General features: G+C 38.1%; 5 protein-coding genes and 1 non-coding gene across 13 annotated transcripts in view; 1 reads left to right on the forward strand and 5 right to left on the reverse strand.

Annotated features, from left to right (window-relative positions):
- Nucleotides 1-3,452, reverse strand: part of LOC117303610 (eukaryotic translation initiation factor 3 subunit A-like) — an 8,484-nt gene extending 5,032 nt beyond the window's left edge. Inside the window, exons 1-4 of the mRNA XM_033787824.1 lie at nucleotides 3,395-3,452; nucleotides 2,550-2,600; nucleotides 1,403-1,549; nucleotides 1-205 (exon numbers count right to left, since the gene is read on the reverse strand). The exon at nucleotides 1-205 is cut by the window's left edge and continues 1,797 nt beyond it. Of these exons, the coding sequence (XP_033643715.1) occupies nucleotides 1-205; nucleotides 1,403-1,549; nucleotides 2,550-2,600; nucleotides 3,395-3,412 (421 nt within the window). The 5' untranslated portion in view covers nucleotides 3,413-3,452. The remainder of the gene's footprint in view (nucleotides 206-1,402; nucleotides 1,550-2,549; nucleotides 2,601-3,394) is intronic.
- A 1,920-nt stretch (nucleotides 3,453-5,372) lies between these two features.
- On the reverse strand, nucleotides 5,373-11,974 carry LOC117303874 (inorganic pyrophosphatase-like). The gene is made up of 12 exons (XM_033788276.1): nucleotides 11,743-11,974; nucleotides 11,100-11,173; nucleotides 10,226-10,282; nucleotides 9,695-9,814; nucleotides 9,120-9,270; nucleotides 8,894-8,956; nucleotides 8,602-8,642; nucleotides 8,276-8,362; nucleotides 7,971-8,056; nucleotides 7,647-7,716; nucleotides 7,046-7,085; nucleotides 5,373-6,506 (listed from the first exon to the last, which is right to left on the reverse strand). Exons 1-12 carry the CDS (start codon nucleotides 11,942-11,944, stop codon nucleotides 6,478-6,480), a joined length of 1,020 nt encoding a protein of 339 aa, XP_033644167.1. The 5' UTR covers nucleotides 11,945-11,974; the 3' UTR covers nucleotides 5,373-6,477.
- A 2,994-nt stretch (nucleotides 11,975-14,968) lies between these two features.
- On the reverse strand, nucleotides 14,969-25,465 carry LOC117303894 (tetraspanin-15-like). Its single transcript, XM_033788339.1, has 7 exons — nucleotides 25,184-25,465; nucleotides 21,859-22,044; nucleotides 21,286-21,360; nucleotides 20,677-20,772; nucleotides 20,042-20,158; nucleotides 18,984-19,157; nucleotides 14,969-16,172 (listed from the first exon to the last, which is right to left on the reverse strand). Exons 1-7 carry the CDS (start codon nucleotides 25,256-25,258, stop codon nucleotides 16,074-16,076), a joined length of 822 nt encoding a protein of 273 aa, XP_033644230.1. The 5' UTR covers nucleotides 25,259-25,465; the 3' UTR covers nucleotides 14,969-16,073.
- Nucleotides 25,466-27,562: 2,097 nt separating this feature from the next.
- Nucleotides 27,563-82,359, forward strand: LOC117303998 (maternal embryonic leucine zipper kinase-like). 5 transcript variants are annotated; one of them, XM_033788473.1, is made up of 15 exons: nucleotides 27,563-27,650; nucleotides 49,920-50,026; nucleotides 50,331-50,416; nucleotides 52,158-52,274; nucleotides 56,014-56,157; nucleotides 63,056-63,124; nucleotides 68,649-68,741; nucleotides 70,447-70,614; nucleotides 70,989-71,087; nucleotides 72,537-72,623; nucleotides 75,967-76,071; nucleotides 76,628-77,145; nucleotides 78,654-78,846; nucleotides 81,181-81,287; nucleotides 81,919-82,359. In XM_033788473.1, exons 2-15 carry the CDS (start codon nucleotides 49,963-49,965, stop codon nucleotides 82,094-82,096), a joined length of 2,028 nt encoding a protein of 675 aa, XP_033644364.1. In that variant the 5' UTR covers nucleotides 27,563-27,650; nucleotides 49,920-49,962; the 3' UTR covers nucleotides 82,097-82,359. The 5 variants fall into 5 exon arrangements, with proteins under 5 accessions (XP_033644364.1, XP_033644363.1, XP_033644362.1 ...); XM_033788472.1 differs by lacking the exon at nucleotides 27,563-27,650 and adding an exon at nucleotides 34,482-34,822; XM_033788471.1 differs by lacking the exon at nucleotides 27,563-27,650 and adding an exon at nucleotides 46,432-47,510.
- On the reverse strand, nucleotides 64,738-64,810 carry Trnas-aga. The gene has a single exon. It is a non-coding gene; the product is annotated as a tRNA-Ser (tRNA).
- A 10,565-nt stretch (nucleotides 82,360-92,924) lies between the features above and the next one.
- Nucleotides 92,925-121,088, reverse strand: LOC117303661. 4 transcript variants are annotated; one of them, XM_033787907.1, is made up of 10 exons: nucleotides 120,750-121,088; nucleotides 119,721-119,988; nucleotides 110,053-110,151; nucleotides 107,498-107,663; nucleotides 106,991-107,188; nucleotides 104,250-104,983; nucleotides 95,498-95,766; nucleotides 94,955-95,087; nucleotides 94,549-94,713; nucleotides 92,925-94,136 (listed from the first exon to the last, which is right to left on the reverse strand). In XM_033787907.1, exons 2-10 carry the CDS (start codon nucleotides 119,752-119,754, stop codon nucleotides 94,033-94,035), a joined length of 1,902 nt encoding a protein of 633 aa, XP_033643798.1. In that variant the 5' UTR covers nucleotides 119,755-119,988; nucleotides 120,750-121,088; the 3' UTR covers nucleotides 92,925-94,032. The 4 variants fall into 4 exon arrangements, with proteins under 4 accessions (XP_033643798.1, XP_033643797.1, XP_033643794.1 ...); XM_033787906.1 differs by lacking the exon at nucleotides 120,750-121,088 and adding an exon at nucleotides 120,376-120,693; XM_033787903.1 differs by lacking the exons at nucleotides 119,721-119,988; nucleotides 120,750-121,088 and adding exons at nucleotides 111,320-111,971; nucleotides 113,251-113,778.
- Between the last annotated feature and the right edge of the window lie 10,505 nt (nucleotides 121,089-131,593).

The raw sequence follows: 131,593 nt of genomic DNA on the forward strand, positions 1-131,593 counted from the left end.
TATCATCGCTACCATCTTCCTCACTATCACTGCCCGAATCCGAACCGGACGAAGCAAAACGTGAAAACTTGTTGTTACGGGGTAGCTTCGGTTTGTCGTTTGGATCGACTGGGGCTGGGATAGGCACTTCAGGTACTGTCTGGATTGCGATGAGGTTCCCCTCCAGCTGGAACTTAGGCTGTGGTGCCTGTGGTGTAGGGATATCCTGAAAAAAAAATAATAAAAAAATATCACACTGATGTCAACATCAAATATGGTTTCAAATTCTACACACAAACTTTTATATATTTATTGACCAAACCAACAGCGGACGAGCCACCAATAACAGGAAAGGATAATACACAATTAACAATATTCATATAGGCTACATAAGCTAATATGTATGTACAAAGTTAACAATTAAAATAGAAACATCTTATGAAAGAAAATTACACCAAAAATAGATTAAATTAAAATTGGGACCAGAAACAAATAAACACGAAAGATTATTACAAATACATTATATATATTTTAAAAGCATGCCTACAATAAAAACAGAATAAACAATAAAAGATAAAAGAAAATAAATTTGAAACTTAATAAAAAAAATATATAAATTATATATCACTGGAGGCAAAAATAACAAAAAATAATGCAAAACAAACTGATAAATAAAAATAGTAAAATAAAATAAATATTTGTTGACATACATGTAACAGCAAAACTTACATGGGGAAATAACCAAGGAAATAATAAATTTGGTAACACTTTGTCTATTCAACATTTATTTAGAGTTGAACTGATTTCTTTTTGTCTGTTTCACTTGAAAAGAAAAAAAGAAACAGGCTGTGTGATTTCATGAAACCTAAGGGCCTTCGTCACAAGAGGCAATGTACAGGCAACCAGTTCCAGGCAATCTCTAAGAAGAGACTCTGTTCATTTTTTAATGTTTTCAATAATTTTCATGGGAATCATAAAATACATTGTTTGAAAAATTACTCATGTGACAAGGATCTTAAAGACACTGGATATTATTGATAATTGTCAAAGACCAGTCTTCTCACTTGCTGTATCTCAACATTGCATAAAATAACAAACCTGTAAAAATTTAAGCTCAATCGGTCATCAAAGTTGCGAGGAAATAATGAACGAAAAAACACCCTTGTCACACGAAGTTGTGTGCTTTCAGATGCTTGATTTCGAGACCTCAAATTCTAAATCCGAGGTCTCAAAATCAAATTAGTGGAAAATTACTTCGTTCTTGAAAACTATAATACTTCAGAGGGAGCTGTTTCTAACAATATTTTATACTATCAACCTCTCCCCATTACTCGTTACCAAGCAAGGTTTTATGCTAGTAATTATTTTGAGTAATAACCAATAGTGTTCACTGCCTTTAAGGAACGGGGTAGATAATAATTACCTCTAATCTGATTTCTTTGGTTGATTTCAGAGCGGCTCTTCGTAGGGCGTCCAGTACCTCCTCCTCATCCTCTTCTTTAACGACCGACTGCTCATTAGTTGGGCTCTGAGAGGCAGCATTGTTGTTGGGGGAGTCTTGCTGCGATTTCTGACAAAGAAAACAAGTACAAACCTCGTTGACTAAATCTATACAGTTGAAACAAGAAAGACAGATGCAGGCCTGATACTTCATGGAGGCAACGAAGGCAATTGCCTTCACGCCCCCTGGTCATTGCCTTTGTCCCATTGAAATGCTCTACAGTATAAATTTAGTTTCCTCATAGGGTGCCCTTTACCCCCCCCCCAAAAAAAAAAAAATGCCTCAGTGACCTAGCCCTTTCAAAAAATGAAGCATACAGGCCTGCAGACGCCAAAATACTTTTCATAAACCAAATAAAAACCGAATACATTTTGCCCTAAAGGGTTTGATACCTTTTATAGATCAAGTTTGTTTGGCCATGACATGGATCCCTTCTGAATATGAATGAAGATTTATGTAATACAGTTTACCTGTAGAAGCTTCAGCTTCATTGGATGTCAATTTTTTGAGAAAAAAAGTTAAAACTACAGAGAAATGTTTTCAAGAGAGTCGCTCGCGTATAAATCTGTTGTACATGCTCAAACATTTTTTGTCTCACCGAGATAAAAGTTTTTGTACGATTGTACCAGGGTTAACTTTTCAGGTTGCTTGCCATGGTTATTTTGGAAAAGCAACTGTTTCTATAGTGTGAGAAATTAAAATGCAAGCAGACTTGTGACTTAGCAATAGTTTATTTCTAGAGGCTTTGTGACTGTTAAGTGTAAGAAAAAGGGCAAGTCCAATTGCTAGTTGTGATAACATTACCCTCCTCCCGACGGAGCGTTACAATTTCGCAACTAGTCCATTGCAGTGTTACGGCCGGTTTGTATTCAGTCACGCAACGGTCGCATGATGGAAATTTTGACGCGCGACAAAGTTAATAGTCATTGCTGAGGCCTAAAAACTAGGTCCTTTTTTGAACGCGCGTCAAGATTTCAATCGCCTGACCATCGAGTGATGGTCGCGCGACCAACTATAACTTGGCCTTTAAGGTTTTGGTTTTAAGGGGGCGGACATTTAGAATACTTACTGCTTTCAGAGATGCAAGGACAGCTACTCTCAAGGATTCAAGATCCTGTTCCTGTGACACAAGAGAAGAAAAAACAATCAATTGAATTTAATATAATATTTATTTCTTATTTGGTGCCAGTTTGCTTTTTCTGATCAAAAAAGAAGTGGGACATCAAATCAAAGCTCTGATTGAATTATTCTGGAGATTTTTCCTTTGAAAATCTTAAGTACGTCGTAGGCCTACACAAAGCAAACTACAAAACCTACTTGGTTAGACTTTTTTTAGTTAGAGACCGATCAAAAAGTGCAGGTAAAAAATAATATCTATTCTATTGACCACGCCGTGAGAAGACTACCCAATTTAAACCTAACCAACATTACTCAAACTTTCTTTTCAATACCAAAGTCAAGAACTTTTATAAAAAATTTGTAAAAAAGAAAAAGAAAAAGGATTTTTGTAATTTTTTTATATGGATATGGGGTTTACTTGGTGTTGTCCCACAAGTTAGTGCGATGTTTCACTGTAAATTCTTTGGTAACTATGATTCGTAAATGATTGATTGATTGATGATGCACACCGTGCAGAAAATGCGTCAAGTGGACCAACTCGACCTTTTCCTCATCAAGCTGGGTAACCGTGGTCCGCGTACGGCGGGCGGTTGTAACAAACTGCAACACACGCGACGCAATATTTTTTAACGTGTTAAAAAAACTGTCTAATTAGGCAGCCACAGCTTACTTATAGAGACCCTAAGGTATAGATAGGTAAACCTACGACATTATCATAAACATGTAACAATTTATTTTGTAAATGTAGTGGACAATTCCAAAATACAAAACCAATTCATTTAGCAAAATTCTTACCTCTTCGTCAGACGCCATGTTTTTCACACACACACGCACGCGCAAAAAAAGTCGTCTTTTGGCTGTTACAATTCCAGAGGGATAATGGCTATGTTCTGAGCTAATGGGTTTAATAGGCGGGGCTCGTTTCAAAGCCACCCCGAGTTTTTGCCAACCAATAATCGAACAAAATAAAGGGATCTGGATCAATACTGCAATCAATCTCCCAATGTTGAGATGTATAGGTTGCAGGTGTGTGGTGCTGGGGACTTTAACTACTACAGGAGGCAATCAATGCAATTGCAAACCTAAAACAGATAAATCCGTTTCTAACAATAAAAATACAAAAATGTTCAGAAATTTTCACAAACAACTATAAATCATGGAATGCATTTTCTGTTAACTGATGGCTTACATATTAATGACTTTTGTGTCTGCCAACATCCGGCCAGGGCGGTTTGCGTATCAACTATAGAAAGGTTTATAAACTATAAGAAAGGTTTATAAACTATAACAAATGGTCCAGACCACACTGTGGCCCAAATGAGCGAGTAGTTACATTGTAGACCAAATGAGGTCCAGTGTTCACTCCCAAACGGTAAAAATTTATTTTGAAGTTCAATAAAACTACCTTCCAAAAAAGTGTATCACTAAAATATTGAATCACATAGCCTGAGGTTAATTTATAGACTTCATAACTTCTTCACAATCAATACGTTGATATGCACTCTTTTCTACATAAAGGAACATTTTAACCGGACATTCAGACACTTGTACAAATAATAAATAAAGGAGCGGAGATCAAAATAATATTGTTTTCAATATTATTACCACTTTTTATTTCGTCTATTACCATCAGCTCCTCTAGTAAACTATACTGGAATAGTCTTTTTATGAAAATTGTTTTAATTTCTTTATACTCTTCAGATATGATGAGCCAATGTCTTAAAGACACTGGACACTATTGGTAATTACTTAAGATAGTCCTTAGAAACTTGGTAACAAGCAATGGAGAGATGTTGATCACATTGTGAGAAACGGCTCCCTCTTAAGTAACACAGTTTTTAAGAAATAGGTAATGCAACAAGGATGGGCGTTTTGGACGTTTTTTTACTTTCAATATTCTCTTGAAACTTTGATGACCAAATGAGTCAAAATATTATCACAGGTTTATTTTATGCATTATGTTGGGATAAACCAAGTGAGAATACTGATCTTTGACAATTACCAAAGGTTTCCCTATTGCCTTTAGTGAGAATTATTAACCTTAATGTATACATGATTCAATTTAAAGATTGTTATCCGAGTATAAAAAAATCAAGTTTCTTTGGCAAAGCTTTCACTAAAGAAAGGTATTCATTTACAGGAAACGATTTCGTCCAGCAATTTTGCATAGCAAAACATTTAGACTGCACTTTTTTTGTGCACACCGAATACAAATAATATTGAGTTGCAAATGGTGATTTTTGAGTAGCACCAACACAATTTTGTGTAGCATTCTGCTCTGCTATTCAAGGGAAATCGTTCCCTGATTAAGCAATAACCCTTAAAATGAATGGCATTAGAAACTTTTGGCTAAGCCTACAGCAGCTTTTGATTGTACAGTATTGAGCATTCTGAAAAAAAGACCTTTGCCTTTCTAAAGCAGGGCTCAATTCCATAGAGCTGCTTAAGCACAAGAAATGGGTAAGCTTTAGAATAAGGTTACCAGCCAAAATAACATATCATATGTACAATCTGTGACTGGTATCCTGCTTATTTTTATTTAGTGAAAAGTTGTTTAGCCAAAATTTCTACTTAAGCAGCTATATGATATTGAGCTCAGATATCAGACCAAATAGACTACCGAGATTGTCCGGTAAGTAGCGGCCGTTTTAATCCTATACAATGGGTACCATAGTAATTATTAATCATCCTCATAAACTCTAAGGCCGTGTCCGAGACGACGACTTCGGCTACAGCTACATCTAGATCAGCGCGTCTTCCAGTGTTGAAGAATAGGCAGACGCGCGCGCCCTAGCCGTAGCTGTAGCCGAAGTCGCCGTTTCGGACACGGCCTAACAAAATTCAACACTTTTACCATAAAGAGTGATTGCTTACTATGGTGGTATGCTTGATTCTGTGCAAAGCAAACTAGGGTCCATTGCTGAACAATTTTTCAGCTAAGCAAAAATGAGCAGGCTACCAGTTACAAGTGGTACATGTGACAGGGTATTTTGGTTAGTAACCTCATCCTGGAAGCTAAAGATTTTCTACAAAACAAAGTAATGAAATTGCAACAAATGCAAGTTTCAAAAGTTCAGTTGTACAAAGACTGAACACTTTTAGAAAATTATTTTCACCCTTCCCTGACGGGCAAATACTGTTTTTTTTTAATTATATATTAATCGCTGTCTAATTTCATTCCTTTTCACCAACCTTGGATAATTTCATTGAACTAACAAACTCTTAAAGTCACCATTTAACCCTGTATTAAGTTATGCATAAAAATCCAACTGAAGTATTCTTCGTTTATTTGCATTGAACTTTCATAAAACAATCACAAAATAAGACAGGCACTCAGTGTGTGATGTAATAGCTTGTGGTGTGTGATGTCATCACTTGCAGTGTGTGATGTCATAGCTTGTAGTGTGTGATGTTATTGCTTGCAGTGGTGATGTCATAGCTTGCAGTGCGTGATGTCATAGCTTGTAGTGTGTGATGTTATTGCTTGCAGTGGTGATGTCATAGCTTGCAGTGCGTGATGTCATAGATTGCAGTGTGTGAGGTCATAGATTGCAGTGTGTGATGTCATAGCTTGCAGTGTGTGATGTCATAGCTTGTAGTGTGTGATGTTATTGCTTGCAGTGGTGATGTCATGGCTTTCAGTGTGTGATGTCATAGCTTTCAGTGCGTGATGTCATGGCTTTTAGTGTGTGATGTCATAGCTTGCAGTGTGTGATGTCATGGCTTTTAGTGAGTGATGTCATCGCTTTTAGTGAGTGATGTCATCGCTTGTAGTGTATGATGTCCTAGCTTTCAGTGTGTGATGTCATAGCTCGCAGTTTGTGATGTCATAGCTTGCAGACATGCTCAGAGTGAGCTGGTTTCATCCGGCTTGACTGCTATTGTGGTATAAAATGCCACGTATCGACTGTCAAAAAAGAAAAGAAAAATTAAACATCACTTGGCATCATTAAAATCCTTCCAATGTTACAGACATGCAACTTTCTGATTGCAAAAAAAAAAGAGGAAATGGCCGATCACACTTTTTCAGTTTTCTATGGCACTGTTTTGAAAAGAAAAATCGGAAATCAGCTGAGCAGCTGAAAAGTTGCATGCCTGCATATCAACAAAAGCTACTGACATGCAACTTCAATCATTACAAAATGGACAGGAACTACCTGTCTGCACACTCAACTTTGTTCAGTGCTTTCCATCTTTCTATTTACCTGGTTGCAGATGCGGACCACACCTATAAAAAGTACCGCCTACCATTTCCACAAATAATTGGGGGGGGGGGGGGGCGACGTCAATTCCTTTGTGTACATTTGGACTCCCAAGATGGGGGACAGAATAGGCGCTTGTGTTTTTTTTAATAACTCAATAGTTTTGTTTGCAAAATATGTTTACTACCTTTTAAGTTTAGAGAGAACAAGATGAGAACAAATTGAGAGAAAAATAATATCCTACCATCAGTGTTGACTGGTTCTGGAGTTCCAGTTTCTGGAGCCTGGGCAAGAAAACAAGAAGAACTTGTTAAGTTTTCTCAGTATCGTGGTTATAATCATCATACACTCATCATACAATGAGCCATTTGCAAGTTTGATTTGAAAACCATCTGGTACAATGACTTGCTAAAGTCGCAAGTTACCACTTTAATTTGAATTCTTCAGACTACAGAGACAGTTGCTATGTCATAAGGTTTGGGGCACGCTTTTGTAGAGCAACCTCCAGGTGAGCAAACCCTGGTACCATTGATTCAAAAACATTAATTCAGACTCCAAATGGGTGTTGGTCCTCTCTTATTTAAACAAACAAAGCTTGCCTGAACCATGACAGATTAAGTGAAATTATTACACAAAATTTCATAAGGTCAACAGGTCAAGTTAGAATTTATGAGAGCATGCCAGATAATAATATACCTCCCTTTCCCTCAGCAAAAAAAACAGTGAGTGTCAAGATTTAACAATCGAACGACTAACAACTTGTTTCCATCAAGTACGGTGTAGCACTCATCCTTTTACAATATATATCTGAACTTGAAGTAACATGAACAAGTCAAAGAACTTACAGCTGCGGCGATGGTTTGAGCTTGTTCGACTGAAATAAGGTGTGCACTTCCTGCAACGGAAATATTCTCACTGAAACAAGAAGGGATAAAGGAGCATTTATGTAGGGACATAAAACGCATAAAACCCTGAAAACAAATCTCCTTAACACATAGGCGGCCATCTTGCATGTTCACCATTGATTTACATTGCTACGTCATCCATTTTCATATAGTAAGCACGGGAAGGTTACCATGCCTTTTCGTGGCTTTACGGTTAGCAGGAAATTGCACAGTAAGCCTAACGTTAAGCAGCTCTTTGAAGTTGGGCCCTGGTGTTTGACTTACCAGGAGAGTCCTGCTGGATCTGTCTTGCCCTGCATGAGTCTCTGCCATTGTTCATGGGTCTGTTTGATGATCGACAGAGCAAAATCCTAAAAACAAAAAAGTCAAGTTTTAATTTATAATGGAAATCATTCAAAGAGAATTTGGTTATAATTATCCTTTAAAAGCATTATACAGGGTTGGTAGAGCTGACACAGTAATCGTATTGGTTTTCTAGAGTCAGTTCTCTACACTCAAGAAGCGTGGTCTTCCAACTTCAAGAAGAATTTTCCAGGCCTAGGGTTTTAAAACTTTAGCTTCATACTAACCTTGCCTTTAGGCTCATCGTTGAAAGCAAATGTATTGAATGGTTTACCATCGGGGACCTTGTATATCTTGAACCACTCAAACGTAGACTGGAAAGGTGCAATGGGTTCAAAGAATAGAGAGAGAAAAAGAGATCAATTAAGACTCTGCCTCAATGCATCTGCTCTATACAAGAAATAGTTTCTAATATTATTAAGTTAAACAAAAAATGTATCAACAATGCATTCAACAAATCTTTAAAATACCAAAGAAAATTTTGTAATTTTAAAATAGAAAACAATCTGAAAGTATTTTTGTGTCTGAATATTAATAAAATTATGACTTTTACCTCAAGGAAGCCAGGCATATGTTCTTTTATATCTTGTAAATCTGTAAGAAAGAAAATCATCCAGGAATGAAAGTTGTTACTGACAAAAAGGTCTGCAACTTACTAGGACCTATGTTGAAATGATGTCATTACGGTACCCTCTTGAGTTGTAGATTTCAAGGAGCTTTTGGGAACAGTATCTTGAGAAACTACGGCAGTAAATCAAAGACCATGATTGCTTTGTAGGTAAACATAAACAGTTTGGTGATATTGTAAGTGTGTAGGAGTCGGGGGCTCATGCTGTACAACTCACCATTTAGATCCTTTGCCAATTTGTCTCTAACATCAATCGCCAGAATCTTCCAGTCTGTCTCCCCTGTCATAAAACAAAAAAATCAGAAAAAATAAATTAAGCAAGGTGTAGACAATGTCATCTTCGTTTACAAAAAGAGTGATCTAGCTTGTACATTCCGCTGAGCCTTTGAGCGGCCTTTGGAAATCAGACCCACTTCTGAGTAATTCAAGGTCTTCTTCGTTACCTTCATCAATCATGGCGAGAACACCAAGCACCTTGACCTGTACGACTTCACCTCTCTTGGCGACCCTTGACCCGATCTCACACACATCCAGAGGGTCGTTGTCACCCTTGCACTTGGTGTGCTCATCGTTGTGGCCAGGGTCTTCCCACGTCTGCGGGAAGAAAAAAATTGATGAATCACGATTGAGGGATGAATAGTGTCAATGGTACATTTCGTTAACAAGAAAAGCCCCCTCCTGTCTGATCATTCAATATCATCTACAGTGTTTTTCAAGGCTAGATGTCCAATACCACAATAACAAAAATGTGGTAAATATATGTGGTAGTACACTGTCAACCCTCCTACTGTCCAACCCTTCAGTATCATCTTCTTAGTTTTTTTAAGGAAAGATGAGCAATGCCATTGTGCAGTTACCTTATGTGGTAAATGATCCTGTAAGACACAAGATGTTAATTTCTGCTGGAGCATTTCAATGGCACCAATGCAATCGCCTTTGCTGCCTCCCTGAAGTATCAAGCCTGTTTTTTTTGGTTCTGGTTTATATTGCCATGTAACTACAGAGAGAGCATTCTGACCTGTGGTAGTGCTCCGTAGTTCCATATGTACCCATGGTGAGGGAAGCAGTTCTTGACGAGACGTAGCTTGCCTTTCTTAACGTCTTGCATGATGGGGTTAAGTTTCTCGCCCACCTTGATCTAAAATTTCGAATAAATGAATAACATGAGTAAGAGTCACTGCTGAGTATAAAGGTCTGAAACTGGGAGCCAGATCTTAGTTTAGAAGGAATGCTGCAATGATGTGGAATATCCACCTTTTGACAACCCCATGGAGTTATAGATTCCAAGAAGCTTTTGGGAACAGTATCCTACATGTATGTGCTAGAGAAGTAGATCAAAACCCATTTATTTTGTAAATACAGCATTTTTTGATACACACTTTAAACAATAAAAACTCAGATAACAGCCTGAATATTCTCAACTGAAATTTACAAAGAACAAACATTTGGCACAAAGCATTGATGTGAAGGGAATTTTGTTTTTGTTTTTAAAGGACATGTTTTCAATATTGAAATATATTTTTGAAACATAAATATTCCACTTTTTTACCTCCATTTTGGCATTGGTCCATCTGGGCACCTCAACTACCATGTTGAAAACAGCTGGCTATTAAGAGAAATAGAATCATTGCAAAATTAATTTTCATTATTATTTTACTATAATGGCTACAGAAATTGGTAAAAGCGACACACCAAATATTTTTGGTTTGACACATTCATAAAATATAAAATCTGCCCAAATAGACATTTAATTTAACTTTTTCTATTCTATTTTTATGAGAGATCGCCTAACATCACAAGTCTGAACGACCACTTCAAGGCGAGGGGTGAACTCAACTGATTTGTGCTGTCGACACAAACCAACTACCACCAGGGGCACTTTGCCACCAACTTCTTTGCCTTTACACAGTTGATACGGATATAGTCACGGTATAGGAGCCTGGCTGGTAGAGCTTCATGCTGTACACTAACGCAAATTTTTAGGCATCAATTATGGTTAAGTGCCTTGCTCATCAGGGGCACAAGTGTCATGACCGAGATTCAAACCCACACTCTGCTGCTTGGGTCTGGTGTACTAGACCACTCTGCCACAACAGTAGAGAACACGCCACAACTTTACAGTGAGGCCACACTGAAGTTTCTTCAAAAAAATTCCCCCCAAAATACCTTCAGTTCAGGAATTTCCAAACTCCAGGTTGTTTCAATTTCAGAGAGTTTTACAAACAGACAAATTAAAGGTGTTATTTTTCAGAATGCAATAACTAATTTCTTTATTTCTTATTTGTATTTTTTTTTTTCAGGGAAGAATATTATTTTTGTGGTTGTGAATATTTAATTAAAAATTATTTATTCAAATTCCTAAAAAAAAGGGGAGGTGGGTAAATATTGTTTGAAAGTTCATTTTAATAAAATAATAAACTCACATCACTGGCACTGCTTCCAGAGGGAGTCAATGGGATATCATGAAACGGCGATATATAATTCCCACTTGCATTTTCTAAAAAGGAAGTAACAAAAGACAAATAAGGAAAGTTGTGTTACAACACATGAATATCTCAGTCATTTTTAAGTGATCCCTAAAAAGTAAATAAATGTAAACAAACTTATTTGATAAGAAACATGATTGATGAAAAGTAGTAGCAATATACAAACATTTTTCCAGTGAAAAACAGTCATGACCGTGACGGAACAGGAAAGATGTCCATATCCTGCCATCACTTATTTTAGTTATTCAAAATCAAATCATTAAGCAAAAAGAATTTCTTATTCTGAGATAGGCCTACAGTCTTACAGAATTTATTTCTTAATTAACAAAAAATCATAACGACTGAAAAAGTGGTGGCACTGGCACAGTCCAGTGGCAGGATACGGAAATTACTCTGTCATGACAGCCGATTGACCATAAAAACAGCAATAATTCACTGAAAATTCCAGTCCAGCCAGTGCAGTGTGGTTATTTCAAACAAAACAAACTTGAATGAGCGTGGAAGTAAAAAACGTAATACTGGAACTGGTGAAGGCAAAAACACACACTAAAATAAAGACGGAAACCATTTTTTAACTCACTGAAAAAGATGCGATATTGAAGTGAATTTGCTGGCCCCTTCTCCTCGATAGTGTATGAAGACATTGTGCTGAAAGACCTTAAGGTAGCAGGGAAACTAAAACGTATATTCGATGAACGGATGATCTTTTGCCCGTGAAAATTGTTCAGCCTAATCGAAGAGCGGAGGGCGCAGCACAAACGATGACACGTTACAGTGGACATGTGTACTTTTTAGTTTTAATTATTCTCAAAAAGAAAAGATGGAGAAATCACCTTGTTCCCAACTTGTGTTAAACGCGTGGCGAGCGAGAGATCAAAGTCCAAACGGGGAGCCCGGGGGATGGTACAGCGAATTTAGACTGGCTATTAGTACTTTCTCCTCATTCTCTATATCCATCATCATCATGCACACCCTGAAAGTAAACAGGCTGTTTTTATGTCCATGCCTTGAGCCTGTGGAAGAGAGCAGTTGCAGGTACCAGTACCTGTTTTTTGTAATCTTGCAGATGGAAGCAAAGAAAATGACACGTTCCATAATAAGTGACTAGCTTATTTAGTAATATAAATGGACATTGGTCGCCCAATCTCCATTGGGGTGGGGGCCTGTGTCAGATGCAATTGTGTCCGCCATGCAATACTGTCCTCTCCGGACACTTTTGCATATGCAATCGTGTCCGGGGCTATGCAAAAACCGTCCGGTGGATTGTACATGTTTTATGTGCGCGCGTAAGCGAGCTTGCATGCACTGAACCTACGATTATGCTCGCACTTAGCTTGTAAAAAAATGGCGAACGTGTTCCGTCGACCAGGGGCGTTTAATTTACTGCAAGGACGGTTTTGCACGGTTTTGCACGGGGGCGGACGCAACTGCATATGCAAATGTGTCCGGGCGGACACATTTGCATTATGCAGCAGCGTCCGGGCGGACATGATTACATATGCAAAACCGTCCGGCGGACATAATTGCATATGCAATACTGTCCTCTGGATAGTATTGCATAGAGGACATTATTGCATGCGACACCGGCAGCTGGGGGAACTTTTTAGTGGGGATAAATAATACCATGGAGGTCGCAGGGGAAAGGTTATCCCCCCCCCGCCCCAAACTGGTCACAGTCAAGGGGTCTCGTGTTTTTTAATACAATATGACCCATATTTAAAAGAAACAACGTCGTTTCAATTATTGGTTAATGATACCCATAAAGACAAATCTGATCAATCTTCGCTTACAACAAGCCTGTTAAAATAAATACAGCCAAATGCATAAACTGTGTCAAGAATATTCCCATCTTGGTAGAAAACTGTGAGAGATACAAGACGTGGTGGTGTCTTGTGCCTTTGCCCCTTCAATCAATTCAAGCCCCGGGAATACAAAAACAACAGGCAGCTATGACATTAAAGGAACACGTTGCCTTGGATCGGACGAGTTGGTCTATTAAAAGCGTTTGAAACCGTTTGTTATGAAATGCATATGGTTAGAAAGATGTTTTAAAAGTAGAATATAATGATCCACACAAGTATCACTCGAAATTGCACGGTTTTCCTTTTACGTCGCGAACTATCACAGTCGGCCATTTATGGGAGTCAAAATTTTGACTCCCATAAATGGCCGACTGTGTTAGTCGACAGGGTGAAAAGAAAACCGTGCAATTTCGAGGCATATTTGTGTAGATCATTGTATTCTACTTTTACAATATCTTTCTAACCATATACATTTTACAACAAACGGTTACAGAAAGATTTTCAAAGACCAACTCGACAGATCCAAGGCAACGTGTTCCTTTAAGAAGAATTTGCCTCAATAACAAAAAAATCAGGCACTCTGAAATTGTTTCACAAATCATACTTTAATAGAAAAAATGTACTTCACTACATAAAATTAAAATAATAAACACCCAAAACATGCACTCAAGTTAATCAAATGTTGTGTAGTAAACAAAATCATATGAAATTATACCATTGTATACAAAAACTTATTTATACATTCAAAACATCTGCTGAGCCATGTAATTTTTCACTTATCTCTCACACTTAAAATCATCACAACTTTTTTTTCTTCATTTTAAATGAAGGCAATTGATACCGTTTAGAGAAGACTTGTCGTTATAAGTTTACATGCATTCTAAATACAGGCAGTAAGTACAACATGCGTTAAATATACAATCTCTTATCTATTTGTACTTGAAAAATAACATTTCCCTCTAATTAATTTCTGTGGCATAATTGGGACAGGCATGCACAAGTAATAATGTTATAAATTTTCCAATAAATAAAATGTTTTCAATGCATTGCCCATTTTTTGCTGGGGGTTCCTAAACAATTATTTAAGCATGATGCCATATTTTATGACATCAAATACTAATAGCCCTACGTGCAACAAGTGAAACTATGTTTGTGTGGCTGCAGGTCATGTGAGAAAGTGTTTGAACTCAACAAAGATCAATTCTGTATTTTTACTGTTAAATTTGCATTGGGGATAAAGAATATAAATTTTAGTTTTTACACACACACGAATGTGTGTAAGCCCTGTAAAATTTTCAAAAACAATAGAGCAATGCATATCTAATATATATTTTGTTTTCCCTCTTCAGCCAAATTTTGAAGGAGTGATAATTTCATCTCTGCTACAATTCTTTACTTAATACTTGTCAGAAACACTTTAGGGCCTGAATGGTAAAAGCAACAGTTTATGAAAAAGAATATTCCCGCTAACATGGATGTTCCATTCCAATTTAAAAACTGCTTCAACTAAAAATTAATGAATATTTTCAAACAGCCGTTTTGTCCACACAATTGTGTACTACTTATTTAGTTTCCACACTGTCAGTATTATTATAACCCTTTCAAATCAGACCAAAATTTACAAATTCTTCATTCTAAACCCCAAAAGACAGAATAACCCTCTTGTAACCATAACATATACAAATAAGTAAAATATCTGAAAGGGGGCAAGACTACAGCTAAATCAATGTTTTATAGCACTTTATTATTATTATTACTATTTAAATACCACCATGCAAAACATAAAAGCTGGAAATATTACGAGTGCACCTAAGGCAATATTTACCTTTTTTTTGATCGCTTGAATGCTTAAACCTAAAAACAAAATATATTTTTTTCTACAAGATTTACCAGCAATTTTCTGTGGAATTCCAACATATAAATAGTGAAGTACGTTGAAAGTTTGTTGACAAATATGACAGGATGAGGGCTTGAGGGGGGGGGGGGGGGGGGGGGGGGGGAATGTATGAAAGCAAACTCGCTGTCTGGCATTCCCTTGAATGGAAGGGGGGGGTTGCTTTACTGGAAGTCGCTGACCTACTGACTAGTGACTACCAATGTCATCTGCTACTTCAAGGAAGACAACTGCATCAAGCCTCATGGTGAATTCAATAATATCAAAACAAAACAAAAACCTACACCCGATCTACACCCCTTGAAAAAAAACATATAGGCACTTTCATATAAAGTACAATCGTGTATTTAACATAATTGTTTACATTAATCAAAAAGGTACACTGAATGTTTAACCCCTCCCCCCCCCCCCAAAAAAAGTATACATTCCCAGTTACGAAGAGCATGCATAAGCAATCCAAACTGCAAAACCTACAATGTATTGCTCCAGTATCGCGTAATCGGGAAACTATAAACTTCTACAAACTCTTGTCCGTAGGTAGAAACAATAAAATGGTCTCCCAGTTACCCAAACACAACATACTTTATATTTTCTTTATATACTTGCAATCTAGTTACTACAGTTCTCAACTGTTTTTTAGATTATAATAGTGCAATTTCATTTTTTGATTTTTTACTTTTTTTAATGCAGTCAAATTCCATGCAATTTTTTTGATTTAAAATAGAGAGAATACAGGAGCCATATACAACCAAGGCAGAGCTATAGGGAGAAAGGCTATAAGCCTAGGCTATAATGAGAAAAGCCGTAAGCCAGGTTTGTACTTCCTGCGAATGTGATACGAATTTTGAAGTCACAAATTAGTAATGAATAATTCACATCAGTTGACTTGTGCTGAACTCCAGCGAAATGTTCGCTGCGAAAACAGCCACGTGATGTCCAGATTTGTATTGCATTCGCATTTGCAAGAAGTATGAACCGGGCTTCAATGGGTCAAAAACCAACTTGCATTGTACCAAGTCACAGAGGCCTGGGCCAAACTTCAAAGCACTGATTGCGGCGGAGTACTACGCCTATGATCCGTAGATTCACGTGCCATCTACAGGGCCGCAAAAGCATTCCATTGCGAGCAGTGCCGTGAAATTGGACCCAAATTGTCTCCCAGTGAACTTACTCACAAAATCGTGTTGCAAATTTGAAATATGTATATTTTTTGTGTTAGAGATTCATTGGTTTTGAAGCAGGGCCGCCATCATATTCATCTCGTTCTTGCTCCACTTGGGTGATGAAAAGGAAAGTCATGAAAATACCCACAACCTGTAAAATAAAAATAAAACAATACAATAAGTAATGTTTGAAGCTTTGCATGATGAATAATATACACATAATGAATGTTTATGAGTGCAATGGTGCGAATATGTTCATGAGTTGAAAGATGGAATGTTCTATTCAACGAGGCGGAGCCGAGTTGAATGGAACATTCCAGCTTTCAACGAATGAACATATTCGCACCATTGCACGAATGAAAAACATTCATTATTTGTTTTATATAACATCCAAGTAGAACTTTGTCATTTTGATTGAAAGAAACAACTTTCAAAACAAACAATTTCAACTGTAGAAGCCGAATGCTAGTAATTTTACTATGCCTTCTTGCAGTAACACCTGCTGCGTTACCAAAGACACGCGCACGCAGTGATGTTTTTACTCAGCTTTTTCGTTCCATCCGAAAAGTACCATTGCACGCTGGCAGCGTGCCAGCGTGCAATGGTACTTTTCGGATGGAACGAAAAAGCACGGCGAGTGACTCAGCGTGCAATGGTACTTTTATTTGCTATCACGTGACGGACAATCCTCCAATCAAATGGCAAGGATCTGCTTGGGTGTTATATAATAAGAATTAACTCAGAGTTAATAAGAGTAGTCCAGTCTAATTTCTATACCATCCGCCCTGGTAATAGTTAAAAGCAGGACATTTTTTTTTTCAGAACTGAGAAGTCTCCCGAACCTCCGATTATCTACTCCACGGCAGTAGAATAAAGCAAGACAGTTCCCTAAGAACAACTCTACCTGGCAAGTAGACACACACATGGTGTTACCGCAAACCAAATATACAAGAATTAATTCTAAATAAAAAGTAAACTCGTGGGTACAACCATGTATTAAACCTCTTTTGAGGGAGAGTTGGCTCTGAAAAGAGCTGGTGAGGTCTGAATGTTTCGAGTATACTCTGCTCGTCTCACTATTTATAGTTATTCTTAGAAATACCACCAAAAAAATATACAAAATCAGATCATCTCCACAAATATATATCTGCTGCTAATTTTACCAAATGTATCACTACTTATATAACTAGTGCAGTTTCTTGCCTGCCAAGAAATGCCCTGGGTTGTACAATGTCACACTTTTTGTAAACACAGTAACTGGATATGTTGTTATTGTTATTGTTACAATTAGGGTTCTCCCCCATGCACAAGCTAGTATGCACCAGAATGCACCAGCTGCGCAAGTACATGTATGCGCAAAATGCTGTCAATTAAAATATATTTTTAAAATGTTTTCTTTCTGCTTAACTTTCTTTAATTCAGTTCACCAAAATAAAATAAATATATATATATTTTTTTTTTTTCAGTTCAATTTCCCAAAATCTTTAAGAGATAAATATGATTTAGAATGCCATGCGATGCACAGTTTGGCTTTTAAAGATAAAAAAACAATTACCAAACTTTCCAATGACCTATGTCTGACCTCAGTGTGCTCAGGCCAAACTTCCAAAATATGGGAACAGAATGCCCCAGTGTTTAAAAAATCCAGGGGAGAACCACGTGATTATGGAAACATGAAATATAAAGAAATGGGTTAGAAGAATCTTGATAGAGAATTTTACAAAATGTTTGTTAGACTTTTAAAAAGGGGCTGGGGTAAATTCAGCCAGGGTGGAGAAGGTATATTCATTTAACTTCAGGAAACTTTGTACTTTACAAAATCAAAACAAATATTTCACAAACTCACAGCGACTTTACAAATAATACTAGTTTGTTATAACTACATAGTATGTTATTGCAACCTTCAAATGGACGGGGTTTAAACAAAATTCTAGTTTTGGTGGGATGAGGAAAGGTTTTCTTTCACAGTTTTAGTTTTGTTTAAAATAAAAAAATACGGTCACACGTCAAACCCATCCAAGTTCCTGCAGGCTAAACTTACAAATGTCAAAGGTCAAGGGTTAAGTGTCGGTGTCAGATACCCTATACCTGACCATCTTATCCCATATCCTGTCGATAAATAGTATGAGGAGAGATAAGCCGACAGCCTGTCAGCGGGAAAGGACGAAATAAGTTGTGATTACCAAGGAACCAGGTAACCAAAGATTAAAGTCCGAAATAAAATGGTAGCATCAGAATAAAAAGGAAAGAAGAAACAAAGTTTTGATTATTTTGATGTTATTACAATTGATGTAAACAGGGTTTCCTTATACGTATCTTGGACGTGGTATGACAAAGATGGAATAAACATTCAGAATTTGTTTGTTTTAGCCTTGCAGAAAGACTCTGTAAGGGGGCAAACGTCAGGCCATGAAAATTTTTTTTTGTCAGCCTTTTTGGGGGCATGGTGTACACTAAAGGAGTACACTGTTTGGTTTGGGTGTATACAGAAAATAGCACCTACATATAAACCTAAGAGAGTCATAGTAAAGACCTTTATCATGCTAAGTCCATCTTGGTCATGTTCCTCAAATCGAATAACAATAATGCATGCTAATAATCATCTAGCAATTAGGAGCCAGACTATTTGGTTCTTCCAGCCTCGGTTTGGTAACATTGATATCAATTGGAGAAATTCAAGATGGCTGCACCGTGATAAAGGTCACCCAGGGAACTATTTCATCCTGCACGTTTGCATAGCAAAATATTTTGACTGAACAGTTTTGGTTCACACCGAATGCTTATATTGAGAAGCAACTGACAATTTGTGAAGGTCTTTGTAATTTTAGTCTGTGAAACTTAAATTTTAAGTCCCAAGTAGATTTGGAGAAATTTCCTGAAATCAGAAAGAAAAAAAAATGAAAATCACGATAATAACGATATTGCTATTTTACTGACGCTTTTATATTGAGAGATAACTGACCTGCGTAAGGGAGAATGCCAGGGCCACTCCTCCCATTAGCCCCAGGTTATCTTCAGCCCAGGTAAGCACGGCATCGGTACATCCACGCACATAGATTTGGTCATCCACTGCATAGGGATGTGGATTGTTCTCTCGTATATTGTTACCGCAAAGAGTATTAGCGACGGTATCGGTCTGAACAAAAATAATGGCAATGTCATATTAATATTAATATTAAGATTATTAATATGATACATTTATATGGTTTATAATGCAGGAGCCTCTATGCGCCCCCCCCCCAAAAAAAAAAAAAAAAAAAAAAAAACATAAAACAATAAAATAATATATACTAAAAGCAATTGTTACAAAAGAAAGCTTCAAACAATTAATGAGTCTTTAAAAATCCATTGAAAATCTGAAGAGAGTCAGCTTGGCGATGTGAAGAGATAAGTTGATCCATAACAAAGGTTTTGTTTTTTGGTTTTACTGCGCCTTGAACACCCAGCAAAGTGTATATGTGCGCATTACAAGTCTTATTATTATTATTAATGAAGTGGAAGGCTCTTTGAACATAGAATTTAGTAGAAATCGTAGTTTGAGTCGGTAGGGATTAATCAATCTGGGTGGTTCAAAACTCGGGGATGAGAGTCACTGCTGTTAAAAAAAAAAAGTCTGAAACTGAGGTCCAGATTTTAGAAGGTACATTGAAATGATGGCAACTCCACTCATGGAATTACAGATCCGAGGAGCTTTTTGAAACAGTATGTCCTCAGTGCTAGAGAAGTAGATCAAAGAGCATAACTTGTTTTAGTTGGAGAAAAGATACAGCGTTTTTTTGTTTAAGCCTGGCTCATACTTCCTGCGTATGCGAATGCAAATTTTGGCATCACACGGCCATTTTCACAGCAAATGTTTTGCAGGAGTTTAACACAAGTCAACTGATGCAAATTATTTGTTGCAAACTTGTAACATCAAAATCAGTATTACATTCGCAGGGAGTATGAACCAGGCTTTAGCCACCAAAAACTTGAGTCTGGTGCACTAGCTCGATCGGCCATGACACGCCGAGATATGCCTACCTTTGTAGATATACAGCATGAGTACGGCACGCCACATGCATTCACTCCTGGGCTGTTACAGTTGAAGTAAACATTATTCTCCCAATCTTGGAAACCAAATCCACCACAACATTCAAACTGCGGAAACAGAATAAAATCAGAGTTATCAACTATATTAAGAAAAATAATAATAATAACAACAACAACCTTGTTTATATAGCACTTTTTACAAATCAATTTTGACACCAAGCACTTGAGAAAAAATATACAAAAACAACAAAGGCAAAAAAAAACCATATGTAAAAATGAAAACACAAGGTGTCATAAACAATACAAAAAATACATTTAAATGAACAGGGAACCAGTTACACATAGTACTCATGACAGGGGATCTGGTAGCCTTAATTCTGATAAGCAAAATTTGGCTGTGCTTAGCAAATTTTGTTTGCGCTTTGTAAACAGCTCTAAGAAATTTTGGACCCTGAATTAATCTAAACAGAAACTGGAACATGTGAATGTGATGTGGTTTGTCACTACATTCAGTATCACTATAAATAAACTGCATACCTCAAAATTCACCCAGGTGTAACACTTGGGCCCTGATTAAATCTCATCACTAACAAATGAAACGCTTGTTGTAAGCAGAGTATTCTTACATTTTGTTGAAGGGAGTCAATCGCAAACTGGATGTCCGGATCGTTGTAGTAATCCTCAATGACATTCTTGAATGATGAGCTCACTAGATCCTTGGCCTTTGGGGAAGAAATAAAGAACGAAGAAAATGTTATTGAATTCATGTTTTGGTGGTAAATTTGTTTTGCCATTCACTGATGTAGTATAAAGACTGCAGCCAAAATTTATAATTCTCAAAGACAAGAATCCTCACTTTGTGTAACCCAACATGTATCAGGGATGTGATAGGCTGTTTACAAAAATCCTGAACTGTGAGCGCAAAGCGTGAGATTTTGGTTTTTAAAGTCCTACTCTAAAATATTCATGTTTTTACTAATGAGATCTCAATCATAAAATAAAAGAGCTTTCCTTTAAAAAAACCCAGAGAAATTACATCCCTGATTATGATTTGACAAACGTTTGAAAGTTAATCTCAATCAGTCATCGGAGACAGGAGAAAAAATTAAAGAAAAAAATATGATTGTATTCCAAAATTGGATTTCTGTACTCAGTTAGTACTGTTAAAAAGCTTACCATGAAACAATGTTCAACAGATACTAGGAGGGTGAAAAAAAAAGTTGATATCAACTAACCTGGCCCTTGAAGACGAGTGCGATAATGGCACATACCAAAAGCAGAATGAATATAAGAGCATGAGTCCAGGCAAACTGAGGAGAGAACAACATACACCCATTATCACAAATTATCATTTGAGCAATAACTGAAAACATTACAAACCAGCTGCGATTCAAAAATCACCAGAGCTTTTGTAGACCAGGAAGATAACGGAGACCATGGCCTCTGTTGCTCCTGGACTTGGCCTCAGTGCTCCTTTAAAAGTTTCCCATAGACTTTATGGTTTTCCAATGGAAGCGCCCTTTGAAAAATTTAACATGATCTTGCCCTCTCAAAGATGAAACTCAAGGCCTGGCTTTGTAATTGTGGTGGATTTTTTTTCCACAATGTAATGCTGATTTACAAGGCAACATTATCAAGAAAGATTCAATAAAAGTCACTTATGAAAGTTTCAGTTGAAGACAGCGCCTACTTATCGAGAGAGTAGCAAACAACCGTCACTATATTGTACATGAAATATTTTGTTAATAATTTTATAAAGAAATACTGTCAACAATAAAGAATCAACCCTGAACCTGGAAAGCACTTACTATCTTCAACAATAAGATGTTCTCCCTAAGTGCACCAATGCAGCCTAACAACCCTAAGATGAACATGAAGACACCCACGACCACCATGATGCTTGACGGCGTAACAAATACATCCACCATCGTCTCGTAGTTCCATTTTGCGACTTCAGCGTAGATGCCGATGCTTAGGATTGTCACCCCAATGATCTGAGAAAAAGCAACCAAGAAAAGGGTTTCTTATTGTTGCAGTAGTGTTTTGCAGCAAGTACATTATAAGACCTTCCCTTTAAAGGCACTGGACACCTTTGGTAATTGGCAAAGACCAGTATCCTCACTTGGTGTATCCCATATGCATAAAAAATAACAAATCTGTGAAAATTTGGACTCAATTGGTCAACGAAGTTGCAAGAGAATAATAAAAGAAGAAGAAAAAACTCACCTCTCTCTCAAAAACTATATAAAAATGTCCATTACTTCAGAGGGAGCTGTTTCTTACAATGTTTTTGTTGCATTTTAATACTTCAGGATTTCTATTTATTAAGTTTGTTTACTAACTGGTTGAATGTTTTTAAAGAATTTTCACTCCTGTGCTATAATTCCCTATTCTCTTATTTTTAATTTGTCCATATTTCCATGTTCAGCGCCCTAGAGCAAGTCTACATGATTAGGGCGCTATATAAGTTTTGGTATTATTATTATTATTATTTATGCTATCAGCATATCCCCATTGCACATTACCAAGTAAGTTTTTATGCTCATAACTATTTTGAGTAATAAACCAATAGTGTCCAGTGCCTCTAATAAAGACACAATGGATCTGATCACCTTGTAATAATAAATGAATATTTTAATAGGATTAAGCATGGTACAATGTGCAGTTGATGATCCTGAGTCATAAACATCTTGGTAATCAATGTTTGTCAAGAAATCAATGTGAAGTCCTATACATGCTCACAGTGTTCTTTGAATGGCAACTGTACGCCATACAGTACATGTACATTTCTGTAAGCCTATACCTGTGCATGTTGATCACATCACACAGATGTATGTAGGATATGAGTCATTAGTGGTGCGGTCTGCCAGTTAATAATGCATAACTAGTTTTTGTGCACATTTTGCTACAGTATCATGTTTTAACTTGCAAATTAGATGAAGAAGAACAAATGGGCCTCGGTCCCAACAAAAGCTTACACAGTAAACTTAAAGCACGATGGCGAGAGATTGAGAAAGAACAAGGTATATGTTCAAACGTTGAGATAGGGACTTCTGTTGAACAGTTCCCTAATGAACCTTATCAATCTGCTGAAGATGACTAAAGCAAGCTAGTCGATTCGAAACGTTGAGACCAACCCAAGAACTGACTCCGCAGTAGTACAGTTAATTACGATCCTATAAGCTTAAGTAGCAGTCCCAGCTCATTTCTATACCATCAGCCCAGGTAATAGTTAGTAAGCAGGACAGTTATTTTCAGAACTGAGAAGTCTCCCGAACACTCTACACCACTGAAGTAGAATTAAGCAAGACAGTTCTCTAAGAACAAAGAACAAACTCTACCTGGCAAGTAGATACACATGGTGTTACCGCAAACCAATATATGATACCTCACCATGCAATGCCTCAAATCCTATATGAACCTTATCAAACAGTAATTTTTGTTTTAAAATTCAATCAGGGCACAAAAACCTTCGCTAGAGTACATGTAGTAGCACCTACAATCTGATCTGAATGGACTGTCATGCAAAGTTGTTTTTCTCTAAGCAGTCTGATAAAACATTGAGCATTTTCTACGTCGACGGCCGGGCAATACTGTCAAAGACCAGTATCAGCACTTTGTTTTGCCCAACAAACATGAAATAACAATCCTGTGAAAGATTTTAAGCTTAGTCATCACAGTTGCAAGAAAACAGGGAAGACCCAAAAAATGTTTTCACTGTTTTCAAACATTGGCTTAAAAGAGTAAAAACAAAGTTATTTATATACTAATTATTTATAAAAATGAAACTTAGAAGAAAACAACTTTTTTCAGATCAAATAGTTGTACAAGTACCCCATGGTGCACAATACACAGCAAGGATTTTAAAAGGACTTACAAACACCAATAATTCACAAATTTGGATCCAGAATGGCTCTCAGTATAAAAAGAATCTTGGGGAGAACCAAATAGTAGCTCCCCGTAGCAAAAAAAACAGGGGTGGGTAATAATAACATTTTCCTTAACAATGGATATTTTTCTAAGGTAGGTCATGGTTGAGTGGATTGTGATTGAATAATCAATCAGTTTTGATGGGCATTGAATCATAGGAAAAACAACCAGATGTTGGGCCAACATGTAACATGCGACCTTGACTGTGAAAATCATTGTGTGTATCAGACAACAGACAAAGAAAGCAGTTACAAGTATATCTACAAAAGAATGAACTTTAAGTTATGTAAATAGATGTCAGAGAGTTTCTAACAATAACGTTTTAGGCCTGGAGTTGTGGATACTATGGTTGTATGGTTTACTATGGTTGTATGTTTTTGTGATTTTATGGTTTTATGGTTGTGCAGACATGGTCAGCGAAAACGTTTCAAAAATTTGCAACATTTCAGATTTTTTACCAGATCGGAAAAGTTCCCATATTATATAGGACCTATCATGCCACCATTTATTCATTCGTTACAAAATAACAATTATTATCTAATTTAATCAAGTGCAGATCCTTTTGGTAAAAATGAGTGAAGAGTTGAGCTGGACAGAGATATGGAAATCTTTCCAAGTATTCTTAACCATCGATTCACTGTATGAAAGGAATGTCATACAACTTGTCTGTCGGTCGAATTCGGTCAATCGGACAACTCATTAGATAGTTGAGACAACTCAACTGGACTTTTTGGACAACTCAACGTCGAGACAACTTGCTGGACAGATGGCCATGAGGTCAACGGATTGCTGTGATATTCATATTCGGGTAACAGATGGGGCCTCAGCACCTGCCCGAGGACCATCGAACTGTAAACCTCGACTTTGTCCAAACCGTCAAGTTTTCCAGACTGTCTGGACCGTCAAGTTGTCTCACTGCAACCATGAGTTGTCTGAACAGTGAGCTGTCTGACCATGGAGGTAGATAATCTACCTCCATGGTCTGACAGATGAGTTGTTTGAACTCATATGATTATGAAATTTGTCTACAGAGATGACAACAATCAATGAAAATTTCTGGTAGCCTGTTCTTTTTAGGAGACCCACAGTAATAGTATAACCATTACTACTAACAGTATATAGGTTTAACTTCAGCACTCAACAAATCAAACAACAATTGAACAAGTCAATAAAATAATAATGGTCATTTCTAAATTGACTCACCCAATAGAAGAACATGTAGAAGAACAGGGAAACCCGCAGACACCTGTGGCCACAACTTGGCTGTGGCAATCCCATCTTTTTCCTTGAGTAGGAGGTTCTTTGGTTAATGAAGACCAAGCTTTCGACACCACACTATGCAGAACGCAAAATGGGTGTTTGAACACGGATCGATCCGCTGAAACCCACGGTGAAATGTTGGTAGTAGGCGGCGGCGCACCCTTTACTTTGCCTGCTTGAGCGGCGGGTCGTCAGCACTTGAAAACACTTTGTTACATTAAAAAACAAACATAACCATTATACTATAGTCATCTAAACACACTCATCAACAACTCAATACACTATGTATTCCTGTATATAAACAACATGAGGTTTCAACTACAGAATTTACAGAAGTTTGCAACAAGAAATTACCATACCGTTCTTACTTACCTTGCACGCAGCATTGGCTAGTCTACTAGTGACTCTCTCAAGGACAGGATTTGATCATACTCTTACCGTAGAGGGCGCGCTTTAGTTTACCCACATTTTGTGTACATTTTTATTTATAACTCTTCTACTTTTATTTTTATTTTTGGGCGGTCATGCACGCAGCACTTGGATTAGTCACGTGTATGAGAATTTATCACAACCTTGGGGTTCTTTGCTGCAACTTTTCAGGAGACAGAAACGTCATTATTTTAGGCTTCATTCGGTAATAATATGAATGCAATAATATAACGAGCAAGAACAGTGATTCAAAGTTGTAGGCACTTTGGTTCTAGGATAGGAAGTGGAAGCCGGGATACCAATATTATGATCATCGGCGGGCCACGGGGCGGGGGACTCGGAGAAAGATTTTCGCAATCTCATGTTAGATTGTCAACCCGTCCCGTCTGGATTCGAACCAGGGACTCCGACAAGAGAGGCGAGCGGATCTCTGCCGTAGCTGGACCACCTCACTGAAAAATTCCGGTGGACAAATTCCCTTTTCGATGAAACAAAATCGCGAGCTGGAGTTTTCTGAGAAAGGAACTTAGAGCGTCGCGGTTTCGATTCGGTGACGGCGGAAAAATAATCTCCCCAACGAATTGGCCATCGTGTTTTTTTTTTTTTTTTTTTTTTTTTTCTTAAAGCCATTGATTGGACACTTTCGTTACAGAAAAAAAAATTAAAGTTCACAAATGTACAAATAACTTACAGGGTGTACAGAAGGTTATGATGAAAGACTTCTGTTGAAATATTATTCCATGAAATGCTTTACTTTTCGAGAAAACATTAGAACAATATCAATTCTCGATAACGAGAATTACGGATTTATTTTAAACGCATGACAACGTGCGGAAACAAGGGTGGGTTTTCCCGTTATTTTCTCCCGACTCCGATGACAAAGTCGAATCTGGAATGAGTTATTATTTTAGTGCATGATATTGCATTCAAATCCAGACTCGAAAGTTCAACTTAAAATTAATTTAAGGTTCACACAAACCTCTGACAAGTCATACCGTTTTGTATCGATAAAGACAAACACAAAACTTTGAGTAAAAAATGTACACGGATTGGCTTTAATTAATTTAATGTGCATGTAATTGTTTACGAGAGGGTGGTAAAAAAAATGTGTAAGGAATATTTAAATGCAATTTTCTCGAATTTCACTTGGTTCTTCAATAAAAAAAGAATAAATTATTTGCTGGTCTTTATTTCAGGCACCACTCTTACGGAGCATAAAATAAAAATCATTAAATTTAACAAAAAAATTAAACATGAAAACAAATCAAAGATGCCTTTTTCTGCAGACTACTTGCTTTTTATCATTCTCCTTTTTAAAATCTCCTTTTTCATCTGAAAAATTCAACACACACAATTGTTTAATCTCGACTATGCTGTTATTCTGATTGAGTGGCCAAAGTTTGTTCCCGGTTGAAAAAAGACCTCAAATAACTGGAGTCACGTTATCAATTCAAAATGAGATAAACGCTTACTTTTGTCCAAACGCAGAGTACGACCTCTTAATGATTTCTACCTGTTTATTTAACAAAAAAAGGGTGGGGGACGCATTTCGCTAAGAAGTGTTTTTTTTTGCTCTGCTGCTATACTAGTCGGACATGGTCGGACATACTTGGCTAGTGACTTGTTAGATTATCCATGGAGGAAATTTTCTTCCTCCATGGTATATCAACTGAAAATTCATTGTTTGCACATACAGGCCGCTGACAGAATTTGTATGCAGTGAATGAATGATGCCTTCTTTTTGTCGGATCGATGCCGAGTTTTTAAAACAGCGCCCTCACACTTCAACAAGACTTTGAAACCGATACGGTACCCTGACTTATTGCCATCTCTAAGCAGGCGCGATGGTCATCCGACTATTAAAAGAAAATTCCAGCGCGGAATGCTGAAAATGTCACGGAGAACAACGGTAGAAATCGGAGACTCTTTTGTAATGGAAAAATAACAACAAGGATGCTCTGTTGAAGTGATTATCTACACCGTAAGTACATTTATTCAAGTTATGTGAGATCTTTTTGATATTCAGATATTGGGTATCCACGTCGATCGGCTCCCAAGACACAAGAAAATGATTCAAGCACTCGACCGAGACGCGATTGACGATGACAACAAACAGAACACTCTGACACTGTGGGAGGGGCGGGGTTGTGGGGGGGGGGGATTATAGGATGCAAATAAAATAAATCGATTTAGCTTTTTTTTTTAATTACTAATAATTTGTAAACTGTTGTACTGAGGTAATGCATATAAAGGAAAAGTTTCCGTATGGCGCCACCACTTTTTCATTCAATATGAAATAATAATCTGATTTACCTCAACGAGATTTCCCTTTTTGTAAAAATGAGTGAAAAAAAGTGCCGTCGTCATACGGAAAGCTATACCATATAAATAATACACAAGTTTGTATTTTCAGCATTTATGCCAAGCAAAAAACTTGGTCATCATTTTTAATGATATTATTAGGCCCCCCTATTTTAATACAAAAAAATATACAAAAGTTAATACAAGGATGTTGAATTATTTGGTATTCACTGCTTGTACAGTGTTTGCAAGCCATTTTTATGTGTGATTGTGATCGTTTGGTAGACTACTGCAAAAAGTGCAGAATTTTTTTATTCAAGGGTGGGGTCATTGGACACGCAAATCCAACTTGCATTAAGTATAAACAATAATGCACCCTCGCCCGGGGGAATGTGTGCAATACAATAGTGTTTTAACATATCAATATCTGATTTTGGTTGCCCCACTTTGGGAGTCAATGTTCCAGTGTTTTAGGCCCAATATTGCAAAAAAAAGGTTAGGCCAAGTAAAACAAAAACATGTTTAACGTCCAGTTCAGATTTATATCACATTGACTGGAAGTTTGTGAATAATGTTCAAAAACTTCCAAATTTGAACTTTTAAAAACCGTTTCAGACCTATTCCAGCCCTTTTTGGAGTCATGTTTGGGTTTGTTTTGTAAGCAAAAAAGCTTTTAAGATGGTCCTACTCAGAATTTTCTATAAAATGCTTGTTTACATTAAAAAAATCTCAACTACATCATGGGATATTGCTATGAGTATAAATGCAACGGAAGCCAGATCTTTGTATTATTTGTTTGTAGACTGCCCTCTTGTGGTAAGGAATGACAGTACACCATGCAGATTGCAAAATGTACAATAATTACTGCTTTGTACAGTGCAAATGTGTTTTGAAAATGACATTTCATTTTGTATGCCCATTCACAAGGCTCACACTGTCATTGTAATAGTTTCAGATTTGACCAAACTTTTATGTTATTTTGTTTGCAATTAGTGTATTAATTATCAGGCCCACTGACTTTTTTTGCAATTATCTTTGAAGGACATCCACATTATAAAATGCAGTTCACTGTTTGCCGAAGCCTTTCTACATCTTCTAATTGAACTGCCACTGCCATGTATTAGACCCCAAGGCACGTAGGTTTGGTGCCAAAGCAATCAGAAAACCGGTAGAGTTTCGTGCAGACTCCGTGCCCCAATCCTCAAGTATTTTGAATATTATGCATGCATGGCTCCACTGATTTTTCCGAGCTGACTGTTTAAAAATAAATATGACATTTAACGTGACATTTTCACTGCGTGGTAAAATGTGGAGCGTTCGTTTGATTTGGTTCATGTTGTGGGTGAACTGGTTTAGCTTTTATTAGAATACCATGAATGAAGCCGAGTTTAATTTTACATTACAACTGCGGCTTTGGCTTTATTCCTTACTTGTAGCATTACGCTTTAGGTCAATGGACACTGGATGCAGCAGAAGGCCTAAATAAATTCGAAGTAACAGTTAAATCGTAGCAGTAGTAAAATCCAGCTTAAAATTTCTCTGCATTTCAACTATGTTTGTATTGTATTTTGTTGCAACCTTTCCAGCTGAAATCCATTGACTGCATCACTTAAAAAAGTACACATTTTGCAAACTGAAACAGGCTTGGCCTTTACCTTTTTTTCTCCCTAAAACAAAGTTGCATTTTTAAAAGCAATTTACAGTTTTAAAAGCAATACAAAAACAAAAGTACATGTATTGAGAAAATTACAAAATATTCGTACAGTGGTCTAAAGCTTGGGTTGGTAAGGTTTTGGCCGGTAAACTTATTATTTAAGCATATTTTTTTGTTATTGCTTACAATGACAAAGTTAAAGCTCTATTTGGGCCCTGCTGGTGTGTGTGTCTCCGATGTTGTGGAAGGGGGGGGGGGATACTGAGGGGCACGATTTTTTATATCTTTTATACCCTCGTCTCTTCTTGGCAGTTTGATGAAGTTGCAATCTATGCAAAGTCCACTAGGCTGTACTTTATACCCAATATTCAGTTACAGCATCAAGTGTCTTTTCCGTAATGTAAACTTAAATGTTGATAACTTCCGTAAACTTGATGTCAATGTTGGAATAGAAACTGAATGTTTTTTGTAGCTTGTTAGTTCCCTGGGTTTCACATTCAATCGATAGTCGCCTTGGCATGAGGAAGTTTCTACTCAAAAAGACTATGAGGGAGACTTGGTAAGTAAAAAAAAAAAGGCCTTTGAGTAACGGAAATTTGTATTATTATTAACTGTCCGTTGATGCAAACTTCTTAATATCGTTTGTGTCTAGGCCCATTTGTGTCAGTGGGTAAATGGGCTAAGCAAACACTCTGATTGCACATTGAACCCATATTTATCGTTGGAATTTAAAAATGGGCTAATGCACACACCCACACAGCCGGTGTTGTGATAATGGACTCGTGTCTCGACTGAAGAGTGGTCTTTCTCGAAGACACTTTCTGCTCACCACACGTTGGTCTCTTCGATTGTTGAGCAGTGCCTAGAACTAAACAATTTGGCCCAGCATTCTGAGTAAAATATACTGTGCTGCCACACTGTGCTGCCCAGCACAGACTTCCCCGAGATTGCACTTCGAACAGTAATGATGGCCCCCATATCTAAACATGAATAAATTTGTTGAACCGCTCTCCTTCGGGGGACTAAATTGGATTTAGAGCCCACCACTAAAATTGGTCCAGCTACAACATTGTTGGTAAGCACTTTGAAATAGTCAGCTATTTCTTTTTCTTTACTTTAAAACATCAGAAATTCAAAATTTCTGTTTGTACATGTACCATTTGTGGTATTATAGTATTTTAATAATTATTACAGAGTATACTTTGCAATTAAAAATACAAGCCATTTACAACAAGTACTGCAATCTGCTAGGCTTGGTATTTCACAGCAAGGCAATTCTGCTCCTGAGCTTATCCTTGGCAGGGCTAGCAACTCTATGATTCTGGAAAATAAACCAATTTGTCCAAGTTCTGATGAACAAATTTTTAAAATCTTGCTCATTGTGGAGCTTTTGTCCTACATGATGTTTAATGTTATTCATTCTAAATATACCCCCGATTGTTTAAAAAAAATTCCCTGATTGCAATATGTATGTACATATTTTATATTATATTATATTTATATTTACTGGTTTATTGTAAAAACATCTGCTTGTCGCAGTCCAGAGACTGAATTAAAATACAGATTTACATTATTATATAAAAATTTTAAAAAGCAGAGAGAAAATTTATACACAAGAAAAATTAAGAGCAAAGTCAAAAGAGACGTTATGAGAACTAAAATTAGATAAAACAAAAACAATAAATATTTAACAAGCACAACAGCAGCCCGACAAACATACCCCCCCCCCCCCGCCAACAGACACCACAACAAACACCCCAACAAACGAACAAACAACCAACCAAACACCCCAACAAACAAACAAACAAACAAACGAACAAACGAACAAACAAACATACAAACAAACAAACAAACGAACAAACGAACAAACAAACAAACAAACACTCCACCAGACAAACAAACACTCCACCAGACAAACAAACACATTAAAAACACACAAACAAAAAACCAAACACACACGCGCAAAAAGGTAGAAAGTTCTGCTTTGGTGCCCTCTGTTGAATGTTCAAATACCAGTTTACAATTTACTCATAGAGGTGCCCTTATAGGGCCATTCAGAATAGTGAATGTTATTTTTATTAAAAAAAATGCTCCGACACACCCGACTACCAAAACATCAGAAGTTTTGAATGTTTTTTCTTCAGGCTTGTAAAACAAACAATTTTTACTTTATTTAATCAGGAATTAAAGTGACGACCTTGGCCTGCTGCTGGGTATTTCTCCTTTTTTCCTTTGCTATTTGAAAAATAAAAGCAGAGTTTCAATTTTTTATTTTTTTATAAATAACCACTGACAATTCTGAATGGACCTTACCAAGGGAAAATGCCTTGGTGCCCTTGCCCTTTCAATAACAGCATTTTTTGGGCTGGTAAAGCAGTTTTCGCTCGGTACTTTAAATTCTGTTAAAAATGCAGTATTTTAACTTTGATACTGATCCATGCAATTCTGGTTATTTTGTTGTTGTTGCATATATTGAGAGAAGTATGAACATACTATGGTCTCTGTCAAATAACATAGTACTATTTTTAATTTATTTTAACCACAGTTTTGAGAGTTGAGACGCCCTTTGGTGTGTAAAGCGCTGTAATACGTCATAGCTACTATATAAAAAGTGATTATTATTGTAAAAGATCTGACCTTATCACATAATATTGTTATTTTGTAATTGTGATACGCGTACTGACATGACAAATGATCGATGGCATGCATCGCTGCCATGTCATTTTCATTGTAGCATACACTATAAACGACCACGCAATACTTTTGTTCTATTTTCGTTTTGAAAGCTGGAAAATAATTATCATCACTTCCTTCAGTAATATGAGACTGAAGTGCTCCGTGAAAGAAGGCAGGTTTATACTCGAACCATATTTTGTGCACTCGAGTTGGCTGCTTGCATATTTCAACATTTGACTACATGGTTATGACTGGCTTTTGAAACTGACTTTTAACCTACAATTCAGTGTTAACAGTGTAATAGGGAAGTAGGGAAGTTTGCACTTTTCGATTCAAATGACTCTGTCAAATGAAGGCAGGTTTATACTCAAACCATATTTTGTGCACTTGACTGCTTACATTGTGCTATATTATTTGACTATAATAGGCTTTTAAAACTGGCTTTAAAAATAACCTGCATGTTATGTATAGGCCTATGAAATCAGTAAACAGTAATAACCAATGGTCGTATGGAAATTAGCATTTTTCGATTCAAAGTTTTTTTTCTTCTTTAGACTGGATGGTTTCACATAAGAGGGACGAATTTTCTTCACAATTTCAATACATGTACATGTAGGTTCTATTTGAACAGGGTCCTGCCCACAGTTGTCGGTGCCAGGAAAACCTGCCCGGCACTCAGGATTCCCCAACCGCCACTGGAAGTATTTCCCAGCTGTTTCAGACCACCACATATTTTCCAAATAATTTGTAAATTGCACTTGCAATTTCCTTTTCAAAGGTTTTCATCGAAATGTAAAATTGGTACCAGTAAAAATGGTATCCGAGGTCATTAATTTTGAGCGCTTCTTTGGTTTGAGTCTATTTTTGATGATATGATCTACCATGCAGGCCTGGAATTTCCACGGAGGCCACAGAAGCTATGGCCTCTGTTGCCCTGGTCTTGGTGCTCCTTGGTGCCCCGTCAAAAGTTACCCATACATGTCAACTCTTAAAAAATTTCCAAAGGAAGTGCCCTTTTCAAAATAAAAATGGCCTTGTCCTAGTCTCAAAGATGAAATTCCAGGCCTGACCATTCCTTGCTCTATGATGTAACTGATCCATCTCGCAATGGCTTCCAGATTCCAGGGCCTATTTTTCCATCGCTAAGAAAATCCTGGCAGAACCCTGTTTGATCATGGAGGCCTCCATGGTTTGATGTACCACATGGGATGTAGAGAGATTTTGGGAAATGGGGGGTACCTCCATGTTCTCAAAAGATGCAGACCGATTGACAGGTCCACCAGATTTACATTCATTATTGTCGTGTGGATCCTGCAGCAGTACTGATGTCTGCTCCTGGCCCCCAAAACAGATCAGTATATTGGCTGATTGTCTGGAGTCAATTTTATTGATCCAAAATACAGCATGTTGATGCTGTATTGTGTTTTCAGGGAAACTTATCAATTGAAAAGTATCAAAGCTTAACTGTAACTTAGCTGCTTAGCTGAATAGTCTGAAAAGAGTGCTCGTTGGTCCCACCCATTAACAGTGTGCGCTGTATACAGACTTCAGTTTGTTCAGATTCTATTGATAGTTTCAAGGCAACCTGAAGTATAAGGTATCAGAGTTCAACATAATCAGCAAACACTGGGATCAGTTGACTCAAGTACGCTTAGCAGGTATCGATGCTGAGCAAACTTTGCAGGGAACTTGACCTGTCTTTGCTGGGCATTATTCTGGACACATTTTTGTCCTTTAGCAGCTGTATAGAATTGGACACAGCTGGCCAGCTGTGTTCAAGATGTATCCTAGGAATTTTGGAGTTCTCTGGCCTGATACCACGCAGTTGGTTCCACGATGGTAGAGGTGAACATCACATATCCAATGGTGTATTTATGGACGCTCTTCATCTACGTGTTTTTTTCTCTCTACACATTGTGGCTCGTCATTGGTGTGTTCGTTTCATGCCTGACTGGTTTTTTTCTTTCCGTTATCAAAGCACAGTGGTGGCAGTGTGGTACAAGGCATGCACAGATGAACACCAACAAAGTTCAGACTTCGCGCACCTTTTGTTTTGTTTTGTCCGATTTGCTCTGACAGCATTTGGAATTTTAAATCAATTGTGAGTGGTTCGCGAGAATGACGGGAAGTGGAAGTTGGGCAAGGCCAACTCTTGAATTGCTGGCGCAATATGTGTGGGCGGTTCATTTAACTAGTGCTTAAAAAGAAAACTCCACTGGGAACTACTTGTAAACCGAAGGAAATACATTTGCTTTGAGGTTGAAGAGCCTTGACACTGGCAACACTGCCTGCTTATCAGAGGTTCCTCGATGACGACTAGGCAGTCAGTTAGGTTTAGGAAGTTCCACTGGATATATACAAAGTCAACTCTGGAAGTCAACACTGTGCTTAGTGTCATGGATTTGTTGTAGTATGGAGGATGTCATTGGAGTGAAATAGATTGCAGCGAGTGTTATGACTGAGTTGTTTGATGATTGTAGTTTGAGCTGAATTTCTCCAGGAGTAAACATGGAAACTGACAGGTGAGACCAATTGGATGAGATGGGTTAATTGCGCTGTTATAGAGTAAAGCCTGGTTCATACTTCTTGCGAATACAAATGCAATACAAACTTTGACGTGACATGGCTGTTTTCGCAGAGAATGTTTCGCAGGAGTTCAGCGCAGGAGTTCAGCACAGGGCAACTAATGCGAATTATTTGTTGCAAATCTGCAACGTCAAATTTTGTAGATCACATTCGCATTTGCAGGAAGTATGAACCAGGCATGGGCATGGATGATTTATACATTTCTTAAGGAGCACTATTGAAAATATAAAATATAAAAATATAAACTTGGGATACAAACATTTCTTGTTCAGTGCAGTTTCTTCTTTTTGGGCTATGTTCAGTAAATTAACTTTGACCGACCTAAAACAGAATAGTAGCAGTTTATGAAAACAAGTTAAACAGTCCCCTTTTGTGCATTAATGTACTAAGCAAATTGTCCAACACAAAATCTTTTTTTAAGTTTACCCAGTCAGTTTCCATTGTGGTTTATTATTTCAAATTTAAACATGATAAAAATGTTTATTTGGTTTTGATTTCAACTCATCATGACAGTTTTTTTTTGGTAACTAAAAGGGGATTTTTTTTTAAAGGTTTCCTTTAATGCAAGTCCATTGATGACAAATACTAATATTTATTGTTTGAGCCTGGGTGGTGCCTATAGTACAGTGATCTACAATCTACATTGTAGTTTCATTGTTTGTTGAAACAATAGAGTTTTTTCTCAGTGACTGTCATCAGTGCACTGTAAAAAAAGAAAAGAAAAAAAAAAGCATCTCACCATGGTTCAACTGAAAGCTGTAGATTGTTCATGTACCTGGGGCCGATTTCACTAATGCGTTTTGGTCATCGCAAATGCCGAAATCGATCGCTAAATCTAAAATCCATCGCAACTTAGCGATCGATTTTTAGCCGACGATTTCACTAAAACTTAACGATGAATGTACTCGTCGCAAAGTTTTATTTAGCGATGACAATCTTGTGATGACGTGTTAGTGGTCGCAAAGTAAAAGTTCATCGCAAACTTATGATACATTGCGCCATTCTGTGCTTATAGTTATAGCAGTGTACGTTTAGACGTATAAATTGTCTGTGATTTAGAGTAAAATGAGTGGCGCTACATTATTTTAGCCTTGCGGTCTTTTACCTGGTAGACTCAGACTGCCGATGACAACTATCAGCGACGCAACTGCAGCAAAGAGCCCCTTAATATCGGTAAAAAGGAGATACTATCTGGGTTCGATTATTTTAACCATCATTTTTAGAAAAAATGTGTATTATTGGCAAATTGACAGTGTGAAGCTTGGTATTATCTTCATGGAGGTAGAAATATCTATTTCTACCTCCATGGTATTATTAGACAGATATGTCAGAATTTTCATCAATTCCACCGTTACAACAGATTTACGAAAACTTTTTATTAAAATCTAAAATTATAATAGAGGCCATAGGCCTATAAATGCTTTAACCCTTTGTAAATGAATGCCTAAACATCGTCCACAACAGTTTGTATGCACCAACATAACAACGATTAACATATAAACTGCACAATGCCATTTCATTTCGAATGTAGTTCAAACGCATTTTCACAGGTTATCTTTAAGCATGAAGGATAATTATCCCTTGGGAACAGGTTGGTTTGGATCTGCTTTTATGTATTATTCACTCATCCCAAGACCATGATGGCAGCATTGCTTTAAAGGCAGTGGACACTATTGGAAATTGTCAAAGACTAGCCGTCACAGTTGGTGGGTCTCAACATATGCATAAAATAACAAACCTGTGAAAATTTGAGCTTAATCGGTCATCGCACTTGCGAGATAATAATGAAAGAAAAAAACACCCTTGTCACACGAAGTTGTGTGCGTTTAGATTGTTGATTTTGAGACCTCAAGTTCTAAACCTGAGGTCTCAAAATCAAATTCGTGGAAAATTACTTCTTTCTCAAAAACTATGGCACTTCAGATGGAGCCGTTTCTCACAATGTTTTATACCTTCAACCTCTCCCCATTACTCGTCACCAAGAAAGGTTTTATGCTAATAAATATTTTGAGTAATTACCAATAATGTCCACTGCCTTGAAGTGTATACTCACGTTGTTCACACGTACCAGGAGTGTGCACACACGTGCACACAATTGAGAAATTAGCCCCATTCTGCCGCGTTCCACCAACAAGCTCTGGGACGCAAAATGACCGACTTCAAAACACTCCAGGGTAGCAAGGATCGTTTTTACAAACTATTTTTGGGCATTATGCACTTGAGATGCACTGGAGAAGGAACGCTCGCCCTGCTTTAGTAAATTCCAGGCTGACGCCAGTGGAATACATATGATAGAGAAATGTGTGACCAGCTTACATTTTGACCAAAAAATTGTTCTCAAAGAAAGAGAGAGAATAACCTTTAGGGAAATTTTGTATTCTTTTTTTGTCGTCTGTCTTGGTATGGTCATTTGCATCGCGACCTAATTAATTTGACCCGCCCACCAACCCGCCCCAAATTTTGATTTTTCTTAAATATTGAATTGCTTCTCAAAATAATCTAAATGTAAACAAAGTAATGCCTTAAATAAACCAGATGAGCTAGATTAAACTCTCTAGCATCAGTAGTAGCGGCCTTTCCTGGCTTTAAAAACAAGCAACTTTTACTCTGTAGTTTAATCAGGAATGAAGTTGACGATCTTGGCCAGCTTTTTCTTTTGTCTTCTTTTTCATTTGTCGATACAATTTATTTATCCTTGCCGAATGGTGCTGGTTTTCCTCCCACATCAAACAACTGGAGTTTGGACCAAACCACCCACCGAAAATTTCGAAGAATTGTGTCCCCCAGCTTAAAGGTGTTGGTTATTGTGATATGGGTCACACAACCACATCGAGGTCGATCAATTACATCTTATTGAGTCCAGTCAGGCTCTATAGAACTAGCTAGGGCTTTTCATTAAAGATTCCTCCTTTGTGAATTGCTGAAGTTGTTATCCTTCCCGCTACACTCTCTGTTACCGTGTGTTTTTGTAACTTTTCTCAACTGAAGGGTGTAGCCTACACACTACAATGAGAACATGTAAGCGTTACTAATTCGCTGTCTGTGAAAATCAAAGTGGTGGTAAATGTCCACAGTTCAACTTACCTGATGTGGTAGGTTTTCGGTTTTCAAAGCCCCACCTATAGTGACCCACATTTTTAAAGATTTAGAGAAATGCCAATCTGATAAGTTTAAAGTTTGGGTAAAATCATTCCCACTGATGGTCTTAGTATGGAAATTTCAAAAATTTCGATGATATTTGAGAATGTGTGTTCTGGGGTGGATTTCACAAAGAGTTGGGACTAGTCTTATCTCGAGTTAGGACCAGTTACTCGTCCTAACTTAGGACTATCCATGCAATTTGTGTATCTCCTCGGACTAGTCCTTAGTCTAACTCTTTGTGAAATCGACCCCAGGTTGACTAGCCCAGGAGAACCAGTCAGAAAGCCAGCCTTTTTTACTCTATTTCATCTGTTCATTACAGTACTAAAGGGATAGGGAGACCAAGCAAATATCCATCGTCATTTCAATGGCAGATTTGTTACTCTTATCTCATACATGTACCAGTCAGGAATACAGCATGTCATTTCACTCCCCCAGCTTTTTTACTCCATTTCATCTGTTCATTTAGGTTAGGGATAGGGTCAGGGGTAGTGTATGACCAAGCAGCAGTCCATCATATCATTTCAATTTTCCCCAGCTTTTTTTCATCTTTTCATTAGGGTTTTAAAGGGATAGGGTTCGCCAAAGGTGTAGGACCAGTCAGCAATCCAGCATGCTATTTCACTGGCCCCAATCTTTTTTACTCCATTTTATATTTAGATAGGAACGCCTTTTTATATACTGAACTAGCCAACCGGCCCACTTACAGTGATTTTTGCCTGATTCTCATGTGTTTTCACTAGAATTTTTTGTTTTTGGCAGCAAATTACTGTTAGTAGGTAGAAGACTGTGCGCAACTACTTAGGCCCTATCACAGAAATAATCTCAGGTGTTGCTGGCTTTAAGCAATCAGTAGATAAGAGATGTTTTATGGAATGCAAGATTGGACTGTAGTGTAACACAATGAATTTAAAGACACTGGACACTATTTGGTAATTGTCAAAGACCAGTCTTCCACTTGGTGTATCTCAACGCACAAAATATAACAAACCTGTGGAAATTTGAACTCAATTGGTCGTTGAAATTATGAGATAATAATGGAAGAAAAGAACAATCTTGTCACTCGAAGTCGGAAGTTGTGCGCTTTCAGATGCTTGATTTCGGGACCTCAACATTCTAGACTTGAGGTCTCGATATCAAATTTGTGGATAATTACTTCTTTCTCAAAAACTGCTTTATACTTCAGAGGGAGCTGTTTCTCACAATGTTTTATACTATCAACTTTTTCCCATTACTCGTTACCAAGTAAGGTTTTATGCTAACAATTATTGTGAGTAATTACCAATAGTGTCCGCTGCCTTTAAGTGTCGGGTAAAAACAAAAATCCAAATTAAAAGCAACTGTGCATTTAATTTTTAAGCTTCCCGACGACGTTCAGAGGTTTTTTTTCAAATTCTGTTTGTTGATTGACTTTTTTGAAGATTTGTATACTCCATCAGCAGGAACACGTGTTTGTTCCTCTGTACCTCCGGCGAGGTGTACCTATGTTCCACCCTCAAGTGAGCTGTCAGATGGTGTAAGGCCTAAGTAAACAAAAAAACATGGTCATTACATTGCCTAGTGTTTTTATGGTGTTGACCATGTGGTTGTTTACAAGCCATGCAATGACGTGTGACCCTCACAATCTCCTGCAATGAATGACGTGTATACAACAATTTGCATGGTGATCCTTGAGAAAATTGCAAAACAAAACAATCCTGTTGCCTCTACAGTTTGGCAGGAAAACAAAATATTTTATTCTGTTATTTAAAACGTGATAAATATTGTTACACCGCACAAAGCAATAATATATTCATCTTCAATTAACGTCATTTGTGAAACAAACACGACGCAGATCTAATACGTGTGGGTGCTTCATTATTAATAATAAAATCAGATTAAAAATAGTTCCAACACTTAAAACAAACGGTGGAAAAAAAAACAAGGCTCAACAATCTCGATTCTCCCACTACCACCCAGTAGACCAACTAATTAATTTAAAGTCAGTCAGCACCTTGTTTGTGTAGGTGTATGATGACAAATGAAGACTGCATCATAGGATTCAATGATTCTACATATATGTACATTTGTTGTAAATGCCAATGGAGGAGGCTGGCCATGCACCAGTGACGTAGCTAGGAACAGCTGGCCGATTTAGTAGCTTGTTCAAAGTCATGTCATTTTAATTGGCAATGTTATACTATCAGACAATGTACGAGTGTAACTTTTTTTTTCCGCAGCCCAGCTTGTCTTTGGAACAGTGTTCTTGAAGAGTGTGAATTATTTCAAGTGACCTGCCTTGGTGGGTCACCAGTTGAAAATCTGAAGGTTTTCAGAGCTGGTGTTTTTAAAGACACAGTGCCTGGTACATGTAGGAGAGTTGTAAATTTAAACACCTGTTAATTTTGAATACATGTTCTAGTGTTTAATACTATAACTAGTGTTTTGTGCTACGTTCTGTTTTTATAGTGCAGTTAATTTTATTGTGTGTAAGAAAACCTGTCCCTAGCCTGGGATTTCTGTAGTGAGTTTTTTGAGCACAGCCTTGATAAATGTGGCCCTGATGTCATCCTGTAATTTTACCAAGGATCCTGTACTATATGAAGGCCCTTTTCTTTGCCCACACAAATTGTAAGATGACTGTATGCCATTAGAAACAAAATACCATGATTTGACAACACCACAAAAAGTCAATCCAAACTCCATTCATGGGACAATACTTCCTTCAACCAAATTAAAAACAGAGGTGTTTGCGCTTAGCTGTTGGACATCAAACACATAATTTGGAAACTAAAAGGAATTTTACATGACACCCTCATAAAAAAGAAAGGGGGAAACTTGCAGTTGGATTTTGAGAAGGGTGTGTGTGTGTGTGTTGGGGTGGGGGGGGGGGTGAGTTTAAAAAGAAATTAATGACAGTTTCTTGTTGGTGAAGGGTTGACGGTTCTATGCATGAGATTGAGCTTGAGGTTCAAGATGTAACTCCAACAGGAAATGTGATAGGAAGCCACATTGTGGCTTAAGGGCATTGTTCTCGCTGTGTCCCTGCTGTGTCCTACAAAAAGGTCCTCCCCATAATAAATCTGGGGTGGATTTCACAAAGAGTTAAGACTTAGTCTATCTGGAGTTCGGACAAGTTACTCGTCTTTACTTTAACGGACTAGCCTTATAACTCCTAAAGAGTCCTAGGACTAGGACTAAGTTAGTATTATCTTTGTGAAATTGACCCCTGAATGAGAAGTTCACAGCGCAATCATGTACGTGTAAGGGACATTGTACTATTATGTACAAGGTAGAAGTGACTCCCTTGTAGGTCCCTCCCTTGACCCTCATCTGGCCATCCCCTGAACCTCCCCCAGAGCCTTTTTGATCCACCCCTGCTAATTTTCCGGGGAAGTGTATTGCCCCTTCTACCCTGGTCATGGCATCTCCCCCCAAATGGAAGTAAAGAATAAATCACGTCCATGGTGTGTGTCCCAAAGGCCAATGAAAATAAATTGATTGTTTCTTTCTCATCATCAACCCAACTCTTGAAATTGATATTGGGGATGTTTTTCATTATTCATTATTGTTTTTAACCTTGTCAAAATGATGTCCCATTATTCTTTCCTGGCGCATGTTTCTCTAGGGCTTCAAAATTACCACAACGGTGCAGATTACTGCAATGTAAACGCATCCATGTCTAAAGACACACTTTCAAAAAAATAGGGACTTGGCCAAAATTACATTATTTGCAGCCTATATTTTGGGACTGTTTTTGTAAAAAAAAAGATTTTAAGTAACATTTTACATCAATGCCTTACAAGGGCCATTTAATCTTCAAGCGGCCACTAATGAGAGACTTTAACATTGACCTATTATACTTTAGTGTACAATTTACCACATGTAGTAATAGTTCTCAGCCACAGTACACCTGTTGTGGGTGTTCAATTAATGAACAACAGTTTGAACACCACTGATGAATGTACACGTATATCAGAGATCTCAATGTTATTTATATCAGATAACAAACGGGAAATGGTGTGTCCATGATGACTAAAAAGTGCTATAATTGGAGGCTGGCCATTTGCCTCTGGTCACTGTCTTGCTACCCTTGGGAATACAGTTGTAGTTCCAGATGAGATCTAAATTTCCCTCATAGCCTTTGACCAAAGGAAAAACTACCTTGCCCCGATGACAAGAATTATTATTTTTTTCCCCCCACGGAGGAATTTTTTTTTTCACACTTAAGACCACTCCTCATAATTATTACAAACACGCTGAAAATACATAACATTAACAGCAAAGAAATAAACAAAATACAAAATACAATGTTAACCTTGAACCAATAGTTTGAAAAAAGTCCCAAAGTAACAGGCATGCTCTTATCCGATCACAAAGAGAATATATAACTAAGGTGGAAATTCAACAGAAATGTTCAAGCAGATGATGGTCGTCCATTTACCTTGGTTATGTATTTAAAAGTAAAAATGTACACATCTGAAGTACCTTACTGACAATCGCAAGAAAGGAAATTAAGTTGCTTTCACAAGGGGACGATAATGAAGTGTTGGTTCGATTATATCCAGCATTCTTCTCACAACAAAGTGGGCATGAACATACTGTACGCAGTTATAAACGTCGATAAAAAACATGCTGATTAATACTTGAAATGGCCTTGCATGTGGTGGCCAATCTGGGCAATGATGAAATGGCCACCAGATTGGACAGTTTCAGCTTGTCTCATTAGCTTTGGTCACTTAAAAAAATGCAACCCTGGTCAGAATTCACCAGTCATTGACCTCTTGCTTAAAGGGGTTTTGGTACCCTTTGCAGATCAAGTTTTTGGCCATGACATGAATCCCTACTCAGTGTGAATGAATATGTAGGCCTATCGTATAATTTACCTCTAGAAGTTTCAACTTCATTAGTTGAGGGGGAAAAAAGGTGAAAATCGCAGAGAAATGTTTTCAGGAGAGTTGCGTAAATTCCATTGTACATATGCTAAAATAATATTGGTTTCACCGAGGCGGAAATATTTTGCTCATTTCTCAAAAATATACAGCACCCCAGCAAGTTATATTTGAAGGGAATCTTTCTACCAGTATTATCTTTTAACCGTGTAAGTTTAACGTAAATCTGTGGACGTTTGTGTTTGTGTTGTACAAAAGTTTCCAAACCTGGGCCCAATGTCATAGAGCTGCTTAAAGACAATGGGCACTAATGATGAATGTCAAAGACCAGTCTTCTCTCTTGGTGTATCTCAACATAGGCATAAAATAACAAACCTGTGAAAATTTGAGCTTGATTGGACTTCGGAGTTGCGAGATAACTATGAAAGAAAAAAACCTTGTTTTGTTGTCACACGAAGTCGTGTGCTTTCAGATGCTTGATTTCGAGGTCTTGAAATCAAATTCAAGGAAAATTACTTCTTTCTCGAAAACTACGTCACTTCAGAGGGAGCCGTTTCTCACAATGTTTTATACTATCAACCTCTCCCCACTACTCATTACCAAGTTTTTTGCTGATAATTATTTTGAGTATCTACCAATAGTGTCCACTGCCTCTAAGCACAAACATGCTTACCAGTATAAGGTTACCAGCTAAACTACCATGTCACATGTACCATTTGTGATTGTATCCAGCTCATTTCTGCAATATTTTCTGCCCATTATAAGCAGCTCTATAAAATTGGGTCCTCGTCAGAGGATTCAGCAGTCATTGACCTGTTGCTTAGATAACATAAAGACTGGTTCTGCTGATTGGGGATGCACGTGATTTTTTTTACTTTGATGGAGCAAAATTTTCTCCATCGAACAGGTTTGTGCTGAATCTGATAGTACAATTCCCTTAAGTTTCCCTTAAGTGGTATACTGGCCAAATGCCAGCCAGTTTAAAACAACAAGGTCTTCAGGCGTGGTGTCGGGCGATGACATTATTTCTATTAGATATTGGCTCAATTTTGAGGGAAAGCTTTGAAAATGAAAAGCTTATCAGGCCTTGAATTACACGTAGGCCATCGAAGACATTGTACCTGTCGATTTCCCCAAACTATTCCTAAAAAATGGAAGTGCCCTTTTCAAAATAATAATTGCTTGCCTTAAGTCCACGCCTGGCCTTTATGCATTAAGTGTCCACTAGTACATAACATGACATGTATCAAACTTCTTAAAGGCAGTGGACACTATTGGTAATTACTCAAAATAATTATTAGCATGAAACCTTTCTTGGTGACGAGTAATGGGGAGAAGTTGATGGTATAAAGCATTGTGAGAAACGGCTCCCTCTGAAGTGCCATAGTTTTCGAGAAAGAAGTAATTTTCCACGAATTTGATTTCGAGACCTCAGATTTAGAACTTGAGGTCTCGAAATCAACCATCTAAACGCACACAAACTTCGTGTGACAAGGGCGTCTCTTCTTTCATTATTATCTCTCAACTTCGATGACCTATTGAGCTCAAATTTTCACAGTTTTTTTTCTTCATGTATATGTTGAGGTACACCAAGTGAGAAGACTGGCCTTTGACAATTACCAATAGTGTCCACTGCCTTTAAAAGTTATGCAGTGAAGGGTTTCCAATGTATAGCATAGCAGCGCAAATTGTAAAATTATTTACTGGTATCAGTTGTTACTAAAAAATCATTACTTGCTGCTCAATATAATAATAATAATAATAATGGAGTCTTATACAGCGCCGGTATCCGCCACAAAAAGGCGCTCATGGCGCTCGCTCAAGATACAAAATAAACAGTTCAAAAGAAAGGAACAGAAAAAGTTTGTAGAGAGATGAGGTCATTGTTTAACTGCAAAGAGGTGGGTTTGAGGACAGTTTTGAAAGAAGATGTTGTATTTGCAGTTCTGATGTGGTAGGGAAGACTATTCCACACCTTCCCCGCAGTAACCAAGAAAGCACGTGCTCCCCATGTGTTCTTTGCCATATGTTCTACGAGGAGACGTTGATCGGCTGATCTTAGGTTACTGCGGAAAGGTGCATACTGAGTGATGAGATCTGAGATGTAGGATTCAGCATTCAGTGTGTACATAAATTGTTCAGTCAAACATTTCACAAAATCAGTCTCTCCCTAGGTACATCCCTGCGCCTTGAACACCCAGCAGGGTGGATATGTGCGCATTACAAGTCTTATTATTATATTATTATTATTATTATTATTATCCATAGAGCACGGAGGTAGAATCACATTAAGGCCTATTTCATACCTCTTTAGAAGCATCACTGAACTTTTGGAATGTTATTCTGAGAGAAGGTTTATCAGATCAGATTTCGACCCAGAAATTGCAACCATCAAATGTGGAAGAACCAAAACAATTCTAATCTGAGAATATGACCTGCCTAAAGCCTGCGGTTGGAATTACCAATTTGGGGATATCCAGGAATACATGTGTGTCAGCTCCCCTGAGCATATTAAATATCACAATCTCTGACTAAAGATGATTCATATCTCACGCCAGAAAATTACTTACCGCAAATAACTCGCCCATTTCAACGCATTCATTTCGTTTGAAAAAAAAAGAGGTTTTGAACACCGATTAAATTTCTGAGAATCTTGGTGGCAAAATTACCAGATTGAGTAGTTCCCCTAAACGATATCGTCAGATAATGTCATGTGTACGTGAAGTACAGTGTTATTAGGGATTTAAAATTGATTACCACTGCATTTCAATGCACCGAAGTGTTTATCCATCATTTTGTTCCTGGAACTTCCCAAGGTCCATCGATATCCATACATTGAATCGAAACGTACGTAATCAGCGCCATTTGCATAACCTCGTAAACAGCTCCCAGATTAATAGGGCACGGTGCAGCACTTAAACCGTCTATCGATGAAGTCTGCGCAATGAATTGAGACTTCTTCATTGTCAGTCTTCACCCACACGCTATGCAGTGTCATTATCGCGCAGCCTTATACCCCTTGACCAACATAATTTTCCGCCCGGTATTGATTAGACCAAGACAACATGAGACCACTGTAGCTCTTACTCTGTGAATCATCATCAGCGTTGTCGTCAGTGTGAAGCTTTAACCTTTAGAAAACAGAAGAAGAAAAAAAATAAGAAAAATACCCAGCGTAGTCGGAATGGGTTGCTATCCGAGTGTGATGGCAGTGTGCCCATATGTACGTATGTTGGGATATTCCGCAATTCTCAATTAAACCTCACGTCACGCATGCCAGTGCCTACCCAATCCCCAGGGAGCTTTTCCCTCTTGCCAGATGGTAATCAATAGTGTCATGTGGAGCCACGTACTGGGGGGAAAGATTTAATTTTTACAACTCCAGATACATTTTGGAACGGGATGCGGAGACATCTCCACCACCGTTTGTCCACCAAAGAATATTCTCATCTTAATTTTTTTAAATTGTAAAAACACCAGATAGATTTTCTTCTTGTGGATGATGAATATTGAAGTGGGGCCCTGGTGACACCTTTTTGCTCTGTTTTACGGACTTGAACCTGGTGTTGAAGGGCAGTCACGACGACGTCTAGCACACACCAGCGTATAGATGATGATCATCGTTTTACTCCTGTAAAAGCGTGGGCCGTTCATGTGCCCCAATCACAAGGAGAATTAATCATAACTTGACTGCACTTCATTCTACAGTGCACTGCCCCAGGGTTTTCTGATGCAGCGCATTGGGAGAACCTATGAGAGCTCCCTGATCTGAGTCAGTATTTAAAACCAAGTCTGTGCTCTGGCAGTCGGCCACTTATCGTCCGTGACTCAGTGTGTGCTGTTCAAGCGTTGGTTGGTGATTGCCGATATTGTTCAACCCTTGGTCATCAAAGCAATGGTGACGTTGCGAGACTTTGTGATTTGAAGTTGCAAAGAAGACACTTTCATTGTGGAGACAAATTATGTACTGTTGGAATTTTTACCACAGTGGAATAACTGTTTTAATTTGAGAGAAAGTTAAGGCTCTGGAGTTGATGCTTGGAGGTTTGGTGATGAGGTGTAATGAAAAACGGGGTACACTTAAACGTTCGGGTGAACTGACGGCTCATGAAAAATCACCTGGATTTCATCTGGTGCAGCTGGCTCGACTTTTCATGCGGCCGGCAAGGACTTGACAAGTCTGATGTTCACAAATATAAACCACGAGTGCAAAATTAAACTAGAGGGTAGGCGTACTTTACAGATCACCCATCTCGGGTATCGACGAAAGAGGTAGAGGTGTTTCTCTAAAGAGCAGTGACACAATTCTTTTCCTGTGACACTTAAGAAATCAAGTCTCAAAGATTCTTCAGTCGCTAGACTGATTTCGGTTTCTTACTGGCAACCAAGATGTATCCAAGCTGATGATCTTGGTAACTGTTTTACTCTACAAATGTAGCTTACCGTGGAATTCTTCAGTGTTGTCTGCAAGGAAGTATTTTGACGGCGGATATTTTGAAGAGGACTGACGAATTTGTTTTGTGGATTTGCACGGAGGGAACCACCAATTTCTTGTGGATTTTCTTGAGGTGAAGCAAGAAAAAACGGCCGCCAAGATGCGTACCCATTCACTGTAGGTTTCTATTTTATTGTTATTATTGTTCTAAGTATCCTATGTTAAGTTTTGTTTGTTTGTTTTGTTTGTTTATCTTCTTGTTTTCTCTATTATGAAGTGTTTTGGTGAAATTATAAGCAAGGTGGTGTTTTTGTATTTATTTTCTCACGGATGTTTTAAGAGTTTTACTTTATTTTGTTTTTGTTTATTGTTGTGAATCTTTCAGTATATCTACAACAGTCCATTGTTTCATGCTCTAATTAATCATAATGCATGAATAACACTTAACCTCTGGTTATTTATAGAATAGACTTCTAATTAAAATAAATTTGTATTGTAGGTATTGCACATCATGGAGTTGATTTCGTTTTGATCATGTTTATGATATTATGGGATGATAAGAACAGTTCCTTCATACATCGTACGTATCCTATCTGATGAGCTTGGTTAAATGTGTTTAGCAATAAAACATTAAAACATGGTTGGATAAGTAAGGTTACTGACGTGTTCTTGAAAATCTATAAAAGGAAATGATATTTAGGTAAAAAATGTGTGACACATGAGGGGGAAACGATGTTTGCTTAAATTATCGCTTGTTATTGCAGGGCTCAAAATTTACATCGGATCACAGGCCTGAGGCCAAGTTAGTTTACATTTACTGTATCATCGGGCCAGTAAACTTATGTAGGCTTCACTCTTAACTTTTGCTTATTGACTGGCCAGACGGACCAGTTTGCTGGTTTGTGAGCATTCTTTAAGAAAAATCACCTTCTACACTGATGGAAACACTGTGTGGTGAGCATGTGTGTAAGTCCACCTAGTGTTTCAAACTCTGCCTTATGGTGTGGACCTCTTTTGTAAGTCCACACTTCTTATTGTAATGCTTACTGACAGGTTGAAATTGTTGAAAGTGCGGACCGACATTTCTATTTTTGCATCCCTATGGAGACTTCTGTAATTTGTTTTCAATTGTCCCTGTTGTTTGTTAAAATCCTCCCATAGACTTCGCAAACAAAATCCTTGTGGTCTCCTTAGAATTCCCCTGTGGAGATCTATTGTGGCAATAAACTTTATGCGCGTGACGTAATTTGAGAAGGGCGCCCTCATAGCTAGAGGTCAAAAGAAGGTTGCTTATTGGCTTATCCTATGTGCCGCAAGCCCATACATGTAAGTGTGCGATTTCCCTTGTTTGGTCATCAATTTATGTCTTAAGATGGTCATGTGATGAAGTAAATGTGCTAGGGTTCCTCTGTCCTTGGCTCCAAAAGGTAGCGAATCATTCTTTTTTAAGTGAAACAAAAACCTTGTGTCCTGTTCGAAGATGAAAGCTGTGTTCATGTACTTCGGCCACTTGTATTGATGCGCGATAGCCCTAATGCATCATAGCAATACCAGAACCTTCCAATTTGCCCGAAGCACTTAACGTCCACAATTTACACACTACTCGTTTGTCAAAAGCCGCAAATCAATTTTAATTTGCATAATTAGATTTTCACATTCAATTTCTCGGTGGCCTCTGTATACAGTCAGGTCGCGGCATTTGTTGTGCTGGTATCTCTGTAAAGCTTTAAAAAAAAAACTATGTTGTTCTGCTTTGGATAATTGAGCACTAGCGCATGTGCAGACACATTTCTACTGATTACATTGCATTATGTGTTATATGGAATACAATCAGCATTTGATGTACTGCGTATGACTAGATGACAAGAAGAGAAAAAGTGTGTTCAAACGCTGTGGGCTATGGTTGGCTGGTCTTGATGCTAAATCATACACCACATGAGAAATACACTGGCATAATAAGCGGCCTTGGTCCATGATACTGTGTGCCAAGAACCATCTCAAACCGCTCTGTCTTGTGAGGTTGCGGAGGATTCGGTCAACGTCTCGAGCTGACTTTCGTAAGATGAAACGCTTTATCGGAAATTAAAAACTGGTGGAAGTTCCCTGGTGTGATGAAGATATCTCCTACATTGTGGATTTCGTTTTGTCAGATCCGAGAGTTACTATCATGCCCGCGATTCAAGGATCTTGCATCTCAATATTTTGATTTGCTTCATTTACTCAGCCGAATATGCTGAATTACATCGTTGAATTGTTAGGCATCTGCATTGTCAGAACCCCAAACGTAGTAAACCGAATCTGAGATTCTTTCACGGCGCAAGTCACATCAGATTCTTTGAGTGATTATTCTAACCAGACAAAAGGCTTCAAATTCAATCGAGCGAGATTTGAAAATTCAACACATCCTCAACGACATGATGCACATAAAGTGTTTGTGCAACGATGTCGATGAACAATTTACAGAATTTGTCAGTGTTGGGACTTTCTCTCAAGCTAGACCTGTCCGCATTTTGAGTACTTACATGTAGTAGATTTGTCGCTCATTTTGATGTTTTTTAAAAAAATTTTTTAAAAAACTTTCCTCAGGTTGAAGGCCCCTGAGATTGCCATCAACGGCCTGAAACAGAACATGGCTGCTTCAGAGTATGACGAGATCAGGTCTCGTTACCACCTCAAAGAAACCGTTGGTTCAGGTAACAATATTTTAATTTTTTTTTACTTTGAAACTGCCTTTTAAGTTTTTGCGAAAAAGAAGAAGAGTTTCTCAGAGGTCAGTACCTCATGTGGGAAATATAAATTTTCACTTGAACATAATTTTATGAGTTTCTCAGCGCTCAGATTAGGCATACATACCTTTCTGTGGGAAGAACAAATTTTCACTTGAACATTTTTAAGGACACAAAGGCAGGGGCATGGAGGCATCTGTCTTCATTGCCTTCCTTAAGTTTCATGTCTGTATCTTCATTCTTTGATCTTAATTTCCCTCTTCTCACTAAGGTGGTTTTGCCAAAGTGAAGTTAGCAACTCACATTGTTACTGGAGAGAAAGTAGCCGTGAAGATTATGGACAAGCGAGCATTAGGGGTAAGTTCACCAGGGCTCAATTTTATAAAAGCACAAAAAGTAGCACAATACAATTTTGCTAACCAGAATAAGTTTACCAGCCAAACTACCATGTCACATGTTCAATTTGTGACTGGTATCCTGCTTATTTCTGCTTAGCAGAAAATTATTTAGCAATATTTGCTGCTTTAAATAGCTCTATGAAATTTGGCACAGGTAAACACATTTTGTTTGGCTTACTGAAGGAGAGGAATAAGAGCATTCTGCAGATTTTCGTACATTTAGTTTTTTGTGTATACTCCAGTGAGTATTGCAGACCAAACACTGTGACTTGGCTATAATTTTGTGTTGTCGTCAGGGCTGGGTTTGTACAGTAACAATCTGAGAAAAGTAATTAAATGAAGACCTCGATACTCGCTACACATTCAGACAAAAAGAACTAGGTTTCGGCCACGCAACGCTTCGTTGAAAGCAATCTTCCCCACTGTGACCTAGAAAACGTTATCAAATTCCCATTTTGTCTTTATAAAGATTGGGTCCCACATTAACCTATTTTCACATATATTGGAAAAAAAAAAAAAATAAATAAATCAACATAGAAGGCAAAAATACGCCGTACATTTGGACTGTAATGTAAGACGCAATGTGTGTATTTTCTTTAACAAAATGGATATTCTTGGAGCCTTCTCATAGATACTCGGGTTTCTTTATTCTTTTTGTAGGAGAACAGATGCGACTCTGTTGTGAGAGACTGATGTCGTGTAATGACTTGTACAATGATACTAATACCTGATCTAAAATTTCAAATTACTGTCTCGATCCTCTTTTTTTTCTTTTTTTCCTCTCCAACTCTTCGCCAACAAATAATACTGAATTAAAGTTTAATTGAACCTTAAAATTCTGTACACAGTGTACTTTTATTTGAACCACAACAGGAAAACAATTGCGCAAACTAAAGAGTTGAAATAAATGTTTTAAAAAATCTTCTGAAAGCTGAATATGAGAATTGTCTCTGCATGTTCGGAAAAATCAAGGTGTTAAAAAAATAGTGAGCCCCTTTGTTTTTGACCCAACCAGAGTCTTTCTCAAAGGCTAATCAATGACACCAAAATTCCACAACACTCACCTCATTATAAGTACATTATACTTATATAGGATTTGAGGCATTGCATGGTGAGGTATCAATATATATTTGGTTTGCGGTAACACCATGTGTGTATCTACTTGCCAGGTAGAGTTGTTCTTAGGGAACTGTCTTGCTTTATTCTACTGCCGTGGAGTAGATAATCGGAGGGTCGGGAGACTTCTCAGTTCTGAAAAGAACTGTCCTGTTTATTAACTATTACCAGGGCGGATGGTATAGAAATTAGACTGGACTACTACTTAAGCTTATAGGATCGTAATTAACTGTACTGCCGCGGAGTCAGTTCTGAAATTGGTCTCATTGTTTCGACTAGCTTGCTCTAGTCATCGTCAGGATGACTTGTGAAAAAAAAAACACACCTAAGACACTAGAAACAAATAAAATGAGAGAAGCAAAAACCAGTCAGAATTTAAGCACGGTGTGAACAATCAGAGACTACATGAAGTTGCCCCTAGTCTTTGCCTTGGTGCCCATTCAAAAGTTTCCCATAGACCTTAAGATTTTCCAATAATAAAACTCCTCTAAGCAAAATGGCAATGGCCTTGCCCTCTCAAAGACAAGAGACAATGAGAAAGATGAAATCAAGTTAAGATATTCTCTTACCTTGGGTGTTTTCAGGCCGATTTACCAAGAGTCAAGACAGAGATAATGGCTATGAAGGAACTGGTCCATCAGCACATCTGCACCCTGTATGAAGTGGTAGAAACAAAACACAAGATCTTCATGGTCATTGAGGTGAGTTGACAATCTCAAGTAATGTGGTTTTTACTCTTGGAGCCATTTTTGTTTAACTAAGTTTTAGTGTTTAACATTTTTAATCTTTGTAAATAACTATAGCCTTTCTAAATTGTACAGTTCATCGAGGGATCTGCGATCCACAATGCACAGTATAAATGATGTTTTATTATTATTATGTAGGGTAAGGCAGTTTGTGTCTTTAAAACACCTAATGAACCTTTTCACACTACAGATCCACTTCCAAGGTAGTTACACCCCTGGTGATTCCAGGGGAATTTAAGCCCCGGTTTCGTTTCACATCTTATGTAATACTTCATGTTATTAATATTTTATTCTATCTTTCTTTATAGTTTTGACTTTAAATCAGCATTGCGATGACAAAAACTATGACCTGTAAGCTTAAATTGATTTGATTGATTGATTTATTTTTATTTATTACTATTTTCTGCCTATGGTTTTATTTTATTTTTGAGGGTTGCAGGTGTTGTTTCAACAAATCATGGATTTAATTTTGGACTGAAAATGTTCTGTTTATAGATTTTTAGATTGTCTGATTGTGGCGAGCATTAAGATTTTCATCTTTTTGAAATGGAAAGTCATCGACCTTAAAATATTCATAAAGTCGGCTCATGTTGTGTCTATGACAACTTCCTACGCAATGGAGAGTGATTTGAAATATGGGTCTACGTACGTGCACGTGCTCTCGTACTGCCCGAAATGCCGATGTGATTTAAAAAATGAGGGGTTACATGCGAAGTACACAGCTGTGGTTATATTTACAATGCGATTACGCAGTCAACATGTTTTCATCACTGAAGAATGTGATCCTCTCTGGCTAGATGCCAGGAGTTCGTGATGTAATGTACAATAACACAACTGAGCTGGGCCCAATTTCATAAAGCATGTAAGCTGCACAAAAACATGATGCTAAGCACAGGAAAATCTTGCTTAGCAAAAGCAGGTTACCAGCATTGGCTGGTAAGTTTACACTGTTGCGAATGGTTCCCCACTCATTTTGTGCTTGGCAGAGAAATTTGTCAAGCAGTATTGTCTGCTAAACAGCTTTAAGAAATTGAGCTTAAACTGTCTTACATATTTATGAGTTTTGTTTTTAAGTTCAGTTACTTTGACAATCTTGGGTAAACAAGCTACATGTACATGTAGATTTGATTTGTGTTTACATCGTAGTCCTCTTGGAGAAACTAGCGTGGTGCCTGTGTGGGGTCATAAAGGTCATTGGGTCTGCTGTTTTTTTGGTCACTACACTTCAATTCAAAAATTATGAATTAGTTTTCCACTGAAGTTCACTGTATGGGAAACCGATTAGGACATTCCTAGACTTAGACCAATTACAGTATACACCTTAGGCTGATGTTATCAGAGCCACTCGGGATGTTCGTCTAATACCAAACAGACATTATATTTTTAGAACTAAGCAACCTTCAAGAGAACCTCTCTGTAAATCAGTGTGCAACTTAAAGGCAGTGGACACTATTGGTAATTACTCAAAATAATTATTAGCACGAAACCTTATATGGTAACGAGTAATGGGGAGAGAATGGTAGTATAAAACATTGTGAGAAGCGGCTCCCTCTGAAGTGGAGTAGTTTTCGAGAAAGAAGTAATTTTCCACAAATTTGATTTTGAGACCTCAAGTTTAGAACTTGAGGTCTCGAAATCAACCATCTAAACGCACACAACTTCGTGTGACAAGGGTGTTTTTTCTTTCATTATTATCTCGCAACTTCGACGACCAATTGAGCTCAAATTTTCACAGGTTTGTTATTTCATGCATATGTTGAGATACACCAAGTGAGAAGACTGGTCTTTGACAATTACCAATAGTGTCCACTGTCTTTAAATTTTTTTCAAGAGTTACATGTAACTACAAATTGTCTCCTGAAGACGAGCAGAGTATACTGTTCGAAACGCCGAGACCATACTGGCTCTTTTCAGAGTTAACACTTACACAAAAGATATTTCTTACATGGTTATACCTGCAAGTTTACTATTTATTTATAGTTAATTCTTATTGTTCACATGATGCAAAGCTTCAGTCATCATTCTAAATATTTCATTGCTCCATCTTTAATTGTAGAATGTCCTTTATGAATAATTGCTGTGCAGGCATTTTATAGCGCCCCACAAAACAATCATAGTGATTACAAAGCTAAAAGAAAGTTACCATTATAATAATGGTCACTGTAAAATATAAAAGCAATATGTTGGCTTACAGAACAAAAGCATGAATGGTTAAGTCCGATAAATAAATAGAAAAGAGCTGGGGGGTCTTGGCTTCGGAAATATGAAATTTTTTTTTAATGAAGATTATTCAGTTAACTTTGTATTTCTTATACTTTATTTTATGTATTTACTTGTTATCATTTAATTTGGTTAAAGGCAGTGGACACTATTGGTAATTACTCAAAATAATTATTAGCATAAAAACTTACTTGGTAACGAGTAATGGGGAGAGGTTGGTAGTATAAAACATCCTCTGAAGTGGAGTAGTTTTCGAGAAAGAAGTAATTTTTTCAGATTTAGAATTTGAGGTCTCAAAATCAAGCATCTGAAAGCACACAACTTCGTGTGATCATGGTGCGACAAGGGTGTTTTTTCTTTCATTAATATCTCGCAACTTCGAAGACCGATTGAGGTCAAATTTTCATAGGTTTGTTATTTTATATGCTTATACTGAGATACACCAAGTGTCCAGTGTCTTTTAAGTGATGTGTTTGCAACCAGTCTGAATTTCTAATTTTATTAGAAAATGTGTTTGTTGTTTACCAGTATTTAATTGAAAAGCAAAATACCAAATGAAATCACATATGTTTGTTCATCTCTTTGTAAGAACAAAACATGTATAAACATAACACATGCATGTCATACACACAAACATAGAATTTGTACACACATGTTTAACAACACAAAAGACCCAAGAACAAAAATTTATCTAAGATAAAAATAGCCACTTCGATTGAGTGATAATTATGACGCTGAGATATAAACCTATGATGTCATTCAAACCTATGACATCAGTACCACCATCGTGATGTCATAATCACTGCTTGGTTGTGCGCTCGTGCATGACGCATTACCTAAGGATGATTATTTCCGTGCAAGTAGATGAGAACAGTCATTTTGCAATATGGACAAAAGATGATTACGTCATTCCACGCACATCTTTTTTTATTTTATTATTAAATTATTTGTTTATGGCCGTTGAAATATGTTCTACATAGCATTGCAGTGGTTTTATTACACCATGTTTTTCAGGTTGCAGATTATGACTCGGGCCTGATACTTCATGGAGGCCACAGAGGCGATTGCCTCCATGCCTCCTGGTCATTGCCTTGGTGCCCTTGAAATGATCCAGTAGAAATTCAGAATTTCCTCATGGGGTGCTCTTTACCATAGAGGAAATGTATGCCTTGATGCCCTTGCCCTTTCAAAAAAACAAAGCATACAGGCCTGATGACTTTTACATGTAGTCACTCTTTCTGATTTTTACTGAGTGGGCTGCTGACAATGCTGAATGTATTCCCACCTTATTCAAAACAAAAACTTAGTTCACCATTGATAGATTCATAAATAATGCCCATTTATGTAAGTACGTGTACATGTACGCCCACATGAACATGTTTTAGCAGTTGTCACGACATTCCGTCATCACGTCCAAACCATTTGAGCTTTTCTTAACCTTTTGTAATTCTCACCCTCTGATCCTACTTTTCAGTATTGTCCAGGTGGGGAGCTGTTTGATTACATCGTCGCCAAAGACAGACTCAAAGAATCCGAGGCGAGAAAATTCTTCCGACAGATTTTATCAGCTGTCGCTTACATACACGACAAGGGCTACGCCCACAGAGACTTGAAACCGGTAAGAAGATTGTTTTGAAATTACTGCTGTGTTGAAATACATGTAGTCAAAAGCGAGGTGTATGTAGTAGTGATTGTTGCTTCTTATATAGTGCGCAAATCCACCACTCAGTGACGCTCAAGGCTCTTTAACGTACAGTATTTTCCTGCAAGTTATGTGGGACTATGTAGTTTCTTTTCCACAGCAGTCAGGGTTCTCCAAAGGTTTTTTCAAACCTGTGGACCAACATTATTTTAGGTTCGGCCGAAACGTCTTCGGAATGTTTTCTACTTGGTGGTTTATCTTGGTTTAAAAACCCTTAAAACAACATGTTGTTGTTGAACATTGGCCGAAATTTGCGCTGTTTTAACGGTCCGATACCCAACCTTGTGCAAAGGGCAAGAACCCTGGTAGTAAATGCCCAGGAGCTGTTAAACTACTCGAGTGGTTGGAGTTTGAATTACATTCAAATTCGCATTCTCATACTGAATTCAAAATCGTGAATGATCTGTTCTGCAAAGACCCGTCACGTATTGCACGGTTTGAATTCGTCAAAATGCGACCGATGAAACTAATCCACATCCTTCACAGAAAACATCATGCTCCGTCGCGACGGCATGCCGTCAGAAGATGTCGTTGGGGGGGAGCGGGGAGATGTTGATGTATTACACCCACAGCATGCTCTGAGCTGTATCCCCAACTAAATTTGCAGATGTATCGCGTAATTACTTAACCATATTCCGTCCTGCAGTCTTAATTTTAGTTGGCATTACGTTAGAATGATAATAACATCTCACACACTGTCATTATTATTATGTTTTTACGCTGTCGTGTCGATTGAAAGCAACCACCAAACTCACACGTGCAAATCGTATTATTATATTATTTTCATTTTTTTTTTTGCTTCAGGGTGTAAACAGATATGAGATGCATGTATTTTTTTATAAAAGATGTTAAATTTGCATCGGGGATAAAGAATGATAGTTTTGGTTTTTACCCATACACCGATGTGTGTTTACACTGTATACTCGGTACTTTCCCGAGTCCTGAGAAAAAATATCACAGGCATGTTACTCGGGTGAGATTCGAACCCACGACCCTTGCAATTCTAGAGCAGTGTCTTACCAACTAGACTACCGAGGTTGCCCGGTAGCTAGAGGCAATTTGAATCCTATGTTTTGTATTTGTTTTAGTTTGGGTACTACGTGTACCTGCACATATGGGTGATCTTCTTTCTCGATTTTGATTTTGTTTGTAATTTAACCACAATGTAGAACATGCTGAAAATTGACTGTTCACTATTTTCGCCTGAGTTACACAACTGCTTTTTTTTTTAAAGCTCAAATTTTCAAGTTTTTTTCTCTTCATTATACATGTTTATTGATCACAAAAACATGAACCCTGTCTGTGATTATTTTGTCAGCTCTACCAATACTGTATAATGCCTTTAAAGTTTTAGTTAGAGTGAAACCAATCCTATAAAAATGGCTGATATGCTTAGCATAATCATTAACGGTCGGTTGCCCTTGTCCTTAACCAATGGATTATGAATAATGCAAAAGGTCGCAAAATAACAAACAATTAACAAACTAAACGTACAATAGTTGCAGGTACCAGTACAAAACAAAATTACATAAAACTTTGTGAAATACATCTATCTACATACACCTTCTGGAATTTACTTAAGACGCTCTTTTGTCAGAGAGAACAAGTACTTGCAAGTTGAGGTTTCTCAAGACAAAGTGAAGTGTCCAAAGGGTTGATACCTTGCCTTGTTTGACTGATAACCATGCCCTGGTTTACACATGGAGGTGTAGAGTAGCCGATATATATGCAGTTCTTCTGCATACACATCAAATAAGTTCAAATAGAGTGTCAGTCCTCGGCTTTCTTGCCCACACAAACTTAATTAATACCCACGGCTTGTTCTTGCAGTTGTCCATTTGCATTTTTTTGACACGGTGCCCTTTCTTTCTCCGATGGTTTTTCTCTCTTAAATGTGCGTGAGTCAGGTTACCGGTCTTGGCGTTTTATAACCGTAACTCCATCTATTGATTATTTGGAACAATCTGTTTTGTATCTCTTAGCGGGTAGTGCTGCATGTACGTAACTTACTCCACGGAACCTTTCAGTGTCACAGGTTAGGTTTCACATGGGTTTCAATACCATTAATGGATAAATTTACGATCGTCGTATCATATCATGTTCCCCGATATAAATAGATGAAGAAATGAGCTGGAGTTTTTACTCGTCGTCCTTCGTCACATGCCACCCCTCCACTAAGTTCACTCAGTGACTCGCAACGAGAGAGCCCATATGCCCCCCTTTCACAAGCTCCTCCCCCTTTTAGACTAATAAACTTTGCGTGCATACCAATTTTTATCCCCGGCGTTGAGATTTGTGTCTACACACCGGCAATCACAAGATCAGAAACCATCTCATGGTTGGTTCACGTTTCATATGTCATAGGTCAGTCAGTGCTGGCTTGATTATTGGGGCCGCTGAAACATAGACCAGACTTGGCAAATTAGTCGGGGAGCAGTTGCCTCGACATAATAGTCTCTTCGCTAATGCAGTACCAGTGCATTATGGGATGGTGAGGGTGCTAGGTTTTTCTAGGTCAACCCGTAGTGTACTTAGGAAGGATACATTCTCTCTTGGATTTACAAGTTATGATGACCCCCCCCCCCCAACTTAAATCAACCTCCTAACAATCAATAAACAATTTGTACAAAGCAATGTAATAAACAAAATGAAAAAAATACAATAAAAACCACCTGCCAAAATATAAACAGACATCATACGTCAAATAAAATAATGAAAAGGAAAAGAAAGCATAAAAAAGAAACAACAACAAGCTTGTGCTAATAAACTAAGCTTGCACATTAGCATGTTGAAAGATTTATACAAACTCACAGAGCATTACATGTAAAGGCCGAGAATGGAATATTTATTTAAGTTTTGTTACGTGCAATCTTGAAACAATTACCATTTACTTTAAACATAATTTTGACTCTTGCCATAAAAGACGGGCGTGACATTCTTCTTACAAAAGTCTGATTTCAGAGTAATTGTGATTAAGTAGCTAAAATGTCTACATGCAGGTCAGCCCTTGCACTCAAAAGTTTTTCCTACTTTTCCCCAAGAACAAAAATCATGCCTGAAAACATGTGTACAAGTTAAATACACATCTTTTTGTGTCACGTTATTTTTGTCTAAAATACTTCTATATAAGACTTTCCTGTTGTGGAATTTCTTGCTTGAAGAATCTGCCTCGCGGTCTAGGAGCAGCGCAAGGAGGCAGCGCAAGGCTTGACATAAGACCCAGCAGGTGGCCGATGGTTAGATACATTCTTGTAGCACTAGCAGCTTATGGTGTCCTCTTTCTGGCTTTGTGAGATTTTGTCATCCTTCAAAATGACTGCTGTTGTGGATCTTGACTGATCATTGATCTTATAGGAGGTTTAGAAGGGATTGGAGGGAGCTGATCTTACAGGAGGTTTAGAAGGGATTGGAGGGAGCGCAGGGAAAATTTGCTAAGCACAGAAAAGTATTGCTTTACAGAAACAGATTACCAACCAAAATTACATTAAGGTTACATTGTTGTGACTGGTGCCCCACTCAATGTTTGCTTAGCAAAGAAATTTGTCAAGCAGTATGAAAGTGGGCTATGTTGAGTTCTGCCATGGGGGGAGGGAGGAGTGGGCTGGCAAGGGGTTGAGGGGAGGGGGAATTTTATTGATACGTCAGGCCTTGAATTAATTACTTGGAGCCATGAAGGCCAGTCAGGGCTCTGTTACTACTCCAAAAATTATGACTTTAAAAACTGACTTGGTTATATGAAGCACTGCAGCTTTTCATAATGCAAAGCATTTTGAGAAACAATTCCCTTGAAAGCAATGTGGTTATAGAGAGAGGAGTTCAATAACATTTCAAATCTGAGAATCGTGTTTCTGCATGGAACGTTTCATAGACTGTGTATTCCAATTTCGAATTATTCTTCCTGCGTAAATATAAGCGCTCCAGATTGTTTGCGACATCCAAAATATGCTAAAAACTAAACCTCGCCAAAACAAAACCAAAACATCAAAAAAACACTTCATGCACAATGTATTGTGTGCTTGACCAGCCTTCATTTTTTTGCAATTACAAAAACAATTTTTTTTTTTCGTACGGCAATTCAAGATTGCTTAATTGTGTGTTATCTGAAATCTCTCGTTGAGTCTGTCCCTAGAAAAGAGAGTCCAGTAAGTCCGTAATATCCACTGATCGTTATCGCAGAATCTTCTCTGTCTGCATTAACACTCCAATTCCCCTTAGATGTTCTCAGGTGACATAACCTCATCTTTTTTTTTAATCTTATGGATGGAAAGACTCAATATTGAATGATGGAACAAATGGAACCCCATCTGCTTTGTGATAATAGCATGAGGATAGGATATTTGCAGTGGGATAATCAAGTGGAACTTTTTGAAATGTAACAAAAATTCAAAAACTGACTGACACCTTGGTAACTAATCCAAGTTGAAGTCTTGACCGCCAGTCACTGAAGCAAATTATAATGCTTTCCAAATTTTTTGCTTAGCTAAAATAAGCAAATAATTTTTGTCTCAGTCATGTCAGTCTGTCAGTCAGACAACAATTATTTTTCATGTAAAAACGTGTTATAAATGGTATGCTATGGTAAAATACCGTTACTGGTTAATGCGTTTTTTAAATGCTCAAACTGAGACTAAAAGAATTTTTGTGACATTGTATTACTCATTTCTTAAAAACTACAGTACCTCAGCACCGAATATTGTAAGGGAAGCTTTCTACTATCATTATCTTCAAACTGTTTAAGTTTAATGTAAATCTGTGGACATTGTGTAAGAATTACCCAGACCTTTCAAAATAGCGCAATACTCTGCAGAGACCAGCACGTTTAGAACAGGTTGTGATATGGGCCGTGACATCTAGGTTAATATCACCCTCTTATTGCTATGGATCAAAGATTCAAGTGTGCTTGAAGATAATTGAAAAAATATATTATCGCATACTGTAGTCCTTTGGGACTCTCAGGCGTACAGCATTGTACAGGGAGAATAGTTCTTTGTCAACCGATCATGCTACCCTAGCGAAAACGAGACGAACAAAATGAATAAACAAGTCCTACTGTTACAAAAGTTACAAACAATTTAGCAGTATAGTTTACTTCTTGTATGTTTTGTTTAGTAAACCTGAGCTCAAAATAGAAATGAGCTAGGCACTTAACCATAGTTGCTTCGTAAAAAGTTGGGTGGGTAGTGCATTCTGCTCTAGCAGTAGGGCTCCTAGTCATTATATGATATCATGTTTTGTTCACGGTAATTTACAGTGAGGCATTATTCTTGATAAATATTCAATTAATTAACACAACCCCTGTGATGCAGTGTCAAATTCGAGCCCTATAAATTGGCTGATTACTGAATTTGAATTTGGAATGGCTTTCAACTTACATAAGAGTTATATATAAGAACGAGAGGGCGCACTGGCCTACATACGCGACCCGGCATGCGCGCAGGCGGCCATTTTCTAAATTGACAAAACAGGCATCGCACAGCGTGTGTTTGTGCGGCCATTTTGTAAGTTGACACAACAGCATCGCGTATAGCGTTCAATAAACACAAACTCCAATGTGTACTTCATATTCAATGCGCGTACAGAATGGCGCGCATGTCTCCTTGCGGTCTCGTTGCATTTGTGCAAGAAGCAGCATCACCAGTGTGCCCTCTAGTTCTTATAATGTACACACACAACAAATTAAAACCCTTTCACTATTAAAGGGAAATCTTTCATCCTTATATTCCTTGAATAAATTTTGAAACTTTCATTCATTACGCTCAAGAATTCAGCTGTATACCGCTTTTTAATAAACTATTGAATGTTTTCCACATGCTGTGTGAGCGCCTGCATTAATAAACGTCTTATGTGAACTGAGCTTGAATTGCCTTGATTTTGTTGTCTTTTTCAAATTGCTTCCGATCGAAGTGAGCCATGGTATAGAAAGGTTTATGAAATTAGAATTGATTGCGCCATTTCAATGGAAGACTGTTATTGTTGACTTGACCCACTGACATTCAACTTCTATCTTGTGTTGAAAGTTCAAAGTGAACTGTTGTTTACTGTCAAATGATCCATACCACCTTGCGGGTGGGTACTAAATTAAGTAGTTTTTAGTTGCCTTGGGCAACCCAAAATATTCACAGGTGCAACTTAATGAGCATGGAATTGTTTGTTTAGGAGTCCCTCTGTTGGAGGTTGCAAAAGCCGGGCGCGATCAAATCATAATTGCTCATGGTCAAATACCTTGGCCTGATTTCAGGGAGGGCTTCAGCACAAAAAAGTAGTTAAGCAAAACAAAATTATGCTTACCAGAATAAGATTACCAGCCAACCTACTATGTTATGTGTTCAAGTGTTAATTGGTATCCTGCTTAATTCAGCTAAACAGAATTTTTTTTTTTCTGCTTCAGCATCTCCATGAAATTGGGCCAATAAAGCTGCTTAAGCGGCAAATACTGTTTCTTAACGATTTCTTACTAAGTAAAAAATAAGCAGGGCTGAGTACTAACTTCAATAAAAAACACTGGAGAAATGTAACGCCAGAATTATTAGTTGGCGAAGGATCTCGCTCCATTGTCCCTTCAACTCTTAAATTTTACATTTAAATGGAGAGCAGAAATCATACAGAGGGTCAGTTTGATTTTGACCAAAATTTTAGCTCAGGAATTGACAAATTCCAAACGATTTCAAGCTCTCCTTTCCTTCTTTCTGCCTTTTCTCCATTATTACAATGTTTTTTTGAGAAAAATAACTTGGTTGCTACCCAACTGCCTTTTTTCCCGCCAAATATTTATTTGTCGTTTTTTTCTTCCCTCTTTCTCTCACTCTCTCTCCAGGAAAATCTTCTTCTCGACGATGAGCAGAATCTAAAATTGATAGACTTTGGACTCGCTGCCAGACCTAAGGTATGGTGTGATGTAGAGGTTGGGGTTAGCCAAGGGGGAAAGTTTAAAATGAGGATCAGGGTTGTGTATTTGATAAATCATGTTACATGTATTTAAAGCCATTCGACATCTTCTGAACAGAACAAAAATTAAAAGTTCACAGATTTACAAATAACTTTACAGAAGATAATGGTTAAAGACTTTCCTTGAAATATTATTGCATGAAATGCTGTACTTTTTGAGAAAACATTAAAACAATTATCAGTTCTTGATATCCAGAACAACAAATTTATTTTAAACACACGTCATGACACAACGAAACGTACGGAAACAAGGGTTGGTTTTCCCCTTATTTTCTCCCGACTCCGATGACCGATTGAACCTAAATTTTCAAAGAAATTGTTGTCGAAATGTTAACCTTGATTTGCTAATATTACCCAATATTAAACATATTAGCTAGCTATATTTGTATGCGCAATGGGTATCATCATGCTCATCTAAGCATGAAGGGCGTATATTTATGTCTCTAGACTTTCAGCCATTATTATTTGATAACTTCTGTTGATGTTGTGAAGTCTCGCTATTTATAACTCCACCGTTGACATGTTCGTGTCTAGAATGTTGTGTGGTATGGAATGTATTGTCACGTACACCATGTATAATGTACAATACTTGTACATGCACATGCTGTACTTGTTGTTCATGACTGTTTGAGTTGGGATTGGAAAAGCAGCCGATTTCACGAAACGCTAGGATTAATCCTATCTCGAGTTAGGACAAGTAACTCGTCCTAACTTAGGATCAATCTTAAGGTCTGCATGCTACAGTGCAGGTTTGGGACTCATCCTAAGTCCTACGATTAATACTAAGTTAGGAAGAGTTTGGTGAAATGGACGGCAGGGCTTGTCATGTTTGTAACTCAACATTTCTAGTGGAACATTTTTAATGGACCAGATTTTTTTTTTTGCAAGACAAGATCCACATGAGAAAACGCACTATTTCAGTCACTGTGCGTTAGTCTCAACAGTTTACTTAACACCATTGAAGATGTTCAAGTACATTGGTTCTCCCTCATATCTTGCAAACAAACACCCAAGGCCCCTACTATCCATGCTGTCAATTTTTACATGGTTGGGCGGCAACATCACTCTACATCAATTGACGTTTATTGCCGTACTAAAATGACAAGAAAACTCCTAAGGATCTTCAGTCTCATCATCTTGAGGGATGCGGTTTTTGCATCATCCTCAAGACATTCGTATCAATCTTGATTTTTATCCTCCAAAGGATAAACAGTGTCTTGATTTATTGCTTAAGATCCTCCCGCCCGCACCCGTTTATTTCCTCCTGGGGAGAGAAAAACCCAGTGAGCCAGAGATAAAGTTTACGCTTAATAAATTTATTGGGGGGAACATTCCCCATGCCAGACAGGCACAATTATCTCCAACAGATGCGTTTGAAATTCGTCCGCCTTTCCCTTAAAGGGTTTTCTTTAAGTATTAATTTGCCCTGCTTCGAAAAATGTCAAGGGAATTAATTTGTATTAATTTTGGTTTTTTACCCATACACCGATGTGTGTTAGCACTGTATACTCGGTACTTTCCCGAGTCCTGTGAAAAAATATCACAGGCATGTTACTCGGGTGGGATTCGAACCCACGACCCTTGCAATTCTAGAGCAGTGTCTTACCAACTAGACTACCGAGAATTAATTTGTAAACATTTGAAGTAGTTGGTTAAACCTGTTCCGATGTTTCAGCTTGAGTGTCATGTATTTTCCTGCTCGATTTATTTTTAAACTAGTAGATCACTACTTATTTGTTTTCTTGACAGTCATTTGAAACAATTGTTTTGAATTTAATGATGATAGAAAGATGCATGCTGTGCTTTTATTTTAGACAGAAGAGTTACATTGTATTTACATTTCATTTTAGTGCTCAACTTTTGTATTTATCATATTTTTTTTAGGGGATCCACAAGACCATAGGGCTGGTAGCTCAAAATTATTACCGGACCACAAATGTTTTTACAGGACGAGAATCAAAACAACCCATAGCACCTAAAGCGATTTTTTTTAATTTATTTTTTTATTATTTTTTTATGCAAGTCGCCTGACACACAAGCCCTGAAGGCCACCACTTCAAGGTGTGGGCTACAATTATTTTTTCCAGAGGCCGTTGCCACCTACTCCTAGGGGTGAAACAGGGTTACCCCTTTCACAGTCCATACGAATGTAGGCTTGGGTATCATCAATTCGAAGCCTGGCCGGTAGAGCAGAAAGCACTACCTCCCCAATTTTTATGTAGCAAGTGTCACGACCGGCATCCGAACCCACACCCTGCTGATCAAACACCAGTGCTTGAATCCGGTGCTCTTAACCGCTCGGCCATGACATTGCCGTGGTGCCCTGTGAACGTTTTGCTGTAGTGCCCTTTGCAAAGTTCCAATACAAATTAACGTGGCCCCTCATCCAGAGAGAAATGGTTGTGCCCTTTCAAGAACAAAATTTTAGGCCTGGTGATATAGTTTTGTGGTTACATTCTTGATTCCATAAAGTTGATTTATTTCTCGAAGAGTCAGTTTGATAGACACTCGAGTCTCGATCTCCAATCATCGTCTCAAGTTCTTATTTATGAGTGTCATCCTCGCAAGGTGTGAGGAGAGTAATTTATTGTCAAGCCCTGACCAAGTGGGTTGATACATGGGCTGTAGTTATCGCAATTAAAATAAACACTACAGACATGTGTAATTTGTACTGCTTATAAACGTCATGCTGGCGGACTCTTCCATAAGTAGCGCTCGGCTAAAATTGCAAGCCAGTATCCTTGGACTTAATGCAAGTGTGTGTTGAAGCAAACAGGAATTCTGTTCAGTGTTGAATGTTTATACGTCAGAAGCGATTCCTGGGAGAAAGAATGACAGGCATCAGTCTAGTTGTGTATTTATACATGAAGTTCTAAACTATGGTCCTTGTAAAGGGTTTGTCAGTTGACGTAACTATCCGTAATTGTTTGTGGCTACGTCTGAGGTCTACGGTCTCGTATTTCAAGACTGTCTCCTCTAAATCCATAAATGATTTTTCAAGGACGTTGTTTCTGCTCTTCTAATATTTGCTGAATGTTTATGTTGAGGTTTGGACTTGAAGAAAAGCTCAAGTATATTTGAGTAAATCATAACAAGGATATATAGTTTGGGAAAAACACTACAGGACTTTTTTGGTGTGAGGTAAGGGAAAATGCTTTAGTTACTACTGGCAAGTGGCCAATTTGTCTGTTGATAAATGGGTATTTTGAGAGTTGGACCCATGTAGTACATAATGTGAATTTTTTCTAATTTTTTTCCTTTAGATTCATTCTTTAAAGTTTTATGCAGCATCTCGAGATGCGTTAAAGTTCAAAATGTGTCTTGAGAGATGATTTAAAAGAAACTGTAATTACTAATTTACTGAAACGGTTTATCGTTAACTACTCAAGGATTTATAGCACAATCCGTAAAGCGCTTCTGACATTCATGTTTAATTGGAAATGTGCAAATGTTTACAATACATTTACAATGTTAATTTTGTTGGTTGAAGCGTAGTCTCCAGGGGGCTCCTTGCAGATAATAATTGCTGCATTCATCGGTGCTTTGTGGTTGGCGCGCCTCATCCGCAAAAGCTATTCTATGGAGAAGTTTTGTCAGGGGAAACAACAATTCATGTTAAGCTTGTTACTTAAGTGTACGAGCCATTACCATTAACGCAGTATCATTACCATTTTATGCATTGAAATTCTTGTTATTGGTTTCTGTTTGTAATGGCCGTTTGGGTAATCCTTTTCTCTTTGCTGCTGTAAAGAGATTTTTAGTTAATTGGATGCGTCTCGACCAATTGGTCTTCTACATTTTAATCAGCTTAAAGTTTAGTCCTTGAGGTTTGTCATAACATGCAGTTAATGCATTCATAATGTTTGAAGAGTTGGGATGGAGTATTTGGAGAGGGCTAAGAATCCCAGGGTCGATTTGGACTTTACAAAAAATTGTTAAAGGGTGTGCACAACATTTGTTAGCATTGAACAAATAAGGGGTCACAGACTTTCACGTAGTATTTTTATATCATTGTGGAATTTTGAAATATTTTTGCCTGACTTGCTGCTAAAGTTTTTGAGAAACTAGTTTTTATCTGGTTAGACCAAAACCCAACGTTTGAAAACGGTAAGGGTATTATATGAGCTTTTAACTTTCATAGGTTTATTTTCTTTCACATGTTGGGTCATATGAAGTGCAGTCTTTAACAATTATCCATATTACTTTAATTAAAGGGAAAGTACATGTTTGGTGATTGTGAAAATTTGAGCTAAATTGGTCATCGAAGTTGCGAGAAAATAATGAAAAACAGAGAAAAAACACCCTTGTTGGATGAATTTGTGTGATTTCAGATAGGAGTAAAAGACTTCTAAGTCTTGGCTAGAAGTCTTTTATTATTTTATGAAGAAATTACCTCTTTCTCAAACTCTATTCTACTTCAGAGGGAGCTGTTTCTCACAATGTTTTATACCATCAACCTCTCCCCATTACTCGTCACCAAGTAAGGTTTTATGCTTATCATTATTTTGGGTAATTACCAATGGTGTCCACTGCGCACTGCCTTTAACATTGAGCTCAAATTTTTACAGGTTTGTTATTTAATGCATATGTTGAGATACACCAACTGTGAAGACTAGTCTTTGACAATTACCAATAGTGTCCACTGTCTTTAACAGAGTCTCTTGACCATGTTGTAGTATAGTGTTAGGACAGCCGAAATGACAGGTTAACAGGTTAAATTCCAAAACAATGCAGCTCACGTAGCTTGGCTCATCCCTAGACCCAATAACTCATCTAAATAATTGACTTCAAAGGCTCTGAAGGCCTCCCTAATGAAGTACTGTATTCCCCCTGGCCAATCTCCTTATCTTTATTTCATCAATTAAGGATTGATGAATCTACTAATATTTGTACTGTAATCTCCTAGCTAAGCTCGACCCCCAAGAAAAAAAATAAGATCAAATAAATAAAAGCTGTTTTAGAGTCTAGGAGGTTCTGTGGGGCGAGGAGAGTAGTTTGTTTTTTATTTGATGAAAGACTGCGTGTGGCTGGGGATGAATCTTTTAATTATTATAGCACTTGGTCGTTATGCGCGGGCGGTAATGGAGCCTACATTAAAGATTCAGTGCTGTGACAAACTCTTAGAATGGTTAAAATGTTTTTGTTATATTATTATAATTATTATCAATAGGCATTTTTTATCATTTCATTAAAAAAGAAAGTAGTAACCAAATACTAACATAAATCCAATTCATATCCTTGTATCACAGGTATTGAAAGATCGTTGATTACTTTCAAAAATAAAACGTTATTTCTTGGGTTCAGAGTTAATTAAGGTAGTTTTTGCAAATATCATTTTTTGGTTTGTTAGGACGTTATTATTGAACTGAGCGGGTGATTATCTTGTTTTTTTTTTGTTTTTTTTACAAATGGTTACCTTAATAATTTAAAATTAAATGTGTAATTTTCTTGATATTTTCCAGGGAGGATTGGACCAACAACTTGAGACATGCTGTGGTAGTCCAGCCTATGCAGCTCCGGAGCTTGTTTCAGGGAAACAATACTTAGGACCCGAGGTGAGTAAAATGAAGTTTGAACCTCAGAAACCAGCTAGTAATGTTGTGAAAAGATATTTCCTGATTTCAGGAGTTCCTCCATGGAAAAAAAAATAAGCAAATTAATATAACACTTTCTTGAAGATGTGAACTGGTGTCTGATTTACCAGTTTTCCACATCAATGAATTTGTTATCCTGTTCAAGCTTTGAACACCCAGCAGGGTGGATATGTGCGCATTACAAATCTTATTATTATTATTATTTATTGTTAAGCTTGCTTCTATGTAGTGCCTGAAATTATCCTTATTGAGAAATGGCGTTCACTATAAGAGTACACTGCTTGGTTTGGGTGTATACAGACAAGTTTCCCTAAACCTATTACAAACAATGGCTAAGCACAACACAATTATGCTTACCAGAAAAAATGTTACCAGCGACAATACCATTTTACAAAGCAATCTGTGACTTGCATCCTTATTGTTGCTCAGCAGAAATTGTTCCAGCAAGTTTTTGAGCTGAAGCAGTTCTAAGAAATTGGGCCATATCTCAACATTGCTTATAATGGACCCTGCCAATTTGTGCAACAATTTTTATAAGAATTTTATTCCCTGCTTAATGTCTTTTATAAGACATTTTGATCGAATCTGCTCTCAGAAGCAGCTCACGTTGTTTTCACACTTGTTTTGTCAGTCCCTTCGCATGTAAGGAATTGTTATTTGGCCAAAAATTTGTTTTTCCTAAATGGCCACCCGACACATTTTCAAAGATGACCGGCTTTTTTTTTTTTTTTTTTTTCTCAAAACAAATTTTTTGGGGCTACTAAGATCATTAAAATGTACCCTTTTTATGAAAAAAAGGAGGATATTTTATTTAATTTTTTTTTTTAAGAAAAAAAAAAGCAGCCTCTAAAAACGAACCAAGCGGGAATGCTAAACAGGTTTTTTTTTAGGCCTTCTCACACAGTGTTAGTTGTGTACTGGGGGATGGCAGAGGACACTCAGGGTACATGTACATGATGTATGTCAGGTGTACATATACATGTACAATGTATGTCATTTTATGCCTGATCACGCTTCACTTCACAAAATCGATCAGTCGTGGCTGCTGGCGCTAGGTGTTTGGTTACAGTGGAGACACCTTGGTTGAACACTGTCGTGAACACGCCGCCGCTGTGCGGATGCCATTCTGTGCATACATTCAGGACGGGAAGAAAATACCAATGTGCAGTTAAAGGCGCTGTACACGTTTGGTAATTACTTAAATCATGGAGGTTTCTACCTCCATGCTTAAATGGATGTGACATATCTTGGAGGTAGAAAATGGCAGTTAGAAAGTTTGGATTTCATTCTGTTTTTAAGAGAGATGCATTTTTTTTCTTTTTCATAAAGCTATCCCTGATTCAGTCAACAAGTTTTGTTTTCAATTGATTTTTAATTAAAATGTAAACCTGTCAAAAACAAAAATGATGAATTCAAATTGTTTGTTGACATCAGGTTGAGTAAACTCAAACTGACTGAGTATGTGTGGCAAAGTGCCCCTAGTGGCAGTTGATTTGGGTAGACAGCCCAAACTAGTCAAGTGTAGCCCTCACTTTCCACTTCAAACTGAGGGCTACAATTTAACCAATTGAAATTGGTTAAATTGTAATGACACATGGTTTTAAAAGTGATGGTTGTTGACCTTCATTTTGATAGTATACTAGATTTTTCCCCTCCTCATTTTCAGGCGGATATATGGAGCATGGGGGTTCTCCTGTATGCCCTCCTCTGTGGCTTTCTTCCCTTTGATGATGATCATGTTGCTACACTGTACAAGAAAATCTTAAAGGGGGAGTACGAGGAACCAAGATGGCTGTCGGATAGCAGCTGTGATCTTCTCAAGCATATGTTACAGGTGGGCAATTCAGGGATGTGATTTCTCTGTTTTAAATCGGAAAACCTTTTTTTTTTAATCCCCCCCCCCCCCCAGAAAAAAAAAGACCCAAAACACCTATCCCTTTTGTACATTGTATGTCAGCCGTTCTACTCAATAAAATATTCCTACTTTTTCCCCAAGGACCAAGTATCATAACTGGAATTTTACAATGAGTAATACATTTAGCATCCTGTCTTAAGATTTCACTCACCCATGACCTAGCTAAAACTTGTAATCAAACTTTCATGACTGCTAACAATGAGCTGTTTTTAAACTTGGTTCATTTTGCTCGGGATCTAGAAGACTTTCTTAGTGTGTAAGTTACTGATTTGATTGATGCTATTTGTCTCCAGGTAAACCCAAAGAAAAGAATAAGAATGGACAATCTCTTACACCATTCCTGGATCAAGAAGGGGCACTGTGGCACAGTTGATTGGCATTCCAAGTGTGAGGTAAGAGTAAAGGTCAGAATATATTATTATTAAAGGGAAAGTACACTATTGGTAATTACTTAAAACAAATATTAACTTAAAAACTGACTTGGTAACAAGCATTGGAGAGCTGTTGATCGTATAAAACATTGTGAGAAACGGCTCCCTCTGAAGTAGCATAGATTTTGAAATAGAGATAATTTCTCACTAAAATAATAATCTCATCTGAAAGCACACAAATTCGTACAACAAGAGTGTTTTTTCTTTCATCATTTTCTCCCAACTCTGATGACCAATTGAGCTCAAACTTTCACAGGTTTGTTCTTTTATGCATATGTTGAGATACACCAAGTTAGAACACTGTTCTTTGACAATAATTACCAATAGTGTACCTTCCCTTCAACCCTTTGGTGCAGAGATTAATTTAAAAAAGAAAAAGAAAACCGTTTTTTTTTCCTGAAAATCTTTTAATATCACCCCTGTTGACCATCACACCAAACGAAAGCTCAACAATCGCTCTAAACAACCGAATGAGAGCGATATAGGACTGTTGATAAAAGTCCAATTTGACGTGTTTTGGGTGGTCACTAGCGACCATCTTGTGCACCAAAGGGAATAAAAGAGTACGGGATGAGGTCTTAAACAGCCATTTAAAAATACGGTAAGTCTTGAAGAAAAATTTCAACGGATCGAAGTGAGAATATAAGTAAAGACATTTGGGAATTTTTTTAATGCGCACAGTTCCCATTAGGACAAGTTGACCTTAGATTCAAGGTCTGATTGTTGAATTACTGGCATACTTGCCGCAGTGTCTGTCACTCAGAGACGGGAGTCAACATGTGGCGACAGTGTGCGGCATTTTGGTCTGGATTTATTAAACGGCGGACAAGCGATGGTTTACAATTTGATCAAATCGATTGGTGTCGGCAAGGGCTCAAAGGAAGAGGGATGGTAAGACAGTACCATACCTGCCATGACTGTTAAGATTGAACTCGACTGAGATATTTGAAAGGAATGTTTTGATTATTAAAGGTTTGGGTGGAGAGGTTTTTAGTTGAAACCTCTTCTTGATTAGTTTCCTTTCCAAGAAAAGGTCCTTTTTATTTGTTTATTTTTTTTTTTTTTAATGATGGCAATGCTTACCTCACCACTCCACACAGGTTAAACTTTCCAAAAGCTCTACAAATGACATGTTTAAATTTTGGAAAAATTTGTAATGTTTCCCCTTCACTGCCCACTTCACATTGGTCTCTGTATAATTAATTGAACAAACTTGCCCTGTGTGACTTTGCCTCAAGAGTTAATAAAAGCAAGCACCTTTAATACATTTTTTTATATTTCGAGAAAGACTCGTAATGTCAGGCCATTAGCAATTTTTTGCATTTTTTGCAGTGGTCTTTTCGGTTGGTAGGCAGTTTGCAACAGCTAATTCTGTTTTCAAATGTTGTACATGTATATTTGTAACTTCAGAAGCACGACGTTAACATTGAGTGCATTGAAGAGATGGCGGAGTACTACTGCAAGACCAAAGATGACATGATTAGTATCGTTGAACAGGTAATATCTTGTTTTCAAATTATGACAAAATGTGAGTTAAATCTTCAGCGATATGTTGAAATATTTCTTTGGAATGAGAGCATGATAAACATGAGCGTCATGTACAAATTGTAATGGAGTTTCAAAGTTGCATGTAAACTTCCGTTTTGAAGAATTGGTTGATTTGCCTTCATTTGTAATTTCTGTTTCAACCACACAAAGAGGGCAGGGCCCAATTTCATGGCTCTGCTTACCGTAAGCACAGAATCGGCGCTTACGGAAGCAGGGAATTCTGTGCTTACGGCAAGATATTTCACGGGTTAGCAGCGAATTTTGGCTTCTGTGCGTGCGTACTCCGCGTTACTAGGCATTCTACACTTACAAGGCTAGCGCAGAAATTCTGCACTTGCGCTTCATGTAAGCGGGGAATTGTGATCGTAAGCGCAGAATTCGGCGGTAAGCAGAGCCATGAAATTGGGCCCATTTGGTGTCCTTAATTGTTCTCTTGGTTTCTTTTTGCAAGTGGTAGTGTCCCAAAACATGTATTCCGAAAATATAATCTCGTCAGGGTGGAAGTGCAAATTGGCAGATCCCTGGTGTTAACTGGTGAAAACATTACTTGGCCAGTTACCTTGTTTTTATAGAGCATCGTAAAAAATTATCCACAGGGATTTAATGGATGCCATATTTTCTTTGCAATTCTGGCAATATTATCTTAGGCGTCTTGTCTTTATTGATCTAAAATCAAGCTCAATATTTTAAGAAAATATTTCATTCCTGGTTCGTAGGCCGTGTAGAGTTTGGATATTTTTTATTTTGGTGTGGCCCGATTGCCTGCGAGGAATAAACCTTATTTCCGAACATTTCTTCAACCGGTACCCCGTTTTGGTCGCTTGAATTTGATCAGCAACATTAAACAAGCGATGTGATTAATGGGCCCGGACAGATTACTCAGCTGGTGACCGGGGGGCTCAATTAACCTATTACATTACCAGGGTACGGAGCGGGAAGATTTTTTTGCGGCTCGGCTGGCCTGACGGTTGTTTAGCTTGATTGAATCAGTAGCTTGCGCAGTGACTCGTCGGAGCTGTGTGTGCGCAAGAGGAAGATGGGCTGAAAAAAGTCAAATTTAATTGTCAACAAGAACCTCGGTAGGTGTGAGGAAAACGGGTGGGAATCAACATATTCTCGGCCGTGGGTATGTAGTGAGAAAAAATTGTGAAGCGTGAATAAGAGAAGTGGTTATTAAATTAACGCGTCTGGTGGAGGAAGATGTCTCTCTGTATTTTGGGAATTAAGTTAAAGGCGAAAAACACGGCTGTTGAGTGACGAATGCGGAAACACGTTTGTTTTCAGTTTGGCATAATGAATAAAACCTGAAAAAATGTTTGTTTTCAATTTGGCATAATTATGAATTAATTGGAGTGATAAACTCAGTTGCAAAGAGCGGAGTTAATTTCTGTTAGTAATTTTTTTTAAAGATGAAGTATTAGAAATTGACGGAAGAAGAGTTGTGGCAAGCTGGTGGAATTGTTTTATTAACAAATGTTTTAATAGCAAAAATTGCGTGTACTTTGCAGTAACAAAGTCAAAACATCTACAATGTCTTGTGTTAAAAATTTTGCCGGAAGACAATTTGTGGTAAAAAAAATCCATTAATTTTTTGTACATTGGGAAAATTGCTTTTATACTACAGTAACAAAGTCAAAACATCTTGTCATTCAGCCAGCTCATCAAAATGTTTCTGCAGTGGAAAATTTCAGCAGAAACCCAGCTGGTTCAAAAGATTTCTATCCGGATTATGTATCCTAAAGGAATTAATTGACAGGCAGAGCCGAAATAATCCTGGCTCCATAGGCAGCTGGTTTTACATCAAGCCATAGATGTTGATCCAAAGCTAAGCACCTGCCAATATGAATTTGTTTTTTTTATAAAGACGGAGATGGTTGTATTCGACTCTGATTATTCGATCCACCTGCTGCATTGATGATAAAATACCAGGCAAAAGTTAAATGTTAGTTGATATAAAGCATGTAACAACATCCTTAAAGATGCTCTTATTTTCAATATGGATGTTAACATCCGTCCAGCCCCATTTCTTTTATTAAGGATGGGATTTGTTAAGTTCTGAAATCCAGCTGATGTGAGACTGAAGTCCACAGCGTTTCTGAAACTGGATTATATGCATTTATGCATGGTATTACAGAAATGGATGAATCGGTGATAATGTGCCATTACAAAACTCTGCATCTGGAGTGTTTGGTCAATATGCATGAGCAGCGGGTACGTCTTGTACTTGTCTTTAATGTATACTGCAAGAGCTGTGAAGGTGCCCATTAAAGTGAGGCTGTTGCTTTTATTGCCAGCGGAAAGAGTGCAACAGACGTCGCTTGCCGCCACTTGTAATCAATTCAGTTGTAAAACATTTGTACGTTTCTTTTATAAAGCAGGCATGAAACATTTGATTTCTCCCCTCATATCATGTTTTCAGTTTCATAAAAAAATAAAAATTGGTAACTTACGCAGTTTCTTCACCACCCCCCCCCCCAGCCTTTTGGCGGTTGCATGTCCAAATGTAATGGAATACTGCTCTCTTAAGATATTTACAAATCAATAAGTTGATTGAAGTAAAACATATTGCACCCAAAACACTGTGATGGATAATAACCTTGTCAATCAACTGTAATTCTATAACCAAGTTTATAAAACGCTGTCATGCCTGCCCTTTAAGCAGCAAGTTGTGCTGTGTTTAGCTTTCCAAAAAAGGAGCAAGTGGCGTCAAGTCCGTCTCTAGTGCAGATCCCCCTAGGCAGACAAACTAAACTCGCTAGCGTGCTTGTATTTTAAGTGCTAGCATTTAGAGTACATCACCACAGACTAGGTTGATCAGAAGCTGGCTTGAATGTTGTGTAGTTTTACTGGACCTGGGACAGTTTGCCCCGGAGTCTTAAAATATCTACAAGACTCCGCTGACAACCTGAAAGGGCTCCACAAGCCATTTTGATGTATGGTTGTCGCATCGATGCTGCACTAGTTGGTTTGGGTAACATTGTCTGTACTCACCCAATCCAAACAGTGCACTCTTAGGCCGAGTCTGAAACAACGACTTCGGCTAGAGCTCGGGCTGGTTCCGTGCGTCTGCCTATACGTCAACACTGGCAGACGCCCTGATCTAGCCGTAGCTGTAGCCAAAGTTGTCGTTTTTACACGGCCTTAGAGGTGTCCATCATACTTTAAAAAGGGTAATGCCAATATCGTCGTCGTAATAATTTTGCGGTGTTTTTTGTTATTGTTGTAAAAAAATCCCTGAATATTTTGTTTTCATTTTGGTTTTGCTTTGCTTGCATTTAACTATTTGTTGCAGTGGCACTACGATGAAGTCACAGCTGTTTACTTTTTACTTCTCAACAACCACGTTAGAGGGTGTAAGATCAAGCTCCCTCCGAGGACTAGACCCCTTGGGGAAAAGGTAAAAAAATCACCCCTCGGGAATTTAGAAATAAATGTTGGTGAGAAGAAAGGATTGGCAAGGATGTGTCATATAGGATATACGCCTCTCTTAATATTTATGCATGAGTAGTACCAAGTAGTTTTAAAAACTAAGAGGGATAGTGTATTGCTCTTGGTAAGAATTTGAGCTTTATAGAAAAAGAAAAAAAAGTTTAGGTATTAAAGTGGATGATACTCCGTTCCACACGTCATCGATAGAACACCAGTCAAAAATAAGGTACATAAAAATGGCTTAAAAGGTAATTGATGTTGTCAGACACAGCTGATGTGAAATTGCATGGCAAGTTGAAATTTAAAGCAAAAGCATTTTGATTAAGCCCAACAGCATGATTTCCTGTGTTTATAAATGCCATGGCAACTGTCGAATGGCTGTCTATTGATATTGATGTACCCCAGCTTCAACCTTTCATGTACCATTGTATCTTCCTCCAACCCGCCCTACCCACATAACAGTTAAACTTTTAATACTTCATGTTTGTTTTATAATTGTTCCCTCCTCATGGTACCCACCATAGGTTCACCATGCAAATTTAACGACGAACCATCACCACCACCACCCTGCCCACCTTGAACTCCCGACAAGCTCCCCGTACGGATTTTCCTCAATGGAGGACGGACTTGAGAATATCGAGGCTTACAGCTACTCGTCTTCAAGGCAAGATCGCCGGCACTCTGCAGACTGCACCCATTCAATAAAAACAGCACACATGAAGAACGTGTACCAGGGAACGTACGTGACGCCTTATAATCCGGAGCAAGGGAGTTTGAGACAACAGTACAACTCCGGTAAGGAGAACCTCTATGACTTTGATGACTTTGTCAAGCCATCCGGTTTGCCCTTAAAGACTCCCATACGGAACAGAAGTAAGAGTGACGCTAAGGAAAGTGCTAGGAAGAGAGCAGCACAGAAATCCCCGATGAAGACTCCTGTAGTGCCAACGTTATCGCTGCCGGTACCGGTTGTGTCGTCAGCAAAGTCAATGGATAATAATTTGCACTTGCTACATATTGATCCCCTTAGTCCGGATAAGAGGTGAGTTAAAAAGTAGGACAGTTCTTTTCAGAACTGAGCAGTCTCCCGAATTCCGAAAATCTACTCCGCGGTAAAGCAAGACAAGTTCTCAGAAGCATGTAGTCTACCTGGCAAATAGATACACACATGGTGTTACCGCAAACCAAATATATATTGTTACCTCACCATGCAATGCCTCAAATCCTCCATATACACTGTAAGAGGTGAGTGACCAATGTCCAAATTGTCCTCTGGGTCTCCACACTGGAAGATGGAGGGCAACTTTTTTATGTAGTTTTGTTTCTTTCTTTTTTCGGGGGGAGGGAGGGGGTTGGCTGAAAATGGGTAAGTTCTACAGGCAATTTGTCTCATGATTATCATTATCACACTGAAAGAAGGAGGGCAATTTTTCAATGTGGTTTTGTTTCTTTTTAATTCGGGAGAGGGAGGGAAATTTTTTCCCAGAATTATCAAAGATGGCCTCCTGTTCAGGCATTCATAACAATTGAACTTTCTTTTGATATGAGGAAAAAAAAAAAAAAAATGCATGACAAACTAGACAGGCATCTTTAAGCTAAACTGCACTTCTCATCAGACATTAATGCATTTAAGGAAATGTGTTATCTTCAATCTGCAGACGCCAATAATATAAGTAATTTTTCACCATGGTTTTTAAAATATTCACCAGGAGGCATGTTCAACACCAAGTAAACAAGTACGATCACATCGAAGTTGTATAATCCATGCTGGTGTACGTCCATTTCACTCCCCCCCCCCCCCTTCCAGCAATCATGTACCTCCTTCTCAACCATGAAATTACATTTGATATGGATTTCCCTCAAGGCCAGTGCATACCTCACTCAGACGTGAAGTGAATTGTGACATAACACATGCATTAGAGGGGTTTAAACCAATGTCAACTTGGAGGTGGTTGCAAATTTACAGTTGGTAGAATTCGGCTCTGCATTCGGGATTTGGCGTCTAGGGAATGAAGAATATTGACATAGAACATGCATTGTAGAGGGTTTAAACCACTGTCAACTTTGAGATGGTCACATGTATATAGTTTGCCAAACTCGGTTCTGCCGTCAGTATGGCGCAGAAGGTGTTGAGAAGCTGTCAAAATGCAAAGCCTTGACAAATGTTGATAATCTTTAAACAAGGAAGTTTCTGCTTTTAATCAAAATCCTTCAGCAAAATCTCAACGCCTACATAAGTCCTCCCCAGACAGATTGTTTTGCCTGACCTCTCATCCCACTCACGCTGTTGCGGTTGGTAAAGAGAGAATACCGAAACAAATTCTCATGTATAGATCACATCTCTGTGCGAGTATCAATTTAGATCGAATATTCCTAAAGCTTTAGTGAAAGCATTGCCTCCAACTGGATAAACTCTAGTCGCTCAGGATTAGGCTACCTACGACCGACGTAGTCTAAAGCCACTGTTTTGTTTTTGACGGGGAGAATCAATGGCATTTGACATTTGGGAAGTTTTAAATTGTAATTGTTCTGTATATTTTTTTTTTTCAGAGCGGTGTCCATGGAGGATTCATTAGACATTGATCCTGAAGGTATTCAGAGAAACCATCTTCGCAAGTCCAGTCTCGGCGGCTCTGCTAAGAAGATCTTCGGCAGTTTTGAGAAGGGGCTGGATAAGGTCAAAGACTTCTTGACACCAAGGAAGTGGTCTATCCCTAGCCATGATGAACCAAGGAAAGTCAAGGTAAAGGTCATTTGCATGAATTCATTGCTTTTCTAAAAGCGAATTGTTTTGTCATAAAAGCAAGGAGACCCAGTGGCTCTACTGGGGGGCAGAGCTGACATTTTGTCTGAAGAGGTGGTTCTGTGACATAAAAACATTAGAGTTCTAGCAAACTAGCCTCCACAAATTGATTACCAAAAGCAAAAGTACCTTAAAAGTACCTTGTCAAAATAGGCATGCCGTAAACAAAGCCTAAAGCCTGGTTCATACCGGATTTTGACGTCACATGGCTGTTTTCGCAGCGAATGTTTCACAGGAGCACAAGTAAACTGATGTGAATTATTCGTTGCGAATTTGTGACGTCAAATGGAAGGGGCCCATTGGCTCTACTAAGAGGCAGGGCTGACCTTTTTTTTGAAGAGGTGGTTCTAGGGCACAACAACGCTAACATTCTAGCACCTCCACTCAAAGCCAAACAGATTCCCCTCCCCCTCCAAATTATCTTCCAGGGGATACTGTTTTGAGACAATTGTCTCAAGTGATCCATATATTGAATCTCTTGGCACAGTTTTGGAAGTCAACAACTCTTCAAAAGTAATTTGGCACCCTTTCCCATCCTCTCAAAAAGTACAACTAATGAATATTTCATGGTTTCTATGAGACGTTCGTTTTCATCGACCAATTTAACCCAGGGCTACTACGTACATCGTCATCATCTTGTGGATGGCACACAGTGGAAATATACCGCCTTATGGAACACTATCATCTTGGTGGCAAATCTTAAAGACGTCTTAGCTTTATTATCTATATTCTTCCCTTTGAGATGTGATTGATTACGTAAATCTTTGATCGTGTTGACTAAAAAAGATTTCAAACCCGTGAGGCTTTTTCAATTTGGCACTTAAACATTCGGTATAATCCTCAAATTAAGATGGTTTAATTACTTTTAGAGAGACGGAATAACTCCAATGACAAATAAAACTAAACAAATTAAGAACAGTGTACTCCAGAGAGAAGGAATCTTCTACGATAAGACAGTTTAAGTGTAAAGCTGTTTATCTGGGCATCCATTTTCTTGTTTTAGTCATCTTTATTATGTTCCTGAAACACACAGTAATGACACTGGTAACATCTGAAGGGGCCCGACTCTTTCCCCTTGTGCCCTCATTTTTTGTCTGGAGAACACACATACCGAGTGGAAATTACTGTACCACAGGGTTTGTTGGTAATAAAGATTAAGTACACAAGCGGAAGTCCAAAAGGTTCTTTTGCTTTTTATGATGACTTACTGTTGGATATATTTTTTGCACTCCAAATGTCAAATATACCGGTACACTTACTAGTGGAAGAAAGGTACTTAAAGACACTAGACACTATTGGTAATTGTGAAAGACCAGTCTTCTCACTTCGTGTATCTCAACATATGCATAAAATAATAAACCTGTGAAAATTTGAGCTCAATTGGATGTGAAGTTGCGAGATAATAATGAAAGAAAAAACACCCTTGTCACATGAAGTTGTGTGCTTTCAGATGCTTGATTTCAAGACCTCAAAATCTAATTTGGAGGTCTCGAAATCAAATTCGTGGAAATTTACTTCTTTCTCTAAACCTACGTTTCTTCAGAGGGAGCCGTTTCTCACAATATCTTATACTATCAACAGCTCTCCATTACTCGTTACCAACTGGCAAGTAAGTTTTTATGCTAAATTTTGAGTAATTACCAATAGTGTCCACTGCCTTTAATGTGTTTTCATCAGTGATACTTGCACACTTGACTTATCTCTAATCCTTTAACTAGGATTAGTGGGTGGCACCTTAATACAGATTAACCTGATTTCTGAAGAAAACTCTCTAAAGTGGGTGGTTCAGAGGTTTAAGGCTGAAGGGATTAATTCTGGAACATAATCAGTAATATGAGATCATTTTACGATGGTATTATTGTGGAAGATAGAGGGCGCTATGTGTCTTTTCCCTTGTGAAAATATTCAAATTAAAGGGATGGACCAGAACATGTGTCCCAATGTAAAGGCAAATGGGTAAAGGATCCTGACACTGTAGTTTTTTTATATTTCTGTTGGATTTCATGACTTGAAAAATAACACTCAAGGCGTGATACCACACAGGCAAATTGCCTCCATGCGCATGGTCATTGCCTTGGTGCCTTTGGTCATCGCTCGGTGCCCCATGAAGTGTTTCAGGAACAATTTACATTTTCCTCAGGGATGATAAAGTTCAGACTTTTAACTGATTTCAGACTATTTCTTGTCTGCCTTTTTTGTTCTCCCCAATTATCTCCAGATCACAGTCAAGTTTTTTTGCTTTAATAATGGTGTTCTACCTCTCTTTTTTCACAGGCGTTGTATAACGTTTCAACGACATCAACACTACCTGCCGACAAAGTCATAGAGATCATGTATGAAGCAGTGTGCAAAAGTGAAATCACTGTCTGTAAGCAAAAAGGGTAAGGACTCCCCGTGCATTTCTTAGATTAAAAAAAAAAAAATTATTTAATGAGATTTCCCCCAACTCACAAGGCTGGACAGCCACTTCACAGTGACGGCACCACATAACTGATTGGGGCTATCGACCCAAATCAACTACCACCAGGACCAGGGACATGTTGCCCACTCCTGGGCTGAAACAGGGTTACCCCTTCACAGTCTGTAAGGATGTTGACATGGTATCATCCACTAGTAGCCTGGTCGAGCAGAATGCACTACCTTCCCAACTATTCAGGAAGCAACTATGGTTGAATGCCTTGCTCAAGGGCACAAGTGTCATGACCGACAAGGGGTGAAGGAAAAGGGGTAAAGGATAAGGGGTGAAATCCTCGTCCAAGCTACACCGGCAACTATCATGGCAATTATATCAATCTCAAACTACTTATCTATCTGTTTGATGGTTACAGGTTCAAATTACATTGCATCAAGCATTTTTCCATATTCACAAACTGACCTCCAACACCTCTCTCAAACTACTTGTCTATCTCTTTGATGGTGACAGGTTCACATTACATTTTATAAAACATTTTTCCCCCTACACTTGCTGGACCTCTATTTAAAACTACTTGTCTATCTCTTTGATGGTTACAGGTTCACGTTACGCTGCAAAAAGCAAGACTTCAAAGGACGAACCACACTCTCGTTTGATTTGGAGATCTGTCGCTTACCCAACATGGACCTTATCGGAATCAGAAGACAGAGACTCAAGGGGGACACCTGGGAGTTCAAGAGAGTCTCGCAAAAAATCATGGACTTAGCCAAACTTTAGATCCTTTTTAACCAAATCTAATTTTTTTAACCTAAATTTTATTTAATTTTTTTAATTTTAATAAAACGGATTTAAGAGTCCACCGAGATAAGTGTTCCCAGTAATCATGCACAACAGTAATGTATTGTATGTTCATTGACAATTTTGCAAAATTTCTCAATATTTAAAGAGAGGGTACACTATAAAAAGTGATTAGTAAGAAGCACTGCAGCTGTTAAAAATTTAACATGTCGAGAAACGATTCCCTTCATTCAAAGGTATGTGGTGTTTTTTTTTAGAGAAAGTGATTCTGCATGGAAACGTTTTTCAGATTGTGTGTTCCAATGGGAGACTTTGGAACGCTAGGTGGCAGCAGACTTACCTGGTAAATTTCCATTGTTTACGTAGTTCTAAGCATGGCACATTATCGAGAACAATGGATTTACCGGGTGAGTCTGCTGCCACCAAGCGTCTCAAAAGTCTCCCATTACAGAGTATTCTTCCTGCATGGGGATGAACCGCTGGCGCCAGATATTCTGCAATATATCAAAAACGATGCTACCTTTTAGATTTGTTGTTTGTAAAAGTTGATCGATGACTATACGCACAACAGATGTACAAAAATTCACATAAGGTTAGATTTTGCGGCTGAACAAAAATTGTTGCATTCTTTTGGTTCATTTAAAAACAATCTGCTTTGGTTGTATATATTTTTTGAGGAGCACAAAACATTGCAAGCTTGCATTCTGAATTTGTTTTCTTTTCCAAAGTTAAAGTTAAGAAGCATTCAAAGCATTCAATTATTTATATTATTTCAAAACTTTGGTTCACAAATTTCCCTGAATATCTTAAAGAGAATTTGACCAAAGACTAAGAGATTTAAACTAATCTTGCACACTTCATAGATAAATATATAATGGAGCGTTGAGTTCGGCATGCTTTCAATTTTTGTGGGGGATTTTAAATTTATTTCTGCTATGAATTTTTAAATATTCGTTAGATGATTTGTATGTGGTTTTAAATGTAAATGCAACAAAAAATAGCCATTCTAGCTGCTTGATCTTATAACATTTATATTACTTTTTGAAAGTACTACCTTTTTTCACTTCTGTCTGATATTTTTCAACATTTTAATTATCTTTATTTGTTAGACGCTAAAAACACATGTTCTCCATCTGGTATGAGGCTATTTATAAGCAAAACTTGTATAAAAAGCACTAACTGTGTTTAAAAAATTATGATCCAATTTCATGGTCATGTAACTATGGAGATATAGCTCTCAAAGAAATGGCACCATGAAGTGATATCTGGAAGAATTGAGGGAACAGGTTTTTTTTTTTTTTTTTTTAAAGTCCACTCAAATTAATATCCAAAATCTCTTCATTTTATCAAAATTCTATATTGAAATAAGTAGTACATGAACATCTGAAATCCTGTCATTCATATTTCAACTGGATATCAATTCAACTTGGGATTGTTTCTCAACAGTGAAGACGGGATTAGTTCTGGATGTTGTTTTTAACAATCAGGTACTTCCCGTAAACCAGTCCTCAGTTAGGATTTTGTGAAATCAATTTCATTTAAAAAACTTAAGGCTAGTCCTAAGTTAGGATGAGTAACTAACTCGAGAGAAGACTAGTCTTCACCACCCCAGGTCTACCGGCCATATTTTTACCGTTTCATTGTCCATTAAGCATCGGTTTTGTTCTTCTTCTTTTTTTCTACATCTATTTACATTGTATAGATTTTTATTTAAGTCATGCTTTGGGGAATGTTGTTGACGTCATTTTGGATGCATTTTGAGATAGTACACTGAATCTTTGCACTTCCTCATTGAAACACCTATGCGGACACAGCACACGACTGTAGCAGTGTGAATCTTTTATAACACTGCACCAAGTTTGAAATCCGCGCAATCAATGCAATAACCCTTTCTTTTGTTGATAAACAAACCGCCTTGGTTGGCATGGTCGGCCGAATGTTAGTAAAACACTAAATCTTAAAAACATGTTTTAACCAAATTCAGCATTTTCTGCAAATTTTCAATTAAATAAAATACCTCTCACAATTATTTGTTTTGGTGTTAACAAAATCAACAAATTTGGTTACATTGTTACAAAAAATAGCGATCTTTTCTTAATTTGCACTTACGGCTTTCCATAGTTTTCCAATCTGGCTTGGCAAAAACTCGGGCTGTGACGTTGCAAAAGAAAGGTCTATAACCCTCAGACAGTGAGCGGTAGTATTTGGTCATATGGGCCCAATTTCATAGCGCTGCTTAACGGTAAGCACAATTTTCGTGCTTACTGTAACAGAAAAAATTTGCTACGGTGTAAGTGTTTTTCACAGGTTAGGAAGAAAATTAGGCGGCCATCTTGCACGTTCACCATGGATTTGCGTAGCTACATCATTCCCTAGAAGACGATCAGAGCATACTGATCGAAACGTCGAGTTAAACCAACGGTTCTTTTCAGAACCACCCCAACTCATTTAGAGATAGTCATTACATGGTGTTACTGCAAACTCTTCTATATCTTATTTCCACCATGCAAAGTTTCAAATCCTACATAGCTACATCATTAATTTTCATACAGTAAGCACTGGAAGGTTAGCATGCCTCTTTGTGTGCTTGCGGTTAGCATTCACTTTGAAATGGAAATCGCACCGTAAGCACAATTTCGGCCGTTAAAGCCATTGGACCCTTTCGGTACAGAAAAAAAAAAAAAAGTTCATAGATTTACAAATAATTTACAGGGTTTACAGAAGGTAATGGTGAAAGACTTCTCTTGAAATATTAGTCCATGAAATGCTTTACTTTTTGAGAAAACGATAAAACAATATGGATTCTCGTTAGCAAGAATTACGGATTTGTTATAAACACATGTCATGACACGGCGAAACGCACGAAAACAGGAGTGGGTTTTCCCGTTATTTTCTCCCGACTCTGATGTCCGATTGAGCCTAAATTTCCACAGGATTGTTATTTTATATATAAGTTGTGATACATGAAGTGTGGGACTTGGACAATACTGTTTACCGAAAGTGTATAATGGCTTTAAGCAGCTCTGTGAAATTGGGCCCTGGTGTGCTAAGAGTGTATACAACTATTAATCTATGCAAATTATGTAAAAAATTAACTCCATGTCTTTTTGTATTGACCGAAACTATTGCCTGATTACAAGGAAGGACTGTTTCTTACAGACGGAGACAGAGGAACCATCTTTCCATCTTGAAGACATTCTTGACAAGTTTCTATAAAAATCTACTGTGAATGTTTACTACATTGGGTGCATTCGATTAACTTCCCCGGGTCGACCCGGTCTGCCCCGGTACGCTCGAATAGCTTTGACGGCATTCCAGGGGCTCACCCTGGTCAGCCCCAAGTGCCCAGCTTGTGGAACGGGTCACTTTGGGCCGGCCCGAGGTGCATGATGTCACCACGAGAGGGTGAGTGTGATTGTTCGATTAGCTCTTGTCAGGGGCTTACCTGGGCAAGTGAGAACCGCGGGGTCGACACTGGGAAGCTAATAATCGAATGCACCCATTGTAAGGCCCCCACTGTTTTTATAGTCTTAACTTGCATTGTAGTAGGAAATTCTCACACAGTAATTTCTATAGTTGTTATTTCTCACTATGTACTTTGTCTTTGTACTGAATATACATGTATGTCTATAGTATAGTACTTAAGCCCAACTTTTATCACACCTTATAGTGGCAGTTAAACAGCATCTTCATTTAAGAGAATTATATCTACCCATAGTGCCCTATCATAGAGCTTAAGGAGTAAGGGTTTTAAGAGCCTGTGTCTTCAGACAATGTTCCACCCAAGTGGTTGATGTTATTTGGACCCACCCCAATTAGCCATTTTGAGGTATGGCGGACGTGATTAGGAGTGTACTGTTTGGTTTGGGTGTATACACACAAATTTACCCAAACCTTATAGTGTTGTGTCCGCCATATCTCAAAAGGCTTAAAGCTCTTCTTGAGCTATTGCAGACACTACATGTATATGAGTGCACTGTTTGGTGACATACAGATTTACCCACACTAGCAGTGCCATAGTTGTGTATCCCTTTGTACAAATACATCACCAATTGACTTTCAAACATTCAGGGACTTTGTGTTCTTCATAGTAATTATCCTTCATGGTATCAATATATATATATTGCTTTCAAAATTTCACAACTTTCTTCAATAAGGGGGAGGACACGATCTTACACATTTTCTTGTTGATGTACAAACTCATAGAATTTTAGAAAGAATATACAGAGGTAATCAAAACTTGTTGTATCTGGTTCACTTCGATATACATGTATCCAAGGATTGTCAGACTCTATTTATAGCCTCAAATTCAGTCTCTGTCTTCAAAGTATTAGGACATATCTTGATCTTTTTCTCGAGGTTGTCTCTTAAAAGAGAAATCAGTGTATAGTACATTTTTATTTGATAACATTTTAAATTAACTGTTATTAACAATCAATTTTTAGGTGGGATGACATTTTTAAAGACAACTAAATCATTACAAAATGTGTAAAGCCTTTTAATATGTGTAGGTTGAATGACGACAAAAACACACAAGCATTCACGAGTGAAATACAGCGCTTCTGAGTACAACCTCGTTGGATATGGAGCGCAGACGCGTTATAGTTTTCCATATTCCACGAGCGCTTGTGTGATAATGAATTTATCTTCAAGCAAACTTGACGCAAACTAGAACAGCGCATTAGAATCAAGGTTTGAAATGAGCCGTGCAACATGGGTTTATATCACACTCTTGTTGCTATTGGTCCCCCAATTATAATCAAGGATTCAATTTTGCTTGAAAGTAATAAAAATCAGCCATCTTTAATGGCGGCCATCTTTGTTTTTTCTTTTTTTGAGTAGATGAGGCTCAGAAGGAGATAACTTTATTAACAATAGACTGTTGATCTTATATGTAGTGATCCCTTCACAGGATTATTTGGTTATCCTCGGGGAACATGACAAAGATGGCCAATGTACAGATACAAAAGGACGTTTTTTCTGTGGTAGCTTCAATGCATAGTAGACATTGAAATAATTTTGACTGTAAAATAGTACTGCAATCTTTTGACGCTATGGACAGAAACTTTTACAAAAAATCTGATTTTGAAAAAAAAAAAGTATATTAAACAAAAAAAAGGAAGACAATTAGGTGCTGCAATTCCGGAGGTGTATTTTAAATTGTAGGAAGGCAGGAAAACACAATAATGCATATTTTATTGAGGCAGGTTTTGTTGTAGCTTTTCATTTTTTTTTTTTTAAATTGTGGACAGATTTTCAAGTGAGAAGTTTAAGGCAATGTACGTTTAAAAACCAGGCGTAATTATCTGTCTGAGGTCATTGAGGGCGTGTCGAAAACAATGACTTCGGCTACGGCTACGGCTAGATCGCGTGCGTCTGCCTATTCTTCAACACTGGCAGACGCGCTGATCTAGCCGTAGCTGTAGCCGATGTTGCCGTTTCGGACATGTCCTTGTCTGCAAAGGTAAACCACCGGTTACCACTACATGCCAAGTGGATAATTATTTAAAAAGATTATTGGACAAGTTTTGGTCAATGTCTGATTGTAATGAAGAACTTAAGTATTTTAAAAGCAATGTTAATTGACAACATCGATAGACCTTATGTAAATGACAACATTTTAGTTGGACTCCCCTCGTCTCTTGAGGTCAAGGGGGAGGGGGCAACAATACTGCAGGTTTTGTAGCTCACAACATTTACTGGACTAGAATTTAAATGAAAAGAAAACAATTCCTGTATTGAAAAATTTAAAAGTTTGAATTTGAAAAAGCGGCCTGAAGAGAAGATTTATCTCATGTTGTATTGTGGACAAAGTATTCTTCAAGAACATACATTATCAGACTGAAAGTCAACATTTGAACATAAACGCAACACCACTGGAATCTGGATCTGCAGTCCAGTCTGCATCTTCAGATTTCCATGAGCCTTTTTCAAAAATGGTGGACACTATGGGGTTGCACTGTTTGGATATGATCAAATTTACCCAAGTATTGTGTCTGCCAAACATCAAAAAGGCTAATTGTTTTGCCATCTATTGGTTTACCTCCAAGATGGCAGATTGTTGATGTCAATGCTGAAGGTTTTTATGAATGGTTGTCTTTCCACTTTCATGGTTAGGTACAACTTTTAGGAAACATTTCCAGGCACGTACCCTATAATGGTGGGCCTTTACTCATTTGTTTAGTACTCACTCATTTTTCTATTTATTATAATGGTAAAAGTTGTGCAATAATATTAAACCAGCACACACTACAACCTTGGCGTACTGTGATTGATTTTTGTTTACTTGAGCATGTTTTTGTTACAATTCTTTGCAGTTGAGGAAGTAGGATTGTAGCTTCTTTAGCGACATAGCCAGACATTCTGATGGGTGGGGGAAGTTTGGCAAAGATACAGTTTTGGGGGCTTTTTGATTTACTGACCGATTCACTTTTTTTCGTTGGGTTGGGGAACTCCAGAAATTTTGCGAAGAAAAATGAATAATTTAAAACTGTTTGTAATTTTATGTGCAGATACCTCTTGAATCCAGTTCTCACTACACAGCGCCCTCTATTGTGGTGGTTTTGATCCCAAACTTCTACCTGTTGAAGCAAGTGTGCCATTTTCCAGCGCAGCAGTCGGCGCCCCACGTAACGAATTCGTGAAAATGACATGTCCTAAATATCTAGACCGGTTTAAAAACAATACTACGACCGCCATTATCTCTTCCACCAGGCTCTGGTGTGGCAATTTATTGATGGGCGTTTGACTGGCCGACTAAACACGCAAGAAAACTAAGTGCTCAAACTTACCCATAAACTCTCTGGGATGCATGTTTGCTCTCTTCCCACTCCAGATATAATGTGCCGAAAATCGTGTCAAGCTCTATAACAAGGGTCGCTTTCACAAAGCGAATTGTGGTTACATCATAACATTTATTGTCCGCACGAATTGAAGAACATACCTGCACTATGCACAACTTGTCACCTGTTCCACGCCCACCTAGTCTTCACCTCAGCTCTTACATGCATCTAAAAGTGGACTTTGCCGAGTACCAGCTTAGATGTAAAATACAATTTTGAAGAAGTTGTTTGCACTCATGTGGTATCTTGAACTTTAAGTTGAATTGAAGGTCCCATTTCAAACTCAATGTGTATCCTCAACGCAGACGATAAATAAAGCAGGTTAAAAGTGTGAAGTTTCGGTTGGGAACCGGTTCAAGCCGGATCACTGAAGTATTCTTTCGCGATCGGTAAGTAGTTGTTTACATATTTTTTCCACACGATAAACCATGATTTGGGGGAAAAGTTTTATTGAGATAAAAGCAAATAAGCGAAATTCGAATAAGATTTAACCCAAAGATGAAAACTAAGGATCAATAATCTAAGCAAAACTATGTTTTTTGATCAGAGCGGAGGAATATAGTCACAAGTGTGCGCCATGTTTTAGTTGAGTGAGAGGGTGGCGTGACATGACCCGGAACTACGTCTGAAAAGTGGACGTTGCCGTTTCGAGTGGTAGACTATCTTGTACGTGATTGGTAACAAAGAAACAAAACAAGCATTGTGTGTTTAATAAGGGAATCAATGTGTGGTGAAGAGATTTTCAACTAGTGGTTTAATCCCGCCGAGGAGGATTGGTTCGTGATAATTTTACCGAGACGAAGTCGAGGTAAATTATCAAGAACCAGGCCTCGGCGGGTTTAAACCACTAGATGAAAACCGATTCAACACACTTTGATTCCCATTCATAAATACCTTTTCGGTCAAAAACACTTGCAAAAAATTTAACTGTTCGATGATTTCTTTCAACACAACACCCCTCCAGCTATGAAATGGTAAGGCCCTCGGGTAAACAACTCCTTGTAAGGAGATGCTGTGCGTATCGCGTGATGTGGCACAACTGTTCCACCCGTTGCTCTCGACCAATAGGAATGAAGAAATTGTCTTATAAGCACAGGTGCAAGCTCGCGTGTCAACACTTTTTACTGGTCATTATCACCGGTTTAAACACCCCACGTGACGCGCTCTCCACCAATAGGAATAGCGAAACTGTCTAAGGTATTTATGAATTTCTTATAATATAGTGTTTATTTTACAAATGACAAAATTGTTACAATAATAATGTTTTATTTAAACTATGTACAATTTCCTTCTGAAATAATTTTAAAGTGTAAACTACCAAAACAATATTACTTTTTGAAGAAAAAAAAGACAATACAAATACCAATAACAGCTATGCTAAACCATACATAATATTTTTGCAAAAACGCAAGGATCTAAATTTCTTTGAAACATAAATTCATCTAGAAGCATTCAATACAACAATTAGGCAAAGCAATAGAAATAATTACTGTTTTCAGAAAACAATGTATTATTGGGACTCACAAATAAAAATTCAATTGATGACATCATGATGCAACAAAACATGTTAATTTAAACACACGTTTTTTTGGGGGATTTTCAAATTTGATCGTGGATGAAATTGTAAACACATTTCGTTTGGGAAGTGACTACTATAAACTGACTGTTTTTCAAAATGAGTTTTGAACATTTTTTGTTTATTTTGTGTTTCTTTAAACTCTGTTGAAAAAACAACTGAAACGGAATCCCAACAAGTAACAAACCTTTGGTAAACAGTGGAAGGATTTTTCCTAAAGGTTAACTGGTTCTACATCAACTTGCATGTTTGACACATATTATCACGTTCCACGAATTATACCTACACAATTATGAAAAAATAGATATATATTGAAAGCTTAAAGCAATTGGACCCTTTCGGTACAGAAAAAAAAAAAAGTTCACAGATTTACAAATAATTTACAGGGTTTACAGAAGGTAATGGTGAAAGACTTCTCTTAAAATGAAATGCTTTACTTTTTGAGAAAATGGTAAAACAATATAAATTCTCGTTAGCGAGAATTACGGATTTGTTATAAACACATGTCATGACACGGCGAAACGCGCGAAAACAGGAGTGGGTTTTCCCGTTATTTTCTCCTGACTCCGATGTCCGATTGAGCCTAAATTTCCAAAGGATTGTTATTTTATATATAAGTTGTGATACACGAAGTGTGGGACTTGGACAATACTGTTTACCGAAAGTGTATAATGGCTTTAAAAAGCTATAATTTTAGTTTGCAAAAAAAATAGTTAATGACCTGACATTTCGACCCTAGCAGAGTCTTTCTCAAAGGCTGAATGACCACACAATATGATTATTTGTTAACTATACATTGTTACCCTGTAATGTGTTAGTAAAGCCTTGACACCTAGATTAGTTCAACAACCATTTTAAACCTGTGTACATGGAAAATTATATCAATAAATACAAAGCCAGGAATATTTTAAGAATTTTAAATTCTTTAATGCTTTTTTTACACTAAACAAGTTCATGATAATCGGTAATACCTGATTGTGGTGACTATAAAGGGTGAATTTTGAGACCACAGCATGTGTTCCAATCACTTGTCAATTTCTATATACCTTTTATGTTGATAAACACTCCGCGCTGGTTGGCATATGTTGGGAAAATAAATTATCAGGTAATTAGCTGTTGTGACCAAATTCAAAATTTCTGGATTTTTCAATATAACAACAAGAATCGGTTGCTTTGTTTTCCAACAAATACAGCATTATTTTTGAATGTTTTGTGTAACATTTTTACAAAGAAAGTTGTTGCTTGTCATTAATGGTTTCTCATAGTTTTCTATGCTTGGATGGCAAAAACTTGATGTTGCAACAAAAAGCTCTATTGTCCCCTGTCGCTAGGAAAAAACAGAATTGGACGAGTGAGTAGGGCGCTAGCTATTGTCTCAAAAAGTCCCCCAATTATAATTACTGTTAAAGTTGATTTTTCCTGCACATGGTTGTAGTTCAGTTTGACAAAACCTTGCAAAATAAGGTAACTGTTCAAAAGACAAAATATCCTTCTTTCAGAAGTTTTAATGAATACAAATTTTAACACATTTTCTTTTTTCAACCTGGTCTCTTGAGTCATTTTTTACGAATAACAGTGCAAAGTTCAAATTTCCAAAGTCAATTAATCTTCTTTCAAGTTAAATGAATACAAAATTTAGCGCCTTTTCTTTTTTTCAACTTTATTTTCTAAAGGTCTGAAATACTACCTAACCGTGCACACACAACTATGCACTCAGCTCAAATAGGGCATGTAGTCTAACTCAAAGAGTCTTGAGCCGCAAAGCACTTTTCTGCAAGAACAATTTAATTGCTTGAATAGGCACTAAGACATAATGCAGAAGCGCATACAGGTCGAGCATGGTGGATTGCTAAGAAGACATTGCTCCGATTTGCAGCGATTTTCTGCTTGGGGAAAAAAGGCCCATTAGCACAGAAGCAAATGCTATGGTCAGATAAACATGGCATTTACATGTCAAATTGATATGAACTAAGCACAGCCACTTTTGAAAGCCACACTGTACATATCACCATGAGCAGAAAATAATTCAAGTTAGCAGACGTACCAACTATAAAGTAAGCATATTTCTTTGCACTTAATATTATAACATCTAAAGTCTGAATACCTTCTTTTAAAGGCAGTGGACACTATTGGTAATTACTCAAAATAATTATTAGCATAAAACCTTACTTGGTAACAAGTAATGGGGAGAGGTTGATAGTATAAAACATTGTGAGTTCTTGAGAAAGAAGTAGTTTTCCACGAATTTGATTTTGAGACCTCAGATTTAGAATTTGAGGTCTCAAAATCAAGCATCTGAAAGCACACAACTTCGTGTGACAAGGGTGTTTTTTCTGTCATCATTATCTCGCAACTTTGAGCTCAAATTTTCACAGGTGTGTTGTTTTATGCATATGTTGAGATACACCAAGTGAGAAGACTGGTCTTTGACAATTACCAATAGTGTCCACTGCCTTTAAGAGATCTAAACCAAAATGTACAACTGCCCATGATACAATACAATGGCTTTCACAATAAACCTACAACTAAACAATTTTTCTGTACATATTTATGAAAGCAAAAGAAGCGTTACAAGACTACAACTGACAGTTACATTTAAATTTATAGACATTTTACAAGTTTGCTTTCATTTAAAGTGAAGGTAAAACACTATAGATGAGCAAAGCGGCACTTGACATGAACATTTCAGTTGGAGGAAATTTTCAGTAAAAAAAAAAAAACGCATGTATAACATTCCCACTTTCAGTTTTTTCAATAATTTTGTTTTTAGATTTTTGAAGTCAAGCCAAAGCCACCTTTTCGAAGAAAAAAAAGGACATTTTTCTAAATACTTAAATTTCTCAGGACAAAATTATCAGTCAATGATAATGATAATTAAGATTGTGTCCATTTCTACATCATGACATCAACTACTTCTTGATACCTTCACTTTTAATGAAACCTAAAAAAACAGAAGAATTAACCCAATCTATCCAGGCTCTATTTTCCACCTCTTTTAAATATATCATACTCCAGGCCAGTTAAACTGGCAGATTTCAATACCCCAAAGAAAAACAAAAAACCTCCACAAAACAAGAATTTTAAAATAAGTTTACATTTTGGTTCCCCTCTCTCATGTACAATATAAAACAAAAATAGGTTTCAATTTATCTCACGTAAAATTATAAAAAATATGACTTGGACCATTTCTCAACCAACTTCATCAACTCAAAGTGTTCTTGATTTTGTTTTTTAGTGTGAGAGCCTTGTGCACCAAGGCAATGAATGACCTGGGGCAGTTCCGCACTCAGCCACGGTTGTGTCTGGTAGTGGACACTGATAGTGCAAGGCCGATCAAAATCGACAGATATGGCTTCGTTTGGCCACTGGGTTTTTTCTTATTTTCTTTTTAAAAATCATTATATAATTCACCAGCCACAGCCGTCACAAAAACTACCTTATCAATTGTTAATTTCCAAGAGCTATGCCCCAAATGTTACTGAGAAATCGTGGCCAAGTTACCTGCTTTGAATACTTGCTCTTGTCCAGCCGCTCGGGGGTTGGCTGGTGGGGAAGAGCGACAAGTTTGTCTGGCCGATGCCTGCTGGGGGCAACAGACCACCTATAGAGGGCGACAAACAGCACACACATTCAGATGTATATTTTAGCCTGCTAAGTGCGAACACATAATAGTGAACAAAAAAGTGCGAAACCAAGTGTTGAAGAGACCCTTTCTACATGGGGCATATAATTTGTCTTGAAAAGCTTGATACATAGAACTCAGGGAAGAACTGGCTCTGGGAAGAACTGGTACTTGGAAGAACTGGTTCTTGGAAGAACTGGTTCTGGGTTGAACTGGTTCTGGGTTGAACTGGTTTAGGGAAGAACTGGTTCTGGGTAGAACTGGTTCAAGGAAGAACTGGTTCAGGAACTGAGAAAAAAATTTGGTTGATGCGTACGGATATCAATCGCGGACTATTGTCCTCCCAAAATTGTTTGATTCTCGGTTCTACTAAGCGTTTTGTGAGTAGTACCTTGAGTGTAGGTTACCCCTGGCTCTGCTTTAATGAATGAGTTTGCGGTTGACACAGGCATCTGATGACCCAGCACAGAGGCTGGCTTCAGCTCAATGAAGACAGCGCCCTCTGCATCATCTTCAGGACTGATGGCACTGGCCGCTTCTTTTGGAGATTTTTGTTCTGAGAAGACAAGTAAAAAAAGACCGGGTTAGTAATATGAAGACCTTTCTGAAATTATTCTCAAAAACAAAAATGAAACCTAATAACTATTTAAAAAAAAAAAATTGTAGATTTGTGTTCGAAGAAGTTTTATGAAAACCTGTTAAATAATCGAATGGAACAAAGTGACAGACAACCAGCACCCATATTACAGAGGACCCTCGTTACTGGTGCCCATGTGTGAACAGGCCTTAAATCTCACCTGTGTTTGTTGCCAGCTGTACTGGAGTGTTAGGTATCTCACCGCTTGCACCCTTCATTGACGAGAGGACAGAGACTGGGGTCAGTGGTGGGAGGTTCGACAGTTGGAGTTGTGTAGATTGACTGGTCATGCTCTGTAGAGAGTGGGGAAACAAACAAAACTCATGTAGTTGCCATCTTAAAATTGTGGTTTATTACTTGTCATTTTGAAATAAAAATTTGCATCCCCTTAAAAGTGATTCCTCTGCTGCCACGTCCCAGGTTGTATCGTAAACTTTGGTGTGATCCGTGGCTTCACGGAAGTGACGGGTTGAATGACAAAGATATTGACAACATACGGCGACCGCAAAATAAGGGCTAGATATATCAGTTGGTAGAGCTCCGGGTGGAGGTCAGAGATTCAAGTCCAGCTCCTAAAATTATCTTTGAATTCAGTCATCAAAGTCTATTCTCTAAAGTGCATCCTTTGAAATGATTATTCTCAAGAAAAAGGTAGCCCAGTCCCCCTTCTGGGAACCCTTTCTTTGTCAAAAAATTTGCTTACCAGAAGTTGCTGCTGGTAGTAATTACTGGAGTCCGGGTTAAACGTACTGCTGTCCAGTGGCAGACGGAAGATCTTCTGAGTGGCCTCGTCCTTAACGAGGACCCCGCCGCCCCCGTACCCGACCAGCGAGGCAAGATTTGTGGGCCCTGAGCCCAGGTGGATGTAGGGCATCTGTAATTGGTTCATGCTGGCTGTGGTCGTAACAGTGTTCACGGGCTTGTTTGAGCTGTACTGCATCGTTCCCAGGCGTGTCAACGTTGAGGCAACTTCTATAAAATGTGAGAAACAGTTTTGGGGATAGTGTGGTGAGATTTTTCATTTGTTAATTTGTACTGGTTGTGAAGTCAAGGACTCTCAGAAAAAGTGAACTTAGAGAAGTTAAACATTTAGATTTGGGAGGAAATCAGACTAAAGTAGGAAGAATATCAGGCTGAATAAATTAGTGATTGTTGTTATATCTGCCTTGGGATGAGACCATAGCCCCCCCCCCCCCCTCCCCCCCAAAAAGTGCAAAGTCTACTTTAACCAAGTAAAGATATGCTCCCTCTGAAGTAACATAGTTTTTGAGAAAGGTAATTTCACACTCAAATATTACAAGACTTCAGGCTGGACGCCATTTCAGGCATCTTAAGGCACACAAATTTATGCAACAAGGGCATTTTTTCTTTCATTATTCTCTTGCAACTTCGATGACAAATTGAGTCAAAATTATCAAAGATTTGTTATTCATGCATAATGTCGGGATACACTAAGTGAGAAGACTGGTCTTTGACAATAATACCAAACGTGTCCAGTGCCTTTAAAGCCTTGAGCATTCTTATGATATATTCTGTAAATATCATCAATTTTCTTGCCTTTAAATAAAAGCAGACTGGGACCTGCAGAATTGCACCTACATGTACTACAATAAATTATTAACTTCAGACTAAAAATGAACTTCGTACCCCGAAGGAACTTTTAAAAATTCATAGCATGAACCACTGTCGATATCCAAAAGCTACTGAACATTTTCCACTGGCAAAAGAATACATACATATGAATAAAAATGTTAATTTCTCTAAGCATGCATATTTCAGCACCCTGCTAAAAAACCTGCAAAAGGACTCTGGATAACTCCGTACAGCTGAAGTGCAAGGTCCAGTGATCACAAGTTCATTATATTGAAAAAGTGCACTGGAGTGAAAACAGTTGATGCAAATCGTCAGCCCATCATTCTCTGAAAATTATTCATTCTTGGGCAGGTCTACGGCAGCTGTTGTATTTTAGACGTCTGCCTGAAATCCAGTCGCAAATTGCCATCTTGCATTTACACCATTAGATTCCATTGCAGTGCTACTTATTTCATGTCCAGGTTCCAAGACTGCTAGCTCAAAGGAAGAGCTAGTGGTTTAATGGTTGTCACCTTAAAGGTTGTTTTAATCTACAAAATCTAGCCTGCGAAAATTTTTGTTTCAAAAAGTGCTTCAATAATTTTGAATCCTTCTCTCTTAAACCACGTTTTTAAGGGTATTGTTTCTCAAAATCTTAAACATTATCAACAGCTGAATGCCCAGGTCAAAATTCCAGTTGAACCTAGTTAACTGGGGTCAACTGGTTCAACTGGATAGTGACCAAACTCGTCCATTTTCCATATTAACCAACTGGTTTGAACTAGGTTTAACTGTGTTCAACTAGGTTGAAATTATAAACCAGTTGGTTTCTGTCCATTTTCCATATTAAACCAACTGGTTTTAACTGTGTTTAACTAGTTTATCAACTGGTTTCAACTAGTTCCAGTTAAACCCAGTTTAACTAGGTTCAACTGGAATTTTGACCTGGGTGGCTTAACACTAATCTATAAGTTTTAATTTGTTTGAGTTATTACCAAAGGGTATACCCTTCCTTTAAAGGAACACGTTGCCTTGGATCGGACGAGTTGGTCTAAAAAAAAACTGCTTGAAACCGTTTGTTATAAAATGCATGGTTAGAAAGAGGTTTTAAAAGTAGAATATAATGATCCACACAAATTTGCCTCGAAATTTCGTGGTTTTCCTTTTACCTCGTCAACAAACACGGTCGGCCATTTATGGGAGTCAAATTTTTGACTCCCATAAATGGCTGAATGGTTAGTTCGCAAATTAAAAACCACGCAATTTCGAGGCAAATTTGTGTAGATCATTGTATTCTACTTTTACAACATCTTTCTAACCGTATGCATTTTTTTTTTTAAACGGTTCCAAACGCTTTTTATAGACCAATCAAAGGCAACGATCAAAGGCAACTTGTTCCTATAAGCTGATCACCAGTAAATATGGCCAGTAATAGGATGGGAGACCATGACTTCATCATATAGTGGTTGGTGAGTTGGTTGGTTGTCTCAGAAACAATAAAAGGCATAGCTAAAAGTAGGTTGCCAGCAGTTCAGATTGCTGCAACTGGTACACATACCCCACTAATTTCTTATTTAGTAAAGAATTTTGCCAAACAGAAGTTTGGGGCCAGGCTGTTAATTTTGTGCAATGGCAGGAAAACAAGAATTGGTGCTTCCTATTTAAATCAATAAGTGACATGTTTCCACCGAAAAGCGACACTGTAATGTCTGAAGATGGGACGGCAAAGTGAACATTAACAATTAAGCGTAAATAAGAGCCCCCCTCCTCTACACTTGACTCAAGTCACTTGGTGTTGGGGATGACCTTAAGTGCCCTTAAAGGTCTGAGTTTTGGCTGTTCGCTCAAATTAGATTTAAATTTGGTCCACAGAGAGCAACATTTACAATGTCCAGAGGTTGACCTAACGGACGGTCCTTAAGCGCTAGTACCAAAGTTCCTATTTGACCAACCCTGATGTGCTTTGTTGTTGCCTCAACAACAAAAAACCCCCAAAATAAAACATGTTTGTTGAATAACTTTAACCATTGGGTACTCATGGTTACAACCTGTACAAGCTTCATTGTCAACAACTTATTCATGGTTCAGTGCCCAAGCATTGTATCAACCCACAGTCATACAGCGCTAGCATGTTTCTTTGTTAGATGCTCACTGAACCGTATCACCTAAATGCCACAACAGGAATTACATATCAGGGACAATGCACAAAAAGGCAAATTGCACTCATCTCCTTGGTCAGTCCAAATGCCTTAAATGTCTCGTTTTATTGCTGTTGTTGTTGTAAAATTAGTGTCTTTAAAGGCATCTCCGTTAAATTCAAACAAAAAACAACTCATCGTTCAGCACAATCCCAAAGTTTATTTGTTTTGGAATGACATTATTGGGTTTTACCTATACCTGGATTTTAGAATGGCCTACTGGTCTTGTTTAAATGTTTCTATTATGTAAACTTTTCAGAAGATCCCCCAAAGGGGCTGGTGGAACCAAGGGACAAAGCCTGTGCAACCAAGCGATTTTATTTCAATCAAAGTTTTCAACTGAACCTCTTGCTGAAAAACTGAGCCAAACAATTCTTTCATGATCGTTTGTAAGAACTAAAGGACGCTGGTCGATTATTTAATCGGGTCAGGCTGGGCTCTAATTTGTAGCTCAAAATATTTACTGGACCAGATATTTTTTTTGCAAGACCAGATTTGAAAAGAATTTTTTTTAACTTGCTGACACATTGACTGCTTTTATTTCAGGGTCATATAAAATTTATATGAACCTGAACCGAGACTACTATTAGGAAATTTATTCTCATTCTTATTGGTATTAAATATACTTGATTACTCATAGAATTGAATCAGACCCACATTTTAACATATTTTGTTTCTGTTATTCAATTGGAAAAAAAAAAAAAAAAAACCAAAACCCAAGACTGTCGAACATCTCTGGTCCTGAGTTTAGGGACAACGATGGGCTTCCGCTCTTCTTTCTTTGATGGTACATCCGTATTTCCACTTTTCACAAACAAATTAAAAGCTAACAGGGTTCAAATAAAAACAAAGGAATCTAGGGGGAATACTAGTTATCAATCAGAGGTGAAAAGTGAAACTGAAAACGAAGCTTCTTGCAGACAGTGAAAGTAACATTCAATGTGTCAACTTCAAAGAGACAGGGGTCGATTTCACAAAGAGTTAGCACTCGTCTTATCGAGTTAGGACGAGGACGAGTAACTCGTCCTAACTTATGATTAATCTTAAGGTCTGCATGCTACAGTGCAGGGTTGGGACTCGTCCTAAGTCCTAAGATTAATCTTAAGTTAGGAAGAGTTTTGTGAAATCGACGGCAGGTTATATAGACAGAAGCACAAATTTTGAAAGTGGCGAAATATATTGTAGTTAAACATAATCTGAGACAGTTGGATTTATCTGCTCTGAACTATTTAGTGCTTTTAAAACAGCAATTTCATGTGCGTAATGACCTTAAATGAAAATTGCATATAAATTGGGGGAAAAAGTCATAATGAACAAATGTTTTACTAAGAAAACGAATGTTTCTTTTTGCCAAACAAATACTTTGATGACCACTCTTGATCAATACACCCCCAGTTTATATCAGGAGCTCCAAAACATGAACATACAGCTTGCACTAAGGACCTTATAGTTCAGAGCGGACCTAAATATGATGTGTGACGTTAGCAAATGTTGAGATTGTGTTCAAATGTTTCACTGGATCACTCCATGTCTGTCTTGCATTGCACTTAGCCGCGCAGGAATTTTATAATTTTCTTAAGCATGCACTACAGATCTACTGTACAGTATAAACGGCACATGATTACAGCACCAACAAAAAATGACGACCATGAGCTTTGTCGAAAACAAAACACATGTGGCACACGGTGTTGTTGTTCTTCCTTCAAATTATACTCTGCTTTATTGGAGTGACCAAGAAAACATTAAAATCACAGTTTATGCTATTTACAACAACCAACACAAACATAACCCAAGGGATGGTACATCACCGATAGTTAAATTCAGTTTCTTTTTTTAATATCAAAGAGCAGGCCTGTATGCTTCGTTTTTGAAAGGGCAAGGGCACCAAGGCATTTTCTCTTAGGCAAAGGGCACCCTATGAGGAAATTGTAAATTTCTACTGGAGCATTTCAAGGGCACCAAGGCAATGGCAAGGGGCAACGGAGGCAATCGCCTCCGTTGCCTCCGTGAAGTATCAGGCCTGAAAGAGTTTTGGTATTGGCTTATTGAATTTTTTTTTCAAAAAGGCCAAAGAAAGTTGACTGAACATTCATCTGACCGTGGATCATGAATACATTGAAAATGTCAACTTGAAGCTCACAGACTTGAAAGGCAAGATGCAGTGAAGTAATTATAACAAAACCACGACCAAAAATTCCAGCACAAGGAAATGGAGCACCAACAAGGAAAATACGAACATTTTCCCTGTGAAAACAAAATGTCAACATTTCGGGGATTGGAATAACCTAATGTTCTAAACCAATGATGTACCTTCCCTTTAATAACAAGAGTTAATAATACCTTCGCCAACTACAGCTTTTGTAAACGATCAAATACCATCACCACATTATTAAATGTTTTGAAAGGGTTAGATTTTCCAAATGATTTTCCAGAGTTAGTGTGTTGAATTGATGATTCTTGTTTGCAAGCTACTTCACAATAAACTACAACAAAAAATAACCTGTTTTGTTGCAGTCAACTTAAGACTATTAGGTAGGCCTGAGGTTTAAAACTAATCTTACATAAGTTCATTAGCAATTAGCAACATGAATCTTGTACGCAGAAGCATAAAATTAGCGTTTTCTATTTTAGCAATTTCTGAAAACTGGGTTATAGAAAGCTAAAGACGGGAGGAAATTATTGGTTATACTGTAAAGAGAAACAACTTCCACTGGTCCAGATATGGAATTTCATCTTTAAGAGGGCAATGTTATTTTTTATGGGCACTTCAAAACAAATTTTTTAATCTGTGGACAACTTTTGAAAGGGCACTAAAGGCTAAGACCGGGCAACAGAGGTTATTAAAAATTTAAAATTTGAATAAATAAAATTCCCACTAGGAGCATTTTTGAAAAGAAAAGAAAGCAGTTTGAGCTGCCCCTAAAGCATGGTTGGGTAAATCAGTAATCCATCCTTAAAAATTTCCACAAGTCTAGGGGTTAAATTTGGGAGAATCTAAGGAACCTGTGGTCAGGGTAGAACGTAAACCCACACAGCTATGAAAACAAACATTAGAAAAAAAAACTCAATGACTTAGCAACACAAGTTTTCCATCAAGTCCATATAGATTACCACAAAAACTTTTCCAAGAATACCAAACACCGACTTAAAATATTTTTGTATAATGTTTTGTTTATAAAATGCAAGCTGGCTCCCTGAATGTTTTAACAAACAAGCCCCCTCATCATGAAACATTACAACTTTGTTACCAGACAATTGTGAGAGTATGTACAAAAAAAATCCCAAATAAGAAAGATTGAATTCGCCAGATATTATTTTTGCACTATTAGTATTAAAACAACGCTGCTAAAATATTACTTTTCTGTCACCGATGCATTTTTCAAAACCTGATTTTCCTAATTTTATTGTTTACAATATTTTATCATCGTGCTATTTAAAAAAAAAGTTCATTGGTGAAGATTATACGAAACCCATTTTGAAAAAAAAACAAGTGACAGGAATGAAAAAAAAAAAAAATACAATTTAACAATGGTCTCAAGAATTTGGGGTTGAACTACCTGTTGGCCGCACACACAATTCAATTGTCCCCCCCTCTCAATTTTTGTTTGTGGTAGTCATTTAAAATTTCCTTTTCTTTATTCCCCCTTTGATCAGAACCCAAAGTTTGTTAGCCCCACCCCTCAACCCTTTCACAATCCACAGACCAGGACAAACTCGTTCAAAACTAACCAAAAAGAAAAACAAAATCACTTTACACTTGAAAACTGAACTTGTAATAAGCTTAAAGGTGCAACCTCATACCGCCTTTCCCACAAAATTGGTGCATCAAGATTAAGAACATCTTCCTGGTTGAAAAATATCAAATATTTAAAGGAGAAGACAGAGGATCATTCGACAAACTCATGTTTGACGTTGCTTGATATGGCAGGAGTTTAACGATCCAAACTTGTTTTGGGTGGTAGAGTACGACGAGGCTGCACTTGTATTTTAAAACTCAGCAGATCTAATATATCTTTATATTTAACAGACATTCGATTTAAGCAACATTCATAAAACTGTGATAGACCCCTCACATATTTAAACCCGGGCCCCAAAACAGCACCTCTACTGAGGTCAATGTATCCTCATGATTGCCCAAGAGAAGTGAGTGGCACTCTAAGTTACTATTACTTGACCTCAGTAAGGTTGTCAACGCCAGGGGTCTATCGGCAAGTTGTTATTTGATTTTTGTTTTGGTCACAGCTTCACATTAACCTGGCGAAAGAGGCACATAGTCGTCACAAAACACAGTGTAATTGTTCGCTAGTTATTTTTTTGTCTTTCTCCAAATTTATAAATTCATATTTACAAAGACGCAAACAATTGTGTTAGTAATATCTTTTTTTGATCTACATTATTTAATAAATATAATTAAATTCATGATTTAGCTTGAATTCCTAAAATCTCTTTTCCAGCCTGTTTTCAATCCCATTAAAGTGTTTCGTCTTAAGATATATAATCAAAATCTAAACTAACAATTTTATAAATTCATACACAAATTGATAAACAAGGGTGCTAAGCGATCCAGCGACATTCCTTCAATTGTTCTTTGAGCAACAGAGCTAATGATTTTTTTGGCATAATTTGGCACTAATTTTTCACCAGCGTTCATAACGTTTATCTGGTCGTCTTGAATTTATGCTGGAATTGTATAAAATAACCTTCTTCATATTATCCTAGACTTTGCACCTACTTGGCAGGTCAGGTCTTACCCACTTCTAATACTGGAAACCCCCTATTTCAAAATGTTTTGTTCCATAGAGAACTCTAAGCTTTGGTAAAATTGAGAAAAATTAATAATTTTTTATATTCCTTTTGACCTTGGAAGAACATGATCCAACCATAAAAAAAAAAATAATACAGATTTTACCCCTCTCCAGAAAATAAATAAAATTGTCATTTACCAAGGGATAAATTTATAGAATTAATAAGAAAGTATTACAAATTCATACAATCTTGAGATTTCCGAAGCCTACGATAAAAATTGTTAGTTACATATAAAGGTGCTTTCAAACTGTGCTTAAAACAACTTGAAGAGTTTTGATGTTTAAAAGCAGTACAAATCTTGATGAGTTAAGAATGTTGGTTCTTCATGCCTGGAATTCCATTCAAGGAAGCCAGCCCAAGCTGCCCGGTTTGTGTCCTCCATTAAGTAAATTAAATCAAGGCTAGCGCAGAAATTTGTCACTTGCACGTAAGCAGGGAATCGTGATCGTAAGCGCGTAAATGGCGATAAGCAGAGCCATGAACTTGGACCCTGGTCTGGTGGTTTCAGAATGACTGTTAGGAGGAACCCCAAGATGTCAATTCTTTTAGTGGTGGTCACAACTTGCACCATTTTCATATTCCATGACCAATGTTAAATGAGCAAGCACCATGAGACAATCAAGATTAAGAGTTAGTCCAAGCTTCTTAGGCTGAATAGTGAAAGGTGCAACTGGAAAGGTGGGGTGGGGTGGGGTGGCTGAGAGGCGACACCCTTCATGAAGTTCCAGGCAAGATGATGTGAGAGTTGATAAATTAATGAAAAAGTCAGAGCGATGAAAAGTTGTTAATGTCTAGAAGAAGCGAACAGATGGATTTCAGGTTAGCGATGGCAGGGAGCGAGGGAAGAGGTATGGTGTTAGGAATCGGTTACGTCTTTACCTTCTTCTTTAACCTTAGGGTCATCTTCCGTCTCGTCTTGCGGGATGGCCGCAGCGGCAGCTGCAGTCGCAATCAAACTGTCGATGGAATGCATGTTGGACGTGGGCTGCAGCAGGCCTTCTGTTGCGACGGTTACCACAGCATCATGGCCCTTTGTGCTCTGCATCGTCGTGGCAAGGGGAAGGATGTTGCCGACAGGGGGCACCCCCCGAAGGATTTGAGGGAGGGCAGGATGGGATGACTGTTGCACAATTGGTGTTTGAATGGAGGTGGGTGTGCTAGCCATGCTCATGCCGGTCACGGGGGTAGAAGTAGGGAGGCCTGCCAAATTAGCAGTCGACACAGGGTTGGTGCTGGACATGACAAACGGCCCCGTGAGCATGTTCATGCCCTGCGGGGCAGGGCCGCCGGCTCCTGGGATGGTGTTCACCCCGCCGGGGAAGGAGAGAAAGTTACTCTGGACCTGAGAGGCAAGGGCCGACTGGGCAAGCTGGAGGAAGGCGGCGTACTGCTCCCTCTGGGCGTCGGTCATGCAGGCAATCTGCTGCTGGGTCAGGGTGGGCTGGCGGGCTATCATGTTGGGTCTGCAGTTTGGGGAGGCCATCGGGGAGGTCATGTTTGGTGAGGAGATTGGCGTCGACTCCAAGTCGCTGTGTCCGGAGTCCGCGTGATTCTTGGTGGTGAGTGACAGGTCGTGTCGCACCTGTCCATTCACGATCTTGTTGCGCAGAATTCTGCAGAAGAAAAACATCAATCAACCAATTCAATCGATCAGCATGGCTATTTGATTATTTCAATTTGCTATTGCTGTATACATCAGTTTACCTGTTTTTAGGTTTTTAGCCTTCGAGAAAGACTCTGAAAGACTCTAGGGTCAAAACATAAGGCAATTAACTTGCGTCTTTTCCTTCTTCAAAACAAACAGAAAAACTATTTTTATACTGCCCACATCCAGGAATGAGTGGATTTTGTTATTCATAAAAGAAATATACTACTAGCACACTTGGCACTTTGCCAGCCAGCTTGAACTCCCATACAATGCATCAGCAATAGGCTTGTTTGTATACAATTAAAGGAACTGCCCAGGTATAATTTATTTTTTAAATGATCACAAAGTATTAAAGTTTTCATGACTACATACATTGTACACATAAGTGACAGGATTTCACCTTAGCGATCAAGGTCATGTTTCTTATGTACATTTGCATTTAATCTATGTGATTCTCAAAACAACAAAGTGGAGCCAGACTATCTCATCACTTTAATTTGGTCATATTGATATTCCCACACCCGAGAAGTATGCCTGTACAGGCCTCCATTTAAACTGACGGCACCGACAGCCATGGTGCTCTGTGCTTTTGCTGTGGTGCCCTCAGCAAGGTTTTAATAGTTTTCCGTGTACAAGTGCCCCTTATCAGAGACATTTTTGTGAACCCCTTCAAAAGAGAAGTTAAAGGCGTGACTGTGGATTTGTTCCTGGTAGGTCTCTGAAAAGCAATTAGTACAGCGCTTATCACACATCAGTGTACATGGTAAAATTAATTTTATATTGATTTGAACTTGGTAATACATTGTCTTCATCTTCTAAATAAATACCGACTCGATTCCATGAGCAAAATCATCTGCAGCACAGTAACCATCCATTCTAAAATTTTGAGTGCAACAACAGAACTGTTCCTTTAATATTGTAATCATTTCAGTCCACAAATAGTTAACAATTGGTCAACCCAACCCCAACTACACCACAAAGTAACCCTTCTACACCACAAAGGGAACCCAGGTTTTCTTTACAGTCCTGCAGCAAGCACTTTTTGTATGTCCATTCTATGGTTTATTTTCAGGGGATGGTAGTACGCATGAATGCACAGACTCAACAAAGAGCTTCCTGGAGCAGTCCAGAGGTCCCTGGCACAACATTCAGGGGTCCACAACTACGATCCCCAGTGAACAATTTCTCACTGAAGCGTGGAAGGGACTGCAGTGGAACATGAAAAGAGCTTCGCATGAATACACACTGTACAGTGCCTGATGAAAAATCATGCATGAGCGAACGGGCATAATGTACTTGTACTGTGGGTTTCGCTTTGAATGAATGGAAACCATTTGGAAAATCCCAAACGGTGGCAAATACGTTCGTTCATTTTACACATCTGTCGCTCGCCCCATACAATCACTACATTATGCAATGATGATGACAAATTCAGATTCTATCTTATGTTTAAATATTTGCCTTGTGAAAAAAATAGCTGTTCTTCAGATGTAAAGAAAATTTGCTCTTTGATGTAAACCTCTTGCGCTGAGGATATGGTTCCAGGAAGCTTGTAGGAATCGTTTACTCCTGACCAGGGGTTACCAAACGATGGAAATGTCATCAATTCATAGTTGAAGACCATTTGACAATGCCATTTCTTCTTTTGGGAGAGTAATAAAGTTTCTGATGTCTATTCTCACCCCCCGATTAAGTGGGGAGGTCTCCCAGCTGTATGTTTACCCTACATGTACGTTTAGTAAACCATCATGTTTTTCCCCGGCTACAAATGATTCAACAATCACTACACTATGCAATTTGGAAAGTTACATTTTTATCTCCTGTTTAGCACTACATCACATTTGTACACTTTTCAAACATTTATACTGTTTTGTTCATGAGGGTTTCTGTTTCTGACAGGAAAGTATTGAGCTAGTATTTATCAAGGCAAAGCTATAAAAAAACACCCCAATAAACAAACAAGGATTGTTACCTGTTGATGGAGCTGACACTCGGTACCGTGTCCTTGGAGCACAACCCATCCAATAGAAGTTTGTCCCGAATCTCCCAGGCGAAGATGGTGGGGCTGTCTCTCTTGTACTCAGCAATCTTATCAACGACATTGGACGTCGCTACCTTGGGCTTACTGCCACCGATCACTCCAGGGCGGATGGATCCCGTCTCTTGGTATCTGAAGATGATCAAACAAAACTCAATTTAGATGTATGCAGGCATGATATTTGGTCCTTGGGAAAAGTAGAAACAGTTCATAGTCTGTAGGCATTATAATTCAAAGAGGAATTTCCAAGTTCCTCATACCAAGGAAAAAACGCCTTGATGCCCTTGCCATATCAAAAACGTAGCATCAGGCCCAGTACTACTGTAGTATAACTTTGAGTAACAGTGGGGTTGCCCTTGATAAGTGTCGGACAAGACTTCAGAACTTGTGTACAATATCTTGGAAGATTTACATATAAATATCTGAGATGTTTCAACTTACCTTACAAGGATCTTGCTGACGCAGCCATGAGAGACCTTGAGCTGCCGTGAGATGTCGCAGGAACGCACACCCTTCTTAGACAACTCTACGATAAGCTGGCGTATATGAACAGGTAAGGGACGGCCGTTAGCAAAGTTCCCTCCGAGTTGATTGATGCCTTCACATTCTGAGGAAAACAAAAAACAACAACTTAAGGTTAGAAATGAAGCAATCTGTCCAAGGAATTCGGACAAGGGCCCAATTTCATAAAACCTGTAAGCACAAAAACTTGTTGAGCACAAAAAACTTTTGCTAAGCAAAAATAGGTTAGAATATTTTACCCTACTGGCTGGTACCCTGGGCCCAATTTCATAGAGCTGCTTAAGCACAAAATTTTGCTTAAGCAAAAAAATTCATGCTTTGTAAAATCAGATTACCGGCCAATACTCCACTCAATTGTTATGCTAAGTAAACAACAGCTAAATACCAGTCACAAGCAATGTATCTGGCATGACATTTTCGCCGGTAGCATGTGTAAATTAAGCAAGCTATTTTCGTGCTTAAGCAATTTTTTTGCTTAAGCAGCTCTATGAAATTGGCCCCAGATCATTTCTTGCTTAGCCAAGAAATTTGCTTAGCAGATATTTCTGCTTAAAAGCTTTATGAAATTGGGCCTGGGATGAAGAGAGCTTTCCTCGTTAGCTCATGATCTCCTAATGAGCATATGATGTCCTAATGCGTATCATCCATGCCAGAGGACTCTGGAAAGCCACGAGTCCAAGCAACACAAATTCGTGGAAAATTACTTCTTTCTCGAAAACTTCGTCACTTCAGAAAGCACCATTTCTCACAATGTTTTATACCATCAACAGCTCTCCATAACTCGTTAACAAGTAAGGTTTTATGCTAATAATTATTTTGAGTAACAACCAACAGTGTCCACTGCCTTTAAATCAACTAAATATCATGCACCAACTCTCAGAGGTAGAAAGAAGATTGAATCAGAGACCAGACATTTTTGCTTTGGTTGTTACATGTAGCTCCGAATTAAATGCGTTTCAACATTTTTATAAACCAAACTCAGCAAAAAAGGTTTGGTTCTGTTCAGTTCTTCAAGTGCAGTACAAAATTGGCTTTGTTTGAGTGCTTAGTGTTAGTTAAAAAATATGCCGTGTTTTTTGTCAAGTTTCTTAGATAGCCAGGCATGCCACTGTAGCTTCCAGCGACTCCAGCTCTTTGTTTTGTGCTTAAAATAACAAACAATTTCTTTGGCACAGCTGAGAACTAAGGGAATATCAGCTGATCAGCGGAAAGTCACATGACTGGTTTGTACAACGAAACATGATGGTTATTTTGTGCTGGCATACATACGTACGTTTGTATGTACGCCAAAAAACAAAGAAAAGTATCAATTAACACTGCTATTTGACATATTTTTAATTAAGTCCCTCATTAATGACATAGGACAATTCTATTACAAAGTACGTCGGTAAGTTTATGAACCCAAGCTTTCCACACTCTCCAGTGTTCGGGCCTGGTACATCACACAGGCAAGGAAGGCAATTGCACCAGGAATTTGTTGTTCCTGTTGGACTTCATTATTATAGGACGCTTCACGGGCCCGATGTTTCCTAGTTGATTGCCTCCATGCCCCTGGCCAAGTTGCCCCTGTGCCCCATGAAAGGTTCCAGTGTGTGCACAGGCGAGTGTTTTGTTTTGTTTTTACCCCTACCTTTCCCTTTCAAGAAAGAAGTATCAGGCATTAGTGTATTCATTAGTAAGAACGTTTAAAATGTGTCATTAGCCAAAGGGGCGTCTTTTGAACACTACGCTATTTTATCCGTCATTTACATGTCAATACATGTATAGTAAGTACACAGTTTTGAGACCAAGATTTTAAATTTCCAATTACGTACACCCTTTCACCAAATTCTGGCTAGCACAGTTTCTAAATTTAATGAAAGTCCTCCCAAATGTGATGTAAAGTTTAAGAGCAAAACAAAAACCAAACTTTTGTTAGGGTGCATGTTAAAAATAATGAGAAGGAATAACAATGTGGTCACACAGTTTGGACACCAATGTTTTAAATTTCCAGCAATTTAATCTGGACACCCTTTTACACAATCCTGGCTAAGATATTCAACAATAAAAATCCTCCCCAAACATGATAAAGACTCAAAAGGCAAAAACAAAAATCAAACTTTAGTTAGGGTGCATAACAAAAATAAAAAATAGAAAACAATGTGCAGCCCTGATGGGTGGCGCCCTAATGGGTGAAATCCATAATGGGTGAAACCCCCCGATGGGTGAAAGCTTATGGTTGAAAGCCCCGAGCAAATTTCCAGCAAATCTGGACACCCTTTTACAAAATCCTGGCTAAAACCTTGATTCAACAACAAAAATCATCCCTAATTGTGATAAAGAATTAAACGGCAAAATAAAAAATCAAACTTAAGTTAGGGTGCATAACAAAAATTAAAATTATCAAACAATGTGCAGCCCTGATGGGTGGACGCCCTAATGGGTGAAAGCTCCGATGGGTGAAACCCCCGATGGGTGGAAATGTATTAAGGTACCTTGGGTCTGTTGATGGGGACTCGTCATTTCGTTTCCAAGTGTCACAGGTCGGGCATACGGGAATGGGGTAAAGCTATGACCCTCTTCGCTCTGGTACACTGGAAAAATATAACCACTGAAACTGGTTCCCATGTTCTTCACTCATAACATTTCCTCCAAATTAACACCATTCGTTTGAAATTGAGATTTATATCAACATGAACATTTCTACGAAAGTTGAAGGTACGGAGGAAGGGAGGACCTCGGCAAGGTCATATCAATAACAATCTAAAACCTGTGGTTGCATTATTGGGCAACCGAAAAAAACAAAAACTAACCTGCAATTTGGAAAAACAGCAATAAGGAATTTCAGTTCATTTTGATAAGAATTTACATCCTCTGAATTTTGAAAGCACTTGTTGAATCTTACAACATTACCAATGATGTGGGTTTAACCAGCTACATGATCACCAGTCTATTCTAATCTTTATGTACGTATGCCAGCCTGCATGCATCTACAGTGCAGTCAACCCTCCTACCGTGTGAACATTCAATGTCATCCACTTCCACTATGGGATTGAAGTTACGTCAACATGCAATATTATCATAAACATACATGTACATGAAGAGTGAAAACCTCCGACCAGTAAACAGTTGTACGTAGCTCTGTTCACAATTCGAACAGTTGAAAGGTTTTACTTACTACCCCCGACTGACAATGTATAGGTTGACAACATTATTATACGGGCCAATACTCATGAAGATTTAAGTTTGATCTCAGAAGAAGAAAGCTCAACTCCAGATGAATCTTACATCTTTTTGGAACCAGTCCCTTATTGCGCTTCAAATTTATCTCTACCTGTAGATTCACTACCATTAACAATTCCAAAAACACCTGTTACATTTGTTTTCTACTTGGCCTAGTACTCTAGCAGGCATCTAGCAGGCCTGATACTTCACGAGGGCATCGAAGCAATCGCCCTCATGACCCTGGTCATTGCCCTTGAACAGGTGCCCTTGAACAGCTCCAGTAGAAATTTTATCCACTCATACGGTGCATTTTACTTAGGAGAAAATGCCTTGGTGCCCTTTCAAGAAAACGAAGCATACACCTTTGAGAGGGCAAGGCCATTTTTAATTTATAAAGAGCACCTCTATTGGAAAATCTTAAAGTCTATGGGAGAGTGTTGAAGGGGCACCAAGGCCAACACAAGGGCAACAGAGGCCATGGCCTCCAGGAAATCCCAGACCTGTGCCAGAGGCTTTTCAATTTACCTCCCAACTTACTCAATTTCGAAGGACTCCCCTCATCGCTACTCCTGCATTCTTGTTTAAATGTCCCGTCCTCGCTTAACTTCGTAATAAATATCGGCTTAATGTCGACCACCTCGTCATCACTACTCTCATCTTTGGTGTACACTTTATTGGCTTCCTGCATTGCGTTTATCATGTGGTGAAATTTAAACGGCCCCTTGCGGACGGCAGGTAAACCGTTTGAGTGATTCGCGGATACCACCATCTGCCTGTCGAGTTGGGCCTGCGCTTCCCTCTCTGCCGGGGGAATCTTAATGCTGAGGTCAATTGGAAGCTGACATGGTTTTGGTTGGTCGGCTGAAGACGGGTGGCGATCCGTCTGTTTAGTCAAGTCTGCCTCGCAGGTTTGGGAACCCGCGTCGACTTTGGTTGCTCGGTGGGCATGGCAGCTACACGCGCAGGATGTGCATCCGCAACACCGGATCAGCTGAGGCCTGGATACCAAGTTAGCCGGAGAGTTGATCAAGTTCACACCACTCAGAGCTCTTTCCATGATGGTCGGCGACATGATGGGACGGGTGTTCATAGGAATGAAAGTTCCTGGTGGCAGCACACTAACTGGAAGGCTGTTCATGGCGAGCAGGTTAGCGGCATACCCCTTGGATTTCTTCCGTTTCGGCATGTGCTATGAATCAGACAAAACAGGGAATCACGCCATGAAATAACATTTCTAAAAAATGTATGAAACAGAAGGGACAAACTCTAAGAGACTTTCAAAATCAGAAAATGAAGACTCAGTTTTTTGGGCAATACATTCAAACTATCGAAAAAGAGATATATCAGCTATATAGCTTCAATTCGTCAATGTGTTTACATAAAATACATGCTTTAAAAAAAATGGCTAACAATCCCTTGCACAATGGTGCATTGATCACTGCTGTAACCAACAAGGACACTACTAAGCAATAACTGCACTTAATCTCCACAGGGCACTATGAACACCTTGCTTGAATGAACATCAATGGGAGAAAATACAGTGGATTCTTAATGCACTCAAATACAGGAATTTCATCTGTCTGAGAAGAATGCTATAATCCTTGCTTTAAGCATCAGCAACTTTTACCTTCCACATCAAGGGAATTTCAGATGTTTCTAAAGTGTTTTTTTGTCATTCAAAATACAGAGCCGCTGAAGCAGAAATTATTTTTCTTGTAAACCTTTCTGGGGAAAAAAGACCGGTGCAAACAAAATGGTTTGGAAAATTTGGTCTTTGTGTGTAGGTTTAAAAATTAGGTCATATTATGAATAGACCAGAAACAAATCTAAATGTTTCTTTTTTTTCTCTGATAAGGCAAGATGAACTGAAAGTTTAGCAGCATCCAATATTCTGCAGCTTACAAAAATAATACTTATTTATAATAATCTGTTTTTCAAAACAGTGCATTAAACCATACCTAGAGACCAGTGAGACTTAAAATCTTTAAATTTTCATAAAGGTTAAAACAAAAAATTAAACTTTTTTACATAGTCGATGATTCAAACTTGTGGATGGAAATATTTGGCTTAAACAACAATGTCAATTTTCATTTCGGTAATTTTCAGTCTCCCCTCCCCCCATTTTTAAAAGACTAAAAAAGAAATATTTTTGACATTAAATTCCAAGAATACGGTTACTCAAATTACAATGTAATGCTGAATGTCAGAATGTTATTTTGACCTAAAATAATCAGTCAAAGAGTTTGAGTACCTTATTTAATTAGAAATAAAACAAGAAGAAACAATTTTAAAACGTGCCAGAGTTGAACTTGAGAAGGTCAAAATCAAGGTTGCCCTTTTTCAAGAAAATAAAATTACAAATTACAGTTCAACAAAATACAGACATGAACAAATCTCACACACCTGGACTGAACATTATATTACTGACTGGCAAACACAATGAATAAGCAATGAATAGGGGTACTCACTGTGTTTAGCTTTTGACAGGCTAGCTTGGCCCGTCTCTTTGCATGCAAATTGTTACGGTTGAATGGCGCGACCAACCCTAGCGGCCTTGTCGCAATGTCTTGGTTTGCCGTATGCAGCTGCTCAGCTACCGTCGCACTGCTCGACACAGACCCTGCCACTTTTGAATTGTCCAACGTCGACGGCACCTCTTTCCCGTTTAATTGACGCCAATTGTACAATTTCTCAGGAATGTTTCCCGGTCCCACGACAACTCCAAACGACATGACGTCACCTCAAACGATTCCGGTGCCACAGTTTGTCAGGAACGGTGTTTATTTCGGCCAAATCGGTGCATGTTTATCTCCGGCGACGAGCACAGCACAAACAGAAGAATGGCGGATTTAATGTAAATAATAGGGAAAGCGCTCACGGAATTGTGCGGTTTTGATTGGTCTATGCCGCAGTGCAGGAGGTGCATTAACATAATTCGACCAATGACATGCATGAGTGATTACTTGTAATAGGTCTGCGGAATTTGTCCAGCTGGTGGCGCTCTAACAACATAACGGTGTTGACAAAAGACATGAATATTAATAACTACATGGCCTACATATTTTTTAATAATAAACATAAACAGATACAACCTTCAAAATATTTATATACAACTGTCACACTTCGAGTGACTGAGCTTAAATTTATCAAGGTCGCATAGTTTATCTGTAAATAATCGTTTTACTAGAAAGTGTTTTAAAAGCTCCTTTGTGGAGTGTGTAAACACAATTATTTCGGCAAAAATCGGAGTTATAATAAATCCGATTTTTGCCGAAATAATTGTTTTTTCTTTTTTTCTTTTCTGAAGTGGACTTTGACAGATGAAGCAGTTTCAAAACGAAAAACGTAGGCCTAGAGCCGTGACAGATAGGTTCGGACAATAATATTACAACGAACAATGCACAAAACGCAAACATCCCAAACTGTTTGTACGTGGCCGATGGATGGACGACAGATAAAAGTTGTAGTTTTTTGTTTTTATTGGGTGGATTTCGAGTAAGCAAAGGTTTCTAAACGAAAACTTGACCAGCTTTTTGAAATTCTTATATTTACTCTCCTGCAAATTGGCCTATAGTAAATTTAGACCTAGTGAACTACTGTTTTAACAGTGTTAAAAAGAAGACATTTTAACAGAAGCCCGAGGTCTATCACTTTGACCTATTTCCGTTGATGATTTTCATTTTAGAAAATTCTCCCCAACCTTCCGGTATAATGTAAAAAACAAAAAAACAAAAAACTACACCAATATTTGTGTATTGTATTGCAGATAATTTATATAACTGTCAGAATTTAATGAAAAGTTAATAATAAATTAAACTTGCAAACAAATCAACAAAGTAACAAACAAGCAAACAAAAGTGATTTGTTTTTTGCACCTCATAATTTTGTCCTCGTTGACTATTGATTGCATCGTTCAATGCTTTTACACAAACGCAAAGAAAGTTACACAGAAACGACATAAAAGAATAAACTTAAAATACAATTTTTTTTAAAGTTTTAAATTTTTTTGCTCGCAAACCATAACAAAAGAAATTTGTCAAAATCCTTACAGGTTTTATTTCAACAGGCTGACAGAGTAATGAATACTCTTTGTAGCATATAAAAAGTATTTTGAATTAATCCGCTTTTTAGCATGACTGTTTATATGAATTAATTGGTGCACCGAGCCGATGCGCGCACCTTACAGTCATTGGTGACTGCGCCCTCTCGTGGTTTTATTTAATACGGGTTGTACTTCAGTTTTGCGAGTTATTATTAGTACGGTATAAATCTATCGGCAAAATCACTCCTTTAAATCAACAAACTCGGGTGTAATAGTGGCGTTGGATTAGGCAACGTCAAATATTGTACATGATGTATATTTTCAGATAATTATCGGTACAGTCGACTCTCGGATAATTAAAACACCGAACCCGAAATGCATAACCTTCTCACTGATTCCACTTTTGAATTTTCTTACATAATTGTTAACATAATTATTATCTGTACGTTTTTACTACTGTAATGCGCATCTGTAACTATTTTTTAATGAAACTTGCGCATAATAAATGAATACAAATTATTATAACTGTGAAAATCTGTTTTGAGTTTAAACAGAGTACCAATTTTCTCAACATTGAAGGATCAACTTGTTTATCATTTTGACACTGCTCTTACATTTTATATAGCATCGAATCACACACAAGAATCTAAACTTTTTGCATGCGAACAAAATGAGTCCAAACTTTATGCTTATAAAGTGGTGGTGATATTTCCGCACTTTTTGTTTTATAGTGTACATAGATGCCCATGCCAAGATTTTAAAGACATTGGACACTATTGGTAATTGTCAAAGACCATTCTTCTCACTTGGTGTATCTCAACATAATTATGCAGAAAATAACAAACCTGTGAAAATTTAAGCTCAATCGGTCGTCGAAGTTGCGAGATAGTAGTGAAAGAAAAAAACAACCTTGTCACACGAAGTTGTGTGCTTGCAGATGCTTGATTTCGAGACCTCAAAATCTAAATCTGAGGTCTCGAAATCAAATTCGTGGAAAATTACTTCTTTCTCGGAAACTACGTTACTTCAGATGGAGTCGTTTCTCACCACATTTTTATACTATCAACGGCTCTCCATTACTTGTAACCAAGTCAGTTTTTATGCAAAAAAAAGCACGCATTCTAATTTTTTTTAGAAATTTTACTTCTAAAATAACGAACAGATTAGCTGAAAACAAGTCCACCATTTTAAAAACTAAAAAAATAGTCGGGTGGGGCGGGTGCACTTGCCCCCGCTTAGCAATCTTGCAACCCCGCCCACAAAATGCAACCAATGAAAGGTTCGACAAGTTAAATACCCCCAAATAAAATGTCTGTAGAGAACCGCCCGACTATGAAGTTATACACGGTTCCCGTGATTCAACAAATTTTGATGAGCTTTGTCAACTTGTTGTTGTAGTTAACAGTACCAATGAATTTGGGCAAAGAACGTAAATTCGCAGACATCACGTCTTGCCTCGGCCGAGAAAGTCCCTGCTGAACTATATGTAGGGCTTCTGACCGGGCTGGCTAACATACAGAAGCACTGAATTACAGCAAAGCCAGACCGCACCTTGTCTTATGCATTCCGATACCCGTTTATTTCCCCATTATTTCCCAAAGGTCACTCATACAAAAGGGGGATTTCTATCAGCTTTTTTCTTCTATTCCCAAAAATGTCCTTAGCCCTCCGGTCGACGCATAATCACCGCCAGAAAAAAGCAACAATGACGACCACATAATGGCGTGTCAGGGTTCATGGTTTACACAAAATGCCTTTAGGGTTTGCGAAAGTTTTTCTTAAAACTGTTTGTCTTCGTCTTAAAAACAGACACCGAGCAAAAACAAAATAAATGTTAAATCTGTGTTGTTGATTTAGAGAACTGTGTTTGATTGAGTCTGACCTGACCTGACCCTACGTGTTCTAACAAAATGCCGAGAGAACTTTCATTCTTCCATGTTGAATGAAAGTTTCCCCTAAATACATCCGCCTATTTTGAGTATTTTTTTGGCTCAAATTGGTTGTCCAACTGACCAAGTGCAAACCTACTGTTTGTCACGTATGCCCCGTCTCAAGATAGTGTTTTTCAACTGTAATATTCGGCTGACTGAATTCTAAACCCTTGATCAAATTTCTGCTGGGAAAAGATTTTACATCTTTAGATTCTTATTCAGATTTCTTACATCACTGGCAAAGAATGCTCTTATTTTATGAACCCCCCCACCCCAGAACTATACGTTTCAGTTTTTAATTTTGAGTATGTCAGCTTTCCCCATCCCCAAGTCTGCCCATCATTGAACCTCATCATCCGTCGATTTTTCAAAAAGGCGCATTATCTGGGTGTTTTTTTTATTTCCACGGCAATGCATTATCGGTAATGGGCCACGCCCCCCTTTTAAAACTTCAGATTTAGTTTGATATCAGACCCAAAATGGCGGCTTCGTTTTTTATACAATATCAAAACACAGCTTATAAATCATACATAAAAAATGAAATTACCGTTCAACTGTGCAAACTGGATCCGTACAAACGCATGGCGCCGTTTGATCGGCATAAAATAATACGAGAAATTCTTTTGGATTATAAAGGCAACAAACAAATAATGCACACTAAACAAAAAAATAAACACCTAAATAATTATGTTTAGTGTTTATTTAAATCTGTAGATTAAATATAATAATCACAATTAACATACAATTAATTAACAATATATTACGTTTCGTTACGTTTCCATTCGTATTATAGTTTAATTATATTCTTGGCAGAAAAAAACTTCTTAACATACTAAGTGGTGACACATAGAAACAACATTATTGGTATTCCACAGACCAAAATATTTAGGCCGTGTCCGAAACGGCGACTTCGGCTACAGCTACGGCTAGATCGCGCGCGTCTGCCTATTCTTTAACACTGGTAGACGCGCTGATCTAGACGTAGCTGTAGCCGAAGTCGTCGTTTCGGACACAGCCTTAGTACAACATTACTGTCATTTTGCTTTACCCACTCATACAATACACAGCTTAAAATAGACTGGTGCCCTGCCGGATATGAACTCGACATGATGGTGATTCATTATTATCTACATTGTAATACAGTTGCCAATGACATAGAGAACAAACGGTGGTCACATTTTGAAGAAAAGGCTTCAAAGAAAAGTATAATACAGTGACCGGGCAACTAAACATCGCTTGGAGCAAGGACAAGTTCATTATATTCTTTTGGGTGAATGTCAAAAACGGACTTGCGGTTAGTGATTATAGTGTTAAAAGTTGAGCTTCAAATTTGCCACGGAACATTGACTTTGTTTTGCTGTGGTTCATCGTTCATCCTTCACATTGCCTCTTATAGTGGCCGGGGTTCGAATCTAACATGTGATTTGACCCAAACGATGGGTTTCTAGAAGGTAAGCAATGACCGTTAGACCATGACCCCAACGAAACGATTCTCTTAATCTTAGCAAACCACTTGGTATGAAAAGGTATTATTTCATGGACGCTTTCACAATGTTATAGATCACGTTTTGATAAACCTACAACCTAACAAATTCCAACACAGGTTGTTGATTGGATTTTGATGGTTTGGGCTAAGGGGTAAAGTGTTCTGTATATAATATCCAATTTCACTTTCCCGACACATAATACCAAAAACTAAACACAGAATTTGAGATTATTTGAATCTGAGAAAGACCTCAGGCTTGATGCCCTTTCAGGCATGTGAAAGTATACAGAAACTTATGCAACAAGGGTTGTTTTTGCTTTCATTATTTTCTTGCAACTTCGATTACCAATTGAGCCAAAATTGTCACAGCTTATAGTTATTTTACACTATAGAATGTTGGGATACACCAAGTAAGAACACTTGTCTTTTTTTTTTTACCAAACGTGTCTATCAGTGCCATTGGGCCATTGTATGCAATTTTGCCTTTCCTTCTGCAGCACTGCAAGTACATCAAGCTTGACCATAAAGCAGGCATGACCATGTTTGTGTGTTATGTTTCAATGATGTTCAATGTTAAATGTAAAGTCATAGCTCTGACAATAACACTTTCGTTTCTGAACAAGAAGTTTCTTTAAAGGTGTTGCTATACACCTGAATTATTTTGAACATACACTTCAAAGCTGGACACTTTCGGTAAACAGTATTTTCCAAAGGCCCACACTTCGTGTATCACAACTTATACATAAACTAACAAACCTGTGACAATTTTGGCTCAATCGGGAGAAAATAACGGGAAAACCCACCCTTGTTTAGCACGTTTCGCCATGTCATGACATGTGTTTATAAAATAAATCCGTAGTTATCGAGAATTGATGAATTGTTTTAATGTTTTCTCAAAAAGTAAAGCATTTCATGGAATAATATTTCAAGAGAAGTCTTTCACCATTACATTCTGTAAACCCTGTAGGTTCTTTGTAAATTTGTGAACCCGTTTGTTCTGTTCCGAAAGTGTCCAATGGCTTTATATTCCTCCATGCTTTAATGAATCAAATAGTATCCTATAAATAGAAGCAGGTGCCAAGTGTAATAAATAATAGGGGCGTGGTCATCCAAACCATTTTGGGAGGATGTACTCACGTATGAGCGAGAAAGATTTCGAAAGGTCAGACCACATGCAATTATTCCAAAATGATCAAGTTTAGACCACGATGTATCTAAAACATTGTCAATTATGCAATACCAGATCAATATACAAATACACCTTTCACTGATCCGGACAGAAATAAACGAAACCGAATGACAGGGTTGATCCCCCCCCCCAAAAAAAAAGGACACAGTATGTGGTAGGATTCGAACTCATTTCACATGGTTGTGGTGACGAGTTTGATAACGCCACATGGGAACGAAGTGACAAAATAATAAGTTGTTTTTCAGGGATAATCAGAAGTTTTTTCAGAAATAGAAAATAAACACACTTACCAGCACGTGAAATCCGATTCGTTTTTGCCTTCATCTTGCGTTGTTGTTTTCTCCCCTTTATTCGGCTCAGTCAACGCCCGAAAGAGGATGGTCAGTTGCCGGACAAACCTTAAAGTCCGGGAGGGGGTGACTCGAGGTGAAATCCACACGGTGAGGTAGGCCCAAACTACGGCGATAAGGAGGGCCTTTTTGGTGGCGTACCTGACCCACTCGTAGCTATAGCAGAAACACGGCCGGGGCACTCAGGTGTAGTTATTTTTTCCACAGGCTGTTGAGGTAATAAACAGAGTCGTAATGAAGTCAATGGACCGTATCGTTTCAACTTTGACTGACTTGAACAGATTGATTTTCATGAGCTGCTGATGAACATTGACAAAACATGAAAACATCGGCAAAATTTTGCTCCGTAATATTACCCAGAGCTACACAAATTGTACGAAACCAGTGCGGTATCAACTACCAAGCCATGCGACAGAACAACTTCCTGAACAGCAAATAACTTGATTCAACTGAAATAAAATACCCCACCATAATTATCTCAACTGGGCAAAACGAAAATACCACAGAGTCGATGTTGTGAAAATGTTAGATGATTCAAACATACATCTTCTTTTTGGAGAAAGAATCTCAGATAAATGTGAAAACATTAACTTACCAGCGACACAAACACGGTCAAAAAAATCGACAACGCCCAAAAAACTGCACCGCAATGCACTTAATCACTTGCACTGCGAAAGCACCCTACGAACTATAGTCACATCCAGGGAAACCAGCCTGAACTACCTGTAGTCAGTACATCAGGTATACCTCGTTGAATATGTAAGCAGATTGGGGAAGCGAACAATAGACAGCCAGCCAAGAAAAGGATAAAAGCATAGTATAACGATGGTGGCATTAACTATAGCTCCCCATTGAATCAACAAGGTTTTTTTTCTATGGTAAGGCACCACTGGTACGAGTGTGCGTGATGGGGTTTGCGGAGTGAAAGCTGTTCCCATCGCCCCAGTGTTCACCGAACAAAAGACATACCTACGTGGGGTCCTATTGGGTAGCTTTTTCGTCCGCACAACAGCATAAAAACACCTGTGAAGCCATTGGTACGATCTAGGTGTGCCCGTTTGATGCTTTTTAGAAGGTAACAAGGCTGCCATCTTGGATGCGTCGGTGAAGAAAACAAAATTACGAGCGCGCGGTGTGGAGAGACTTTTGGAAAGTTGTGGTCGGTGTTTAGAAGTGGAGTGTTGACTTTCCTGATCTGGTGTTGAGTATCATGGGAAGAAACTCACCAGCCAAACCGGCCGAGTGAACAAGCACACAGATTTGCTTGGCTAGGCCTACCCCCTTGCTCACTGGGCCCGGTTTGGCTGATTCACGAAGCGTGCTCAAGCGTTCCCATGTTTTGGTTGCAAACATCACCACATGGGTATACAGTTTCAAAACAAAATCCTTGGGTAGACCCTTAAGAGAAGGAGTCAATTTCCTTTTCATCTCAAATGAAGGAGGCGGTCTTGATGTAAACAATGGAAGAAACAAGTTCGGGCGGGGAATAGGATTGCACAGTGCCAATTTTATTCTTGCGAGTCATAGACAAAGTGTTGTCAACGCTTACTGATCTAGAGGCCAAATTATCAATAAAAATGGAAAAAAAAGTCACATGTGAAAACAATTTCAGCAGAAGACATAAAAAAGAAACTTTATAACTCTTCAAAAAGAAGAAATTACATTAAGAAATTACATTTGTTGATGAAAAACAGCACAAAGAATGTCACAGTGTGTCAATAACGTCAAATCCTTCCACGTTAAAGGCAGTGGACACTATTGGTAATTTCTGAAAATAATTATTATCATAAAACCTTTCTTGATTACAAGTAATGGGGAGAGGTTGATGGTATAAAACATTGTGTGAAACAGCTCCCTCTGAAGAGGTAATTTGCCACGAATTTGATTTCGAGACCTCAAGTTTAGAACTTGAGGTCTCGAAATCAACCATCTAAACGCACACAACTTCATGTGAGAAGGGTTATTTTTATTTCATTATTATCTCGCAACTTCGATGACCGATTGAGCTCAAATTTTCACAGGTTAGTTATTTTATGCATATGTTGAGATACATCAACTGTGAAGGCTAGTCTTTGACAATTATCAATAGAGTCCACTGCCTTTAAGCCAGGTATGAAAGCGGGTACCAAACCGCACTCTGACCGTACAATTTGCACGAACGGACATCACAGAATTTGAATTTTCATCTAACTCCGTCAGAAAGGTGAAAAGTTCATTCTTAAATTCATGATACTTGAAAAGGAATCCTTTTTTTCAAAATCGTTTTGAATGATTTTAACAGCTGCCGACCAAGTGAGTTCGTATGGTCATTCATTTTAATCTATGACACTACCTGAGGTAAAAGAAAATGTAAGTTTTTAAATATCAACAATCAATAACAACATCATCTACGAAGCGTCATTTATCACCACTCCATTACCTTTTGTTGAAAAAAATTCTACCAAAACATCATCTTTTGATACTTTCTCAGAAATACTGATAAAAGAAGACGCGGAAAAGGTGCGTGGGTTTACACACAATAGCTATGCACAAATCTTATTTAAATTTCGGTATAGCCATGGAGCACTACTCAATGGTATAGCATTAGAATGGAAAAGGCAGGAGCGAGTTTTAGAATTTTTTTTACTAAATACCGTATTACAAACTTTGAAATCCCCGCCTCTACCGATGATGTATAGAACCATGGAGCAATTGCTCCATGATAGAACACGGCAAAACAAAATGTACGCAAAATGTACGAAAGCGTATTAAATGCCGCCAGAATATTCATAGCATACTGCGCTACCACAAAAACTCAATGACCGTGTTCATCGCTCTACAAATCACACTCCATTTATTTCCAATAAGTAAAACAACTTGGCAATCGAATTCAAAACGGGAACATTATCTCTCAAAATCAAGTGGAATTTGAATGAAAATGACATTGAAACACAGAACACAATCGCAACCAATTGTGTCATGGAGAGTGTGAATGAGAAAAGCTCTGGCTCTGATGTTGAGATTGTATGATTTTTATCAAAGCATTTCCTCTTGTCTTTTTTCAATTAAGGACAAATAAGGTCGTGTGATTCCTCAAACTGTCAGGTTGACAACCAAAATGTTAATTATTTGTTGTTTAACTGATGTCCCTGATAGAGAATCGAATGGAGACGATAAAGTGTAGATTCGTGGATAGAATGTACGAGCCAAAGGCGAGTGCATCGTAATCGCGAATCTAAACTTATATTTTCCGACTCATCTATTTTCCCCCAAAGTCATTGATTATGTAACAGTTTCAATGAATTTGATTTGTCAATAATAGGTGTAGATTTTTGTAGTGGGCACACAGTAAAAAAAACAGACTGCACAAAAAACCCTGTTGACAAGTAACCATCGCCTGCTTTCAAGTTATGAGCGACCTCAGCAAATAAAATTCCCAATGCAAGACTTTAAAACGCCAGGGGTGGATTTTACAAAGAGTTAGGACTATAGTCTTATCTCTAGTTAGGACCAGTTACTCGTCCTAACTTAGGACTATCCATGCAATTTGTATACAATGTATCTCCTAAGACTAGTCCTAAGTTAGGACTGGTCCTAACTCTTTGTGAAATCGACCCCTGGTTAATCATTCTTCCTGCGAATTTTGACATCACAGCCCTGTTTTCACAGCAAATGTTTTGCAGCAGGAGTTGACCGTTAAGAATATGACGTAAACGTTCGCTTTCGCATTCGCAGAAAGTAATGAACCACGTTTTACCCAGGTTTAATTGCTATCGTTTATGTAGCTATGCGCATTCCTAGATCAATGCTGGATTTACCTGGGAAGATGATTCTCTCAAGACCGAATATCTTTTGTCACACTTTTAATAACGCCAGATACCGGCCTTAAGAAAATGGCAGATGTACCTTTGACCTTGTATGCCAAATTACTGTGCGTTTCAAATCTGGGCCCAATTTCATAGCGCTGATTAACAGTAAGCAAATTTTGCGTGCTTACTGTAGCAGAACAAATTGCTTAAGTCTTAATGTATTTCACAGGTGGTAAATTGGGCGGCCATATTAGGTGTTTACCGTGGATGTGCATTGTAACGTCATTTATTAATTTTTTGTGGGGTAAGCACTAGAAGGTTAGCATGCCTTTTCGTGTGCTTACGGTTAGCAGCGCTATGAAAGAAATTGCACAGTAAGCACAAAATCGGCCGCGAAGCAGCACTATGAAATTGGGCCCTGATAGCTAGCTGTGTGCTAATGTATTATCCAACAAAATCATTTGGTTTGTAAGACCATGGAGTAAGACCAGTAGCTTTGGGACCAGCTACCCTTGATGTATCCTCCCATGACCATCTCGACCTTCCCAGACCCTTACCCATCTCAACCATGGAGGTAGAAGTCTCAACAGAGTGCACGATCCTTTTGTGTCCAGCTTTAAAACCTTAGGGCATGATCCTATTAATCTGATGGATTCACTTTTCTATGAGCTTATCTAGATTAAGGAGCGTTAAACTGCGTCACACAATAGAAGTGGATCATCCTCTTTAGAAAATACTGGGAAAGTTCTCGTTAATGCTGGGATTTTCCTCTAACGCAGTTCTTTCGATGATGGAGGTTCTTCAACTTTATTGGAATGTTAAACAACAGTGGACACTATTGGTAATGACTCAAAATAATTCCAAGCATAAAACCTTACTTGGTAACGAGTAATGGCGAGAGCTGTTGATAGTGTAAAACATGGTGAGAAACATTTCCCTCTGAAGTTAAACGTAGTTTTCGAAAAAGAAGTAATTTTCCACAAATTTGATTTCGAGAGACCTCATCAGATTTTGAGGTCTCGAAATCAAGCATCTGAAAGCACAAAACTTTGTGTGACAAGGGTGTTTTTCTTTCATTAATCTCGCAACTTTGACGACCAATTGAGCTCAAATGTTCACAGGTTTGTTGTTTTATGCATATGTTGAGATACACTAAGTGAGAAGACTGGTCTTTGTCAATAATACCAATAGTGTCCAGCGTCTTTAAGCCCTTACACACGACAACAATTTTAGCAACGCTCCCTTGCTTAATTTTAGCATGGTTGCGAAACTTTACAAAGGGACCGCTGCTTAATCACTGTACTGTGAAAAGGACTCACAAAGGAAAGAAAAACGTTGTGGGTGTGACATAGGGCTACATCACGCAGTGCATGAACAATTCATATAAATGAAACTGAAATAACATTATTTTGGGCTTGGCCTGCAACTTCAAAAATGACAAAGATAGTCACAGTAGGTGTTCACTTTAGCCTAGTGACCCTTACGTGGCAGTGCTTAACCAACTGAGCAATTCTGGAGCAAGTTCGGACGCTAACCTCTCGTCTTTTGCGATTGAAATCACGCATGCGTAGTCTGTCTGTCTAGTCGCTCGACTTGTAAAAAAAAAACAACATTAGGCCCACTGAGCAGACGATAATTATAATTAACGTGGGAACGTAAAGAGTATTAAACGAATTAAATTGTAGACACGCCGTTTTGATTTTCATTTGCTAGAAGTTTGTAATATTTGTCCCCTCCCCCCTTGAATATATTATTATTGAGTGAGAAATAATGAGATATTGATTTGAAAGGAAAACATTAAACTATCCAGCTTTAATCGGTCTTTAGACTTGGCGTTGTTCTTTCTCTCGAGTTCATTCTTTCTTAGCCTGAACATCTGACGTCACATTTCCTCGTGACGCATTTAAGTTCTACGTACTTATCATCAGGGGATCAGCCCAATAGTTTATCGATGAGTGCACAACACCGCTAGGTGGCGCCAACGCGATGAGTGCATGCTACCTCTAGGTGGCGCTGACACTTTCTTGTTAAGTGTCTCTTGTAGAGATACTCATAATAAAAAAGCACAGAATTATCTTGAATCGAACAGAGTTAAGCCTAATGTGCATGTTCTTATAAAACAACTGGACAGTGTGGTGATGAACGTGAGTATGAGTAACCGAGTGAAGAAAAACACAAGACGAAACAACTAAACTTATAATTTACAGGAAGACACTGCACGGGAAAAACTGCATCTGACAACAAAAACCTCCCTGCTAATACAAGTTACAACACAGGGATGGACCAAAAACCTCAGTCAAGTTAAGTACGAGTGCTGGATTACATCATGCATAGAATGGAGCAGTCATCTACGGTAACTATTGTCATGTACTATAATAGTCCTGTACAACCACCCGTAGACCTACTTTCTGTTCTATACATTAAAGCTTATTAGCTCAAAGCCAAACCCCTTTTGACCATGCAAAGAAGAGAGAAAACAACTGTAAAAGAGAAAAACATTTCATAAAAAAATGAGGAGACCAGCTTGGCTGTTCCCCCCATTTTTCAGCCTTGAACTTTTCACCAGAATTCAAAGAGTTGTTTACGTGCACGATCATAGTACAACAAACACAAAAACACTGCACAAAAGATTGGTTTTTGTAAAGGGCCAATGAGTGGTGTCCCCAGATTTTTTTTTACTTTTCCTCTTCAATGGAGCATTGCCTGGTTAACCTTGACACGAAGGACATTGTACTTTTATTTAGGGAATAACCACAAGAGGGCGCTGGCCCAATTGAGATCAAATTTTCACAGATTTGTTATATTTTATTGCAGATACACCAAATGAGAAGACCGGTATTTGACAGTTACCAAAGGTAAACTACTTTTTTTTATTGAGGTTGCGATCGAGCATACTTTCAGTAAAGGCACAAATCGGAAAAAATAATTATCTTTGCTGTATTTTAACACATAGAACTACATTAATGTTAGTATAGGAAGAGGTGACTGGCTTTTATTAGTGCAAGAGAAAAAGTCCAATGGGGGGAGTGCGCGTCAGCCACAATCCAATCGACTTTGGTTTGGAATCCAGAGATTCTGTCCCTCCCATCAGCAAACTTACGTGACTAACTTCTTTTGATAGCGCCCTCTTTTGAATCATCCTCCTTCAGCCTCTGTTAATTTCCCATTTTGTTCGGGTCAGAATCCGATCGAGGGGGGGGGGGGGGTGGGGGAGCAGATTTCTCTGCGACACCGGCACTGGTCTAACAAACCGAACAGTTTCACTGACATTGGCTAGCCAAACGTGCAATCAAAAGTTACTCTGGCAGACCACCATTGCAAAACATTGCTTATTTTAATATTTTTCCCGAGGAATAGCCTATACACAAGAGGGCGCTAGAGCATTATCCCGATAAAAGTACTAGCCTCTGAAATTGTGTAGAGTACAACAGTCATGAGAATCAGTGGTTAGACTGCTGATTTCACAATGACTAGAGTAAGTATTGTCATCTATAGTTACTAAATCACAATTTCTTGATTTGTGCAATTCATATTCATAGCCGTTAAACCTTGTGGAAGTGTCGTGGCTGAGCGCTTAAGAGCACCGAATTCAAACTCTGGTGTTTCTGATCAGCAGAGTGTGGGTTCGAATCCCAAGACGTGACACTTGTGTCCTTAAAGCAAGACACTTAACCATTGATTCATCCATCGGATGGGACGTAAAGCCGTTGGTCCCGTTGATCGCAACGCATGTAAAAGAACCCAGTGCACTTATCGAAAAGAGAAGGGGTTCCCCCGGTGTTCCTGGCTGGATTGGTAGCATATTGCGCCAAAAGCACCTAGTAAACCATTACATGGTGCTAAGGATTAGGTATAATAATTCAAATTTCGTCCCACTCACCTTGCAGTAAAAATACCTAGCGCTTTGTATCCTTTTGCAAAAGGCGCGTTATAAATACGATTATTATTATTATTATTATTATTATTAAACCAATGGCTGTAAGAGCGAGATTGGCTGTTGCCAGCTTGGTGTTTATATCCAACACCTTTAGACATGGTTGTTATTGTTTAGGGTTATACAATTTGTTATTTATAAGATTCTGACAAACGTAATGAACCACAGTCTTCAGAACTATTCTATTCTACTTCTATGGTGATTGATAGACAAACTTTTCATTCTCTTTTGAATTGATGATAAATCATACTTTATGTGACGAGTGTGCAATATTGTGTAACCCAGTAGGCCCTACTTTGAAAGGTCAACGCCGAGATGCGTTAGTTCCCATCATCATTTTTTGTCTACCACTAAATCCTCATGATCCCCTACCGTCCATTGACGCTAAAGCCTATGCGTGTTTATGGACAACGTTCTGAATTTAATGCGGTTTGACTTTTTGTTCTGTCCCTTTATACAATTTCCAAGGTTTATAAACCAACTGTCAATGACTCCGTCGTGGAAAATTACAGACAAATTCCTCAAGGTCACAGAATTCTAAGGACGACCCATGGCTCTTTATATACTCTGTAATTATATCCTGCGCCATTTTACTTTTTCGGTCTCGCATTTGGAAAAGTACAGTCACCTATGGGTTAGGGGAACAATAGACGCATTACCCACTCCCTAACGCCCCCCCCCCCCCAGCATACTATACAGTTGCGATCTAATCATGAAAGAACAATAGGCAAGGTTTCAGAAGCAGGGCCAATGCACTATCCTCACAAGGCCACGTTGATTTTTGTTGTTGTTCCTTTCCTTGTTGTATGAGGGTGCGGGATGAGGTTGCAATAGCCAATAAATCAAAACACCCCCAAATTTTACTCCCCCCCCAATAAAAAAAAATAAAACAAATAAATAGATTTTTTTAATTGAGAGATTAAGTCTGGTTACCCCCTCTCTTCTGTCTTTCCGTGGTTTTGTGTTATGTTTTTAGTTTAAGTTCAGATGGGAACACCCACGCCTAATGACAAACAAGAAAAGTTTTGACAAACACGAAATTATTTTGACTCGAGTGATAATATTTTTTTGTTTGCCGGCGCCATCTCTCCCCTTTTTGTCTCATCCAGCAGACTGAGCATGGACTGCAAATAAAACAACAAAATATTACTATGCAAAATAACAAATAATGTGTAAAAGATTTGGGCTTACTTGGTCGTCAAAGTTGCAAGACAAAAATGGAAGAAAAACACCCTTGTTGAACAATGTGTGTGCTTTCAGATGCCCAAGAAAGGCCACAGGCCTGAACAATTTTGCAGGTCTATTTTAGTGAGAAACTTTACCTCTTTCTCCAGTAGTACTTGACTTCAGAGGGAGTCATTTCTCACAATGTTTTACACTACCAACAGCTCTCCATTGCTCGTTTCCAAGTAAGGTTTTATGCTTATATATATTTTGAGTAATAATCAAACGTGTCAGGCATGAAGTCTTTCTCAGATCAAAAAAAACATTAGTGAGAAATATTACCTCTTTCTCAAAAATTAAGTTACTCAGAGGGAGTCGTTTCTCACAATGTGTTATACTATCAAATATAGCTCTCCGTTGCTCTCGGTAACAAGTAATTTTTGTAGGCTAATACATTTTGAGTAAATACCAAATGTATTCAGTGACACTTGTCTAACAAAATGATGCAACTCGGGTAACAGTTCCAATACAAGATGGATGCATTTACAAAGGGCGCCACCAATCAACAGTTCGTTTAATTTAGCTACTAGTAACTGTAGGTCCATTATAATGGTATGCGTTGTGATACTAATAGCATTACCCAATGGTGCATATAGCCTTGTCACCACGTATTATCTTGTACACTGAAAAGTCAACTTCGTTTTTTTTAGAATGGTCAAACAATGTATGTTTTTGATATAGAAAAGTCTTTCATTTTAAAGAACTGTTATATTATATAGAAATGACAAGTATAGAGCATTATATACTTTTTTTAAACAGGTAATTTTTCGTACAAGTTTCAAATCCTACTTATTGAGTAATTACCAAAAGTGTACCTTGCCTTAAAAAAGTTCTTGCACCACATCATATTGAGGACCGTGTTTCAAATGAAACCAGTTTTGGGGTTTTCCAACAAACATCTTGAAAATATCATAATGGCCGCATTTGGACGCTGTTCAATTTGTGAAAAAAAAAGAGCGTCAAGTCCGGTTCATACTTGCTGCGATTGTGAATGCGATACGAATGTTGACGTCACAGCCCTACTTTCGTTGCGAATGCTTCATTCCCAGGGGTTTTCGTTTCAATCTTTCGAATTATTCGCTGCGAAAGTTTGATTTCGAAATTCATGTCGCATTAGAATTCGCATGGTAGTATATGAACCGGGCTTTAAAGCTCTTTGCTCCACAGCACTTTGGTGACAGTGTTTCGCAAGAAAATGTGTCTATTATTGGTCGCTTTGGGGCACTTTTCGCGCGTAATACATGAAAGAACTTAGTATTAAAGTTATAAGTGCATGTAGGCTTTTATACTATTCCAAAGACCAGCCGTAGTTTTAGTAAGTGTACCGTAACATGAAGTCAGAAGCCCCGTCGATGGGTCGTTGCCCAAGACGAATAGAAGAGTCAACACGCCGTAAGCTGCATGTCATAAACGGGTCCATGTTCCTTGACAGGGGGGACCACCAAATTGTAGAGGTTTCGTTGTTGGACAATTACACACTTGGCGAACCATGATACCAGTCGATTTGCTTCGTCAACGCTTTACGTGACTAACGGCAGTTTCAGGCGATAGACTCGGAGGAAACACAAATTGCTGATCGAATAATAATATAACAAAACTAGGGTATAATGGTGCCGTAATAACCATTTGATGCCTTCGGTGATAAACAGTGAGTTTAAAGGCACAGACACTGTTGGTAATACTCAAAATTGTAAGCATAAAACTTTTATTAGGCATCGGAAAGAAAACAAAAATACAACAAGGGTGTTTTTTTTCTTAAATTCTTTGTTCACTTGAAACTTCGAATTTTCACCGATTTTTGACATTATGCATATGTTGGTCTAGTGATAATATTATGGTCTTTGACAAATAATTACCAAATGTGTAAACAAAAAATGAGAAATGGCAATAATTATAAGCAAATGTAATGAGATAATTCTATAATTAATTTTGAAAACCACATTTGCAATTTAAACCCAGCTTCGAGCTTCGTTTTGGGTATTTACATGTTTTGCAAGACGTTTCCCAGCCAGCTGGCATTTATCTAAATTGTGTTTTGTGTTCATCAAAGAAAACAAGGTAAGTCGTGACGTATTGACTGGGTCTGCAATCAAAGAGTTAAAGAAACACAATTGGTACAGCTGCCATCAAGTTGTTTGTATCAGCCGCGCATAAAAGCACTAGGCAAAATAAAAATACAAACTTGTTTAGCGTCCTGCCCTTTAAAAAAGGGAAGGAGGACACTTTTTCTTTCAAAAATGGCCGCCCAACACATTTTTAAAGCCAACCGGCTGGGCTTGAAACCACATTCGAATGAGATTGCTAAAATCATTTTTCATGAAAAAGAAAGAAAAACAATATTTTGTTCATAAAAAAAAAAGGATCAGAGAAAAAAAGATGCGGCTTCAAAAAGAAAAGAAGGGCGGGGACGCTAAACATGCTTTAAAAAATATTTTGTCTCATAACAATCTTAGCCCATTTTGAAAGTAACAATTTCGGGTGAGAGCTGCAATTTCTTCAGTGGCAAAATTTCGTACATGTTTGTAGGCGTATCTACATCATGGACTGGGGGCAGCAGACTTTGTGAGGTAGTAAGTAAAGCCAGGGGGTATCAGTGCCGCCTGAGAGGCGCCGTGAAATGGGCGCGAACCACCCCGTCACAATGCTCCCCAAAATATGGGTGCGTACCCGGTCCTCTCTTGTTGAGAACGCCCATTAATCATGCTCTGCAGTGTGAAATGTGGCTTGCAAATTCATAATTGTGGGGTGTTTGCCGAGTTTATAATAATGGCACAGGTCCAAAGGTGTCCCTGTCATCTTTGCTTCGTATCCCTTTGTTTGAGTTCGAGATAAAAGAGCTGTTATTTTTTATGCACCGCAGACAGAAA

This window comes from Asterias rubens, chromosome 20 (genome assembly GCF_902459465.1).
Source record: "Asterias rubens chromosome 20, eAstRub1.3, whole genome shotgun sequence".
Classification (NCBI taxonomy): Eukaryota; Metazoa; Echinodermata; class Asteroidea; order Forcipulatida; family Asteriidae; genus Asterias; species Asterias rubens.

What these genes read in the sequence shown, in the direction of transcription:
- LOC117303874 (XM_033788276.1), bottom strand. Translation starts at nt 11,944, where the DNA reads ATGTCCACTGTAACGTGTCATCGTTTGTGCTGCGCCCTCCGCTCTTCG. An exon ending in ACGATGAGCCTAAAGGCAAG is followed by an intron (nt 8,057 to 8,275) that starts GTTAGTATGAAG and finishes TTTTGTTTTTAG; the next exon opens with GATTTTGCTCTGTCGATCAT. An exon ending in GATCCAGCAGGACTCTCCTG is followed by an intron (nt 7,717 to 7,970) that starts GTAAGTCAAACA and finishes TTCTTGTTTCAG; the next exon opens with TGAGAATATTTCCGTTGCAG.
- LOC117303894 (XM_033788339.1), bottom strand. Translation starts at nt 25,258, where the DNA reads ATGGGATTGCCACAGCCAAGTTGTGGCCACAGGTGTCTGCGGGTTTCC. An exon ending in TCTACATGTTCTTCTATTGG is followed by an intron (nt 22,045 to 25,183) that starts GTGAGTCAATTT and finishes GCTTTTTCTCAG; the next exon opens with ATCATTGGGGTGACAATCCT. An exon ending in TGGCATTCTCCCTTACGCAG is followed by an intron (nt 16,173 to 18,983) that starts GTCAGTTATCTC and finishes TTTATTTTACAG; the next exon opens with GTTGTGGGTATTTTCATGAC.
- LOC117303998 (XM_033788471.1), top strand. An exon ending in AACAATACTTAGGACCCGAG is followed by an intron (nt 68,742 to 70,446) that starts GTGAGTAAAATG and finishes CCTCATTTTCAG; the next exon opens with GCGGATATATGGAGCATGGG. An exon ending in ACTGTCTGTAAGCAAAAAGG is followed by an intron (nt 81,288 to 81,918) that starts GTAAGGACTCCC and finishes TGATGGTTACAG; the next exon opens with GTTCACGTTACGCTGCAAAA.
- LOC117303661 (XM_033787903.1), bottom strand. Translation starts at nt 113,514, where the DNA reads ATGTCGTTTGGAGTTGTCGTGGGACCGGGAAACATTCCTGAGAAATTG. An exon ending in GGGGAGTCCTTCGAAATTGA is followed by an intron (nt 110,152 to 111,319) that starts GTAAGTTGGGAG and finishes ATATTTTTCCAG; the next exon opens with TGTACCAGAGCGAAGAGGGT. An exon ending in ACTACCAGCAGCAACTTCTG is followed by an intron (nt 95,088 to 95,497) that starts GTAAGCAAATTT and finishes CACTCTCTACAG; the next exon opens with AGCATGACCAGTCAATCTAC.